We start from the raw sequence: 144179 nt of genomic DNA, 5'->3' as shown, positions 1-144179 counted from the left end.
GCAATGTAGAAATTTACATTTTTTTCCCCTCCAAAATGAAAACTTGTGTTCACAGAAAAACCTGTACAAGAAGGTTTATAGCAGCTTTCTTTATATTACCATAACCTGGAAAAAAAAATCCAAATACCCTTCAATGGGTGTAAACAAATTGTCATGCATTTATACCACAGACTAACACTCAGATGTAATAAGGAAATGAACTACTGATAATGTACAATGACCTGGATAGAGACTCTAGAAACGTATGCTGAGTGATAAAGTGCAATCCCAAAGGCTGCATATTATATTACTCAGTTTGTGTAGTGTTCTTAAAATGATAAAATTATAGAAATAGAGAACAGATTAGTAATTGCCAGGGAAGAAGAGATGGATGAGGTCGAGAGAGAAAGCTGGATGTGTCCCGATGAGGGCAAGACAAAGGGCTCTTACGGTAAGGGAGTGTCCTGTGTCTTGATTATCAATGTCTACATTCTGGTCATGATACTGTGCTGATGTTGTAAGTTGTTTCCATTGAAGAAAACTAGGGGGAAGAACTGTGTGATGTCTCCGTATAATTTATTTCAACTTAATGTGAATATACAATTATCCCAATATAAAAACCTTAACTTTTAAAAGTGAGCATTTCTAAGCACACAGAAAAACAACACAAGTAGAAAAGATCTAAGAAACAATGTAGGGACAATCTATAAATATAAATACAGGACAATACTGGAGAAGACCTAAACAAATACTACATTTAAAAACGAGGACACTTGTACTAGACTGTTTATCGCAGCTCAATTTACAATCACCAAAATGTGGAAACAGCCTAAATGCCCACCAACCCAGGAATGGATTAACAAGCTGTGGTATATGTATACCATGGAATACTATTCAGCCATTAAAAAAAATGGAGACTTTACCTCCTTCGTATTAACCTGGATGGAAGTGGAAGACATTATTCTTAGTAAAGCATCACAAGAATGGAGAAGCATGAATCCTATGTACTCAATTTTGATATGAGGACAATTAATGACAATTATGGTTATGGGGGGGGGAAACAGAAAGAGGGAAGGAGGGAGGGGGGTAGGGCCTTGCTGTGTGTCACACTTTATGGGGGCAAGACATGATTGCAAGAGGGACTTTACCTAACAATTGCAATCAGTGTAACCTGGCTTATTGTACCCTCAATGAATCCCCAACAATAAAAATAAAATAAAATAAAAACGAGGAGATTCAATACTGTAAAGATAATCGTTTTTATCACATTGATTTTTGGAATCAAAGCAATAGCAATCAAAACTCCAGCACCAGTATTTTGAGAAAATTAAAAATATGATTCCAAAATGTATGTGGAAAGGCAAAGAAAAATAAAAGAATAGCCAAAGTAATCTTGAAAAAGAATTCCTTTATCTAAGGCCATTATTATGTGTTCAAGGCATATTATGAAATTACAGTAGTTAAGACATATCAGAGTTGCACCGGGAAGATGAAGAGGTCAGTAGAATAGAATAAAGATTTTAGAAGCAGACTTACTCAAATATGTGTGCTTGACTTATATGGCAAAGATTCTCACCCTAGTTTATTAAAGAAAATATGGCCTCTAAAATATATTCTGTTGGATCCTGTGCTTTATTAAAAGGGGAAAAAATAATCTTGACGCCTATCTCACATAATATTAAGAAGTAACAAAGTACACATTGAGCACTCCAGCTCAATATTCAAAATATGAAATGCTCCAAAAGCTAAAACTTTTTTGAGTACTGACATGATGCCACAAGTGAAAATTTTACACCTGACTCCCTGTGACAGGTTGCCGTTGGAACACAGTCAAGACCAGGCGTCCTCAAACTTTTTAAACAGGCGGCCAATTCACTGTCCCTCAGACTGTCAGAGGGCCAGACTATAGTTTAAAAAAAAAAAAAAAAAGCTATGAACAAATTCCTATGCACACTGCACGTATCTTATTTTGAAGTAAAAAACAAAATGAGAACAAATACAATTCACACCGCTTAATGTGGCCCACAGGCCGCAGTTTGAGGACGCCTGGTCAAGACTTTGTTTCATGCACAAAATTATTTAAAATATTGTATAAAATTACCGTTAGGCCATGTGCATAAGGAATATATGAAAGATATGTGAATTTGGTGTTTAGACTTGGGTTCCACATCCAAGATATCACATTATGAATATGTAAACATTCCAAAATGTGAAAAAATTGTAAATACTTTTGATCCTAAGCATTTTGAATAAGAGATATAGAACCTGTAACAATAAAACACAGGTATATTATAGACCTGAACATAAAAAGTCAAGCAAAAAATTGGGCAGTGCCTGTGGCTCAAGGAGTAAGGCGCCAGCCCCATATACCAGAGGTGGCAGGTTTAAACCCAGCCCCGGCTAAAAAACTGCAAAAAAAAAATCAAGGAAAAATGCATCTATCACAGGACAGAAAGATCAAAAGAAAATATTGATAAACTAGCATCAAAAGTAACATCTGCTCATTAAAGAAAGATAATGTATACATTAAAGAAAATGAAAAGGCAACCAGCACATTGGGGGAACATATTTTCAATTAATGTATCTGAAGATACATATGGTAGGAATTGTTTACAACTTCCTATAAATAACTAAGAAAATACCATCCATTCATATTTTTAAAAGGAGTAGAGAGATGACCAGCCACTTCAGAACATGTCCAGTATACATGCAAAAAGATGACTCTCAATCATCAAAAAACTGCCACTCTTAAACCACCACTTTAAATATAATGGCTCACGCTAGGCTAGCTAAGCACTCGGATAATACTGAAGTGTTAACAGGCACGGGGAACCATTCTCAAACACTGCTGGTGAACATTTTTGTCAATGTCTACGAAAACTCTGTTTCCTTCATATAACATAGTATTGCTGCAAGGGCAGAAAGGACCACAATGCCACATTGACTAATTATCATGTGCCAGCATCTTGGCCAAGAATCCTAAAACCTATAAAACTGGGAGCATTAGAGCTCTGATACTTGGGCATGAATTCTCAAGAAATTTGTCCTAAACAAGAAGTCTAAGGAAACAAGTATGGTTAAAAGCAAAACAGCCTGCTTTACCCAGATCTGCAAGATATTTCGCCTAAATTGTCCTCTGTCCACCCTTAAGGGTATCATATCAATTGTAGGCTATGTAAAGACACTGTCTCACAATTTTATGCAGCAAGGTCAGATATCTAAGCACCAACACTTCATCCTGGGTCCAAGATATAAAGAATCATGTACTACTAGTTCATTTATCAGTGTATTGACCAGGGTTATTATTGATTTTATTTTTGCACACACTGCTGGGTTTAATTATTAAGATCATCATTGAATTAGTGATGATAATGTAAAAGGAAGAATATTTCTTTTAAAATATATTTCATGTATACATACATATTATATATTAAAGCATTTTTCAATCAAAATAAAATTAGAAGCAGCTGATTAATAAATGAATGAACTTCCGTGTGCCTCTAACTTTAAAGTGAAACACAGCAATGAAATGTTTTGTTGGTATGTAATAACTATACCAACAATGAAGAGTTGGGGATAATCACTGGAAATAGGATAAAAAGTAGCAATAAAGTATTAACAGGTAAGTTTTTCCATGTTGTATGATACAGTGGAAGTGTTGACTATATAACAGGCAATATGAAAATGGAAGTGCATTTTCCCTAGCAGAATTTATGAAGCAGGCTCTGTTAATTCACTTTCTCACTGAAGTATTTTCTAAATCAATAAAATGTTTTTAAAAATGAAAGTATATTAACACTAAGCGCCATTAGAAAATCTAGAATACACATGTAATCTACTTCATAAAAGATTCTGTTCGTTCTGAAACTCACTTCAATGCTTAGAAAAATGAAATTTCTTCAGAAGGCACATTTACTACCACATGCAATCTGTAGTATTGAAGCGGTAATGTTTTAGGTAAAATCCATTAATGCCTCATTACATAGAAGCTTCTTTTAGAAAAGCTAATCCCTCTCAGAATGCACCAATAGAACACAGAAAACTTCATTTTCAGTATCAACCACTACACAAAGTTGCCAAACTTAACGTAAGTTTTCATTATCAGCTTAATCAATTTTTGAAAAAAAAGAAGCTAATTGCCAACTTTGTGGCCAAATCTTAATGGCAACAAAATATAGAATGATTTTAAGAACTGAAAAGTGATCTATTAACTCTCAAAAAGACATTAGCTTTTCACTCTTACTGTTAATTATTCTGGCAGAAAAGAATTCACATAAAATACACTTGGGGAAAGCCATAAATCAAATATTGAATGAAATGACAAAGAATTTATATCGCTTTTCAAATGAAAAGACAGATAATGACCTATTATGAAGGACATTAAATAGCTTCTTCTATAACCCTACAAAAATTGATTTGAACATGGAACCATCTTCCATTATCTCCTCCTTACAATATTTTTTGGATGCTGAACTTCTATTCAGAAGAAAAAGTGAGAATTTTCCAAAGCATTAATTTTAAAAATGAATTTATTTCTTTTATTCATTCAATGTCTATTTAAAGAAAAGTTATTAATTACCTTCTGTTAATCTGGATACATTTGATTGCGAAGAACAGAATACCATCACCAATTAATTCATTATAAAAAGATAATTTATCTTGCCTGAATTCTAAAATCCAAATAAATAATACCACCAGGGTTACTTTCTCTTTCATTTGCTTAGCTTTGCTTGCCTTCACTTATCTTTGCCTAGTCATCTCATTTCTTTCTTCTGCAAATAGATAACATCTACTTGCTGGTAAAGGTGGCCTTCCAATAGTTCCAGACTTCATACATAACAACCCCCCCAAAAGAGAAATACTACATGCTAACTGACATGGTCAGAAAATTCTAAATAATGGGACAATTCAGACTATATGCCTGCACTCCAGGTCGAAGATCAATGAATGATAATCCCATCAGCACCATAGGTAATGGAGAAGTTATCTAAAGGAAACACAGTGATATTTTTTATCAAAAAGAGATGGGAAACCATGATAAGTAGACAGATCAAATGAATAAAAAAAATCCAACACAGTCAACTACAATTTTTATGTCTAAATATTTACAACTTCTATACACGCAAATCACATAGCCTCCTATTAGGTATCTAGAAAGTACATAGTTAATGCACTTCTTACAGAGTAGGTGTTTATAACTTCATTTTGTTGATACAAAATGATAAATAAACAATCATAATTATCAAGGAAAATACCTAAAAGAACAAATTAATGAAATAATACTTAAAAATTATTCTCATTTATAATTTTCAAGTTATTTTTCTTGATTATCATATTTTAATAATATTGTTATCAAATAAAAGTTATTCATACAAGATATATCAAAATGATTGATATATCAAAATGGTGGAATTCTGGAAAAAATAACATGTACCAAGAAATGTTAAAAATGAGAGATAGTTGTAACCTATCTCAGGTTATGAATCATTGTCCAAAATGTTGGAATTTGGGAGCTCATGTTAATTCTGAACTTTTTTCTTCCTTAAATCCCACACGATTTTGTCCTTGACACAACCAACATGTTCAAAGTTGTACTCTCTCAGTAGTCTAGCCCTCTTTGTTATCTTTCAAAGTAGCTGGTACCATCCCTTGTACATGGTAATACATGCTCTAAAATGATAGGATTCTAGGTATCAGTGATTCTCCAAGTATGAACCAGGAGCTGTTGGGTTTTTTGGGACACTTGCATGAGGTCCACAATGTCAAAACTGTTTTCACAGTAATATAAAATTTTAAAAGTTGATTGACCTGACTTTAGAGTCTGCATTATAGCTAACTTTTAGAAGAAACCATTTGTTACATTTTAGTGTAGTTATCAGAGAAAAATTCCATAACTATCTGAAAAGACCATTAAAATGCCTCTCCCTTTCCAACTACATGTCTATGGGAGACAGATATGTATGCGCTTTAATCTTAACATTATCTAGCAAGACAGTGACTGGAGATGCACTTACAAAGCCAAGTTCACAGAGACATGAAAGAGATTTGCAAAAATATCAAACAAGGCCACTCTTTTTAATATACTTTTTGTTTTAAAAATATGGTTATTAGTTACACAAATGTTATATATGCTATAGTGTTTAATTTTTTAATTTTGCATAATCTTTATACCATATTTATAATTTTTGTTTTAATTTGAATACAGAAAATATCAATAGACAAAAACAAAAGGTCGTTGGTGTCCCTCAGTAATTTTTAAAAGCATTCAATGGTTCCTGATCAAAAAGTTTGAGAACCATTGCTGTATGCAAATGTAGATGATGTATTTAGCCAAATACGATTCTGTACAACCAACTGAACTTATTTTACTAAAAGGCAAAATTCTTGTCAACATGAGCTGAGCAATGTCCATGAGACAGATGCTAAAGATTAGGACTGCTATTAGAACACTGCCTAGTTCAGAGTATGAAGATCATATTCTCTCCCCCAGAATGAAGGGGAAAAAGTTTAAACTTCCTGAAAGCATTTTCTTTTGCACAGTTGAAAACAGAGCTTGAAAAACACTCAAAATTTCTGTTCCTACAGAGCTTATATGTGTATTGTTGGTCAGATAAATGCAGGTAAATAAAATGAACAAGATAATTTCAGGTTGTGATAAATGTTACTGCAAAAAAAAATGAAACCAAGAAAAAGCTTACAAAAAACTTGCAAAGAGTACTTTAGAACTTAAATAAGATAAGGGAAGTTCTCTTAGACGGAAATTTTGAACTGAGACTTGAATGACAAAAAGAAAGCAGATAGTGATGGGTACTGGAAAAAAAAAATTAAGACCTTGTTTTTGGATATGTTAAGTTTGAGTTGAATGTAAGACATCCAAGTGAAAATTTTGAGTGAGCAGCTTTATAGAAAAGTTCGTAGTTCTAGGGTAACTTAGAAAGTTGTACTCTGCTGTGAATCCACAATCTAACAGTGTTTAATTGATTATAAACACTATTGACTGAATAGGTAAGTTAATGGAGCATCTATTTCCCTGACTCTTAATTTTTCTATTTGTGTAATCTTATGTTTAATAAATTCATTATTAACTATCTTTCATTCTTGTTTCATATGAAGAAAAATGATAACCTAACCAGAAAGTCTGAGCATCTAACTTGTAGAAATCTCCTTAAACAAATTCTTAAATTAAAGTATTTCATAAAAATTGAGACGTTATTACTACTTACCTACTACACAAAAATCTTTGGAATAGCTAAGAAAATGTACATTTCTCGTACTGAACCTGCATATCCTTCCATAATAGGGTGGTTATGATATGGGCATAAGTATTCATTTTTGTGTTCATTCATTCATGTATTCACTTATTCTTTCATTTTTGGCAGACCTTGTTCCGTCTTTACTCTGACTCAGGCGATTTGCACAGGTAAGGGCAATGTCTGTTTCTGACTTATAGGCCAGTGCTGGACTCCAGACATATTTCAAAAATGGTAACCAACACTTTGGAGCTAAGAGAATAGCAATCACTGAGAGTCTTAGGGCAACAGAGAATGTAATGTTCTAGGAATTTCCTGGAAAAATCAGGAAATGTTTTATAATATTTTAAATAAAATTTAAAATAGAAGGTGAAAAAGTTTAATCCAAGCGAGAACAACATCATATCCTCTAATGGAGATATTATAAAAAAAATTGTAATATTTTTAAAAATAAACTGAAAAAATTGGTGGAAGAAAAGAAGGTAGGAAAATAGAGACAGAGAAAAGGATAAGAAAGTTAAAAAATTCAAGTGAACCCTTTGAACTGAGGCAGCGACAGTTGGGATAAAGATAGGCTTCCAATTATCAGACTTCGAACTTCGAGAACAGATAGTATCAGTCACCTGGCAGTGTTCAGTATAAAATGAGAGAGAGACATTCCAACTGGGAATGTCTAGTTGAATGGGCAAATCTGAAGGGAGGGTGAGATTTCATCTTTAAAGCATCATTGTATCAGTTTGAGATATAACCATGAATATCTCAAAAGTAAAGAGTGACAAAAAAATACACACAATGTTTAGGTAGAAGAAAAAGAGCACATGTAAAACAAACAAACCCAAACTGAGACAACAGGAAGACACTGTCACGAAAACCAAAGGAGGAGGGTGTGCTAAGGAGAGATGAATTAATAATGCCTGGATGACAAAGTTATAAGTTAAAAAGTATAACATTTGATATAAAGTTTGCTACAGTGATCCAAGATAAAGGAAAAGAAATAGTAATTGTCTTGCCATCATTCCTCACCAATGTTCAGAATTTTGCTACAATAGTGTTGATTTTTGAAAAATATAATTCAAGAGAAAGCTCTTTGGGGAAGATTTGAAAGAGAGTTGAAATACTTTAAGATTTGGCACAATAGAAGATTAAAGAAAGTAGTGCTCTTCAGTCTAAAGAAAGAATAACTTAATGTAGTTCTTCGAGTAGTCCTCACTTACATGGAGGACTCTCGAATGGAGAGTCTCCTCTGGAACAAACGCTTGGAAGTCAAGAAGTTGACACCAGACTATTTCACTAGGAAATGCTGTATTTTAATTTAGAAGAACAGAACAAGTTTGTGATGTAGAAAAGGGATTATGTATTTGGTCTTGCTTGTGTAGGGAAACAGTAAAGAGAAGTCAGAGAGAAACATATTATGTCCCGAAAGGAACATCAGTGTTTAATTGAGGAAAATAATGTCTCACTGAAACATTTTTGTAAGTTTTATATTCAGAAAAATATACTGACATGATTGTGTTTGCAGACTACTTAAATATAGCATTTTATGAAGATTAAACAGTTTTTGCTTCCAGATAATACATGTGTAGAACTGTTATTTTATTATTTCCTCTAGGTTTCAATAGTGGATGCAGTTTTTTCAATTTCTAGAATGGGTATGGCAAGCAGAGGAAGCTCTCGCTTTTCAACCTCAATGGCTTCTGAACCTGGAACGGAATATAATCATGAGAATTATTCTTTAATATTTTTTAGCTACTGTATCTCTGTATTCTGGGTTGTACCTGAAGGTTGAAGGTATAATTTAGTAACAAGAGAAAATATGAACCTGTAATTTTTGTAATCCAAGAAAATAAGGTAAATTTAAATTATCTTTATAATTCTGATTTATCATGTATTATTATTGATCCCTTTAGTGTAAAACTAGAAAAAAAAATGTTTGCTTAGGTATACATAAAAACAATCTTGACTTTGAATGGTAGAATAGTATATTTTAGGAAGACATGATTGACCTTTCAAAGCTAATGGTTTATGATTTATTCTTTTACCTCCTTCCATAAAAATGGACTTTAGGAGAATGACAGATACTTAAAAGAAATTGAGGGTCTTTTTTTCCTGGCTACATTTACGATGGTCTTTCTATGCTTCTAAGAAGGAAAAAGATCTCTTTAAGGACGGTGATCTTTGGTATACATTTAGCTATTATTGATTGTATTGTACTATAGTTGAAGTAACTAAACCTTCAGCTGATGGCAAATGGAAGTAAAATGTCTGATTATTTCACTTTGAATTTCAAAAGGCACACAGTCAAGTTTAAACTTAGCCAGCTAAAAATAAAATAATGGAAAAAGGTGTTGTCAGCTAACTCAACAAAAATAGAAATGTTTTCATTACTTCAAAAATAATGAAAATATATTTTAGTAAAGAAGAAATCAACACTCCATTTCCCAATATTATTTTGGAAACAGATCTTAAAATGATAATGTAAAAGAAGACCAGATGGAAAACACAGGAAGAAAAAATTAAACTTTGTGATATAACCTGAAAACAAACTCCATGTTTTATAATTAATTACATAAACATTTACCCAAGATCTTTTTATTAGGGCTTATTGGAAAGAAATTAAAGTATCCATGTGCAAATGAACATATGTGTGTTTATATGTATACACATAATGCACATATACACATATAGTATAAAATGTATTTATATATGTATTATACATCTATTGTTATATATTAATTAATGTGTGTATATATGTTTGTGGGTGTGTATAGGTATATATATGCTTTAAATATGTCTTGGTTTCCATAGAGTGAACTTGAAAATAGAAACCATTTAGTAGATTTGTAGATCTTGTAAAAAAAAAATTACAAAGTCTTTTGATCTTATAACACATAGTAAATTATGGTATATTATGAACAGCTTTACATTTTGACTAAGAGAGAAATTACTGCAAGTATGCTCCTCATGGAAACATGTGCTTTGTATTTTAAAAAGAACTGCAGAGAACAACTGCAAAGAAAACCCCATACACAAACTGAGGGAGGGTGTAGCACTAGTTGCAATTAGGCATATTGCTTTTGGAATTAATAGGGCTAATATTGTACAATATGACAAAAATTGAACATCATCTAAATTAGGAATATGCATCATATATTTGATTTCATATTTTGGTTAAACAGTCCATTTACCCTAATTTTAGTGTCCAATTTTAAAAATCAGTGTAAGTTTTTAAATCAAATACTATTGAAAGAAGTTATGTGTAAAAATTTCACAGTTGTGCAATGTCAAATATAATCAGAATGCCACAGTTAAAAATAAGCAGAAAATTAATTAAATTATTTTGATAATTGAGACCGATATACAAATATATTTTTTTCTTTATTACTTGTAAAACAAAAAGCATATATGAAAGGGGGAATCATGGAATTGAGAAAATTGACAATTAAAAGTAGGCTTTTAGGCTCAGCAACTGTAGCATAGTGATTATCGCGCCAGGCACATGCCCCAAGACTGGCAGGTGAGAGCCCAGCCCAGGCCTGCTAAAAACAACAATGACAACGCCACCCACTGGGCATTGTGGTGGGTGCCTGCAGTCCCAGCTACTTGGGAGGCTAAGGCAAAAGAACCCCTTGAACCCAAGAGTTTGAGGTTGCTGTGAGCTGTGACATTACAGCACTCTAGAGGGAAACGTAGTGAGATTCTGTCTCAAAAAAAAAAAGTAGGCTTTTATGATTTTAAATAATATGATTAATCCTAGAGAAATCTATGTTGAAGAAGATGGCTATCAGTCATGAGATGCTTTTAACCTATTAACGTAAGTTCCTGTGAATAAAATTTAAGGTATTTGTGAAAAAAGAAAGCCCAGGGCATTTTGACATATATTTATATAGTGTTAATTATAATCCATTCATTAAAAAATAAGAGGCTTTGTATTAACCTAGAACTATGCAGCGTGCTTAGGATAAAGAAGTACATAAAATGTAGTTCATTAATTTGAAGAACTGAACTCCATGCAGGAGGTAGGCATTGTAATAAAGCCTTTGTGTTCATGAATCCATCATCTATCAGATATGTTTCCCAATTCTCTCAGGCTGTAATAGCCTATCTTTATTCCTCAGATCCATGACTTCCCAACCTTGGTTGTCTGTACTTGACATTTCTTCGGCCTGGGATGTTTGACATGGCTGGCTACTTCAACCATAGTTTGGGCATAGACTGCTAGTTACCTATATTAACTATATTACTGATTATAATATGCAGCATGCCTTTTTTTCTTTTTGTTTAAAATTTTGTTTGGAAGAAAAGATTAAATTTATTCAAAGCCAAATACAACAATAGTAGTCTACAATTTCTTAAACTCCTTTGCTATTAGAGCACACATACTTCCCATTTGTGAGGATATGAATTAAACAAAATCCACTGGACACTTCTTTGGGAAAGCTTTTGCTTTTCTAAAAACAGACAAAATGTTACTATCCCTTAGTTCTTTCTGCTTTGAACAGAGTTGGAAAAAAATATGGCAGCATATTATGCAAAAAAGTGAAGGAAGCCCCTATCAGGATGAAGAAATTTTGGTGAAAGAGACCAGGCATATTAAGGAGGCTTATGGGTAGAATTTATGTTTTAGAGATAAATTCTAAGAAAAATGAAAAAAATTTCAGAAGATGAAACACTTTTTGTGGGACAATGAAATTCATTTTATTCACTGTGATTATAAAGTGACTACAGAACAATAAGGTACTATATATAGTGATTACCAGTAGGAAGTAGTTATTTCTAAAGTATTACTCAGATAAATTGTCACATCTGAAGATATAAACATACGAGTATTTCTTGAAATCACAGGGTAATAGCTGGGCATTGTGGTGGGCGCCTGTAGTCCCAGCTACTCGGGAGGCTGAGGCAAGAGAATCGCTTAAGCCCAGGATTTGGAGGTTGCTGTGAGCTGTGTGAGGCCACGGCCCTCTACCGAGGGCCATAAAGTGAGACTCTGTCTCTACAAAAAAAAAAAAGAAATCACAGGGTAAATAATTATATGCTATCCTATAGACAGAGTATAATGAGTGGGATAAAAAGATGTTCAGGAAGTTTGGGAAGCTCAATGCTAAATGGGCAAGATTGGAGAGAGAGAGAAGACATATGGAGAAATACATTCAAAGATCAAAGAAAATCAGGAAAAAAGTCCTGAAATATAATTAACAGGGTAGTTACTTATCTGATGATAACATGTTTAAGTGCTAACTGTATATCAAGTTAAAAGACAAACTCAAAATTCAGATAGATTTAGAAATTGAGCTCTCTACTCTCTTAGAATAATTGAAAAATTTATATTTCATAAAAAATTTTCTACTGTAAGTATGTGCATAGAGAACTTTCTGCTTTTTGCAAATGAATAGCAGAAAAAAGAGGAAGGGTCTGTATTAGTGCGTGATAATGCATATACTGCACTCTGATAAATGTGGTAACAGAACCAAATATAATTTAATGTAGGAAAACAAGAGATTTACTGCTTCTGGTAGACAAATGTGAAGTACGTTATGCCTACACACAACTTATTGAATATGACTATCTAGTACAATATAACAGAATATAACTTCTTAGTGCATATAACTCCATCAAGAACAGCCTACCCATTTTCAAGTTACTATTTCCAGTTATTTTAAAAATCTAAAATGACAAACAACTACTAGTGAATATCATTGACATGGAAGCAGTAGGTCACACCACTCTCTCAATATGAGAAAAACATCCTTTTATTTATTGAGGGATATTTCTTTTATTTGAGACAAAGTCTCACTTTATTGCCCTCAGTAGAGTTCCATGGCATCACAGCAACCTCCACCTCCTGGGTTTAGGCGATTCTCTTGCCTTAGCCTCCCTAGTAGCTGGGACAATAGGCCCCAGCCACAACGCCCTGCTATTTTTTTGTTGTAGTTTGGCCAGAGCTGGATTTGAACCCACCAACCTCCGTATATGGAGCCAGCACCCAACTCACTGAGCCACAGGCGCTGCTCCTATTAAGGAATATTTCTAACTTAGAGTTACACAGCCATAGCTGAGTTTGTACCTCAACATTACATGGTAGAGTATGTCATGCACACCTCGTGTGTGGTGTCTTGCTGAGTGCCATTCATTATTGTTGCTGCATGTTTTTGTGTGCCATAGGACATGAAACATTAACAAATGCCACTCAGCATGACACCACACATTGACACAAACACAGTTGCAAGACAAAGATATATCAAAGTTATTAAACCTTACAAATTGTTTGTATGGTGCTGCCAATGTACCCATGCAGCAACATGGTAAATTTGTGAATGTAATAGTCAGACTGTGGATGATGCCAGCTCTGATAGCCATTCCAGAAGAAGAGTTCCAGAATTGCTTTGAAGAGTGGACAAGGCCACAGTACACAGTAGCACAGTACACAGCTTCCCCAGGGAAGTACATTGAAGTTGACTGTAGTGATATTCAGCAATGAGGTATGTGGTACTTTTTCTAGAGGGTTGTGAACTTAATTGTTTGACCTCAAATTTAATGGAAGTTCTCATAAGAAATACATATAATATTAACATAAACCCTCTGCTCTGTTTTTTCTACAAAAAATATTTGATACTTTTTTTTTTTTTTTTTTATAGAGACAGAGTCTCACTCTATGGCCCTCGGTAGAGTGCCGTGGCCTCACACAGCTCACAGCAGCCTCCAACTCCTGGGCTTAAGTGATTCTCTTGCCTCAGCCTCCCGAGTAGCTGGGACTACAGGCACCCGCCACAACGCCCGGCTAGTATTTGATACATTTTTAACAAAGCATACTTAATAAAAATATTAGTTTGAAAGGAAACAAATTTATTAATCTGGAGGTGAAAGTTCTATTTCTCACTCAAAGCCTTGTATGTAATGGATTTGACTTCATGAAGTGATGTCACTTAAGTTGTCCTTGTAATATGTTACATATTTGATTGCCAAGAATGAGTAGTTGCTGTAAGGTCTGAAAATGTAAGAAAATTGGTGGATATGAAATGACAAAGATAATATTAGAAACATTTTTAAAAAGATTTCAGTAGACTTTCTTGTCTAACACAAAATTTGTTCTATAATTCATGAGATGGATAAAAATACTTTTATAGCAAATAATAATGATACTAAAGTTATATTGTTTAAAGTGTGTTAGTCAAATCACTTTGATGGCTTCTGTGCAATATACAAACACATAAGAGAAATCTATCACACCACCCGCAAATCAAAGAGTTTACCAGGGATTATTTTTTTAACATTTATAAATACTATTAATGCTTATCTTCTTTTGATAGAAAAAGAAAGTTAGCATTCTTTTGCTATTTATTAGGTTACTCATAATTTGCTCCATTTGAGACCTTTTTCAAACTTGAAAGATAATTTTTCTACTGTGGAGCTCAGAAAAAAAACCAAACCAGAGAACACGCTTAAGAAACATATATTCTGTAGTTTTTATGAAATAGTAAGTAATAAGCACACTATCCCTTGCTGTAGAGAGAAGAGTGTCTTCTTCGGTGGCCAGGTACAAGAGGTATATTGTAAATACAAAAAGATGTATTATTTCTTTAATGCATAATTGAATAAAGGAGAGAGCTTTTTGCATCTTCTTTGATCATTTTTCTAGTGCCAAAAAGATGATGGCTTACTGACCATGGTAGTTGCCTGACAGTGACATTGACAGAGTGATGGTTCAGTGCTTACTGCTCGTAAATAAGACAGTAATTCTCTTAGAAACTTAGTTTTGCAGCTTAACTTCCAAAAGGTTTCCTAAAATCTTAAGCTAAAATCTCTCTTTTTGAAATCCTAACTAGGATTTTGTGAGCCATTTAATAACATGTAATTAATTCTTTCCTTCTTAAAATCCCCCGAAGCTATTTTTTTCATTTCACTGTTCTTTGACCAATAGTGTTGGTTTCAAGAATTAAATGTAATGTCAACTGTTTTACACAGTGATTGTGAGATAGCCAAGGTTCAGCAAAAGTTCAGGAGTAACATGATTATATAGAAGTCCTCATATATATGAGCCACATATGAGACATCAGCTATAGCTAAGCAACTGTGGATAGAATATACTTTTGAGAAAAGTTAAAAACAAAGTAAATTCCTAGAAATTTTGAGATACTTTCTGGCTATCTCTTATAAGTCCTCCTGTAATTTACTTTGATCTCAGAACATTTACCTTATTTGTCTCTTTACATCTGAAGTTGCTGACACCATTATGCCTAACTGATAACTCAGAATATTAAAACTCATTCATGATCACTTGCTGTAAAATAGAGTATGGAACATAAAATATACCGGATGATTGAATGAAGGAATGAAACTTCTCTTTGGATGTACTGCAAGCTTATTTACCTAAGTTTTGAATTCAAGTCAGAAAGAATTTTACTGTATTTCATTTGATATAAGGAGAAAGTGAATTTTCCAGGCCAGTTGAAGACACTGCACTCCTAATAAGTTCAGATAATAGTAATACTCACAATTATGGAAAACTTGCACATAAAGACAATGTTACAATATGAGTTTCTGAACACCAGGACTTTCTTACCCATTGAATGTCATGGTCTTAGCTCAGGGCCTGTGGTGGTAGCTCACTTAAAAAAATCATTATTGCTGCCATCATCAATGTCAAAGCAATAGCAAAACATGTACTAGTTATTGTCAATTTATAATTTGTTCATATAAGAATGCTTGAGGAAAGGTATTTCAAAGCGAAATTTACTCAGAACTAAGGCTCAAACAAATTACCCACAGATACAAACTTAAAAATTTGCAAAGCCAAAAGTTGAACCATAGATTTGTCTAAAACAAATCTTAAGGTGTGAGTTACAAAATTCACCTTTAGTGTGAAGTATTGTTTTTTTTTTTTTGGTTAATACTATTAGTTTTGTTTTTTTTTCCTTTTTTTTTTTTTTTTTCTTTTTTATTGTTGGGGATTCATTGAGGGTACAATAAGCCAGGTTACACTGATTGCAATTGTTAGGTAAAGTCCCTCTTGCAATCATGTCTTGCCCCCATAAAGTGTGACACACACCAAGGCCCCACCCACCTCCCTCCTTCCCTCTTTCTGTTTCCCCCCCATAACCATAATTGTCATTAATTGTCCTCATATCAAAATTGAGTACATAGGATTCATGCTTCTCCATTCTTGTGATGCTTTACTAAGAATAATGTCTTCCACTTCCATCCAGGTTAATGCGAAGGATGTAAAGTCTCCATTTTTTTTAATGGCTGAATAGTATTCCATGGTATACATATACCACAGCTTGTTAATCCATTCCTGGGTTGGTGGGCATTTAGGCTGTTTCCACATTTTGGTGATTGTAAATTGAGCTGCAATAAACAGTCTAGTACAAGTGTCCTTATGATAAAAGGATTTTTTTCCTTCTGGGTAGATGCCCAGTAATGGGATTGCAGGATCAAATGGGAGGTCTAGGTTGAGTGCTTTGAGGTTTCTCCATACTTCCTTCCAGAAAGGTTGTACTAGTTTGCAATTCCACCAGCAGTGTAAAAGTGTTCCCTTCTCTCCACATCCACGCTAGCATCTGCAGTTTTGAGATTTTGTGATGTGGGCCATTCACACTGGGGTTAGATGATACCTCAGGGATGTTTTGATTTGCATTTCTCTAATATATAGAGATGATGAACATTTTTTCATGTGTTTGTTAGCCATTCGTCCGTCATCTTTAGAGAAAGTTCTATTCATGTATCTTGCCCTTTGATATATGGGATTGTTGGCTTTTTTCCTGTGGATTAATTTGAGTTCTCTATAGATCCTAGTTATCAAGCTTTTGTCTGATTGAAAATATGCAAATATCCTTTCCCATTGTGTAGGTTGTCTCTTTGCTTTGGTTATTGTCTCCTTAGCTGTACAGAAGCTTTTCAGTTTCATGAAGTCCCATTTGTTTATTTTTGTTGTTGTTGCAATTGCCATGGCAGTCTTCTTCATGAAGCCTTTCCCCAGGCCAATATCTTCCAGTGTTTTTCCTATGCTTTCTTGGAGGATTTTTATTGTTTCATGCCTTAAATTTAAGTCCTTTATCCATCTTGAATCAATTTTTGTGAGTGGGGAAAGGTGTGGGTCCAGTTTCAGTCTTTTACATGTAGACATCCAGTTCTCCCAACACCATTTATTGAATAGGGAGTCTTTCCCCCGAGGTATGTTCTTGTTTGGTTTATCAAAGATTAGGTGCTTGTAAAATGTTAGTTTCATTTCTTGGTTTTCAATTCGATTCCAAGTGTCTATGTCTCTGTTTTTGTACCAGTACCATGCTGCCTTGAGCACTATGGCTTTGTAGTACAGACTAAAATCTGGTATGCTGATGCTCCCAGCTTTATTTTTGTTACAGAGAACTGCCTTAGCTATACAGGTTTTTTTCCGGTTCCATACAAAACGCAGAATTATTTTTTCCAAATCTTGAAAGTACGATGTTGGTATTTTGATAGGAATGGCATTGAATAGGTAGATTGCTTTGGGAAGTATAGACATTTTAACAATGTTGATTCTTCCCATCCATGAGCATGGTATGTTCTTCCATTTGTTAATATCCTCTGCTATTTCCTTTCTGAGGATTTCATAGTCTGAAGTATTGTTTTTACTATGGCATTCCAGAGATGATGCCACTATTTGCCTTTCCCAATTATCATTTTCATCTGCTGAGCACAATGGGAATTTCCCTGACCCTTCTGTTCTTACAACTACAGCTGTTGTACCTGTTCAAGTTTATTCTCTTCCATAAAAAAAAAAAAAAAAAAAAAAGTCCTATAAGAATTTACTGCTTGAAACTAAATTTTCCCTCTGTGGCTAAGTTAAATAGTTGTACTTAGAACAAAGTATCATATTATTCTGAATTGGAAAACTGCCAAAGAAAAAAGAAAAAGATATATTTACATGGAGTGAACAGATTGCACAGAAAAAAATGATAAATATTTTAAGATTTTTACAACATAAAAATATAACAGAAAATAATAAAAATAGTGAACATTGTTTGAAAACTTTTATATATCTGTACCGTTTTCTCTACAGGATATGTTAGATATTCATAGAATTCACTTCCTTTAATTAAAGACAATTACATCACATTATGAAGACACAATTACAAAGAGTTAGAAAGCTGTCCAGATATCTCTTTTGTTCCAGAGTCAATTCGTCTCCACTTTTACAGCATGCCAGGAAAAAAAATTGCATTATTTTTCAGATTAATGTATAACATCAACCTGAATTGAGTGGCTTCATTTACAAATCCTTTCAACTTATATTTATTTAAAGTCTACCAAGCACTGGGCCTGGTGCTGAGCTCCTGAGTTGAAAAAAAAAAAGGAATTCTGTATAGTTCTGTATAGTTCCAGATACTGAGAAGATTGTTGTCAAACTAAACCCTGGGAATATAAAAATATTTTCCTAATAATTTAGATGAATATGGGAAAGAATCTGACCATCCCTTCTATTTCATTGTTCTAAAATATCCAGGTTTGGGCCAGGCACAGTGGCTCATACCTGTAATGCCAGCACTGTGGAAGGCTAAGGCAGGCGGATTGCTTGAGCTCAGGAGTTCCAAAACAGCTGAGCAAGGGAAAGACCCTGTCTCTACTAAAAATAGAAAAAACAAGCTAGGCATTGTGGCAGGTTCCTGTAGTCCCAGATACTTGGGAGGCTGAGGCAAAAGGAAGGCTTAAGCCCAAGAGTTTGAGGTTGCTGTGAGGTATGACGCTATAGCACTCTACCCAGGGAGACAAAGCGAGACTCTTATCTTAAAAAAAAATAATAATAATTTAAAAGTAATAAATAAATGAATAAAATATCCAATATTGTTTGGATAACAATGCACAGATTGACTGAATATATTGATCACTAAGTGTTCTTATAGCAATTTAAAATTTCTTTATAGTTGTTATATGAAATTGTCTATTTTATAAATATATCAATTTTGATATGTAAGTATTATCATATCAACCACCTAAAATGAAGTAACCTCTATCACAATCCTTAGGGTAAGAGCATACATATTTATTATTGATAAATTATAATACAGATAATCTACTGATACATAATTGAGTTTCATTTGTCTTCTATAATTTCTATTTAAGCCTAATCTCCATCAATAAATCCTCCCAGTAAACTCTAACTTTTAATCCAAAATCTCTGGCCTCATAATCACATCTTAAACAACACTTCTATATTACCTTCCTCATTACTAAACATTTTGTATATGTCTTTCAGATGTCACCAGATAATAAGCACCACAAAGCCATGAGTCCTTTTTCATTCACAGCAATGTTCTAAAAGTGGGAGAGGATCAAGTAGTAAAAGCACAGACATCTATTTGGAGAAGTCAAAGATATCTCTGGAAAATTCACATGTAAGGTCTGACAATTTACAAACTCTGTGTTCACAAACTAATCCTAGAAAATGTGTCTCATACCTCGTTGGTGAATATCACTATGGTCACCTTTTAAATAATCCCCTTGGAAAGCTGTGCCCTCATACCAGCACCTAGTTCACCCTTCAAAGCAATTTTGGAGCTCTTTTCCTGAAATGGCCATCACAACTGTTGTTGTCTTACCCTTGATGTCCTGAATGCCTATAAAACGTCTTATTTTCAATATTTCTTGGATCTTTGGGTAAACAAAATGTCATTAACATTGGGGTCATATCAAGTGAGTAAGAAGGAGTGTTTCAATACAGTTATTTGTTTACTAGCTAAAAACTCCCTCCCAGGCCGTGCCCTGTGCGCTGGTACATTGTCCCGAAGCAAGAGCCACACCTTTCTCATGCCAAGATTTTCAGTTAAGATTGTCCGTTTCTCTATTGATGTTTACTTGGTCTGCTATGCTTCTCACAGTCATTCAGTGATTTCGATGCACAATTTCATGAATTTTTACAATGTTTTTTGTCAGTTCTGCTTATTATTGGCTGTCCTGATTTATCCTCATCAGTGATGCTTTCCTTCCTCTCAGAAAAGCGTTGAATCCATTTGTACACTGCCGTTTTCTTCATGCATTATCCCCATAAACTTGGACTGATGTGCCCCTGATTTCATTTCCACTCTTGCCAAGTTTTAACAAACGTTAAGAAATGTAATGTTTGTTCCTTGCTCTAATTCGAGTCCCAGCATTCTTGTGATGGCACATATAAACATGCAAAACGAATCATCAACAGCACTCAGCAAGACACCAGCTCTTTCTTGTCCACAGGAATGTGGCAGGGTTGTGAAATCTCACCAAGCTGTTTGTACAGGGCTGCTGACGTAAGCACCAATTGTCAGACTCATATGAGCCAAAGAGGAGTGAAGGTTCAATAGGAATTCTCTGGACTGAGAATGTTTCACACAAGATGAATACCAGGTGAAAGGGGCAAACAAATTGAGAAAAGATTGTTCAGTTGGAGAAAAATACAATCCAGGGTTCCTAGACTGAAACATGTGAGGCAAATTTTAGAGAAAAGAAAGCTGATTCATAAGTAAGAATATGAGCTGAAGTAGTTTATGATATACCCCAGTAAGACCTGGTGTTCAAGTATTTCTTGGCAGTAAAAACTCCTGAGTTCAAGTTATCCTCTTGCCTCTATTTCCTGAGCATCAAGGACTACAGGCATACTCCACCATGCCTGGCTAGTTTTTCTATTTTTTAGTAGAGACTGGGTCTTGTTCTTGCTCAGGCTGGTCTGGAGGTCCTAAACTCAAGCAATCCACCTGCCTTGGGTTTGCAGTGTGCTAGAATTACAGGTGTGAGTCCCTGTGCCTGGCCTTAAAATATTGTTTTTGATATACTAGATATAAAAGTAGAATGCCAATAGTTGGCATGATGAGACAACTACGCAATTATCTTCTTGTCACAACCATACACTCTTCCCAACACAAGTGACTTGATTATCTCAGTTTAAAGATATTGTATTGTGTTCAGATAGTACCTTCATTTGTTGCAAATAATGTCTCCAGGAAGTGAAGGATTTGGCTTCATTTCACATTGGAAGAGAAGCCTCCTCAAGAAACTAAAGATAGAACTACCATATGACCCAGCAATTTCATTGTTAGTTATATATCCAGGAAAAAGGATTTCAGTATATTGAAAGGGTACCTGCATTCACCTGTTTATTACAGCACTATTCACAGTGGCCAAGATTTGGCAACAACCTAAGTGTGCATCAGCAGGTGTATAGAAAAGGAAATTGTGGTGCATACTATGGAATATTATATAAGCATAAAAAAGAATTAAATACTGCCATTTGCAATGACATGGACGAAACTGGAGAGTATTCTGCTAAGTGAAATAAGCCAAGCACAGAATGAAAAATCTCTCATGTTCTCACTCCTTATGTGGGAGCTAAATATTAAAAACAACTGATCTCATGCAGACAGAGAGTAGAATGATGGTTAGGAGAGACTGGGAAAGGGTAGCAGGAAGGGCAGATAGAGTGGAGATGGTTAGTGAATGCAAAAATATAATTAGGTTGTTAGATAGAATGAAAAATTGTTTGTAGCATAGCAAAGTGTAATCAACCATAACTAAAAGAGTGGAATTGGAATGTTCCTAACACAAAGAAATGAAAAATGCTTGAGGTGAGGGATACCCCGATTATCCTAATTTGATTGATTCACATTATATGTATATATCAAACATCACATGTACTCTATAAAGATATGCAACTATTATGTACCCGTAATTATTAAAACATTTTAAAACCTTACAAAAATGTAGGCAGAGCAATTAGAAGACAAAGACACTTTGAATTATGAATGTGCTAGCTTTAAGAGGGTTCCTGTGTTACTTCTGGGGCAGTGACAAATCTACAGCAGAGGGGATAAGTTCCAAGGAGTTTAATGTGAGACTTTAGTTTTTTAGATATATTTCATTAGAGGAGTTGGTTTAAAAAACATGAGGGTTAGAGAGAAGGAGGGTGAGGGGTGGGGCCTTGGTGTGTGCCACACCTTCTGGGGGCAAGACACGCTTGCAAGGGGAACTTCACCTAACAAATGCAATCAGTGTAACCTGGCTTATTGTACCCTCAATGAATCCCCAACAATAAAAAAATAATAATAATAAAGAATATCTGAGTTCTTGAGTGATGGTATTTTGAGACAAAGAGAGTTATTACATATGACAATAAATTTAGATATTTTGGAAGGATACATTTTGAAAATTGGGATAGGATATATATATATATATTCAATCTATCCTAATTTTATATATATACACACATGAAGGCAAAAAAAAAATTGGAGAGAAAGAAGAAAAGAAGGAATAATTGATAAAAACAAGGTAGCCAGGAATAAATAGGAGTAAAAGCGTTGATGAGTGGATCAGTCTTATAATTTAAAAATCAGTCTTACGTTTTAGATCTTGGAATACTTTTAATTACCTGAGTCAATGTCATCCCTTTTTTTTTTTTAATCCAGTGTGAGTTGATGTTATGTTACTTATATTTTCCTCTTTAGATATAAAGATGGGTGCAGATGATAGTGAGTTATAGGAGGCTCTTAGAAGATGTTATATTACCCTTTCTGATGCCTAAATTATTTATATAAACTAGAAAGCAAGATTATCCACTAAAAGGTGTGGGTGGAGCATGAAGGATTTCAGATTTCTGGAAAGTGCTTATAATTTAACATTGTAAAGGAAGTAAAAGAGAATAGAATAAAATAAGATTACAGATTAATGTTTAGTATATGATTACTGACTTGATGAAATTTAACTAACTATGGAAGACAATGTCAGATTATCAAGTTTACTTAAAATTGTTTCTTCCAAAATGAACATTTATTTAAGCATTTTCTTCTGTAGCTTTTTATATCCCTTGTCTCTTGAATTTGGAACAAATACACGGAAGAACTACATAAACTTGAAACATTTTTTACATGATCTTCTATTACTAATAATTGTACACATCAAATATTAACCATGTAAGTCATGTTAGAAGACTTTCTGTAAGAAAAGGGGCAGATTCATCATTTCCTCCAGTACTTGCATTAATTCTCTTCTCTTTATCAAGGTGTTATTTCAATCCCCTTTTTTATTAAGAGTAAGTAATAAATGCAATTTATCGGTGTCTTAAAAAGTTTCTTATTGGCCTTGATTACAATCAAATCAATTACAAATAATCTATTATTAAACAAAGTACCATTATTCACAAAATTTTTAAAGAATGACAGATATAATTTTAGATCATTAGGTGAAATATCCATTAAATAATATGTAAATATACACAAATATACAAATAAAACTATATGTGTATAAAATGTTTGTGTATGTGTGTGCATGTATGTGTGTATACTGTCTGTCATGCTGGGTATTTGTGGAGACTGACCCCAGGATTCTCAGGGATACTAAAATCTGAGCATGCTTAACTCCTTTATATAAAATGGGGCAGTAATGCATGTAACTTACACTCATCCTCTCTTTAAATCATATCAAGATTATATTGAGTACCTAACACAATATAAATGCTATATAATTAGTTGCTCTATTGTGTTGATTTTTAGATGTATATTTTTTCTTATATTTTTATTTTTATTTTAATATTTTCAATCCACAGTTGGCTGAATCCATAAATGCAGAGCTCTGGTATACAAAGAGCTGCCTATATGGTATTTGAACATGTATTTCCTGAACCCAACTTTGTGAAAGCAAGTTTAAAAAAAATTTTACTTTCTGATCTTATAAATGAGGAGAATTAAAATATGTTAAAATATGAAATAACAATAAATTCTACACCTGTATTCATTGTAAAAAAAAACCCCCAAAACTGTTTTCTAGAACAATATATAATCAGTAAAAAAGCATTTTTATCCGTATACATATGAAAAACATAAATAAAACACTTAACTTTATTCTTATCTGTGCCATTGAAAACGTATGGTTGAAGGGGTTTATTTTTTGACAGTCCCCAACTTACAAAAAATTCCTTCACTTAAAGTTAATTTATAAGGTCTATTTTTACATACATAAGGTTTCCTGGCTGCCATGTAAAGACCATTATTCTACACAGAAATTGTATATGTTGATAGTAGAAAATAACTTATGAATGTCAGTATTGTTAAAAATAGTCATAACACTTAGCTAAAGCTCCTCTTACATGAATAGTCGAGGCATAGTTGGGGAAATTTCAAATACGGTACCTATTTGTAGTAAAATGTATTTAGCTGACATGAAATATATATAGCCTTTCATCTGATGTGAAGAGGAGGAAAAGGAAAAGGTGAAAATAAGAAATATTTTCCTGAGAAAAAGAAACATGTATTTAAAAACAGGTTTTTAAGATGTTATAACATTCTTATAATTATGATCATTTTGGATTCTTTGAAAGTGAAATAGTGATAAATGATTTGTATTATCTTCACATAGAGCTAACAATTCATCTCCTCTTAAGTTTTATTCACTTAAAAAGGCTTCAAATAGGAAATGCACAAATACTGACATCATTAAGTTCGTGATAAATGACCTGATTAACTTTGACTTTGGAAGATAAATCATTGCTGAGGATTGTGGTGGGGATTGAGACATATGGTTTTTAGGACTTTACTAAAGTTAAAATTTAAAGAGGGATGTGCACAGTCTTCATCAGGCTCATGAGTTTGGCAATTGCCCTCACTATCAATAACATAGTGAGCGATTTCAGGGAGGATTTGGATCCCTACACATGAATTCCAAAGCTATGTCACCATTTTTAGTATTTCTCATGTGTCAGAAATGTAACTCTTATATTATAGTGCCCAAAGCTTTGCCTTGCTTTAGGTGAAAATTCAAGTGATTGTCTGTTACATTGGAGCAAATTAGTACTCTGCAAACTTTGGGAAAAGGAAGTATAATTTGTGATAATTCTTCCCATTCTACAATACATCTAAACATATACAACATATTACAACTGAAAATAATAAGCATCAAATCTTACCCCGTTATATTATAAAACGTATATAAAGTTCTATGTCTTTAGAATGTATAGATAATACAATGAGAAAAGTTAAAGTACTAGCTACAAATTACAAAATAGAAAATACAGACATAGTTTAGTTAGGTGATTTTGCAAAAGTCACAGAGATTTAAAAATATTAGACTATGGACATTAACCTATATCCTGGGTTTGATGTGTGCTTGAAATTTACTTCCTCCGAATTTTGATTGCAGTTCTATTGCTATAATAGTTTACCACATGAATTTAAATCATACTCCCCACGGCCTAATTTTCCACTTCTACAAAATATGTGTAGTGGTAAATCAACATTTTCCAAAGTATGTGCCTCATAATTCACTTTGAGCTGCTAATTTTATAGAAAAGATTTCATGGTCAGTGGTTAGGAGTTCTATGCTAAAAAAACATTAAATGAGATTCTTTTTTAACTGAAGGGCTCCTGAGAGACTGTTATTGTCCTAAGAAATTGTAAATCATTTAGAAATTTATATAACACACAACATCCATTTGAAAATGAAAATTCTTATACTTCCCCTTTTCACCCCTAATGTAGTGGAAGTTGAGATTTAGGGAACAGACATGAGGAAACTTTAGACAAGATCTCTAAATTTCATTTTATTCCAATATAGTATACTGTATTCTATTCATTTTCATTATTATTTCTATCAATTTCTACCTTGTTATACGCACACACACACAGACACTCAATCTAGTGTAAGACATATTGTCATAGTTTGGAGATGTAGAAAAATCATACAACCTACAATTAAAAATTAAAGTTTTCTTAATAAATTCTATTATTTGCACCATCATCTCTGTTTAAGTAGCACAGCTATTTGATTTAAATGGAGGAGGAATTTATGTCTCTAAAAGTTTCTCTTTAATTTTTGGCATAAAAGATATCAATTTTTGATGTTTCTAATGAAGTATTATTTGATAAACTGCTTAATTTTATTGTTGTCTTTTTCTCCATACAATTTCAGAGAATGAACAGCAGGTGTCTGTAGGTCAGAAGTCACTTCTCAGCTCTGACAGTTACTAGCCTTATAATTAAGAAATAAGAATGTTTACATACTTCTCATAGTTATTTCATCTGTAAGTGGGTTAAAAATACTATTGTTGTCATGTGAGTGTTGTGATGATGAGGACACTAATTGTCACATATGGAACACTCAAAAATATGAGTTTTCACTATAATTTCACTTTATTATTTTTATTAATTTTTAATTAAAACCCTAACACTGTACATTTATGGAGTATAATGTGATGACTAACTTTAGAACTATCTTAGTTTTGACTATAAAATGAGTCCTATATGCTTATTCTTTCGTGACTCAGTTTAAAGTTGTACAAAAACTCATGGCAGAGATTTTTGTTACCTTCGTTGAGAAAAGATGACTTATATGGCCTGCCAGTATACCCTGGAAGCTACGATTTCCCATCGCTAGTAACTGGAACCATTTCAAGAGGTCACTAAGAGTGTTGCAGGGTTTTGTTGTTGTTTATTTTACTTGTTTATTTCTACCCAGAACTCCAGAGGAATTTATGGATGAGTGCCCCCAGATCACAAAAGATTTCATTTATAAAATAGAGATTGTTTTGTTTAATATTATTCCAATTAAAATTCAATTCATGACCTTAATTTACATACAAGGGCTGAGTTTCTGAACTAACTGTCAAAACCTTACCTTGGTTACATGATTTTTAAATAGTAAATAATTTTAAGTAGAGGAGAATCCCATTTGGAATAAAAATTGAGTAACCACGTCATACATTATACATTGGCTATATATCGTCTAAAGTATCAGTGAAGTAGTACTAACCTCATATATTAAGTTATATGTTTGAAATCTTTGAATTTTTTTGAAATTATGTCAATTATTTTTTAAAAACATTTTAGCAGACTGGAATTTCTAAGAAAAATGCAATGTCAGAGTCAATTAACAATTAAAATATTTTTCTAAGTTACTGCTTGAGTTATCATCATTTCCTTCCATATATACTTTGAAGATTAATAAAAAGTAAGCTTTGCAAAGTGCCAAATATGGTAGAAATTTCCTAACAAGACTATCCTACACTGATCTACACAATTTTGTTTGAAAAAACATTAGTTTCATAGTGTATAGCTTATTAAAAAATGTTGATCTTCCTCTTGTACTGACATCAATTGTACTTAATAACTGTACATTCTAGAAACACCAGAATTTAGGGAATTTTTGTCTTAAATTTTAAGACATACACCTGTATTTCTCTTTACTAACAAACTCAGATGAAGTGGGCATTCCTTGCTTTTGTTTGGACTATAATTTCAGGAGAGGGTATGTCTTTTAAGCAGAATAGATTCTCTATACATAGTGAATGCAATGGAACAATTCCAAGATATATTTTACTTAAAGCAAAGCAGTCAGGATAATTGTGGTATATTAAAACAACAGCACATACTCTTTCAACATAAAGTTAGGTTCTTTAGAATCTGTATTTCAATAAACATTGTATTGATTTCACGTACATACAAAAACCTATTATGTTCCCTTTATCTTTCTGCTGGTGATAAGAAAGAATATGGGTGCTTTAAATATTCTTGATGTGTTTGTCATTGGCACAATAAATTCCTCTCGCAGAAGAGGCCCTCATCTGTCACTGGGATCCATATGGAAGTGAAGATTGCCATGTAGGTTTTCTGTAGACTTCCTAAAATGTAAGCTCCTCATCTAGGCTGCATGTCTAGCCTGACAGATTTCGTGGATGGTCCCATCATCACATGTGTTTTACCATTTGGGACCAGGTATCGTCTTTGGGGAAGAGAGTTAAAGCTTTTGTCAGAGAATATTTCTCTTGTTTCACTTAACATCTTCTCACCTTTTGGTATTGAAGGAATAAAAAATACAAACTGATAAGGCTCTCTGTAGGCAGTGTTTCATGCTACCCAGGGCAATCTCTGCAGTTATAAAGATCCTTCAATAATCTGTCAAAAACTGACATCCCTCTGTAAAGAGCTGTTCATTTCTATGCTTCATTTTGGATTGATGTACGTGCACTTTTATATCCTTCAGTTCAACATAACGTTTGGCCTTTCATGTTCTCAGTTTAAGCTACAGGGAATTCTAGCTATTTCAAAGCATAATTATACCAATCTGCATATAAAAGGCTATATGTCCTACAGAGGGCTGGATGGAAAAGCAAACTCTTTCAAAGAAGAAAATTAGAAGTAATTCCCACAACAAAAATTCACTAAAGTTAATACATTTTTCATCTGATGAGCGCAGGGTTTTTCTTTTGGAGGGGGCAAGGGAAGCCAATAGATGAATCCGGAAAATGATGGAGAATTATTTTTTATGAAATAAAGAGAAGAGCAAAAGAGAAGTGAAATTTGAAGAGGAAAGTAAAGCATAAAGAAGCAAAGCATGTATATTACACATACCATTTTTAAAAGTGTCCACATCATACTAAAAAAAAATCAATATACTTCATATTACTGTAACAGACAATAGAATTCTCACCTACATATTTTATCAATATTAGTTATTTATCGCTATGTAGCAATATACCTCAAGTCACAGCAGCTTAAAACTACAAACATTTATTATCTCACAATCAGTGTGGTTCAGAAATTTTAGTGCAGCTTAGCTGGGGCCTCTGGCGAGGTCTCTCATGAGGTTGTAGTCCAGCAGTTGGCAGGGGCAGCAGTCTCATCTGAAGGTTCGTCTTGAAAGTCCACTTCCAAGCTCACTCATGTGGTTGTTGACAGGCCTCCACCTGTGCTGCATGGGTCTCCCCACGTAGCTGCCTCCACAATTTCTCTGCAACAATTCAAAAAAAGAATGACAGCATGCAGAAGAAGGTCCCCAAATGGAAGCAATAGCCTTTTGAAATCTCCTCCCTTTTATCACATTGATTTCTTAGAGGTGCTTTAGGAAGCTTATGTCTTCTACCTGCAATCAGGGTAAAGGTATTACTCAGTTTGTGAGTACCTGAGGGTGAAGGTCACTATGGGCCATCATAGAGCCCACCAATCCAACATATTCATATTGATGTTAAATTGCTTTTGGTGTCTCTTTATATTACAAAAGACTTTTCCAAGTGCCATTTAAACTAAAAGTAAGGCTAGTACACAAGTTCTGCAGTTTTATTTTTCCCAATATATTGCTCTCCAAATATAATCTTGCTAGTATTAGAAAGTTTTATGTCTTGAAATTGATAAGTATGGTTAGTTAAATTTTTAAAGTGATAATTTTTATCTTTTATTTTTTAACATGTAAGATTTGAGATAAAAAAAAAAAAAAACTGTCCACAAATATAATTGTGTAAATTCTGGAGCTAACAAAGTATTTAGCACAGAAGTTATGTAACATATGGTTATCCTAGTCCCAAGCAGTATAATGTGTCTGTATGAGCCAGCTCTTAATTACCAGCTCATTAACACTCAGGTGTCAATTGCTAGTGGCAAAGGCAATACCCAAACGGCCTAGTTTCTGTCATGCACAGTGTAATTAAATTGACCTCACAAGTACTGAAGCTTGCTAGTTGCCTGATACCATTTGGACACTAATTTCAGGCAGTATTCAAAATAGACTTATATGGTGAATAAACCAACATAATCAGAGAAAAGCTATATTGGGTTTTAAATTGCATCCTCATATATAATTATAACTTTAAAAACAATTGAATAAATAATCACCTTTCTAATCTATAATAAATATAACCATATATTACACATTTGATTTTAACATTGCCTAAAATTGCTTTAGATTTCAGCATAAGAAGAAAGTTACAAAAGTGAAAAAAATATTATAATAATAACCTATGGAGAAGTAAATCATATATCCTATTTTGTGATTTTATTTATTGATATGTAATAAAATAAATGATTATTTATATTTTAAATTTCAATTATCCCTAAATGTGGTCCAATTTCAAACATTATCAGTACTTTTCTAAACATTTCTAATAACAAAAATAAAAAATATACTAGCAAGAAGCCTACATTCAAGCTCTCAATAATGTAAGATGAGATTTCCTTATGACATTCCTCGTTGTAAGACACAATTCATTATGTTCAAGATTCATTTTCAAACCCCCAGTTAAAGACAGAGGAAAGGTCAGTTAATAGTCTTACCTTTCTACATCTTAAAACTTCTCTAAACTGAAAATAAAAATCTAAATGAAAAATTTATGCCGTCAAAGAAAAGACAAATAAGCAAGAAAATGATGACAACATTTCTGAAGTTCGGATGTAGATAAATAAGTTGTAATTGGCATATCAGTTTTGAAAAATACTTAACCCTTAGCTGGCAGTTAGGCTATGATGAAGACACTGTACATATCTCAAGGAAAATTCCAAAGGTTCAGGAATTGGTAGCACAAATTAGTGCTGAAGTAGAGGTGAACATAAAAACTAAAAAGAAGGAACCAACATGTTACTAAAAAGCAGTTAGAGCTCCCAGATGTCCTCAGCAACTGTGCACATGTAGGTGATCGATTATTCTCTCTGGTTAGAAGAGAGATTTATTCTTCTAAATCTAAGGAGGTTAAAACAGAGTGCCTAGGTTGGAAGACAAGCATAGTTTAGTTTGCAGTCATCAAATCAATAAGAGTTTGGATCTTAACTCTTCCAGATTTTGTTCTTCAATTAGTCTTCAGAATTCAGGTACCCAGGTCTATACTTCCAGGTAGGAAGCCGAAAAATATTTCTCTTGGGTATCTATTTCAAGAGGAAAGATGTACCTAGACATATTAACCTTGGAAGTTCCTTAATTAAATGTCAACCAGCTGACCCTACAGAAAAACATACTCAAGAAGCCCTCCACTCAAGCACAGGCATTTTAGAAGGCCTGTATTCTTAATAATGAGAAGAAAGGCAGTAACACAAAATATTTTAAAATATCAACCATAATTTCAGGAAAAGGATACTATTTATGAAAAATAAAATGTAAACCATTATCAATATATTCAGATGAACAAGGGAAAGTATTGCATATACTGTGTTCAAAATACCTTAAAAAAGGAATATTCACAAAGCAAAAGGAACTCTTTGAATTAAAGTAATAGTAATGAAAAAATATAAAGCTCAATAGATTAGAAGATAAACATAACAAAATCTTCCATAAAATAGATTTAAAAAAATATAGAATATATGGAGAAAATTGGCAGATCGGTAGAAGTGGTTCATGTTGGGGAAAAAGTGTAGGAAGGAAAAGAAAAGCAGACTTTCTAGCAAGATTATATTTAAAGAGCAATATATTGAAAAAAATAAAAGTGCAGAACTTGTGTACTAGCGTTACTTTTAGTTTAAAATTGCACTTGGAAAAGTCTTTGGTAATATAAAGAGGCACCAAAAGCAATTTAACATCAATATGAATATGTAGGATTGGTGGGCTCTATGATGGCTCAGAGTGACCTTCGCTGTCTGGTATTTACTTTCTTTTCTGGCACAAAGAAAAGTGGACGATTGCTGAGACAAAGAAAACAGATGAATCCTGAGCTTACACATGAACCTGGTAGGGAAGGTAGAATAGTCTGGGCTACTACAAAAGCAGAACTATCCAAGACTATGGTTGCACAGTTTTAAAATTTAGAGACTGCTTAACTCCTAAGATCCCCACAGAAGGATTGAGCGATGCCCTATTAATATCTTGGAGACTTTCCAAACAAGAAGATAGTTAAGAATGCTATAGAGTTGGCTTGATCAAGACCCTACATGACAGAAAGGTATAAACATTAGAAGTAGGAGGGACAAAACTAGGAATTGGAGAATAAATACAAGAGAAAAGTTTGTGCGGAGTGCTTCCTCATTTGGCAGGAAGAGACACATAACGTTCCTCTCAAGCGTGTTCTATCTGCTTATAAACTTCAGTGTGTCTCCTACTGCCTGGCTTCTTTTCTTGCTGGCTCTGCTGCTGCTGCTTAATTTCTTTTTTGTGCCAGCTGAGTCACAGTGCTTCTGGATTCTAGGGGCTGCTTGCTAGTGACACCCAGAGAAAACTCAAACTGGAATTGGGGTCTTTATAGCCCCCTGACATTTCAACCTTCACCTAGTAAGAGATCTAGAAAGATAAGAAACATAAGGAAAGAAATTATGAAAGTAATAATTCAAGAAAATTTTCCCAAAATGAAAGGCTTAGATTAAAATATTGAAAGAGCTAAGTACTTGCAAATGGGTGAAAATAGATCCATACCAAATCATGCAATATTATGAAATTTTAGGGCTTAATAACAGAGAGACCTTCTTGTAAGTTTACAAAGAAGTTAGCAGGAACTGTGTTTGTGAAAAGTTTACTTATCAAAAAGTTCTGCTTTGGAGGATGATATGGAAACCCTTCCAAAGAATCTCTGAGCTTACCATCAGGCAGATTGGGCTCGTGTCAAGCCTGACCAAGAACTAAATTCTCTAAGTGTACATAGAGATTTTTGGTCCTCTCACGCTACATATTCCTGGCTTCTAAGAAACAAAGCCCAAAATTAAGTCCTCAACATTTGGCATTACAGGGAAGGCCTTGAATAACTTAACTTCAAGTTCCCCTTATGCTGCTGCAAAAGGTAAAGTCTCCTAACTACATAAGTGTCTTTATCAAGGGACCAGGGGCAGGTCTTGCTTATCCAGAGTAATGGGTTTTAGTTTCCTGCTAATACTCAGAATTACTCAAACAAGCCAATGATATCATTTGTTGGAATCATGGGGCAACTTTTGCTCCTGGCACTACAAAAGCCTCCTACCACAGTCTCCACTTGTTAGCTCTGTGTGTGAGCACAGCCTCCTTGCGGCCCTGTTCAAACTGTAGTGTTCTCCTTCCTCAGGCCGTGTGAAGGTGTAACTAACAGGTTGTCATCGAGCATCAGCCGTTCAGTGTCCAGTTGTCTACCCTGATCAACCCAGTAGGAGGCCTTCCCTCACCAATAAGGTGAGTGTGGGCAAGTAAAATAACTATTTATAGGATGATCCAAACATGACTGCAGACACCTGGCTTAGCTTTAATTGACTGCTTTTGGATAACTCAGTGATTTCACGGTATGGGGAGAGCTGCCTGGGACCAAATCTCTAATTGCTAAGATAAGCTTCTCCTAGCTACACAAGTCACACTATCAAGGGATCAGGCTTAGTTCCTTTTATCCCCAAGTAGTGGGTTTTAGTTTCAGCCCAGACCATCCCCACGGAGTTATTCAAACAAGCCAATTGCATCCTCTTGTGGAAGCTTGCTTGCTCTCTCTGTCCTGGACGAAAACCCCAGTGTGGCTTTGTGTAGGGCAACTAAAAAAAATCACTGTAATTCTCAACTGCCTGTCCAGTATCAGGTGTGTGTTTTCTAAATTCCTATAATCCAAGGATGAGATTCCCTCCCTATCAGTGGGACAAATAGTGATAGATTAAAACAATTTTTTACCTACCTCCCTATTATTCTTTCGGTAGTTGAAGTAGATTGAGATAACTTATGTGAATTTATTAGGTGGGATGATGAGGATTTTGTAAAATCAGGTTACTTAGATTTATTCTTTGTGAAGCAGCATTTTGTTAAATACGTTTTCTCTAGAAGCTGAAGTCACATTTATTTAACCTTAGGTTTGCTTACTCATTACCAACATAATATGTTCTTAAGAAGAATAAAAATGCAGACGTTATAACATTTCATATTAATATAAATCCATAGAAAACAGAACTGTCTTTAGTTTCTCTAGCCAAATTTAACCATGTCTTGTAAGTGAGAATCATCCTTGAGGGTGAACATGTGGTCTAAGAAGAGCATTGAGGCCGGGCACGGTGGCTCATGCCTGTAATCCCAGCACTCAGGGAGGCCAAGGCAGGTGGATTGCCCTGAGATCACAGGCTCAAAACCAGCCTGAGCAAGAGCTAGACCCCATCTCTCAAAATAGCCGGGCATTGTAGTGGGTGCCTGTAGTCCCAGCTACTCAGGAGGCTGAGGCAAGAGAATCACTTGAGCCCAGGAGTTGCAGGTTGCTGTGAGCTGTGATGCCATGGACTCCACCAAGGGTGACAAAGTGAGATTGTCTCAAAAAAAAAAAAAAAAAAAGAGAAGGAAGAGAATTGAAATTTTCAAATATAAAATGAGGCTCCAAATGCTACAGCTTATTTGTATATTTTTAAATATAGTCACTCCTAGGATTTAAGGTAAAAATAAGACAAAGAAATTGGAAACATAGCTTGGACTAAATTGATAATTCAGAGTCAAGAGAAAGGATTACAATAAATGTTAGGTCTATGGTTAGGCTCTTCCACAAGTTGACATATATTTGTCTTCTCTTCATAGGTGGAATTATCACTTTCAAAGTCCTGCTCTGCACTAAAATTGTATTGTTCTGTGCAACCTACTTTAAAAAGAAAGCATAAGATTGCTCACTAGTAGAGGTTAGATTATAGTTGATGAATATAGGTTCACCAGTATAAAGGTGTTACGACTTTTTAAACTGTATCTCCTGAAAATTTACTTAAACCTAGCAGAAGTCACAGATGAAGAAGTGTTGGCTTATACCTGTAATGTCTTTTATTTATTTTCATTAACATTTCTTCATCTGCATTATATATTGTCATGTGCAAGTCATGAATAAAGCCAGAAATTTCGACCAAATTTGTGTACTTTTTAAATTAGTCAAGCTTGCTTTTATTATGTACTCTAGCCAAAGATACACAGAAAAAATATTTTAAATGATTTATAATTTACTGATTTTAATGTATTATAGAACTACTGCCAGAAAATGAAAAAATATTAATTTAGAAATAATTTAAATACTAATAATAATCATCAATTATTATATAGAGAGTAAAGCAGTATGCAGGGCAGATTCTACCATTCATATTAGGATAAAAATCTAAGATTCTCTGGAATTGTTTAAATATAATGAAGTTTAAGCCTCATTTGGATAGCAAGTAGTTAAACATAAATGATGAAGAGAAAATTAGAAAGCCTTTTTACAGATAAGACTACCTTCCTGCACTACTATTTTCTTTTCTTCTATATAGTCTCGTTTAACGGCAGCCTGATCCACCGTGACAAACTATAAAACCTCCATCATCACCTCTCCCTCTCCCTCGTCACCCAGCTGGCCATCTACTCAGTGAGGAAGTACAATCTATTCCTCCTTTGAAATGTCTCAATTCTGTCCTTTCTGCTCCATTTTTTACCAGTCCAGTCTATAAGTCAATTGTGTTTCTTTGTTGTCTTTCTAGAGATTCAGACTAGTCTTTCTTTACCCCAATTTCTTTTTTAACTGTTCTCAATTACTGTGCTAAATTGAAATCAAATAATGCTTAGTTATTTGTGGCCTTTATTCCCATCTTTTATTATTATTATACCTAATACTGGTATAGTCTCTTCTACAGAGTGTTAAAATTGTTTCTTACAAGGACACATTACATCTTCATCTAAATTCTGAGCAAATAAATATAAATTTAAAAAATGACCTTATACACATTTTTCATTCCACTTAACGGATTTGTAGTTGGAAACTTACTTCCCATTTCAGCAACAGTCTTATCACCAATAGTCATCATGTTAGAACCTCATCATGGAAGTTTATGAAAACTCATGCCACACATGTTCCTGCACTCTGCAGGTGGCATTGCCAACCCTCCCCCTGCTTTGATTTCTAAAATTACAAGTACATTATCCTAGGATCCATAAGACACTTTTGAACTGAATAATATTTGCAAACATTGCCATGTGGGACTATATATCTTTGCCAAAGAAAGAGTGGAATAAAGTGAGGATCTACAGAGGCGTCCAGCAAGGTGGTTTGATAGTGTGCTATTTTTAAATAAAGTTTAACATAGCCCTTTCCTTATTCATTCTTTCCTATGGCACCCTGTATTACTTTATTTCACTATTTGTTACGTTTTAACTAGAATTGCCTACCTTTCATTTTCATTACTTTTTTCCTTGTTTTAACTTTTATGTATGTTAAAATATTTTCTCTCTTTCACACACCTCTCTTTCTTTCTGTCTCTAAACTTAATTTTGTATATATTACTATAACCATTTTATTGTTTCTTTGCAGTCTTTGTGGCCCTGTCATAAATAAGGGTGTTTTTAACAAAATGTCAAAGAAACGAGTCTTTGGATGTATGATGTTGAAAAACCCAAGCCAGCTTTTTGGTGATCACATATCATTGCTTTTAAAGCTGGCGTTTTGACCTTCTAAAGACTAATTAATAAAGGGATGCAGGATATGGGGGCTTTACCTACAATAGGATTCTTTTCTTAGTAAATTCCTTCTATGATCCCTATTAAATGCCTACTACCATTCTCAATTATACAGACACACAGACACACACACATACACACCCAATTTTGAGAGAAACATGTTACTGGATGAATTTTAAATTGACCATTCATTCTGTTATTCATTAGGAAGCACAAGTAAGAATAAGAGAACTCTCATCCTTTTGGAATAAAATTCAGAGTTTTAGGCTTCTACAATTCACTATGCCAATGTTTCTTTTTCTTCCTTCTTTCATGACTAAGAGAAGAGTTATTCACAATAATAAGAAGAAAGGGGATACGGACTGTGTTTCAGATTTGGTGATTGCAATGTTAATTAAATATTCTTTACTCCCAAACAGATTGGTTGAGGAGTTGTATAATTATTACCAACTGTTTTCAAAGAAAACTAAATAAGGTAAAAAAAAAAAAAAAAGGTATATTTAACTACACAATATTCTCACTAGAAGTTTTTACACGGATTAACAAATGTCCTTTAAAATAAAATTCTCCCCTAGAAACATTAATTAAATTACAGATTAATATGAACTAATTAATCTAAACTGGGAAATTTAAAACCTAGTTTTCACGAGAAGGAAATAAAACTTTTAATTGATTCAAAAGAAAAGGGGGGATTTTAGAAATATTTTGAACAGCCAAGGGACAGCTCTAGGGAACAAGGTCTGCCAACCTAAGAAGCGACAACTTCAAGAAGTCTACCATTAAGAGCAATTTAAAAACTCCAATTCTGTTGAGGAAATACCGAATATTGCCCTAATTAATTTTTTTATGAAAGTTAAAGGCAAAAAAGACACTTTCAAGCATGCACTATTTCCAATAAGCACTGATTTGTAAGGAAATACATATTTAGAAAGGTCATTAAAATCACATGTGGCCTAGTGCAAACACAAATGTACATTTTTCAATAACAGAAATAGACAGCTATTCGAAAGTTGAGGAAGATAGACTGAAATTTAGCCAGATATGAGTTTTATTTCCTGGACCCCATACCACTGAAAAATGGAGATTCTAAAGTGAACTAACTACAATGAAGAGTGCATACCAAAAGCATCTTGAGGATTTGAAATCAGCACTGCATAGATACAAGTCTACAGCAGTCTGGATTTTTGAGACAAGTATTTTTTCCATTTTTAGGCTATATTTTAGACTTGTGATAACCAAAGAATAATGGTGAAATAATATCAATAACATACGCCACTGTCAGTATTGTGCTATGTCATCAGCTTCCCTAACTCTCACTAAATTCCTCCAACTAACTACATCTAACCACATTTCACAAAGAGTAAAGATGAAGATTCAGATATGAAGTAACTTTTTGGAAATATCTTTCCTGACTTTCCACAGCTTTAAATAAGTTTAAATTTGAAAGAGGGATCATATGGTGCAGTGCTTTCCGACAGTTTGGGAAGTGATTCACAGTAAGAAAGATATTTCACATTGTGACCTATTTTACACATATATCTGAAAAAAGTTTCACATATAGCTATCTGCTTTTACATAAATAATGTGTTTCGATACTTTCTAAGCTACATTTCTTTCTATTCTATTTCCTTATTTTTGCTTGTTGCCATCTTTATATATTAAATTGATGAATTTCTACCACAAATGTTGGTCATTTAATTATTAAAACATTTAATATTTTCATTTCATTTCTCTAGAAATTGGAATTTTCTTGAAGCAGGTAGTACCATATGTGTAGATTTCATCTCATGTCTGTAATTTAATAAACTTTAATTTTACCTCTAAAAATTCATAACTTCTGTTAAATAAAGAGTCCATGATACGATTCCCAGAAGAGGTGAAAGTAAAGGACAAGAGGTAGAGATCTGACGAGAAACCCAGGCAACTTGTAATTACGGCTGATAACATTTCAGTGAGGACTGTGATTCCCGTATTACTTTATTCAGGTTTTTCCACCATAGACTTTGTTCAAAACAAGAGAAATACCTAGTCCTGCCTCTTGTTGCCTTATAAAATGAAGATTGGTCCAGATATGTGTACATTAAACTCAAGAAACTCAGTTCACAGACAACACCTGAGATTAAGAAGCACAGCATTTCTTCTCTACCTTGTAGCTATTTTAGAAACTAAATTTCCATAGGATTATCCAGGTTATTTTAACATTACAAAAATATCTATACCTTACTTCTACTTTCTTCTTGGAAAATGATACCCATGTGGATTTTATTTTTCTTCTGTTTTTGTCAACTCTAAATATGAAACTATGTGTTTCTAAAATTCTGAATAAAATGTTGTATTTTTATAGCTTGAAGGCACTCCTATCTCAGGTACAACCCCTACATTAATCTTTATGAACCCTTAGCATAACCATGAATCAAAACATGTTAAAAACAAAACATAGCATCAGGTGGAAAAATATATACTAAATGATTCATTGTTGGTATCATGAGAATTGTACGGAACTAAATTCTTACTTTTAAAATTATGAATATAGAGAAATCCTTTAAAACCTAACATATGTTGCTTCAAATGAGACTCAGTTTTGAGCAGATGTCCCGTTAGACCTGTTATATTAAGACTAAAATTACTAAATCAGCATTAGTTGTTTTTAAACTTAGAACCTATATTTGCCACTGATTTTTATCCAAAGCTCCCACAGGCGTGAGTGGAAGATCCATGCATGGAAAAATGGCATAATATGTATCCTAGTTTATTTATTTCATATGTATACAGCAGTATAAAATAATTTATTACATTTACACTCATTTTTCTTATGTATTATTATAGCATTCACAGTAACAAACACTATAGTTAAGATTGAAATTCATCTTTTGTTATAATACCCTGTTTTCACTCACAGATAACTGTCTCAAAAATGTGTGTTGAGCTGAAATTCCCCTTTGATTTTCAGCTCAAGGATAAATATGGATGTATTGGAAGTTTGAGTTCTATCATTCAGAAATTTTTGAGCCTCGTGAAAATTTAATATTGTTGTGCAATGAATGCAGCATGTTTATGCAACTCAAAAATATCTGGAGAGTAAAACTTCAAACTAAGCATGTGACAAGTCTTCAAGAAATAAAAAACATTTTTCTAAATTTACAAAAACTTAAAAAATAACAGTGATTAGAAATACATGCATGCACACTAAAGGTATTAGAATTTTAGTCATATTATTGCCTGCAATACTCTGGCGTCACCCATCTACCAGCATTCTTACAGAATGCTATAATCTAAAACCTATGCCAAGTTTTGAAGACAAAAAAAAAAAAATACTCTACTGAACAGTTTCACAAATTGCTGTATAAGGATTATTGTTTGACTTAGCAGAGGGATATTACTTGAAGTACTAACAATATATAAAATAATTTTACTACTCCATGGTGTAAAAAATATGGAATTTTGTCATTTTTTGTTCTTTCCTTTTTAGAAAGGAACATAAAAAGGATGTTAAGTGCAAAGCCTTTACCACTACAAAATTAGACTTGAAAAAGATAAAGAACCCAAGAAATTGTAATATGAAAAATAGAAGACTTTCAGGAAAATCATCAAGTATACCAATGTTTTCAGTATTTTTGAGTTCCTTGGGTTTTAATAGCACATGTAGAAATATGGGGGGAGGAACCCACATGCAATGACAAATAACAGTACAATGATCAGTGAACAGCATACTTTCCTTTACACTGCTTAACTTCAGCCTCATTCTGACTAATAGTATTAAAGATTGCCTGAACTCTGGCAAATAACTTTTGGAAGGTAAAATGGTACAATTAATACACAATTATTAAAATTTATGTTGAGAATTGTGAGGATTTTTTTCCTCCTCTTATTGAGAAGCTGAAGAGCTTCTACATTACAGAACATCTGACAGTAAATTACAACACAATTAAGAAATGAAACAAAAAGAGTTATTGAAATACTGAAATCTTTCACTATCATCCCTAATTTGCAATGTTTGATAAAGGCATTGCATTTAATATCTTCATAAAAGAAAATATACATATTTCCCAAGAAAGGATGATACATTTATATTATTGACATCATATCTGTAAAGTAATTCTGTTGTGATATTTAAGGTGTGATTTAAATGATTTCACCAAATGATGTTCACAAGTAAAAATTAGAATTTTACATGTGGATGAAATATTTTTAAGAATTGTCATTTGACATACCTTTGAAACATTAAGACTCTGTTTCCACAGGAAAATATTTTGACTTTTACTGCTCTAAAACTAACCATGTTAACAAGGAGTAAATGACATGATTATTCTTTTCTGAAATAACTTATGGATGAAACGTGTAGTAAGCTGGATATTATTTTTCTTTATTGTGTATAAAAAGTATGGAAGATTAGATACTAAAATCACCAGGTTAAATAGAAACCAATTCTAAGGTACCTTGACCTGCTAGTCTAATAAGTGTTTTTTGGAAACCTGCATTATTGGTTGGTTACACTTTCACTTTTTAATCCCCCTCCTTGGTAGATAATATTTTAACCAATTTACTAAATCAGATCCTTATTCTGTTGTAACTTCTAACTTATTTGAATGGACTAGAATAAATTTGTTGGTTAATGATGTAATAATTTAGTGTTTTACGTTTAAATAATTTTATTTGTCCCACAAATTAATTGACATTTTGTTGTTTTTGTTTTGGTAGACTGATGATATAAGGACTAAAATTCAAGTAAGTATGACTAGTCACTGAGTTATAAAAAACACCTAATACACAAATGTATGGTATAAAAAGTTGGATTAAAGGAGATTGTATATAATATACAATGGTATAAAAGGTAAAATAATTAAAGAAAATTTCTTTAAAGCAAATAAATATAACTATTACATATGAAGTGAGTATCATGTTATTTTCAAGGCCTGCAGAAAGGAAGAGGGATGTGATTTTCCTCCATGACTATAAAATGATACATGAAAGGTTTTAATTAAAGCAGAGTGATTCAACAAGAAAATCATTTTCTTGTTTAAAAAGCAATTATAACAGAGTTTTTTCCAATTAAATTATATATAAACATTTTCTTACTAAAATAGTCTATCATTTGAAATGTTAATGTACTAATGCCGAAAGTTTGAGAAAAAATGTTACTGCTGCACTTGGTGAATGTATGTGCTTTTTGTATTACGTATGATTGACTAGCTTCACATATTTTTAAAGGGTTCCCAAAAGATCGGAACATTACACATATTTTGACACATTTACTGATTGGAATGTGACATACTAATATCTATTTTGATAACAGTCTAATGAGTGATACCGAGATATCACTCTAAACATACACATCAAGGACATGAATATATGTCTATATTTTAATGCTAGATAGAAGGAAAAAGTTTCCACTTAAATTACATAAAATTAGAGGAAGAATATTTGTTTAAGTTCTAGTCTATTCTTTAATAATATAGTGCAGCTCAAACAATTATTGAACATTAAATCAGTTAAAAACTAAAAGAAGCATTTCAAGATAGGTCTGTAATTTGGACCTTTTGGTGTAATACTGAAGGCTTTTTAGATGGGAGGTGTGATAATTCTGTTTTTTGCTTGGAATATTATCTCACTTTCTCTCATTTTCCCCTCTCTTAATTGGGTTTCAACAAGCAATAAACACGAGTAGAGAAAAATATGTAATAGGAAGAAAAATGCATGTTACTAAATTTAATAATCAACCTTGTTGACATAAAAGTAAAAGGCAAGCTTAACTTTTCAAAGCTGATTTATGAAGAATTTTCTCATTAATAAAACACTGACTACATTTAAGCTATAAAATTTTCACACATAGGATAATACTGAAACAATAATGTACCATGTTTCTATCTCCAAATTTATTTGATCTGTTTTAAATTTAGAGATCCTGTATATTTTATAGTTATTCATTACCAGTTCAAATGGTTTATATATCTCTATATAGTTATATAGAGCTATAAATAGATTTTATAATCATGTGTTACAGTCACAAAACTATGTAGAACTACGTAAAATAAAATTCTGTGTGAGTTATATGATTGAGGACTTCTTAAAATAGTAATTTTCAATTACATATTTTACACCACAAAATGTACAGACACCCAGGTTTTTTTCTAACAACAAATACAGGTGAATTTATAGATTCTTTATAAAAGCTTTAAGAGTGATTCTAAATTCAAAGCCATAGAAATAGAATCAGAGTCATGTTGATTGTGGTATTTTGATAGTACATATTAAGTGCTCCATCTGATAACATCGACAGCTACATCTTTGGCATGGAAAATTCAGTATGAGTTCTTGACATAATTTTGTAGCTTAGAGCGTCATTTTTTTTTTTTTAAACAAGGGAAAACAGGGTTGGATAAGATATGAAAACTGGGAGAAAACAATTAATGATTTCTTCTCTTAGTAAGTTTATCTTTGGGACCCTGAATTACCTCTTACTTTATTGTATGATGTGGACTGTATGAATCCATTTAAAAACCAACCGAGTTGTACTACATTTTAGGAAAATTATATAATATAATATATATATTTTATATTTATTTAGAAGCTTTGAAATAGTACAGTAAACACTTTGCAACACGGTGTATAAACTACAGAATGTCTTTGATATTTTGTGGGTCTTCGGAATACAACAGTTTTATAACCCACAGGTGAAAAGAACATAATCACAATTTCTCTTGTAAAGTTGGAATAGTTTGGGGAACACTCGATCACACAAAAATAATATAAAACAGTCAAGTTTAAAACAGTGGTATTGCATTTATAATGCACAAATTTCCTTTATCTTTATGACTGGCTTCTTGTGGTGAATATAAACATCTAAAGGGCTCAGTGACATTTGGAGAGAGAAAGATATATAGTGCTGTAAACAGGCACACACTGATCGGAGAGGCAAAATCAGTTGCCCCTAAAGTTTCTACAGTTCTGCACGTTTCAACTCATTTCTCAGGCCTGCTGAGAGCAATTAGGTCCTAAAATTGGCCACGATGACTCCGTCGGAAATCTAACACTCAGTTACATACAACTAACTGAATGGCCAAGATAATGAAGTTGAAAAGTTGATGCTTTTGTTGGTCGACTTTGTGCAAATCATGCTGCTTCAGGTAAGTCCTGTAGAATTGACTAGCATATCCTTTTCCGTGCTGTGAAAAAGAAAGAAAAATACTCTAAGAAAAAGAGGTTTATTTTTGGAGTTTAGAATTGCACTTTATTGTAAAAGAAATAAATACAGGTGAAAACTAGTTGCACCCTCACACCAGACTTGTGTAGTGTCAAAGTATTTTAGCTTTAGTAACCACAGTCATTCTGTTGTTTGGTTTTTGGAAAACGACAATTTGTACCTTCTTATTAATCAGTTTTGAAGGAGAAATGTTTATTTTATATACCAATCACCAAACACATGGAGAGAACTCTTTGAAATTATCTAGAAAAAAATCCCTATTTCACTATTTATGCTTGATCAGATTACAGAAAAAAAATGCACAGCCCTTACATCTTATTTATGGCCTGTAATATTTTTAAAGTGAATTTATCCCCTAAGAGGAATCAATTTTCTTTTAAAGAGGTTAATAAAGGCAAAGGGGCAGGGATTCTAATGAATTTTGTCCAGTCTTACAACATTGACTTATTAAGCAGAATGACCAGATAATATTGTTCTGATTTCATAATCTTAAGTATTTTATTTATTTATAGTAATAAAGGACATTTCTTTCAATTTATACATAATCATTGTAATATTTAACTGAGCACAAGGAGGACAGAAATTATATCATCTAGATCAATATCTGGCACATAAGTAGTTCAATTTTGATAAAAATCAGATGAATGTATATTTCATGAAAAATTAAGAATTCTGATATAGCATTACTAAATTGTTTTAATATGGTGAATAGTTTTTTTTTACGACAGAGGTAAGAACATGTTGATCAGTTCAGTCCTCCTCCTCTAGTACTTCAACTCATTTCAAGTAGGTTATCTAGTTATCTATTTTTTCCCAATTTGTTTCTCTTATTTATTTTTCCTCAAAAAACTCGATTTCCGACCAATGAAACATTTCTTCACTGGTTCAGCATTTAGCAGGCACATCAATTAAAACTGTAATAGTCAGGTACCACATTGCCAGAAACTAAAGTGAAAATGAATATTTACACATACTGTATAATAACTAGAATCAAAAGTAATGAAAATATATTTATTTTGTATCATTATATGATATCAAGAATCATAAATGACATCTGTGCTTCATTTACAATTGCAATGTTGGGCCACATGGTAGCTATCACAACTTACCTGGTCATAATGCTATGAGAATGTTCTATGAGCAAATAGAAATTTGCCCTTGCAATAGAATTAAATCTTGTTTTTCTATGTCCTTAAATTCACATTTCCCTGTTTCATGATAAATTTTAGTATAAATAATTCAAATACATTGTATTCATACCAGTCTGAATTGAAAATTGTTCAGTTAATTAGACAGTGCAACTATTTGAATATGTAAAATAAATTAAGAGCAAATAATTACAGTAACCAAATAAATTACTCAAATTGGTCATGCTGGTGAATGAAATGGAGAACTATTATTAATTGCATAATATCTTGCACTTTCCTGGACAACCCAGGAACTATGGTTACCTACAAACAATATTAATTTTTAAAAAATAAATTATATATATGACACTTATTAGATGAAGCCTTTTATTTTAGTAGAATGAATCAGAAAATGCTAATTTATAGGAAATATTCTTTTCTTAGATCAAGGACAAAAGAAATTCAGGTGTGACCTATACTCCATCTATAAACTAACTTATTATGTGGAAAAAACCCAAATATATTGAAAAGCTTTATCTTAGTTTAAATTTAGAAATTAGTCAATTTAGCATTTTAAATCGATAAAATATCTTTTCTAATTAGGTTAAAAATTACTTATGCTAAAGACTGTTAACCTGGATGTTGGACGTATGGTTGACTTAATTAGGATACAAAAGCAAATTATATTATTTAAATGATTCACAATTACAACACAGAAGTATAGCACATATTGTACTATTTAAAATGTAAGCCTAAACTTAAAATACATATTGTAACTGTGGCTTAGAGTTACATGTGTGTTGTTTTTATTTAATTGTTTGAATAACCTTTTAAAAAATTTTCCTCTTTCTACCTATCTTAATTCAGACATGCAAACCTGAACAGGACAAACGTAAGAGCTGAGGTTGAAGTTCGGAACAAATTAGATTGGGAGTGAAGATTTCCTCCAATTCAGAAGCTAATATCACTTATGTAAAGTATGTTCACACACACAGCATTTGCGGGAGGGATTGGTTTCACGACTACCCCACAGATGCCAAAATCTATGGATGTTCAAGTCCCTTATATAAAATGGCCTATAGTAGTCACATATATAACCTATGCACATCCTTCCGTGTATTTGAAATCATCTCTAATTACTTACGATATCGAATACAAAGTTTACATATCACATTATTCCCATGAATCAGTGAAGTAGTTGGCTTGTGGCAAATGCATGTTTGTTGATGGAGCTTAGTGCCATTTATTTTTCTTAATATTTCATTGAACCCAAGGATATGCAGGGCCACCTAAACTGCCTAACTGGAAATACTATAATCACTAAAGTTATAGTCACATTCCATTTACTTCAAAACTCTCAAGTGGTGAGTTTAAACATTGCACAATCTTTATTCATATAGTGTGTTATGTGATTTAATATTGCAAAAATAGCAAGCAAATATTTTCTGCCACCCCCCGCCTAAAATCAATGCAATTACATATTAGAGCCGTTGCCAAAATTATTCCAGTGTTAAGTAGTATGGCCATTCATTTGCTGATGCATTTCTGTCTAGAGAAAATAGGTTAAATACATAGATTCTATGCATCTAGTGTATTTGACACATGCTTTGGAATTTTCCAAGCACATTTGGAGAATTCTGGCTTTTTCTTTTAATTTCTAACATACTTTTTTTTTTCTAGCTACTTATTAGCTTATGTAGAGAAATTGGCCACTTGACCAGGATGAAGGTTCTCTTTTCAGTCAAATCAAAAGGAACAGAAAAGAAATTGTGTTCTTTAATTCTATTCATTTACTGCATTCATTCTTTATAGTGAGTTATGCAAATGTTATATATAAGATATTTATCTATAATGTCTGAACTACGGGCTGGGTGCGGTAGCTCACACCTGTAATCCCAGCACTCTGGGAGGCTGAGGTGGGTGGATTGTCAGAGCTCACATGTTTGAGACCAGCTGGAGCAAATGTGAGACTCCATCTCTGAAAATTAACCAGGCACTGTGGCAGGCGACTATGTTCCAGCTACCTGGGAGGCTGAGACAAAAGAATCACTGGAGCCCAGGAGTTTGAGTTGCTGTGAGCTCTGACATTATGGCACTCTACCGAGGGCGACAAAGTTGAGACTGTGTCTCAAAATAAATAAATAAGTAAATAAATAAATATAAATTAAAACAAATAAATAATATAATGCCTGAACTCCAGATTAAAAGAAGAACTCTTAATGGAAAAGATTCTCAAATAACTACCTTCTTATATTTTAACATGTATGCAATTTTTAGTGACAGTTTCATGGTGTTTATTTTTCTTTGTATCATGTAATCTTGTTGCCTTTTTATAATTTACGAAGTCTGATTTCAAACTATGGGAAAAATTAAACACTCAAACAAATTAAAAATTTAAGATATTAAACTGATTAATGACTTAAGAAAAATAACTGAAACATATATGTTGCAAAAACAAATGTAAAATGATCAGCACTGACATACTATTTATACCACATAATGTGTGGTGAAAAATAATTTTGTATATACATTAAAATGACAATTTAATAACCTGAATATTCACGCTGCCATACTTGCATAGCACGAAACAAAATACCCTTTGTACTTTAAGACAGTATAAATCTCAGAAGCCAAAGCAGTAAATTAAGCTTGTGAAATAATCTACTAATATATTTCTGCAACTAAAAGAGATAGTCTTTAAAAAATCTTAGATGATTGAGACTCTCAACAACAGTGAAAATTTTCCAGAAGCTGAAATCAGTGACCTACTCTGGAGTTCATTCAAGTGTTTAATAAGCTTCACTGTCAGGACACTTCTTTATATATAAAGTGAATCTGTCATGCAAGAATTTGAACCCCATACCCCCTGTGGAAGTCAAAGACACTTGATCTCTATTCTCTGTGTAAAAGCCCATCATAAACCTAAAGATAGTTTAAAAGTAAGCCTCCATTAGAAATTTTTCCAGCTGAATAATGTGTTTTTTCAACTTCTCTCTGTCTTATTCTGGAATCACTTTTGAAGATTCTCTTTAACATCTTTTTAAAGAATTTTATTTCTCTTTGTTTAACCCTATATCCAGTAATCAACGTAAGAGTGTTAACTATTAAAAGAGGGTACTAGGAATTTCAGATCAGTCTAAGCAATGGCCAGATCCTAGCAAGACCCGATCTCTACAAAAAAAAAAAAAAAACTTAAAAATGTGTTGGGCATGGTGGTACACACCTGTAGTCCTATTCGGGAAAGAGGTTGAAGCCAGAAGATCGCTTAAACCCAGGAATTCAAAGTTACAGTGAGAGAAATGAACCACGCCACTGCTCTCGGCCTGAGTGACAGAGTGAGACCCTGTCTCTCTCTAAAAAAAAAAAGGAACTGTTTGATTTGTCCTGTACCTTTGATTTGAACCTTTAATTTGTGTTTATTTTTCAAAATGTATTTGTATTATTTAGATGGTAAATCATGTTTTCCTCCTCAACAACAACAACAACAACAAAATTACAAATAGATTTCAAATTAACATATTTAGAAATATATATAATAATAAAACCTGATTACATGCTGTGATTAATTATGGATTATAAAAATACTGAAAGTCTTCTGTCAGGATAAAGTATAGTCTTTGTGTAATAATAATGTTTTAGTGCAGTATTAACCTGAATTCTTGAATTCGTAAGGTTCGTTTTATTTTTTTCCTGTCATTAGGCTGTATGCCTTTTTATTCTAGTTTGACAAAGTTAAAGATTATAGAAAAATGTGAAAAATGTGAATTTGTTAGGAGAAGGTGTTATAGTCATATCTAATATTTGTAACCTTAACTAGTCTTTTAGAAAGGGCCCTGTGTGAAATAAATGAATCAGGTATAGACTTGGAATATATGGAATATGTAATAAATCCTACTCTTTATTTTTAGTCTATATGTGTAAACAGTGCTTATATTTGCTGATAATTAACATTTATTAAAATGATATTTGAATCCATGACGATTTTAAAAAATAAGAAAACTAGGCAAGGTAGTTCTATGAAATAGGAACGTACATTAATGAATGGATGAGTTAAATGACTCATTTCTAAGAGAGGAGAGAAGCAAACTGCCCGTACTGTTCTCTTCATAGACACTGTTGCTCTCGCAACCCTGGCACCATTGAAACTCAGCCATCACTCCTAAGATTCTAACATTACTCTTGTGATGGACAGACTATATTCTCACTTCAGGCTATGGGTTGGGCTCATTTTCTTGCCTAATAAGGTGTGTGCAATGAAGGAATTTATTTGATTATCTGTAAGGTACCCTCCAGATCAAGTAGAGTTGTTATACTTTGCAAAGCCTTATCTTTTTACTTCCAGTGAAAATTTCACAATCAAATATCACTTGGTGTTCATTTTTTTTAATTTTTTTATTTTTATTTTTTGCAGTTTTTGTCCAGGGCTAAGTTTGAACCCACCACCTCTGGCATATGGGACTGGTGCCCTACTCCTTTGAGCCACAGGCGCTGCCCTCGGTGTTTATTTTTAATCTAAATTTCATTGCTATGAAAAGGAATTAGCCTCAAAGATAAAGGATTCTACTTGTGCACAATAGTAGTCCACAGATAAAACAGTCTGCCATTACTCTTACATGGCATTGTGTGAGAAAATGAGTCGCCTGAAAAATCACAGATTGTTTTTAGAGAGAGGATTAGTTAGGTGCTTAGAAACTTCTCCATATGTGTGTGTGTGTTTGTTTGCATGTGTGTGTGTTTTTATAAATCAAAACTACCTTCTCACAAGGCTATAGTCCATTTACAACTATTTCACCAGAAAGTATCTATCCACTCTGGGAGTTATCAAAACCATGCTATCTACCTCTAATACTATTAACAGGGTAGATGCAGTTATAGTAACACAATTTTGTTCAGTTTAAAAATAGTTATCTCTTCTTAATTAATGATACTAGTGAAGAATGCTTTGAAATATGACAAAAAATAGTGAGTGTATTTGCTCTTTTAGACAATACACTTTGAATGTTACTTGAGTTGATTTGAGCAAGATGTTTTACATTTATAACTTTTCTAACTAAAAAACAAGAATTTTCAGTATTCTAAAAATCTGTTTTTTAAACTTTAAAAACATTAAACATTTAAATTGAAATATCTGTTTTAAAAAAACTAAGACAATGTATTTGCATAACATTTTGTAGAATGACGTGATCTTGTTAAAATTAATCTAAAAATTTAAAAAATTGCATCTTGAAAGCTTAATAATTATTTTCCTTGGGGGAAAAGTGACAGGATGCAACCCTTCTCAAGGCACTTTGGTTGCTTTACCAAGGCTTCTTTGATAAACAAAACCCTTTTGCCTATTCAGTGTCTTAAAGTTTGGAGATAATTATTTTTTATTGCTCTGACCTTACATTGGCTTATATTTAGGAAATGTAAATCTAACATACATATTCCCCCATATTTTTAATATCGTTGAAAATTTTTCTAGAATTCTTCATCATAATCCACTACTATGAAATTCTTATTTGTTCCAGAAATAATTGAAAATAGCATCCTTCATATTAGTAACAAAGACGTGTCCTTGAGATTTCTTTTAAAGACATTTCACTAAATTATGTGTTACTTTAATAAAGGATATTTTCATTTAAGTTAGACAAATGTCAGTATTTTCTGTATCTTAAATTCCAATAGAGTCTACTTATATTCCTTTAAAAAATAAATGGTTCTCTTTCTTTGTGAGAAGTATGGAGCTGATAATATCTGCTGACATTCAGACACTTATTTTTCAAGTGGTTTCCTTCAAAACAACAACATAAGAAGATTAAATTAGTAATTAGCTTTAACTTTCAAAGAGAAGGCATGAAAAACGCCTGAGAGATTGGTCATTCTGTGAATGTAGGAATGTGGCATGTATGTACACCTATTTGCACAAAGTATCGTTGTAACACAGTATTTACCCCTACTACTTGTGATGCACACAGCATTATCTTTTATATGAAAACTAAGGATAAATTTCAGTAACATAAGATTGGAAAAAAAAAACAGAAAATATATAAGATCTCAAGAATGGAAAAACAAAGGCCACATATAATTTCTAAAAAATTGGAACTAACTGATGGGCACATAAGTGCACAGGGAGAAGCAAACTCATTGGAAATAACGCAAGGGGGAGGTGGTGTGGGGGGAAACCCACCTAATGGGTACAATGAACACTGGGTGATGGGCACATTTATAGTCCTTACTCAAACTATGTATCAAAAACATCTGGAGGACCCCCCAGACAATTGAAGCAGCATCAAAAATACACTACTGGGACTTGATCAAACTAAAAAGCTTCTGAACAGCCAAGAACACAGTAAGTAAAGCAAGCAGACAGCCATCAGAATGGGAGAAGATATTTGCAGGTTACGTTTCCGACAAAGGTTTAATAACCAGAATCCACAGTGAACTTAAACGTATAAGTAAGAAAAAAACAAGTGATCCCATCTTAGGCTGGGCAAGGGACTTGAAGAGAAACTTCTCTGAAGAAGACAGGCGCACGGCCTACAGACATATGAAAAAATGCTCATCATCTTTAATCATCAGAGAAATGCAAGTCAAAACTACTTTAAGATATCATCTAACTCCAGTAAAATTAGCCCATATCACAAAATCCCAAGACCAGAGATGTTGGCATGGATGTGGTAAAAGGGAACACTTCTACACTGCTGGTGGGAATACAAACTAATATGTTTCTTTTGGAAAGATGTTTGGAGAACACTTAGAGATCTAAAAATAGACCTGTCACTGGATCTTACAATTCCTCTACTAGGTATATACACAGAAGACCAAAAATCACATTATAACAAAGATATTTGTATCAGAATGTTTATTGCAGCCCAATTCATAATTGCTAAGTCATGGAAGAAGCCCAAGTGCCCATTGATGCATGAATGGATTAATAAATTGTGGTATATGTACACCATGGACTATTATGAATCCTTAAAGAAAGATGGAGACTTCACCTCTTTCATGTTTACATGGATGGAGCTAGAACATATTCTTCTTAGCAAAGTATCTCAAGAATGGAAGAAAAAGTATCCAATGTATTCAGCCCTACTATGAAACTAATTTATGGCTTTCACATGAAAGCTATAACCCAGTTATAACCTAAGAATAGGGGGAAGGGGGAAAAAGAGTGGAGGAAGGGGGGATGTGGATAGAGGGTGGTGATTGGTGGGATTACACCTGCGGTGCGTCTTACAAGGGTATATGTGAAACTTAGTAAATGTAGAATGTAAATGTCTTAACACAGTAACTAAGAAAATGCTAGGAAGGCTATGTTAACCAGTGTGATGAAAATGTGTCAAACGGTCTATAAAACCAGTGAATGGTGCCCCATGATTGCATTAATGTACACAGGTATGATTTAATAATAAATAAATTAAAAACAAAACAAAACAAAACATCTGTACCCTCTTAATATTTTCAAATAAAGATAAAGAAATGAATAATTTTAAAAAGATATTAAAACTATATAGCCTCGTATCTAATTTATTAACTATGAATAGGCTATTTAAACAGGGGTAAGATTTCAGAATAATTTAACCATAACCTTAGAGAATTAAGCAGTGAAAATCTTCTGGATTGGTAAATAAAATATTTACAATGTCTATTCAAGCATATATACAATAAAGAGATACAACACAAACAACTTAGAAATAGTGTTTAAATATCTGGCTATTTATTTAATATACTTGGTGATCTGATTTCCACTAACATAATTCAGTTACTTCTTTAACATATTTTTATGCAACAGGCAAGGCAGTAACAAGGCAAATAGAAGATTAAAAGTAGGTAGGGTAGACTCAGAGAAGTGAAAATGCTGTCACATTTAAGACTGACCACAGAGGGAGTCTGTGGTTAAGTGTAAGACACCTTTACACTAAAACAGGTTAGGAACCCTTGGACTACAGGTTTTGATAACCTTCAAGCTGGGTTGCCAGATAAAATACAGGGGTCCCAGTAACACTCTAATGTCAGGTAAACAATGAACAATTTGTTAGTACATGTATGACCCCATGTAATATTTGGGTGTTATGTGTTTCTATTTGTTAGACTTGGCATACTGTCCTTAAGGCATCAGCTTCATGACAGCAAAGATGATACTACTTACCACTAAAGAAGACAGATGTTGCACTGTCTTTTACTTATTTTGTAAGACTAATTTATTACATAATGTAATAAATACATAATTTTCTACATATTTCCACCAAAGCTATTTAAAATTAAGGTATCAGAGTTAAAAAATTCTTTTACTAAAGAATAAAAATCCAGTTATCTGGATAAAACTTTATATTTAATGGCTAACTGCCTAATTATCATACATGAACAAAATCTTAATTGTGGTTTATTTTTTTCTTTATATTATGATTAAATTTTATCCCTGGATTTTGAATGGAATCTTTGTTTTTGTGAGATAAATATAACATATTATATAAAATATTTTTTCTTTGCATGATAAACATAATTTTTAATCACCTTTTCTAAAATCCTAGCTTAAGTACATTTTTTAGTTTTGGTTATATCCTAAAAACTCATTAAGCTACCTTCTTTTCCCCCTTGCAATTTAATCTGTTATCAGATAATTAGAGATTTGAAAACTGATGGAAAATGAATTAAATTAGCTTTAAAAATTCACATAAATGCTAAATTGTTAAAATAAGATTATATCATGCTTATTAAAGGATGAAATTCATTTTAATTATGTTCTAATTAGCTGCTAAGATTTAGATCCTTAAATAGTTATAACTTTAAACTTTATGTTCAATTAGGGTTCATATCAATTAGTACAAATAATTAACTACATAGCAAAGTAAAAAATTATTTTTATGCTTAAAAACTATTCAAGGTATGACAATAAATTTAGATAGAAGTTCAAATTTGAAACAATTGAACTTTGTTGAATAAAGGATTCTGGTTAAACAGACAGTAATGATAATGTATATTTATATCTATGTCAGTATTAAAGTATCACAAATGTACAAATAAATATGCCTGTATATCTCATAGAATTTTTGCAAAAAGATCAAAATTTTTCACCCTAAAAAAAATCATCTGAGGTACCTATTACTTGCTACAATGTCACAAAACAAACACTTTAATAAACTAAATGTGAATTAGGCAATAATGACAATGAAGAAGAATACCATGTACTTAAAAATTGTTACACGGAAAACTCAGAAACTTAAAGGAAAGTCAGATAAATTTCTTGCTGCCATATTGATCCAGTATTAGCATCAACCTCCTGTCTATAGGCACAGATTCGCAACAGCTCCCCTTTATATTTATGTTTAAAATTACCTTCTATTTACTTAATATTACATATGTATTTGTAAATGGTATTTGACTAACAATTGTAAAGAAATAGATTAATGAAATTAATAAAATGCGAGGTACAAGGAGTTGCAAAAGAGAAAGTTATGTATCAGAAAAAAGAATAAAAGAACTATCATAGTTAAGGCCAGAATAAAAACATGAAAATCAAGGAAATTTTAATAAAGATAAAATCCGGAATAGATTATTTAGGACTAGAAATAGTCAGTCGTTTTCTAGTTTTCATTTGTATTTTTTTTCAAATTCAGAGGCTACTATAATTTTATTATTTATCAAACTAGATGCCTAGACAACTATTTAAAGCAGAAGTAAATGTAGCTTACCTATTTTAAATTATGTTATTTATTGATTCATTGGTATAGTCTATACGCAGCATTTATGGGTGTCAACTTTGCTCCAGACAGTTCTGGAACACAGGACTGTAAAGTGAATGCACATAGATTCTGTTCTAAAAGATTTTATAGAACGATGGACTAACAATTGTTTCACAAAATATTTTTAAGACAGCAATTATGTACAAGAATCTATAGTAAGTTACAGGAAGAGTGTGTATACCTCTGTCTGGGAAGCCTTCTCATTAAAGGTAAAATGAGTTGAATCTCGATTGATTAGTAAGAGATGTCCATGCAATGCAGAACAGAGTGGTTTTGTAGATGAGAGAGCATTCCAGAAGGAGGACAGAATGCATAACTGCAGACAGGCTTGAGAAAAATGTGGTACTGAGAGGCTGGAAATCATTAAATGGCATGAAGCAGAAAATGTAGGCAAGGCTAAAATACAAACTACTTTAAAAACCAGGGTAAGTATGAACATAACTGTGGCTGCAAGAAAGAGGATCTAAAAAAATTTTAGAAGAACGTTAAAGTCGCATGTCTTAGACAAATATTCTAATTAGTTAACATCAGAAGTCAGATGGAAAGGTGGATGGTGAATTACTTTTGGTGAATTAAGGTAAAAGATGGGATTTGGAGAACACAAAAGCAAATATATGTGCACCTTTTCTCAGTGCTCAGAAGAAAATCCAGGGTTCATACTTTACATATGTGGAAGTAGTCTGTGTTAGATCACACTAAGTCTTCAATTGTTAACAAAAAGTCTGAATTCAAAAAGATCACCTCCGTGTTCTCTTGTTGACTGGATTCAGGGTGGAAGTAGTGGAGCTGGTCAAAGAAAGGATTCCAGACCACTGTCTCAAGCCTCAGATAGTGTCCCTGGCGTGGAAAGCCAGGAACCTATAGATGAGCACTGGAGTATTTTTCCCATAATATTTAGTGAAGAAAAAAACCAGGCAGCTAATGATCACAGACTAATATTAAATTCACTTTATAACTGTAAGACTGAATTTTTTTTTTTTTTAATAAAAAACTGCTTCCCAAGTAATCTTACCCTAGGAAAATCTGGTCTGCAACTCACAAAATTAATGAATATACACAGAGAATTTTAATGATAGTGTTGCCGGAGTATCTCTCTGCCAGGTCCTTGGTCTCAGAGATTCAAATAATTAATCCGTGGACCACTGTAGTAAGGGACAGGACAGGTTTTATTGACAGATGAGAAAGATAAGGTCTCTGGTGCAGCCGAGAGAATCGGATGGGTAGCCCATTTGGGCCTTCAGGCTAGGAGAGTGGTTCTCAGTGATCCCTTTGTAACAATGAAAATACGTCTAGCATTAGGAAGGTTGAGAACCACTGGTCTTGGGAATTATATGCAGGTTTTCTCATCCTGCAGGACGAGGATTTGAAGGGAGATGGAATGTATGTCTAGAATATGTCACAATCAACCAGGGGCCCTTGGGCAGGACTTAATTTTAAAACTGCCTCTATGTAGAAATGCGATCTTCTTTGGGATGTGTTCTTAGCTCTAGAAGTGACAGCTCAGATGGATCATTGGTCAGACGGGTTTTTATGAGCCTGTTTTGGTCCAGAGAAAGTGATCTGTGTTTAAGCTGGTCTGTGAGCCTGCCTGGGTCTAGATAAAGGGCTGTGAACTTATCCAGCCCTAAGGGTGGGAACCCTGTGTCATCAATAGCATTTGAAATAATACAATTCCAAGGGATTAAAAGTCACATACATTTAATCAAATCTTTCTTATGCATCCTACTGAAATGTACTCTCAAATTTTCCTAATGGGTGTAAGTTTTGTAATAAAAATTGCCTCCCTGACAGCACATGAATTTTATCATATCATCATCATCATTATTGATGTAATCTTTTTTCAGTCACACAGTGAGAATTATACTTGGTAACTACTTTCTTTACCTTTTATTCCTACATTTATCTTTCTAATCCTATTTTTTCCTCAAAGTTTCTCTAATGCTAATCTCTTAATTTTCATCTCCACCAGAAACATTCTCATTCAGGCCTTACTGCCAGAATGCTTGACAACTGCAAAATATTCTAACAGTAATAGAAAAACACAACCTTAGTGCTCCAGTGGCACAATTGGTTAGCGCCCGTGGTACAAACACAGAAAAACACAACCTTAAACAACAAATCCTTGCTATGTTCCTGCCGAATAGTGTTGAATTTCTTAAGCCTGGGATTCAAGTAGTGAATTGATTACAACAGCTCACTCTAGAATTAGTCTCAAAAAGCATGGCTCTCCTTCACTAGCTATAAAATCATGGAGCAAATTACTGGGTATTTCTTTTTCTTAGTTTCATAATGTATAAGTTGGGGGCAATAAGCGTACCTATTTCATTTGGTAACATTTAAAAAGATTCATATCTTTTTAATTGAGAATTCCATAGAATAGGTCCAGGTACATAATAATAATTCAATAATTGTTAGCAACTTATTATTATTGGTATTATTATACAAAACATGCCTTCATGTATCCAAAATTTAACTTTCAAACCTTAACTTTCATTATGCCTCTAGATTTATTTGATAGGTTTAGCAATTTATAATATTCAGTTCATCATATTTATTACTTGTGCTCTAATTCTGCACTTGAGTTCATGCAACTTCCTCCTCCTAGGATGTCCTTTAACTTTATCCGGTATAGGAAGTAGCATATTGTATTTGATGATTAAAATCATATAGACAGTGCATGAATAATAGCCCCAAACTGAGTTCTATAAATCCTTCCTTGATTACACAGTAAGAGAGCTTTCCCAAGGTAACTAAGGACATTTTATAATAGTAAAGTAGATATCACATTCTTTTTTCAATGAGATGAGAAATTTAAAACAACATAGAATTATTGCAAACTAGTACATTTCAAGAGGGGAAAGACTTAATTGCAGGTGACTATAGCAACTTCATTACATGCATATCAAATTAAATAAAAGCTTCACAATTTCATTTCTTCCCATGCCAGAAACGACATTATTAAATGTAGAAGTATTCTATTGTAAACAATGCAAAATGTTTATTTTCATATGAAAAATGAACACAAGAAGAAATGAAGAATATTATGATTTGAGATGAAATTGGACCCTGGAATTTAGTTGTTAGGTCTCTTGTTATTCAGGCAAAACAGCATATAGATACAATTGATGTAGAAGGAGGAAGACAGAAAACACACGGAATCATAAAATCAAGAGGACCACACAGACAGCCTAAGGGATAAGCCAAAAGCAGAAACTGAAGTGTGGGCAGTTGCTTAGCTGTTTCTCAAATGGGTTCAGGACACCATTTGTTAGTTCTACCTTGCTTTGAAAGACAAAGGTACAAAATAAATAAATAAAAAGCTAACTGAGAGAATCAGGTTTATCACTTAAGATTTTACGGAAGAACGAAGGAAACAAAAAAAAATCTCTGGACTTCTATGTATTCAAATACTGTTCTCTGATAGAAATACATATATTCTGTGCATCCTTCAAAAAGACATGTTTTCCATGCTAACAGACTGTTTTCAATTACTTCAATGATTTTAGGGCATCAAGTGTCTCTTACACAAGAATATCAGAACTCTTTGAGGTAATACTACATAATATTGTGTATAAATCCAGAATTTACATAAATGGGCAAATTACAATTGTCTAAATACAGATGAGTCAAATTGTATATGGACATTAATTTGCTATCACTTTTTAAATTGTTTGGACCAAGAAAATAGACATCCTTTGTTCCCCCACTATCATCAAATTTAATATGCTACACTTCCTACATTGGAATAAAAATCTGTAACTTAAAAAATGAGTACTAATTGCCAGATTATTTTCACTATTTGTTGTACATAATCAAGTATCTCCATTCATTATAAATACACAAGTTAAATAAAATAATGGGAATATGAAATTCTAAAGGTTAAAATCATGTGCTGTGACTAATAGCATCATTAAAAAAAGTGTAATCTTTGCTGTGCATTACACGTTTGGTTCTATATTATCTGTTACATTGGTTTCATGAATGAAAAAAAAATAGGAATCCTGTACTTTTAAAACAGATACTGTGTGCTGGAATATGCATACTACAGATGTAAAATAGTTACTTATTGTCAAAAGAACATTTGGAGTCTGATTTTTCTCTAAGAGTAAAAGAAGGCATAATTAATTCTATTTAAGCCCAGAATTATAATTTTGACTGTAGTCAGACTGATGTCATTGTTTCCATTTTAATTGAATATATGGTTGCCTTGACCACTTAATGAGTGCTTCCTTTGACCCGGGCACTCACAGCTTTACACATGTTAAATAATTCAATCTCCACAATGAGGCTTTGAGCATCTATTTCACAGATGAGGATAAACAAGTTACAGGAAGGTTAATGAAATTACAGCGGTTGCACAGCTAGTAACTGGCTGGATTGGTGTTTGAAACCTGGCTGAGTGATCCCAGAATGGATATTCTTAAATTTCCTGTTTCAATTATTTGATAGGAGAACCTGTACAAAGGTTGCTCTTGTAAATTCATAGTTATGAGTCCAAAGGAAGTAAATGAAAACTTTTGAGAACAAAATAAAAAATGCCATCTTCTCAAATTAGAAGTTCCAAGTTACAATAAAGTCAAAATGGGTAATTATAGTGATGTTTTGGAAAACCTATTTGGAAGCAGTAAGTCTAGAGTGTTTTCTTTTTTTTTTTTATTTTTTTTTCCCTTGGCCAAGGCTGGGTTTGAACCCGCCACCTCTGGTATATGGGGCCGGCACCCTACTCCTTTGAGCCACAGGCGCCGCCCAGTCTAGAGTGTTTTTCAAGTGTCTATTTCCTAAGGATACCACAACCAAATCAGGTGAGTAGGTTTTATTGAGGGTACATTTTAAAGAAAGTTGAAAACTTTTCACTTGTACCGTGATATGTGCCCACAGTTGGTTTGTTCATTTCTGAAACATTATTTCCAAGGACGGGTAGTAGTTTGCATGAGGTTTCCAGGAGGAAAAATAGGACACAGCAATTAAAAATGCTTTTTCATGTCTCTAGGATGACACAGAGCAGGTGACACTGATATGATCTGGCCTGAGTATTTTATTTATTTAATTAATTTTTTTTTTTTTGGGGGGGGAGACAGTCTCATTTTGTTGCCCTGGGTAGAGTGCTATGGAGTCACAGCTCACAGTAACCTCAAACTCTTGGGGTTAGCCTCAAGCCTTCTCTTGCCTCAGCCTCCAGAGTAGCTGGGACTACAGGAACCCACCACAACTCCCAGCTATTTTGTGGTTACAGTTGTCACTGTTGCTTGGCAGGCCTGGGCTGGGCTTGAACCCACCAGCTTTGGGGTATGTGGCCAGGGCCCTACTCACTGAGCTACGGACGCCAAGCCTGGTCTGGGTATTTTAATCTGTGCAGACCACTTAGATTGAATGAGGATGCACTATGAATCATCGCCAGTAATTAAGTTGATCTAATTTCCATTACATTTTCAACCAAAATTCTGATAATACTTTTATTTTTCCACTGGAGATTTCTAAGGAGTATCTGAGTTTATCAATATTTTGATATTTAAAATTATATTAATCTTTTTAACACATAAGTTTCTGATGAGTTCCTGTGCTGTAAGAATTTTCCAATACACCAGATCTTTAAGAACACTCTAGTTCTAGACAAAACAAAACTGAAGACCACTGTAACTGAAATTCGTTTCTTGAATGGGGGTCACACTGTTCTTGTCAGTAGCTTGGGATGACTGCCTAACACAGCTGGTTCAAGTGTTTTGAACAGTTTTAAACTGTTATGATGCTCCTTAACAACAAATAATGGTACTAAAAATAATAGGACTTGTTGGTAGTCTTCAGATATTAGAGAAGATTACAAGTTAAATGTAAAGAATTTCAAAGCATTAGGATAAAGGACATAGACTGAAAATTAACTTAAATACAGTAAGATATGCCCATTGTAGCTACTTTAAATGTTTTATTTTAAAGAGAAGATGTATTAAGACAGTTTTTATAAGGCATTCTAAAAACGATTTCTATGAAAATTGCTACAAAGGGAGAAATTTATCAAGGATTATATTACTAGTGATAATGGTGAGAGATGAAAATTATTCAGTGTCAAAGTATTTCTTAAAAAAATAATTCTATGAGGCAAGAGAATTGCTATAGCCCAAGAGTTGAAGGTTGCTGTGAGCTGTGATGCTACAGTACTCTACTGAGGGCAACAAAGTGAAACTCTGTCTCAAAAAACAAAAACAAAAACAAACAAACAAAAAGAGTTATTTTATGGAATGTTGTTTGTCCTTTAGTATTTTTATTAATAAGAGAAAAGCAAATACACAATCAATCAAATAAAGGTTATTTATATTCTAGAAACATACCAGAAGAGAAACAACACAAGAAATGAGATTTTGCATTTATCCTTAAGTATCATCTTTATTCGCTGAGATACAAAAGTTAAAAATCCTAGTACCCAAAAAAAAAAAGAATTCTAATACTATTTAAAACAGTTTTATCATGTACTTTTAAAAATTGATTTTGTCAATATAAAAAATAAAGTTTTCTTATGGTTAAAAAAAATAATTCTAACAAAAGCCTAAATTATAAAGTAAATTATCTTTTGCAATAATTTCAATATTAGTCAATATTTTGTTGTTATAATTTGAAAAACAATTATCCCTACACCATTCCATAATAGAAGCAGATCTCCCAAAGCCTTAGCCTAATTCAAGCTCTAAGGAGCTAGAATTCACTCTGATATGTCAAAAGAAGACATTTATACACTGTTCAACATCAAACAATCCTTTTGCATATAGAAAATTATGTATATTTATGTAATTGTATAAAATACTAATATGATTTGAATCCAAAATTATTTACTAGACCTGAGTTTCACAAGGCTTATTCCATGATCCTTGATTGATGAGAACTGTCATCTTGCTACAATTTATAATTTGGTCTTTATTATGTCTTTTCTTTTTTTTTTTAAAGGGGGCAGGAAGGAGAGAAGGAAGAAGAGGAAGAGGAGGAGGTGGAAACTAATTTATTTTTCTGTTTTCATTTTTTTTTTTGTAGAGACAGAGTCTCACTTTATGGCCCTCAGTAGAGTGCCGCGGCCTCACACAGCTCACAGCAACCTCCAACTCCTGGGCTTAAGCGATTCTCTTGCCTCAGCCTCCAGAGTAGCTGGGACTACAGGCGCCCGCCACAATGCCCGGCTATTTTTTGGTTGCAGTTCAGCCGGGGCGGGGTTTGAACCCGCCACCCTCGGTATATGGGGCCGGCGCCCTACCGACTGAGCCACAGGCGCCGCCCTATTTTTCTGTTTTCTTTTCATTTGTTTTACTATGTCTCATTTTGTCTACAAAACAGGCACTTAATGTGTAGCTATAAATTTAGCATTAATACTCAGCTAACACAATTCTCCATTTAATTATTTTCTCATTAATTTTATTTTCCTCCAAAATTTCAACCTAAAATATAATGATAAAATATGCCATATATGGCCTGATAGCATGCAACTTGCCTTTGAATCATATTTCATTTTTATTTAATTGTAAGCCATTTCAGACTAACTGACACTATGGATTGTCCTTAAATTTCAACTGAGAATAATATGGTACCTAAGGTGGACAATTCTCATCATAAGAGAAATAAGTCAACTCAGTAAAGACTCAATATTTGAAAAAGTAAGATATTTTAAATATCTTATGATATAATATGATATGAACACTCACCTGTGTTCATTCTACGAACTATTATTTTATATAATAGGAAGCTCTGTACATTCAAGTTATGGATGCATATTTTAATAAACAAAATTTATTGCATATGTATACGACGTATTTGACAATTTTCATACTTAGTTCATACACTTTATACATCTCTCCAGATATTTCCAAAATTGTACTTTCTTAATTTTATTACTAGGCATTTTATTCTCCATTACAACTCAACGTTTGAGGTGAGAAAAATAGCCTTCGTATCAAGTTTTCCCCCTTCAAAATTCCAAAGGGGAAAAAAAAATTCCAAAGAAAGAAAGGAGTCATCCAGAAAGAAACAGAAAAGGAGAGAAATACATAAAACTGAGACTTTCTCAATTGCCTCCTCTTTGTCCTCAAGTAAGTTTCTTGAGATACTAAAGTAGAACTGTTTTGTCTAATAGATTATCAAGAAATGTTTTAGTCACTGATTACACAAGTGTGCTCATTTTGTAAAACTTTCTTGCATTGCATAGATATATGATTTTTATATTTTTTGTATGCATACTATACCTTGATAAAAGTTTTAAAGAAAAAAAAAATTAAAAATTCTTGCTATCTGTAAACCTTATTTCAATCATAAATCAAAGCAACTGTAAATATAAATGGCATTTATGAGAATATTACAGAAATTTAGGCAATAACTAGATAACCAATGACAGTAAGAAAATTCAATTTAAGAAGCATATTATTCTTGTGATTATGTTACAAAGAAATTTTGGCATTATTAAACTCATTCTGAAATATTAATGGATCAAATAGGATCTCTGGATTTGTTTTAAAATATCTGAATAAAGGAACAGTTGTGATAATGTTTGGATGAAACAAATTTGAGTTGAATGTTTAAGCTGAGTGGTAGAAAATGGAAAATTCAGTCCACTTATCTACTTTTGCATATGTAAAATTATTTGCTGTTTTAAAAATATTTAAAATTTAACTTAGTAGAACTCTATAGATTCTATATGATATTGCCCCCCCCATTACCATTGTTCTTAGCAAAAAGATTGAAGTAAAGCATCAGGATATAGCAACCAAACATACCAAGATTTCATGACCTCCACTGTAATCTTACGATGCGCAGTTTAAAAAAAAAATAAGCTTCAAAACTGCAATATTAGTGACTAACAATGGAATTAGTTCTGGAATGAGTCTCAGTAACTGCAAATAATGGGCAAGGACTTCATACCATTTTTTCAGATCAGTCTCTTGGTTTTCTATAAATTTTCTAAGCATACAATGTATGGCAACTCTCCAACTATCACATCAACTCTCATATCTATGGAGCTGTTCCTACCACCATTTAGATTAAACCTACACGTGAAACATTTAAGCTTACATACACAATCAGGGGTATGTCATCAAGATCACTTCATCATATCTATTTTGTCAATGTTTCCCATTGTTGACTCGTATTTGTCTACTGTGTGCTGCACTTTAAGACACAGACCCAATGATATGTTTAATTTCATGTAAAATAACTCCTGTACCTTGACTGTTTCTTTATCCAATGCAATTAAAAATTTAATCCAGAGAATACACATTTGACACTGATTTTATTTACATACTACTTCTATCTATGCTTAGGTCTTTTTAAAGTAATTTTTTAAAATTATGACAAAATACTTACAAATATAAAAATGAAATGCAGTAGTAACTATCCAATTTTCAACGCAGGAATAGTTACTGGCATATACTGGGTGGCCATAAAGTTCGTGGCAATTCGAACTTTAGGGACACCCTGTATTATGACCCTTATAACACTAGGCGATAAACTAAAGGCATATTTCTAAGTCTACATAAAATTTACAATAATTAAATATCCAAACGCAGGTAATATTGGAATCTAGAATAAGATTCTGGCTAATGCCAATCTTAAAATGGGAAAGAAGTTCTACTCACTACATCATTTTTACTATCAGTTAAAGACACTGTCTTACTAATAATACATAAACACTAGATCCAGAAACCTAACCCTTCCACAGTGCTATGGTTAATTTATGCTTTGGTTAATTTCGTAAATTAACTATTGTAAAATGTCCTTAAAAGAACAACCAGTACCTTAAAAAATAAAGGAATAGACTAAGATGGATTGTATCATGCATTTGTTTCTCAACAAGCACCATTTTGTCATCTTATAGCTTCAATAAGGGAGCAGCTATTAGTTAAATAAATTTACTCTTGCACATAATCATGGTCTATTCTTTCTCTGGTAATCGATGACTATTTTAAAAACTTAAATTTAATTGATTAAAAATATAATGCTTCCATATAAGATGTATATGTGTGTGAATGTATCCATACAACTGAATCATAAAATTGGAACATTAAAAATATATTTATAAATACGTGTTGAGCTCAATGACTTAAAGTTATTGATAATTTAGAGTAACACTCTATGTACATGTATAGAAGCATTATCAAAATTAAGTTTAAATATAATCTCTTCAATCTGTACAGTTAAAAGAAATATATCTCCAAGAGAACAAATATTGGTAAGTGCCTTGCCATTTAACATCATAATCTGTGTGTGTACATGTAGATATACGCATACATACATATGTATCTTAAAATATATATGAGTTATAGAATCTGAATTAAAACCCTGACTTTCATCTGAAAAATTGCTAGGTTACAATTAGTTTCTTACCTGGTCTTTTGATCTAATTACCTTCTGAAATTCAATGTTTTCAAGTAGTCTCTCCCCCTAAGGTGAAGGTGAAGTAGGCCAAGCTTTGTAGTGACTAGAAAGTCTTATATGACTTCAATATAAAACTTTGAAGATTTTTTTTACACTATAGGAAGCATCAAAATGACTTACATTACACTGAATTTAGTCTTCATTTAGCAATATTATTTAATCTTGAATAATAAATCTCATGGTCTGAAACAGTTTCCAAACTATATTATCTAAGTGAGGCTTTCTAATTTTTATTGAAAGGATTTCAGAAGATGTGCATTCATCCAAAAAATTCTGGCATATTAATTATTGAATAATGTTTAATGATGTTTATAGGAAATGAATGTGTGAATTCCAGACTTATTTAACAATATCTTTAAAATTTAATGCACTTAAATTTTGACTCATCAATCTTCAGTATGATGAAGCTGGAAAAAATTCCAAAGTAGATATTCCTTTTCATTGAGTAATTCTATTTATGCATATGAATTGATTATCTTCTTTTGTTAGGATCAACTGATGGACAAATGCTTACATGGGTTTACTTCCAATGTACAAAATAAGAAAGAGGAATGAAATGATCTGTAATATAAATTGAGGCATGTAAATAATATTAATATGATAAATGTTAACTCAATAAACTTCAATATTCGCATGAGATAAACTGCTGTAAATAACAGAGTAAGACTTGTATTAAAGAATTATAAAATAGTGAATAAACATATAGATAATGATTATCAATTAAGTTTTTTCTATATATCGTTAAATTACAATATTTATATATGAATAAATCTGTGAATTAGAGAATTAAGAACATGCAAATACATAAGTACTATGTGGGAATTAAATATTTAAAAAGTGTCTAAACCAGAGGGAAATACACATCTATTAGCATTATAAGAAGCTAAAAGATAAGAGCTAATATGTGACTCTTTCACTAAATAAAATTTGTGAAAGAAAGATGGTCTTGAAGACCAGAAAGAAAGAGAGTAGTTAAGATTCTAAGGCAGTTAAAAAATATAAAGTAATTTAACTCTTCCTTAGTGTATGAAATAAGTTCTTTGAACAAATCAAAGGAAGTGTAAAATTTCAAAATATCAAAAAACTCCATCATATTTTATAAAACACCCTAGTCAGGTACATTTCAATGTCTTGATTTAGTTGATATTTTTCTACTTATCCTCAGAAAAGCCTGTACATACTAGTCAGAGAGGAAAACGACTAATTTAAAACACTTAATAAATTAGAAGAAAAGAAGAGTTTGTTGGAAATGTAAAAAAACTTTCTCTGTGTGCAGACTAGTGTGTAAATGAATGAATGAATTATTAGAGCATTAAAGAAAATCAAGATGCTTTTAAAATGCCCAATCATCCGTATATTAATTCTTTTACATAGTTATTTAGCATTTATAATATGCACTGTTGGGTAAGAAATCTAAATCTGCCTAAAGTGTAACTGCATTGAGGAAAAAAACATAGTAGAGCTGAAGCAGATTTTAGCAACATTAATTAACAATGGTGAGAAAGTATCTGCAAAATATAGTACTTACTAATAGTTATGTAAATTTTCTTTTTAGAACATGAAGGTTCAAGTAAACCACAGTCAAAACATCAAAATAAAGCCAATTCAACTTGATGTCATATTAAAATAGTACCTTAAATATTGCAAAGCATTGTAAGATAATAAGAATATTGGTTAAAGAAATAATGAAAATATTCATCAACGAAGTAACATAAATTCTGTAGATACTAAGTAGCTCCAGACTACCCCGTCACAAACTTCAAGTAACATGAGATAAGCACTGATGTCTGTTATGTAAAAGGCAATCTACCTACAGAATTGGCCAGACGTATGGCTGTAAAATGAGTTGCTGTTTCATTATCTGCCACTCTGAAGGAGTTTTCACACCTTTCATTTTCAATTTTATCATTTGAGATAGACCACTACACAACAACTAAAGAAGAGAAAATATTATGATATCTTATTTATCTAGTTACAAGGACATTCCATTCCACTGTTTGATCAGTTAGTTAACCGGAGTAATTACATGACCTATGAATAGACTACTATTTTGTAAAAATTCAGTAAATAAAATAAAATAATGTAACAAAAATTAATATAAACTAAATAACATAAAATTCAGATATATATAAAATGTGAGCCGGATTTAATTTTCTTCTTCTGATATGTTATCATTCGTTTCTTTCTCACAGAATTGAAATCAGTAAACTATTTTGATAATTTATTCATAGTTCCTGAATAAAGGAACATAATGGAAAAATAGAACTTAATGGTTCTGAGACCTGAACTTTCCCACAAAGAAAAACTGAAAAAGTGAAAAAAATAGGTTGAAAAATCTAGATGTATATAAAAAGAGTGAAAGAACACAATACACTCAAGAATAGATTTTAAATAGCACAACTTAGAAGAAAAATGAACAGAAATTATGTTCTAGTAAAAAAGAAAAAAAATTGTCAAAAGAGTCCATTCATATGAACCTCCATGAAAGAGACGATAAAAAGGCCTAATATAAAAATATGTGTTTACTTTAACATTGGATAGTGATGTAATATTTATGATTAGAGGAATATGCAAATCACAGAGAAAACACTACTGAGGGGTATGTAAATATAAGTGTAATATGTACCAATAAGAAAAGTCTTTTTACTTTTATTTCTATATATGCTTTTACCACACTATTGAGTTCAACAAATTATGAAAACTCACAGAAGGCAGACTGAGATAATGAAGGGATTGGAAGAAATGTTACTAAACAAAACATGTTCTACAATTCCAATCAACTAAAAATTTGAAGTGCTCACAGTCATATTATAGATGCCTAAAAGAATTTTCCCCAAATGAAGTTTACTAAAAATTTGTCTAGGTAAAATGTCAGCAATATTTTAAATGCGATGTTTCAAAAATCTGACATATTTTCTATTGTCATGATATGGGTGAATGAAGCTGAAATTTCAAAAGGAATCACAATTTGGCAAAAATAAAAGTTAATTCAGAAGACAGAGTAAATTTTTTGGTGTAAATGGTCTAGTCTAAATATTTATATTATGAGGGCAGCACCAGCCCTGACACTTCCCAATAAATGGTTTCCCTTGGTCCTGTGATTCTAGAAAATTCTATAGATTTAGAAATTTTAAAAGTGGCTATGTAGATGTAGTTTTTCCACTTTTTTCAATATTATTTGTTTCATTACACTTTAAACAAATGAAAGAGTTTCACAAGTATATTTTAGATGAAATTTGACCATTTTTCTTATGACTGCCTTTAGTCTTTCGGATTGATTATGTTTATTGGCAAGAAATTAATAAGTTTCCAAATAACAAATCCTTATGCCTTTATTACTGTATTGCTTAGGCTGACTGGAACTGATTAACATGCTCATTCACTGGCAAACATCATATGAGACGATGTCTAAAATCATAAGCAAGAATGACTACAAAAATATTAAGCATATTATTTTAATTACTGGAGTTTTCCTAAAATACACTGATAATTTGGTTTCATCAACTACATTATTGAACTTAAATTGATTTTATGTATTTTATTTGCTGAGATTATAGAGATTGTTTTACATGTAATTTATTGTGGAATTTGAAAGAATAAATTACTTTAAATAAGATGGCTAAAATTCCAAATAACCCCATAAAATCTTCATGATAAAACAATACTTTTCATGTTTTCATATTTTATCCAGAAAATATTTTGTTTCACTTTAATATTGTTTCTATTGTTGAAAGGATCTATTAATTTTACTTAAAGTGGTATTTTAGTACTTTTTAATTATTCTGGTAAAAATTAAAAGTAGTGCTTACTTTTAATTCATGAATATTTTAAGGTAAATCTAAATATGATGTTTTGAACATACGACCATATTCTATATGCTTAACTTATTTTTTCAATCATTCAGTGTATCCCTTCACTCCTCTCTATCAAGTATTAGCAATCTAATGTTGTAACAAGAATAATAGAAGTCAAGCTCACGAAGTACTCATGACTAACTTAGTAAATATTAATAGACATGTTCAAAATTACACCAGATTTAAATAAAAAACTTTCTTATTAAATGCATAGGTATACTCTTCATGGATCTTTTCTTAAACATAAAATAAAAGCAAATGCGCCTGTATTTAGGCATTTTTAAAACATAAATGATGTATTTTTAGTGTTTGCATACACCTAGTTTCATGTAAAGTTGGTTTCTGGCAGTGTTTAATTTTAGCTTTAGCAATAAGAGGTACAAAAAAATTGAAAGTTCTTGGTATAATGATTTCATTTGTATTTTTAAGCATATCATCTTTTTCCTGTCTTCACTGTATCAATGAACGTGCCAGTCCCATTAGGCTTTTAAAGCTTTACAAAAAGTAACTAAATATACAGGTACTTTTCTGAACACCAAACTGCACATTATGTTCATTACAGAACTAAATGCGTGTTTAGCAAAAAACAACCCTGCCACCTCAATAATTATTTAAACATTGTAATTAAAAGTAAGTAATTAGTTTCAGTTTTTAGCTTGTTTAATAATGTAAGGGACTTGTTTTTTGTTTAGAAGATGAAAATATTTCTATTGCCAATAATAAATGACACAAGTATTTAAAACTAGCACCATATGATAGCAAATAGGCATAGTTTACATTATTAGACTAACCATAAAATTTACTATGCCTATTATGTTGCAGTCATGATGCAATTTTAAAGATAATTGTATAAAGCCTAAGATAACATTAAACACTAAAAGATAATAAAAAACAAATTGAGACATGATTAAAACTGTATGAAGAACTGTATGATGGAAAATATGAGTTAAAAAAACAAAATAGGTGTTTTTCTGCTAGTTTTCTATCCAGGTCATACTCCACCCAAACCCTAAATTTCAAGCAGTGTGAACTGGCTAAAACAGATGAAGAAAAATGAAATTATTATTAAAAATTCTTTCATTTCATACATATAACTGGATAATATGCAAACAAAAAACTAAATTTTCCTGGCAAAATAACAGAAGCAGTCTTTGTATCTCTAGTAAAACATGTAACATCTAAGACATGTCATAATCCCAGGAAAGAGATTTGCAAATGAAAATACTAGATTGTAAATAAATGCAAAAAGTGCATTAAAATGTATGTAGCATTAATATTTTATTAATGAAATTGTTACAAAGATTCTCAAAATAAAAAACAAAATCTTGTAAGTGGAGAAATGAAATTTATAGATGCCTAAAATCCACTTCTTGTATGTAAGCATAATTTCACCAAGATTAGCACTCTTTAAGAGCAAAAGGAGGAGAGATTATTTTTCTGCTACATTTGAAGTAGCTTTACCTGTTACTACGGTAAAAGCAAGTACCTGTATTTATTTAGAAATAACAATTTTAATCACTCTGAATCATAATGCCTTTTTACTTTTTCTCTAAAATTATCAATAACATATTTTTATATCGTAATGTATTTCTATAATGTACCTCCTCACTTGAAGTCAAACAATAGTGAGATGTATTGTTTAAAATTCTGAAACATTTTATCTTCAATAACAAAATTTTAAATCCAGAACTCAATTTGAGAGAGAAAGACCACATCATAGTCCTCACTTACTAAAATTTTAATTTAGGCTATTTTAATTGACGAGGATATATTGATTTCGGAATTTAAATTGAGGATTTCAGCATCCAAATTGCATCTTAGATAAATCAACACTTTCCTTTCTGTAAGTATTTGTACTCTCCTCATATAACTTTAAAAAAATAAACAAAACAAAATAACAATTTATAGGGTGGTATAATTCTTTGGATCTGAAGTACTAAGATATTATATTTTGCTTAGGCCCAAATATTTTGCAAATATGATCCTTCATAAAACACTATTTGATCATTGTTGTCATCACAATGTATACATCTGATGAAAGACCGACGCCTTTAATCGTATGACCTATTTATTCTCATTATCAATGTCCAGACAAGCAGCCATGGCCTCAATGCACTCAATCCATACTTTCACATTACAAGTCATAAGAGCTAAAATAACTGTTCTTCAGTTTTTCTCTTAAGTTTTTTCCTTCTCATTTTCCCTTCCTATTTCATAAGTTATAAAATAAATGATACATCTACAACTTGACTTATTGTTTGCTCCTAGCTTATTCACAACTTTTTTGCACTAGATGAAAAAAGAAAAAACTATGAGGGATAGATTTGCTATACAATATGTCATCTATTGATTGTTATGATTTTCATCTGTGTCAAATATTATTTATGTAGTTTGATCAAGACACTGAATCATCAGTAGTGTTTATCTATTAACTAAAAGGAAAGAGATTCCTTCAGAGCAGAGAATAAATGAGGTGATTTCATTGCTAAGATCCTCAAAGTAAATACATTACAGAATTTCAAAGCATTTTTATTGTTCTCAATTATTGTATAAAGTGATTCACTTCTGCTCTCAAATATGTTCTCAATTTTGAAATAATTTAATGCAATTATCAATGTTTCAATGTTAGAAGAACCCCTTATTTTTTTTTTTTTTTTTTTATTTTGGCCGGGGCTAGGTTTGAACCCGCCACCTCCGGCATATGGGACCGGCGCCCTACTCCTTGAGCCACAGGCGCCGCCCAAAGAACCCCTTATTTCAAATAAATAAAGACTGTTGCTGTATTTCCTTCAGAGTTTCTCTGATTCGGATCAAATATTTCAATACATACCAACACCTTACTAAGTCATGTTGAATTTCCAAATGCTGCTTACACAGCTTTCTGGGCTTGTTCAAAGGTGTTTAATATCCTATGGTCAATGAATGACTAGGCAATAATGCTGTTATCAGTAAGTAAATGAGATCCCTCAGTGACTCAAGCGTCAAGAGAAAAGTTCCTTCACCTTCATTTAATCCTTCGAAACACACAGAAATCGAGTAAGCAAGAGTGCAACGTTCAACGGAAATATGAAGAACATTTGAAAAATGTTTTTCCAACAAATGCAAAGTCATGTTTTATTATCGTCAACAACATCCTACACAGGCCCCTTCTTTCTGTTAAACATATTCAATTTTCCATATGAGAGTCCTGCCTACATCCACAGTCCTTTTAATCATTCTTTCTAAAAACCTAAACTCTATTTTTACCATAGAGAATGGACTGTTGAACTTTATCTCCTCAGAGGGAACACTTTTACACAGCCCTTCCCCGAATACTTACTCAGATATGGGGGTTTGTAAGGCGCTCGCGTATTAGACAGCAGTCCGTCCAGCTCCTTCCTCTCCAGAGTGCTGTGAAGAGCCTTCTCTTTGCCAAAGGTGGAGAAGGAACGCTCTGCCCCGGGCTGAGCTTCTGGAGTTTCAAACACTTCTGTGTCTGGAACAGAGTCCATGCCGGGAACGTGCAGATTGCTGCGATAATCAGCAGCCTGGCGTCCATCAGAAGGGACAAAAGAAGGCATCCAGCACCGGTCTGAGTGGCCCAAGGCTTTGCACTCCTCGGTGCAGTTGGAGAAGAGATCCATCCCTGCGGGCGAAAGAAGAAACTCCAGACATGGTGTCCACCAACATAACCAGCTACTTAGCAAAGACCGATTACAGGGAGCACAAGGAGGGATGGGTGAAAGGGTCGTCAAGTTTTCTTCTCTTAACCTGACAAGATCCAAAATCTTTTTTGCCTCATTTTGTTCATCACTTTGAAAGCGAAAATTATCTTCAAAAGTCAAGAGTAAGACTCTTCTGGCACAGAGGCCTCTGAGTTAGGTATTTCTAAATCTCAAGGTAAAGGGGAAAATGTTCACCCTAAACACTTAGTAACTAGGAAATGGTCACTAGAAAAAGAATAAACATTGAAAAAAATCTCTCCTGAAGTTTTTAACGGAGAAAAGAAAAGGAGATGTGAAGGCTTCAAAACCCATATTCCCCAACAATAAGTCCTCTGACTTTTTTTCCATAGGGACAAAAATGAAAGAAATATGCCAAGCAATAAAGACGGTATTTAAATTATGAAATCTGGACGTAAAACAGAAAGGGAAATTCAACAGAAATTATGACACAGACACAGGAAAACTCGAATGTAATATGAATGAAACATCATTTCATAAGCAACAAAAAGCACGTTTTCTTAGATTCCTATGAAATGACTTTCTAAAGGTTTTTCAGTGACACTCTGGTAGCCCATATTACTATAAACCACTTATCATTTACTACCTTAGACAAATTCAGAACAAATGACTGTAATTAGCGAAACCAAGGTAACCAAATGCAGTGTAAATCAACTGCAGATACTATTGACAAATACCTTATTACATTTTCTATATTGGAACACACTTATCCTAGTCAACACAGAACTATGTGTTTACGAATCCTACAATGCCCTGATTTCAAATAACTTCAAACTTCATTGTCTTTCTTAGATTGGGCAAGATTAACAAACATAATCTAATGATGATCAAGAAAGGTCATTCTGTTTCTTAAGTAAAGCATGAATTATTAGCACTACAGAATTCTAATTGATGTAATGCTTATCTATATCACATACATAAAAACAAACACATACACAAAAATAGCATTTTAATGTCTTTTCAGACATAATAACATACTTATTAAATGTTTTAAATTAAGATCAATTTGAAAAACAAAAATATGATCATTAGTTCAAGGAGAAGAAACTAACGAATACATTCTGGAAAATCTAGGGATTTTTCTTTTTCCTTTCTAACAAAGAGAATAATATTTACTTAAAAAGCATACATGTTACTTATATAAATGTAAGAGATTTAAGCTTTTGAGCAAGTTTTAGTTTTTAAATTCCTGATGACATTCTGCTACATTAATTTATGTATGTTTGTGTAGAAGTTAATATTTGTATGTATTAAATAAATAAAATAATCTTTAATTATGTATGTTTTTGTAGAAGTTAATATTCTTTAATATTGATTGAAGATAATAATCTTTAATTATGTATGTGTAGAAGTTAATGTTCATATGTATTAAATAAATAAAATAATCTTTCAAAATTATGAACCCTCTAAACTATCCACAAGTATGTTTGAGGTAGTAACAGCAAATTACATAAATTATTTTTAAAGAAAAAACACCATGCTTCTTATCATAAATTAATCTCACTACATAATGACTTTTTTATTATAAATTAAACCATGTATAATGCTAAGTCTGACTTTGATTACAGCATTCCATTGATAACTGTCCTGTGTAAGTCTGGAAGTAAATTACTGATCCGTGAACTGTTGAGGAACAGAAACATGAGCTGAAGCTGGGATTTGGAAATCTGACTGAGAACAGCAGGGAAAACAAGTAAATGTTACGCTAGACAGCAGAGAAACTTAGTCCTTTATGCTATTTCTGCAAGAAGACATGTAGCAAGCAATGAGAAAGGGAAGGAGGATGTCCCTGCTGCAGGTTTACATACTAAATAGGCAGGGGCTGCAGAACCAGACAGGAGACTTATATTTTGACACATTACTACAAAGGCTGCCTATTTAACAGGCTGATGATGGGTGGAGGTTTTTTGATGGTAGAAACTATCTTTAAGAGTAAAATTACTATGAGCAATTATTTTTTTAAAGTAAATTTAACTTGTATTACATTTACAGAGTTGATGGAATTATACTCAAATATTAAATAGAATTCTTTGACCGGGTCCTGATAATGATGGGTACTAATGAAAAATTTGTAATTAATACAATTTTTTTATTCATATGACTGATAAATGTCATCTTAAATATGCCAAATAAGACCAAACACAATGTTTCATATCTTTTCTGCACGTATGCCCAAGCACTCTCCTGATCTCAAATATGACAATTTCACACAGAAAATTTTAATGGTCTAGTATGGAAAATTAACATTAAGATTTTGCTTGGTTATGTTAGAAATTATTCCTTCTGGTGTTGTAATAAAGTTGCATGAATTGAGAATGTGTATTTAAAAATACAGCACATGCACCACAAAAAGGGACGATATAAAAAAGTTTTTTGTTCAAAGAACAATATCACTTGACAGAAGGGAAGAAACTTGTAAATAATGTTAATACATGTATAGATAATCATTTTAAAGTGGAATTCTCTTAGTAATAATATACAGCTTTATATAACCGAAATGAAGGATAAAGGTTCAAATTGTGCATGAGTGTTTCACCAGTTTTATTTAAAAGGTGAGTGTACCTATTTCTCATGAGGAAAAATCAGACATAGAAACAAAGCTAAAAACACAGCATAAACACTACATCAGTGGACTTCAAATACTTAACAGAAAAATGAATTGAAAATGGATTTTTGTTCATCCTTTAGATATTTTGTGAACCACATAAATTCATTTCATTACCAGTTCTCACCTTAGGGACGCATTGTATGACTAACATGATTTTATATTCTATCATTATCACTAGTTCCATTAAGTATATTGCCTCAATTACCAAATAAGCATAGCACATTTAAGTTTTTTTGTAAAACATAATGCACGGGGATGCCAAACATCATAGTTTTGGGGACATACTTAAATATATACCTTCCACATTGCTCCTATAATTTTTTAAGGGCTCAAGTTCAAGCCTCAAGACTTAATAAATTTAACATTTTTTTTTCTCACTCAAATGCCCTTCCTATAAAATTTGTGTGATTTGTATGACAAAAAAATTACAGGCCCTACCTCAGTTTTGAAATTTTGCTAATTTCTATGAAATATTTCTATATACATATTTTTTACTTGCATTATTTTTCTAGTTATTTATTTTTTCTACTACTCAGAAATAATCTGTCCCACAAGGCATGACAGCTGATGTGAGAGACAGCCCGTTTTGCAAACATGTATTTAGACAAATTTTTAAATATAGTTTTCAATGAGTAAATGACTTGTCCCAATAGTCAGAGGTAGTGGATATTTCCACTGAGAACAATCATGATTTCAAGTTATAATGTGCTGTTTTCTGATGAATGTGATAATATAAAATTATGTGCACATTGCTTTCTCATGCAACAATCCTTCATGAAGAAGTTTATTTTCTTTCAAACATGATAAATTAATTAAAAAGAAATCAACGCTTTTAATTTTTTGTGAAAATTTCTAGTCTCCCTTTAACAATGGAAAATGTACTAATTGTAACCATAAAAATTGCTACAGATTTTAAGGAAATGGCTTGGGAGCAGAAATTTAGCAACATAATTAACTAATGAAAAAAATCAATGTATGTCCCTTAAAATTTTCTCCCTACCTACCATCATTTAAAATGTTTGTACCTTCCCTTAAAATTTGACTTACATATTGTTGAAAATTATCAGTCTCTCCACATTTTCAAGTTGTAGCTCAGAGATTTGCTAGAAACCTGAACAAGCTTTTATAAATACTGGTGTAAATTCATTTACAAAGCCAAAAGCTACCTTGTCGATACCTAAATTATTACTGAAGTTGGGAAAGGGACATTTTTATTTTATGATAAACCAAGAATTCTGTTGCTGATAAGGTAGTAGTACAATGGCTTAATACATTTCTTGATATACTTATGTACTAATTTGAAAATACTGCCAATCAAATTGCTTATTTTTAAAATTTATAGCCAAATTTTGAGTACTTATGATGTATTTTTATACATCTCATAAAATTAGTTAATAACTAAACATATTTAGAAGCAAATTCCCCTATAATTGAAAGAAAAAATTACATAAAGAGGAATGTGACAATTTCAGGTAAAGTAACAATTACTTACTAGGGTTCTTTTTTCCAACATATTTTTAAAACAAACAAAAGCCATCACAAATAAATTCAAAATTGATCTCAGTATTATCCCCAGTGTACTTCATGAATGAAGAAAGTAACCTTTTACTACTAAACATAATTCCCTAGACGTATCTCAAATAATATTAAAAATGTTTAAATATATCCTATCGTAAAATAGAAAAATAATTATCTTTTAGTCTAATGTCCTAATAAACAAACTGAATATATGTTTCTTTAAACTCTGCTTTTTCTGCTGTTTAAGCTGTGATTGATCAGCTTTTCCTCTTGTGATGGTGTATGTATGCATTTACCACATCTCCTTGGACTTCTGCCATATCTAACCAATACATCAATAGTGCACTGAAAAAAAACGGAAAGCACCTTGACAAGGCTATAGAAAGAAAGTGCCACAGAGCAGTGGTCAAAGGGAAGAATTTCACACATAGAGCCAGGTGCAGTGGAAAACTGAAAAAGCTTATGTGATTCCCTGTGCAGCTGCCTCCGTGTGTGAGGCCCTTCAGTGAACAAGATTGGTGACTGCAAATGGCTTAGAAAGAAGGAAAGCAAGAAGGGAGGGGGAAAGAAAGAAGAAAAAAAGAAAACCGTTCATAAAAGAAAAAATAGAAGATATATCTAAATAAATAAATACAAAGTAATGTTAACATATAAAAAGAAATGAAAGAAAAAAGGAAGTTTACACAGGTGAATCACTACATTAAAGAGTGCGTATAATACAGCATGGAGTGAGGTCCAAACTGAAAGAGAGAATTCACAATTTCTACCTTTCCAATGTTATTTTTCCTTGATAATCTAACTTTCCCTCCTCCAAAACCTAGTTAAGCTGAGTTTGCTTGCTGTATGAAATTTTTTTCATATATAAAACCTAGAAATAGATGTGCTATGAATATTACTTAATTCTATAAAATTGGAAAACTCATTAATACCTGGATTCCCAAAGAAATAAAACAGATTTATCTGAGATGGGCTTAAATTTTTGACATGTTCTAGCTGCTCGGTGTGAGGTTTATAGTACACATCACTATGGATTGAAAAAAGTCATTAAGTAAATGCATTATAATTCTCTTCATTTAGAGTTTTACACTTTAAAAAAGAAAACGTTTCACCATCATTCTTACAACAAAATTAGACATATTAAATCTCATTGCAATTCCGCATATAAAGGTGCAATTACTTCTTAATATAAGTGCTTTAGTACAATCCTAAAATAGCTATTATTGTGCTCAGTAAGTTGTGGCAACCCTATAAATACTAATGAAATACATAAACGGATTGGTAATTCTTTAATAATTTTCACACGTTTAAAAATATGAAGAAATTTTACCATTTTGGTAAAGAAGAATAAAAATCACCTCACTTTTAAGAAATGTTTCCAGAGCACATTTTAGCATTCTTATCTTCCTTTAAATCTTCTGACCTCCCCAGTCATTTGAAAGAAGCATTACCAAATGGCAACGCTGAGTGACTGTGAAATAAAACAGCTCCTGGGAAGATGCACTGAGAAGAATATAGTCCCATCTATCATCCAAATTTAGCCCTTTTTGCAGATGTTTATTTGTTTCTTTTTCTTCAGTTAGGTTATTGTGGATCATTATGTCTGAGGGACTAAACTAATTGAAATGTTCATTGAGCCTGGAGTGCTACAGAAAAAACAAAGGGGGGCCGGTGGGAAATGGATAGAATGCATCTAAAGGAACATGCAGCAGAGACTGTCTATTTTTTACATTAAATACTTTGTTTTAAATGTTTTAAAAAGCGGTGCCTACATGAGGACAAGTCTGAAAAAAGAATAGGCATGAGCAATTCCAAATGTATAGTGTTTTAAAGATAACAATAAATCATATGCCATATATGGGGCAAAAATGAAAGAGACTTTGTACTCACATATAAACTTCTGGCAAGATCTGGTTTGTTGTCAGGTTCCCAGACACTAAATAGATGCTCTGTTCACTTAGCGTGAAGGCCCGCAAGGGGCAGGGACCTCCGGGGATTCTTGGCAGTTCTCAAGTCTCATTAGGTCTGCATATTAATGACTCGAAGCAATATAAAGAGACCCTTGAGCAGCCTTTTTTCCCTTCCTCCTGCTTGGGTTTCCCAAGGCTAAGGCAGCCACAGACACAGCACACACTAGCCAAGTGAGAGGCTTGTAGCAACCACCACTGCCAGGCCACCATGGGGTGTACACTGCCCTTTGACACAGTGCCTCAGCACTGATCTGATGTCCACCAAGTCTGTTAAGGAAAGGGTGCTCTCCAGGACCAATATTACCTTGAAAATAAGAACTCAATGACTTAATGGTTTTATTACTAACCAAAATAAAGGCCAGATCTCCAGTGAGCTGATTAGAATCCAAAGATAGTCTAAGGACAGAGAAGTTACAGAAAGATGTCCAGACTTTTCATTTCTTCATGTGTCAAGGAAATACAAAACTAAGTAGAAAAAGTAACAAAAATTCAACAAATACCCTTTATATATGACTTCCAAATGAAGTAGAAAGGAAACTAGAAGTTTATAAAATCATTTTCATTTTAGCACACATATTTTATGGAACGTAAGAGTTTCCTTTTAATATTAGCAACAAGTTGTCAGTATCTTATAAAACTTAAAGGAAAAAGTGAAGTAAGATAAAAAATATAAATCACAATGTAGTGCCCGTTATTGACTACCTCTAAGCTCGCGAAAGCTCAGATTTCAACTTTGATGGCTCTATAAACTATTAAAAATATGAGGATACCTAGGGTGCTTCAGAAAATACACATTATTGTGGTTTCTATTGTCTTGAACCTTAAAGACCCAAGATTAGAAACTCTGCTTTCAGCTTATTAATGACTACTAATCACCATTTCTCCTTTGGCATAATACTTGGTGGTGTGCAAAATGCATTGCTCTGGAAGGCAAAATATTTGGATTCTAGACCCCAGTTATTCATTTATCCTCTTGTGACCTTATGTAGGTCAGTCAATTTCATTCATCTTCAGTTACCTTATCCATAGACAAGCTAATCATACCTTAAATGGCTGAAGACTGCGGATTGGACCAAGTGAGAGATCTATGCCTTTTTTGTATGCAATGTAATTACATTAAAGAACATTACACAAGAAAGATGAACTTCATGTTCTAACATATTCCTGAGTTTCCAATTTAACTTTCTAAAGGATCATTACATTATAACGATCCTCTCTGAGCATACATTGTACAATTATCAAAACTGAGTGATATTATCATTAAACTTACAGAGAATTACCTAATACATTATTCTTTCTAGATTTATTTAAAGAAAAGTAAAGCTATAAAAGTTAGTATTTAAGTCACACTTACCAGCTGACTGGGCACGGTTGGTGGCATCATGATCACTGTCTCCCTGTTCACTGTCCCCATGACCACTGTCCTTAGAGCTTACTATGTCAGCTTCCTGGAATGCAGAACTACAAGTACAAAAATGTGAATATTAGAATAAAAAGGTGAAGAAACACAGAAAACATTCTTCTGCCACCACATGGTTGCAGGTGGTGCTGCAGATTCTTAGACGTGTTAGCTGGCATTATTTCTGCATACAGCCAGACTTTATAACCCAAGCCTACCTCACACTTTAAAAATGGAAAATTAATAGTCAGTTTGAGTACTTAACTCATGTAAAGTTTAGGCACTATTCTATGATTAGAAGTAAGTACATAGTCACATCATTTTCATGAAACAGATGTAAATATACATGTGCAACATTTGGGAAGACTATTAGAAGCTATGTGGGGGTATTCAAACATATTTTGTGAGTTGTATACAAATGAAATACACCCTTTATAAGTGTATTGTCTAGAAAAACACAACTATAGTCAAGATTTATGTTATTCCCTAATTGAAAATACTTTACACACTTTGTAATTTAATATTGAATGTATTACCTACTTACTATTTTCACTAGGTTGTAAAATGTCGGGGGAAAAAGTCCATACCTGTTAACTCGGCGAGGTCTGTCAACTAGATAGCTGAGCTCTGCTCGCTGGTGTTTAGTCTAGGAAAAATAAAAATAAAAAAAATCAAGAGCATTTGAATGCTAAGGGTTTAACACTAGTGTACTTTTGAGGTTAGGGACTATATTTAGCTTTAGTAATTGTTTGTATAATTTTTTATGAATTTCCACACTCTCCTAAGACTTCAGCCTAGTGATTGCTGGGTATGGGTGGGGTAGATATGCAGAGACACGTGAATCCATATTTCAGTCACTTATAAAGGTTAAAAAAAAAAAGCCAACTTAATAATGTGGGTTTTTGTTAAAGAAAGAATGTAAGTGACCTCATACAAAGGGCTAATGAACTACTGTCTCTAACAGAGTCAACCTACTTATACTATGCAATCTTTCAGTTGCCTAAAAAAGTGTTTAGGTGGGTAATGGTTGACACAAGAAAAACAGCACGCTCAATAAGCAAAAAGTATGGATATTTTATGGAATTATTTTGTCGTTTATTTTCAAAATGTGCTTAAGATACAAATGAACTGTACAAATAGTCATAAAGTCAAATAATATCTAAGACTCAAATAAAATAACCTGCCATGAAAGGAGTTCATAATTCTGCCGCCCCACCCTCCCAAATCTCTTCCCGCTCCAAAGGCCCTCTGCATTCTCCTCCCGACCTCCACCACCCACACACCTTTTCCAGTTCCAACTTTCTTTTACAGAAACCAACTCTGTTTTTGCCCCCATCCCCACCCTCACCATCCAACTTTGCCACTTCTCCATCTTTTAAAAAGAAATAGGCATTTGACAAGCCACATTCTTTTATGAAGAAAGCCAACAGCAGTGATTTATCCAAAACAGTGGCAATAAAGTGATTATTAGCTAAAAGATATATTTAAGACACAATTGTTTAAGCCCTTCATTAGTTTACTCTTACAGGATTTTATGCCAAAGCAACTTCATTCAAATTCACACTGTGTGGGCCCTTGGCTTCAAAAGCGTCTGCAAATGATGTCCAGTGCAGAACTGAAGGCTTTTTTTGCAACCCGAGTTCAGAGGACAAGGATCTGATAACTTGTTCACTAAAACATGCATTTGAATTTAACAACTGTGTAAACAATCTATAGCTTACTTGTACACGCGGCTGAAAGCATCGATAAACAAAACAAAATAAAATCAACTTTATTAACGCCTGGAACAGACTCAAGGAGGAAAAGACCTTTCCCAGTACTAGAAAGTCCCTCCCCCCTACTTCCCTCTCCCTTCGCGCACTTTTTACTTATCTCCAGGTTTCCACTAAGGGAAAGGAACCATCCAGGGTTAAGATTTTAAAGTGAAGATGATGAGAGAGCAAAGGAGAGAGCTCCAAGGTGGCAAAATACCAAGGGGAAGGGATGCAAATAAATGTGGAAAGGTGGAACACAAGAAGTAGGAACAACGCGAAAGTTAGGTTACACACGGAGCGGTGGGAGAGGGTGATCTCCATCTCCGCCCACACAAAGATACAAATAAGCTAGTATCCTAAAAATAAATACACAGGGCACCAGAGGTACAAGGGCCATGCTAGAGGAGGCTTTCTGATGGAGGAGATGAGAGATGGTGGTCCTTTCGCTTCAGCCTTACCTCGTTGGACAAAATGCTTCCGTTGGAGATGATGTCGGGCTGCTGGTCTGTGTAACCGGTGACGATGGCCCCGCAGGGGTTGTGCTCAGTGTCCGTACTCCGCGAAGGGCTGCAGGGCTTAAGGAACATCAGATCGGTCTTGGCGGACTCCGGGGTCAGGCAGACCTGGTAGCAGTAATTCTGGTTGTGGTGGTGGGAGCCAAAGCCTCCGGACTCCTCTACAGGCACCTGCGCCGGGTTACTGGGCACGTTGGAGCTCTGCACCAGCATGATGTCCGACTTGCTGAGTTTCTTTTTGCGCGCCCGGGCTTGGCGACCACAGCAGGTCGAAGCGCCGCTGCCGCAGCAGCAGCAACAGAGGCAGCAGTCGCTGGCCAGACACGTGTAGATGTTGAGCTTTTTCTCTTTTTGGCAACGGACCGCCAGCACGATCATGGCCAGCAGGAAGATGAAGGACACCGAACCCAGTGCGATGATCAGGATGAGGGTGAGGTCTAGAGAGGTTTCCCCGCCGCCGGAGCGGCTGGGGCGCTGATGCTCCCCTGACCCACCCCCTCCGCCCCCGCCCCCGCCCTGGGGCTCCACGGCTCCGTCCACGAGCTGAACCACCAGGGTGGCGGTGGAGGACAGGGGCGGCTGCCCATGGTCGCGCACCTCTATTACAAGCTCATAAGGCCGCTGGGGGTCGCGCTTGGCCGGAACTCGGCGCGCCGTGCGGAGCTCCCCGGTGCGCCAGTCCATGCGAAAGAGGTTCATTTCATTGCCCCGAACAATGCTATAGGTAAGCCTGGCGTTCTCACCGTCGTCCGCGTCCACCGCGGCTACGCGGGTGAGTAGGTAACCTGGCTCTGCCGAGCGGGGCAGCACCTCGCGCGCAGGTGTCCCGTTGCGCCCCGGTAGGGGCGCCACGATGGCGGGGGCGTTGTCGTTTTGATCCACTATGAGAATGTTGACAGTGGCGTTACCCGCCAGTGCCTGGGGGCTGCCGGCGTCCCGGGCTTCCACCTGAAAGCTGAAGTCCTTAAGCTGCTCATAGTCGAAGGAGCGCAGGGCGTACAAGTAGCCGTTCTCAGAGTTGATGGACACGTAGGTGAAGACGCTCATACCCTGAATCTGACACTCAAGGATAGAGTAGGCAAGCTGGGCGTTGGCGCCCTCGTCGCGGTCAGTGGCGCTCACCGCATAGATGTAGGCGCCCGGTACGTTGTTTTCAGTCACATACACGTCGTAGACCGGCTGGCTGAAGCGTGGCGCGTTGTCGTTCACATCAGACACTTGTACCTGGATCGACTTACTGGTGGAGAGCGCTGGCTCACCCCGGTCCCGGGCCACCACAGTCAGGGTGTAGGAGTCCCCCGCCTCTCGGTCCAGGGGAGCTTCGGTCACAATTGTATAGTAATTCTTAAAGGAAGACTTGAGGCGGAACGGCACGTCCCCCAGCAGCTCGCATTGCACTTGCCCATTCTCCTCGGAGTCGCGGTCAGTCACGCTGAACAGGGCCACTACTGTGCCCGGCGCCGCGCCCTCGCTCACCGCCTCCTTCACAGTGCTGAAGCTGATCTCGGGCGCATTGTCGTTAGCATCCAGCACTCGCACCAGCACCTTGCAGTGCGCAGGCACGGCGTTGGGGCCCAGGTCCTTGGCTTGTACATATACTTGGTATACTGGGCTCTCTTCATAGTCCAGTTCGCCGCTCACCTCCAGCCGGCCAGTGCGCGGGGAGAGTCCAAAGAGCTCCCGTGCCCGGGGAGAAATGTGGCTGCTGAAAGAGTACACCACCTCACCGTTCTGGCCCTCGTCCGGATCCGTGGCGTTCAGCTGGATTACGAGCGTGCCTGGGGGCGAGTTCTCTGGTAGGGACACAGTGTAGACGGGTTGGTCGAAAGCGGGGACGTTGTCGTTGGAGTCCAGCACTCGGATGGTGAGTAGAGCCGTGCCGGTGCGCTGCTGCTGGGGGGGCAGGCCCGCTCCCCCGCCACCACCCCCTCCTTCTCCTCCTCCTCCTCCCCCTCCTCCCCCGTCCACCGCGGTCAGCACGTAGCGGTGCACCGCTTGCTGCTCTCGGTCCAGCGGCTTCTCCAGCACCAGCTCGGCAAACCGGTTGCCATCCCCCTGGGTCTGCACGTCCAGGGAGAAGTAGCTGTTGGGGGTGATCTCGTAGTCGCGCAAGGAGTTGGTGCCCACGTCTGGGTCGAATGCACTCTCCAAGGGAAAGCGGGTGCCTGGTGTGGCGCTCTCAGAGATTTCCACGGTCAGGTCCGGCTCCGGGAAAGAGGGGGGATTGTCATTAATGTCCAGCACCTCGATCTCTACCCGGAACAGTTCCAGGGGGTTCTCCAGGAAGACCTCCAGGTGCAGGACACAAGAGGGGCTCTGTTTGCAGATTTGCTCACGGTCGATCTTCTCATTCACGTACAGCACCCCGGTCTCCAGGTTGAGGTCTAAGTAAGGGGTCCTTGAGTTGGGCACCGTTTGAAATCTGCGAGCTGAAAGTTTTGTAATGTCCAAGCCCAGATCTTCAGCGATATTTCCCACGAAAGTGCCATGTTCCTGCTCCTCCTGGACCGTGTAGTGAAGCTGGGAAAAGACTCCTTCCACCATCCAGAGCAAGGCAAAGAATAATAGCACAATCATCTCCAAAAAGGAAAGGAAGTAGCTTCCCGCAACCAGTCAGCCACCCGATCACCTCCCCCACCACCACGGAAAAAAAAATCTCGAAAAAATACAAATAAAAGTGCGCTACGTGGGGGGGGGGGGCTCCTGGAGCTTTTTGTCTTTAAAAATCTTATTCCTTTTGCTTCATATCAGAGCTTCCCTCAATCCAGCCTCATCTTTAAATCTTAGCGCAGGAAAGGTGACAGGCGTCCCCTTTCCTCATCTGTAATCTGACCAATTAATAAAATAATGATAATACAATAGTCAGCGTCCTTTATTCCGACAGTGTTGGCGCAACGCGGCGCTGGCAAATCCCAAAGAGAAAATTTCGATATTTCAAGACTGTCCTCGGTTTGTCTTCTTGCTGATGGGAGGAGAATGAGGAGGAGGAAAAGGAGGAGGAGGAAGATGAAGAGGAAGAGGAGAAGGAAGAGGAGATGCTCCTGGCACTGCTAAACATGCCTCTTAATATCAACGGCTGGCAAATGCAAAAGGGCTTAAAAACAGCAAGAGAATTTTGTGCTGGAAAAGCACAGAACGGCTCTGTAGCATAAAACTTTCATTCTCTTCATTTTTCCGGACGGATGTTCTTCTTGACATTTTTTTCCTCTTTCTCTCTGTTTGTATATTTGTCTTTCATCGGCTTGTCTCCCTCCGTCCTTATCTCCACCGTTACTTGTCCCTCTGTAATTGTAACGAGCAGTTTCTTTTCTGCTGTTTCCTTCCCAAGCCTCTTTCCCTCTAACCTGTCTCTTTTCCTTCCCGTCTTTCCTTCCTTCTGCTTCAGCCTCAGAGCCTCTGATCTCGGCTGGCAGTTTCTGAGCTCCGAGCGCTCCGCTTCTCTGTTTTTGCGCAGCGCCCTCATTCTGCCAACCAATCGCCGAAGAGCACAACCCACCGACCTACGGATGATTGGCCAAACTGGCCGTCAAAAGACACGTCACTAGGCAGCCGGGCGAGGCGGAACAGAATCCTCGCCCGGGCTGCTGGGGTGAGTGTGAGTGTGAGAGCGAGAACAGCTCGGCAGGTCCCGAGGCGCTGGCTGGGGACTCTGCTGCGGAAAGTTCCCAGTCCCCAGCCGCAGGTAATGGGGAGGGAATAGAGAGGTTCCCCTGTTTGCATCAGCAAATGCGAAAACATAATAGCAACAGCTGCGGTATCCTCTCCTAGGAGCGGGGTTTCCAGTGATGCTAATATTCTTTTTCCTTTAAGGTATTTTCCCGGCTACGGATCATGGAAATAAATCACAGGGAAGGGGAAAAAGTTGCACAGGGACCATTAATTGGCAGAGGTTACCTAATTAAGGGACCCTAGCAGACAGAGATCGGTGGGACATTTAAAATTGTATAGAATATGGCATGTGTGGATCTACGCGTTTAAGGGTCTGAAGGGGCAATGTGGAAAGGAGCGAAGCAGCTGGAGTGGGGGTGCAGAGGTGGATCTTAAAAAAGCGGAGGGATTCATGCTTTGGCATGTGGACTCACAGCGTCTATAGACGGGCAGACGCGTTAGACGATCATCTTCCATTTCTAAATGTTTTACAAAATTCTTAGGAAGTAGATTAACTTGCCTGGGGACTGTGAGTCTTTGAGCAGTGAGTGCATGGATCAATGACTGAGGAGTTTCATTTCAGCTTCTTTCTGGAGCCCGCCATCCTAACGCCTGGCTCTCGGGCGCTCAGTACTGAGCACCACCAGGCGCTGCAAAGTGCCTCTGATATCCCTGCGCCTTGCGCGGCCAAGTGCCTCCCAGCTGCTATTTTCTGATTTATTTTTTCTTTTTTGATAACTGGAGACCGACACCCCTGGCCCACCCCAGCATTGTAGACTGGGGGACTGATTTTTGTCCCGCCTGAGGTCAACTCACTGGATGAGGACAGTGGGGCGGATGCGGACACGGGCGGGGTGGTGGTTGGGCTCCGTGCACACGGGGGCCCAAGTGTGTGCCGCTGCGGGTGTTTGTGAACACGTTTGCACATGCAGGGTGCTCGCATCCATCCTCCCTGTCCTGGTGCTAAGATCTGCGTGAGCCCTGGGAGCCTTCCTGACTTTTAAAGGACGCGCTTGACCTGCTGTGAGTGCCCACTCCCAAGGCGCAGGGGCAACGCGGCGCATCCACATACCCAGTTTCTGTGAAGTTAAAATGCAGCGCGAACTCTTTAATGCTGGAGAGTGGACTGAATGACAATTCTTCAAGGGAAATATATATAATATGTATTATATACATTATGTATAATGGACTATTGGCAAGGAATAGGTTTATTCACTGAAGCGCAGCCCTTGTTCATTCTCCTCCTTATGCCACAAAATTGGAAGGTCTCTTGATGCCTCTGTTATAATGAATATCCCAAGAATAACACTACCACTATCTTCTGGGAAAGGAGAGTCAGTCGTTTCCTAATCCCGAAGCACGTTGCCATTCCCTTCTGGTAGGAAATTAAGGGTGAGTGTCCACGGGCGTGACTGTAGACTGAGGCATGCTCCTGAGAGTCCTGCACGTGCGTGTCTACTGACCTGCACCGCCCCCACACTCTCAGCACTTGGCTCTTTCATGGAGATAGGTCCTGCCTTTGAGCGGTTAGAAGGAAATGATGCCAACAAAAATGGCTAATCCTTTTCCAGCTGCAGTATATTGAAAACTGGCCAAAGCCAAGCGAAAACCGCTGCAGTTAAAATGATTTTTAGCATCACGTCTGCGGCTGAGAATGGAGCGGCAGTGTATAAAAGGACCTGTGGATCAATGAAAAAGAGTATAGTGTATCTGAATATTAAGACGGTATTGCATCCGTACTTTGCACCCCTCTCCCTTTTTTCCTTCAGATCTGCAGAATTGAAATGTTTTGTGCTTTTCAAGCTGACTCATCAGAATCCTGGAGCTTTTAAAATTGACAGTAATTTTCTAGTGTGTTCGTTTGTACGCATGGAAACACTTGTGTGTGCGCGTGTTTGCGTGTGAGAGACATGCAGCTGAATGACAATGCAGATCCAGAAATTGTTGAGGGAAAATGTTGCTCCCCAAATCTAGATGAAGTTTAAGCAGACTCGGGTGTATGTTTAAAACTAAAGGGCTTCAAGAGGTAGAGAAGAGAACGTGGAGAGATGGCCAGATTTGCCTGTAAATAATCACTACATCCACTGTAACACTTGAGCTGCATTTTTTTTTTTTTTTCCCCTTTTGGTGGCAGATGTGTCTGAATGGGAACTCTCTCTGCAAACGTGGGTTACAAGCGTCTCCTAGCGGCGAAAGCAGCATAGGGCAATCCACAGAATTTTGCTGTGGAGCCCTCGCTCAGCAGACCTCGCCTTTGGGGGGCTCTACAGGATTTCTTGGGTCACAAAGGCTGTGCTTTGTCCGAGCCTGCGACGCCGGCCCCAGGTCCTCTAGAGGTCTCCTTTCTCCGACTTCTAGTCTTGGCGGCGCCGCCAGGGATCAGTAGGGTAATGATGGGGTCTCCTTCCCGGCAGAGCAGACCGGAGCCGGGTCCTCTGCTTCCTTCTAGCTAGCTTCAGCCAAGGACAATTGCAAGAGCATTTTGTTTGGAGCCAACATCAGATATGGCATTAATAGTGTTCTCTCCTCCTTACCCGAAAGCCATTAAAACAAGCTTACCCCCACCCACAACAGAACAGCACTTTAAATTTGCCTTTTAAAATGTGTCTGAAATGTAACAGGTTTACCATTTCCCTTGCTGAGGCAATCAAGCAGACCCGTTTTTTTTTTTTTTCCTTCTACCGCTTTTGCACACCAGAATTTAGTAATGTTATGATTGCATATACATCAGCGTCGGTGGCGAAATTCACTACCTTTTTGACGTGTACAGTATCGTGTATGTTCGGTGTTCCTTGACCTCACATTAAAGGAGTGGGAAGGGGGAAGGCTATCTGGCATATATACCCCTCCCTTCTTCACCCCCTCATTACCCCCTCCCCTAGGAGTGTCAACCCACAGGGCAAGAAAAACTGTACCCGAAGACAGAGAAGAAAAACAATTTTCATTCATTTTAGGGGGGTATCAAAATCAATTTTTATAAACGTCCTGGTTTGTATGTGAGAGTGTTAGTGCATTTTCTTTTATCTCATTGGGCTCTAACTGCAGCAGAAGGCAGGGGCACTAGAGAACCCACATGTGCGTTTTACAAACTTTGAAACTCAATAAAGGGGATGCTTTCTACCTTTTGCTGGAAAGAGCAGGAAGGAAACACGTTTGTCAACCAGCGTTTGGATAAATGAGTGTTTGCAATGATTTATTATCACTCGAAAAAAAAATTGTTTTTAAATCTTATTATTATTGCAGTCTACCCAGAGCTTTGAGATAAGTTTTTGTTTGTTTTATAAGAATTGGAAGCAAAAAATCATCACTAAAGAATATTTCAAACACCAGGCTTGACCAAAATTGAGCTAGATGGTCCCTTGCATTTGTCATTCCCAGCAAACCCCGCGCAGAGAGTAAATGCAAAGAACCCAGAGTGCATTGTTTCTTTTATGGATAGCCATGAAATAGTTTTATTTGTGGTCATGTAAACTAACCTAAGAGGTAGGAAGGTAGAACTTTAAAACCAATGCCCCAGATACCCTATTAGTTTTGTTCCTCAAAACAAAGTGTGAATATTAACTAGAATTTCTGGAAAATATTTGTAGTATGTGCCATTTTAAGCATTCAGGTAACTCTTTAGTTACCGTGTTCTAATGCTTGAACCCAGCAGAGAACAAACCAATCCTTGTTCTTGGGACTGAGAACGCTAGCTATTCCATTAAGTACCATTATCTTGAAATTCAAAGTTGAAATATGCTTTTTCATTTTGTTCAACTTAGCCAGTATTTGGTGTGGCTTTGCATTTGAGTTTCTTTGCAGTTATCAAACAGGGCCAGCATTTTGTTAAACTCTAAACAATGAATTAAAAGCACTGAATGAGCTGAAGCAGCCTTCTAATGCAAAATGACAAATTGCACTTAAGGAATATAAGAACAAGAAAATGATTTATGGATTTTCACAATGGCCTGAGCAAATGAAAGAAAGCAACATGAATTATACATTCTAATGCTTACGATATCATTTTCTAATAATACTGTTTCAGTTCAGGTACTATATGCTCTTACTTTCTATAAGAAAAATTGATCACTAAGAGGTCCTGGAATATTTTTAAATTATGCACTGGTTTTTGATACTGGTTCCAAATATGTATGTGTATGTGTGTGTGTATTTTCTCTGGGTATTTGAGGGCGGTAGTTTATGATGAACATGAACATATATTCTTGTCACATCCTACTCACATTGTGCCTTGTGATAGCAAATAGTTCTTTGCAAACTTATGTTTGTTCCATACCATCTTTAAGCATGTAAATAAATAGATCTGATTTAGAATGTCAATCTTTAAATAAATAGATCTGATTTAGAATGTCAATCTTTATTGCCTCATGACCTCTTTTCTGAAAGTCCGAATGCATTACCTCATCTTATCTTTTCTTCCATATTGCTTTGGATACTAAAAAACGCTTATTTTTCCGAAATATTTCTTAAACTCTTCCGATTTGTTTTATCCTGTCTTTTTCAGAATATTGTTTTAATCTTTAGAATATTACAGACACACTTAGGTTAGTAAGTGACTATATGTCTTAGTGTTTTTCCCTAAGTAGACAAAAAGAGAACCTATGGGCTATCTTAAATTACAGGAAATAAAAAAGTCAAATAAAATTTTATGTAATGCTAGTATTTAGAGTCTTAAATATACAAAAATCTATTACCTCTGTATTATGATCAGTGACCAGTGACTAAAGTTTAAATTTAACCATTTGTGGCTTGTATAAGTCGGTATTTGGGAGGAGGTGTGGAGAATTTAAGTGGCCTTGCTATCTTTGCTGTGTTGCATCCTCAACCACAGGAAACTGCTAATCACCCAGAGCCCTCTCTTAAATACCCAGGTTTATAAAAAGAGAAAAAGAAAAAAAACATTGAATCCCAGCTTCTGCTTTTGACAGCATTAATAACCACTTTTACTGAAAGATTACTGAAATCAATGATGTGATTAGGATTGTAAATAAGAACTACAAGACATCACATTTAAAAAGCCAGCTGCTTTGCTAACAGAGAGATGTGTGGGTTTTACTGATATGGCCCAGAGACAGAAAATAAAGCTTCAAACATTAAGGTCGATATTGAACAATTTCAAAATTAATTGAGAGTCTTGATTAAGTTTATGTGAGTAAGAGGGAAGTTGTTTAGAAAAAGCTGTTTTTTGTCCTTCTGCAGTGGTTATAATTCTTATTTGACAATGATACAAAGCCATCATGGTATTAGTGTTTGTCTAGGCAATACAAATTGTTTTCTTAAGGGGATACCCCTTCCAGAACGAGATTAACCAAATTGTGATTAAGGTTACAAGTCATAGAGCTATGTTCTGAGGAGTTTTAAAACATTATTAGAGACAGAAACAATAGAAGGAAGGTAAAACGTAGCTTGAGAATTCAAATAGTAATCAAAATTTCATTAGAATTACAATTGTAAATCAGAAAAAATAGTAAAACAGTTTTGTGCTTTTTTTAAGTATTATCTCTCAACTTCATTGCCTGGTTAGTTACTATTTGTGTAAGAAACTTGATTTCTATATCTTATTTAAATGGGCTTAGCATTGCTGTATTCTCAAATGCTTTCCTTTGATTGCAATTTCTTGTATTTTTAGGTAAAAGTGACTAAAGGTTTTTAAACTGCAAATGTGTGTCAAGAATTCATAGATTAATTGTAATACTTACTCTTCCCCATCACTATCCCAATATTATAGATAAGGATACTAAGGATGCTTAGAGTTTAAGTAACTCACAAGACTAAACCGAATTCAAATCTAGATCACTGACTGCTTTTGTCTAATCTCATTGTATCACACCATGTAGTTTCTTCAGTATATCTGAGATGGATTTAATTAGGAAGTAATAAAAAAAGAATCAATTCAGAAATGTGGTCCATTCAGAATTTGTACTGACAAGAATGCTGATTTTATTGTAGTCAAGACTAGCTAGTACACTGTTGAATTGTGAAAGAATTCATAAATAGGAATTTTGTAAAGGTTTTTGTCAAGAAAACAAAGCTTGAGTATGATTTCTTATAGGTGAATGAGATTATAAGCAGTCCTTTTTTTTTCTTATTCAGAAGTACCTAATGAAGGAACATGGAAATTGATAAGAGGAACATGTCCAAAAGGAAAGCACCTCTGCTTCATCCATTCAAGTATTGCTTTTTTCTCTTAATTCATCAGAGGTTAAAAGCAAAGGAAAAGCAAGAAATATACTCACTTTACAGAATGCAAACCTTAGTATTTATTTTGTGTACCTTTCTGAACTGGTCTTTAATTTAAAAGGGGAAAGGTATGTTGTTAAGTAAATGTTAAGTTTTCACTTTTTCCTAAGTGTTTCTTCAGTGTTACTTACAATAAATAGTTTTAATTTGAAAATTAAACAAATGTTATTTGTGACAGCAGAAAAACAGAAGGGAATGCATAAAAATAATTTTAAATTTGGAAAGAAATAATCAAAGGAAGATAATTGTGGCATCATATTTATTCACTGTAAGTAAATTTTGTATTAATATTTTGGTAGTAAGAACTGACTGAAGAAAATACTCTTTATTTTCGAAGTTTATTCAGTGACTCAAAATATATGTAATGTGAGCTCTTTAAGGTAGGTTATACAACTTTTTTACCCATTTCTGAAGGAACCCAACTGTGGCAAGAGATGATACGGTATATTTATAAAGAACATAAACTTGAGAATTAACCCAAATTGGGCTAAAATCCTTATTTCTCCAAATATTTGAACTTGGCTAAATTAATTTGAAATCTTGTTAAACTGTGTCAAACGTTCTAAACATCTGTGGAACTGTGATGATACATTGACCTTGTTGAGTCATTTTGAGGCTTCAACTGAAATGAGACGTGTAAAACTCTTAGTCCATAGTAGATTAGTGTTAATTATTAGTATAGTTGACGTGTTTTTAAGGTGGTAGTCCTGGAGAATTATTCCCATTAATTTTCCATGAGATTTTATTTCCTTTATAATATAGACACTATTTGTCCACCAGGTATATAAACAATTTTTCATTGTGCATATTTTTCAGAAAATTGTAATATGACTTTGAAGGCTACATTCTGATAATAAATGAAGAAGGCTACAAGAAATTTTAGTTAAGCTTTAAAAACAAAGATCAATTATGAGATTTTAATCATGTTATTTATTTTAGCACTTTTATTTGCTCTCTTCAAGATAAACTTCAGTTTTCTCTAAGTTTAAATGTATATGATAAAACTGATAGATTTTTAATAGTCATTTTGATAAGATTACTTTTTTATTGAAAAATACATTTTCTTATTTCTATCTTCTTTGGAATTTTAGTATTAAAGGACTCTGATAGCGATTTGTTTTTCTTCTAGTTCATTGATGTAACATCTTAATATCTAATACTCTATTCATGCCAATGAACACTAAAATTCTCAGAATTAAAAACAAATTGGCCATAAATCAATCACCTAAAATAGAATGAATTCATTAGCATGTCTAATTGTGAGACTTAAGCCTCAATTGCATTTGACTTTCTCTTCAGCCTTCTCTTCCTTGCCATTTTCTGCCTGGTATTGCTGTGATTAGCATTCTCTTCAGCAACTTACTACACCTTGAGAAGCAAAGACTCACAGAAACTTGCATTGCTGCTGGTATGACGGGAGCCCAGCTGTAGGAATATGAGAGAAGGGAAAGTAAATGTAAATCATGGATATATTCCTCAGGGATTTCATAATTTTATAAAAAATATACATACAAAGCTTTAAATAACTTCATTGAGAGTATGAAAAACCATGTAAAAACATATAATAAATATGAAGGCCGAATGGATGGGAAATAAAAGACATGAAGTAAATAAATTAAGCAATGATTTCTAGAGAAAGGAAACTTTGTTATGATGTTAAAGGTGACAGTGACACAGATTGGTAGAAAGAAATATCTGGAGCAGGTTAGAGCAACTTGCACAGTAAAGAAATGCCAGCAGGGATAGCTTTTCTATAGAGGTCGTAAAAACAGCAAATGAATGTTTTCAATTATGGGCTCATATCCTGACTTTGAACCTAGTTCTTTAAATCTGTAAATCCAGCAGGCCTCAATTTTATTTTGTTTGATTTATTCCTCCCACCCCCTAGTCCCCGCTGAAACTTGGCCAAATTTAAGTTCAGCAGAGATGGTGAGATCCTTATTCAGCATTCACACCTGAGTAATGCTTTTGGTATATCTTGGGCTAACAGCCAATGTTCAGTCTTAGAATCATGATAAAACCTAATGTTATTGCTTATTCATTAGCATATATATTTGAGAACCTTATCCTCTGCTGTTAATTTAATAGTAAAGTGCTTATTGCTGAATTTCTCAAAACATTTTTTTTAACTTATCTATTCCTACTATCTGACCAAGTGCCTAATTTAATAATAAAGAAAGAACATATTTGGATTCTGCTGGACCAGACGAGAGATAGAAGTATTTTTTAAGCTCAGAAACTAAGCAAGTTGCATTGTCATATTTTTGATGGATTTGTTGGCTGCGTGAATAGTCTTTAATAAAGGCATGTTCACAAAATGAGAGAATGTTTGACTTCTTAATTTTCTAACTATTGCTAATTTTAAAAGCTATTTCTAACATATTGTACTAAATTGTATAAGCTATTTTTTTAATAATATGCATTTGGGAAAATTCTTTATGAGTTACTTATTTCAAAGAAACTTTACCTAAGATGAAAAGTTCACTCTGCATCATTATAAGTGTGTTAAAAACTTGTCTCTCACAAATAATTAAATATACTTCTCCAGACTATTACTACTATGAAGTGTTATCTTCCTGTAATTTTCTTTTGTTTTCTAATTTTCTTCTCATTTCATATATATACTGTGTTGAATGTATAAACATATATACAGTTTATGGCCAATATTCCAGCCAGGATTCTGAATTGTTTTTTTTCTTTTATAAGGTCTTGATGACATACTAAGAAGGAATGCTCTGAGATTCTATTATTAAATGTTAAGAGTAAATATGGCTTAGATAGAAAGACATTTGCTGCCTTAGATGGAATCAGGAAGTATTACAATTTTGAAGCATGTTACAGAGATAAGTTAAAAAGATAGGCTGGTTGACTTGAATCTTAAATTTCAAGCCAGAAGGGACACTGTGTAGCTTCTAGTTTCTCCGTTCTTCAGTCTCCTGAAATGGGAATATTTCAGTTCAAATAGGGACTTTTGGTCACTGTTGTGTACTTTCTTTTTTCTTTTCTACGGTTGATTGATAATCCCAATTTCTTTATTCCATAACTGACAAAACCATATTGTTTGTGTTTTAAATATTGTGGAGTTTGAAAACAGTTAACTCTGTAATTCAGCTAGTGAGAATTCAGAATTCTCTAAAGAGAATTCCAAGTAATTCTGAATTACTGAATTCAGAGTAATTCTCTGAAGCTTTTCACAGGCTAATAAAGCCTAGGTCACTAGACAGAAATGAAGAGGGTTTAAGTGGAAATGTAAACTATATACATACACACAAACAAAGGCATTGTAGTTTAAACTATATTTTTGGCATTAGAAAATATATAAACAGTCCTATGGAGCAAAATAGATCATACAAAATCAGATAGTAGTGTACGTGAAGTTTACTTAGTTTATAATTGAGAACTTGCACATTGTTGGGAAAAGGAAAGTTTAGTTCCTTTAATCTTATGAATATACAAAATGAATTTCAGATGGATTAGTACATTAATTAAAAATACAAAACCACTGGATAACTAACTCTGTATAGGACTGAATATTTTTATCACTCCACATGTGTTTTTTTAAAACAAGGTTTAACATTGTGTCTATTCCTCCAGGTAGGAAAAATGCATAACAAAGCAAATATGAAGGACAGCAAAACTGGGAAGCTCTTTCCTTGATGCCAGACACAAAATGGAAAGTAACCCTTTCTTGGGAGCTACACCTAGATTTCTCTTGTCACCCGAAACCACTGATGGAAGTGATGGATGAAGGTTCTGAAAGGAGAAATTGAGATTTGAAAGTTTTGGACAAATCTGTTATCAAAACGTAAGTTCCTTCAGACACTGGTAGAGTTTTTTAAAATCCCAATTTTTGTTTTTGAGACCTGGGGAACTATAAAAGAGGCTCATAACATGGATATGGCTCATGCTTATCAGGAGAGATATTTAATAATATGCTGGTTTTCAGGTTTTAAGCATTTTTTTTTGAATAATGAAATTATAACATGTACAGATATCTTTGAATTATCTTCTGATTGGAAAACTAAGTTGTGTGTTTTTTTAATGAATATTTATTTTGTACTGAAATTTACATTCAAATTTTTCTAACATAGTTTTCCTTCATTTGTTTCAGTACACTGACTTTATCTGATTACCTTTATTTTTCTAGAATTAAAATATATAAGATTATGTTCATCTCAGGCAAAGAATGAATAGATATTCAATCTGGAACACAATTTGTATATTTTAAAAATCTATTGATTTTTATTATTATTCTTTTTAATAGCACTCAGAATTAAACTATGTTGAATGGGAAAATTTATAACTTTAAAACAAATGCTTCTCTTCAAAAAATACTAAGGGCATGTGAGGGAGCAAGAGATCTGATTCTTAGGTTGAAGGCTGTGAGAAGAATGTCTTCATTTATTTCTTTGTTTTTAAATCAGATCTGCAATATACAAAGGAAAGTTTTACATCTGAAAGCAGAAATGTAATAAATCTTAGAGTTTTATTTCAGTGTTAATGATTGTGAATAAAAAGGATAAAGGTAGAAATGAATGCCGTGGTATTTAGAACAATTTATTTAATGTAGTGCTCTTGTCCTAAAGTGCTGATGTTCATACTGTCTTTGCAGAACTGTAGATGTTCAGGAATATTTGTGAGTTCTTCCCTTTATTTAAGAAGAATGTGTTATATTTCAGTGAATTATAGGTGGCAGTATACACAGCTAAATTCCTTGAATTACTGCAGGTAAATGGAAGGTTTTTCAATTAGCTAACAATCGTACATTTAAGCTGATTGTGATTCTAGTTCCCTTTCTTACCAACCTCTTCTTTTTTTGTTATTAATATAAGAACACCAAATAACCTTCCTCAGATAAGAGAGTGATTTTGAGAAGTGTTTTAAATCACAGATTTATTCTAACAGTTAGGAAGCTTTTTTTAAAAAAAAATTTTTACTAAAGATACATTAGAAGAGTATAATATTCATTGACCAGTTGATTTCATACGAAAATGAGAATCCAAAGCTAAAGGGACGCAGAATTACATATCAAGGCTGTGGCAGATAATTTTTTATTCTGTCTCTTTCATTTTCTATTTTAAAAGTTACAAGCAAATGTGCTTTGATTGCTAAGTTGTAAAAATGCAATGCTTTTCTGATTTGTTATCCTGAAGAGTGATATCTATCTTTGAGAAAGTTAAGTACAAAATTGCTGTTCTTTATGTCTGATATACACCCTGAAAGCATTATATTCATAGGAATGATAAGAAAATTATATATGGTGTAAAGAAAGAGGATAAGTCTTAAATTGATGATCGATAGCTACATTACAGCATCTCCTGGAGAAAAAGAACCTTAGACTTGAGAGCAATCTGTTGGCACCTTTGTTTACAGAGACCTGCACAAGGTGCATCCAAATATTTCATGACAGTTACTCGGAGACATACAGAGTGGTAGATGTGAGAACGAAAGAGGGAAGCAGATCAAACTCCCGTGTCTGAACCCTGTTATCATGTTTTACATATTGACTCTTGTGAAATGCCACACCCTCCTTCCTTTTATGCTGAAATCCTTTCATTTAATTGAAATTCCTCATGTACAAAGGAGGGAATTGAGAACTGGATATTGTCGGTGTAAATACTACCCCAGTAAAGTAAGCAGTGCTTACTTTGTTTTTATTTGTTTTTTCTTGAGTGTGATTTTTTTGTTTGTTTTTGTCTTCATTTGCTTTATCTGTTCCCTTCCTCACCATAATTTGTTAATTCATTTTAATACACACAATTACTGGCTGGGTGTGGTGGCTCACACCTATAGTGTAGCACTTTGGGACACTGAGGTGGAAGGATCCCTTGAGCTCAGGCGTTGGAGACCAGCCTAAACAAGAGCTGGATTCCATCTCTAAGAAGAATAGCAAAAGTAGGCAGGCATTGATGGCACCTGCCTGTAATTCCACCTATTTGGGAGACAGAGACAGAAGTTTGTGTTCACTATGAGCTAGACTGATGCCGTGGCACTCTAGCCTTGGCAATAAAGTGAGACTGTCTTAAAAAAAAAAAAAATTAGCTTATATGGCACTTATGATGGTGAAATAGACATTCCTGTTTGTACATGTGCACATTGGGGTGCTGAATTGTTTTGCATGATTTGATTAACACAAGCAGGTATATACATTTTATTGATTCTAAAGTGAAGTAAACAGACTTGAAAGAAATCCATATCAAAACTATTTCTTTAGATTTTTCTGTTCTTTTTAAAGATAATTATGTTAAAAACTTTTATGTTTTGTTAAGTACTCTTCAATTAATTTTATTGTTTTCTAATAGGATATAGTTCTCCAGTATTTGGAGGTCTAAACAGCCTTTGGCATATAGACTTTAAAATTGGTGAAAACCTATAGAGACCCAATGAGATTTTAGTTAAATTTATTGAGTTTATTTTAAAAATTAAGCGAAGCCATGAAAATTCATTAAACAGGATCTCAACCCAGACTGTCTTTGAACTATAGATACACAAGGGGCCTTAGGTTTTATTCCTACTTTTTGAATAATTAACTCTCCTAGACAGCTCTTGAGTCTAATAATTATATGTGGAGAATTAACTCTTTTCATCTGAAACAAATATTATCCCTAAAGCTACTATATTCCCAAAGGATATATCTCCCTAAACAGTATTTTTATATATACTAGTGGAGATTTCAGTCTTTCTCACTACTGTTGTCAAAGTTCTATTAAAAAAAAAAAGCATGGTTGAGATATGGATATTGTAATGTAAGTATAGCTGACTGATTTTGCATAGTTGTCTAGGTCCTCATGAAAAAATCATTTATGAAAGTTATAAAATAGATATCAGACCTTTTACTTTTATGACACATTTAAATGATACAGGGCCCTGGAGAAACTTAATGACTTACAATTCCCCAGATAATTTCAATTTGAAATGAAAACTGGCAAGAAATTTTGTTTGATTCATTTATTCATTCAGATATGTACTGAGCACCAACAATATAGCAAGATGTTTTGACACTTTAGTGAACAGTGCTCTTGTCTTTATTTATGTATGTGTGTGTAGACAGACAACAAAAAATAAGGGTATCAACCTAGTAAATTATTTAGTATATTAGGATGTGAAAAGTGCTATGGAAAATAGAAAAATTTAAGGTGATCTCTTAATTTAAAATTGTGTACTTTTTTTCCCTTTGAAATTTGTGAGGGCTATAGAATACAGATGAGATGTCGAATTAAGTGAATATGATTGTTATGACATGGGAAAATATCCAAATTTGGCTGTTCTTTCTTAAACTTAAAGCTGATTTCTCATTTGTCACTAAATTGAATGTTTCCCACTAGGCAATTTGCCCCAAACACTAAGTGACTGGGAAAACCACTAAAATAACCCTGCCATTCGAAAGAAAAGAAAGCTTTTAAAGTAAAGAGATGACGAAATGTAAAATAGTTTTCCTTTTTCAATAGTTGCCTTATTTTTTATTAGAAACATAAGGAAGTATTTAAGAAAGCATCAAAAGAGGCAAAACATTTGTTCAGCATGGTGAATAAATTCCCTACAGTAGACTTTTGAGGAATTTCTTATTTACCTTAATAAAATCCTTATCATCCATGGGAGTAACTTCACAATAAAATTAAATAAAGTAAAAGCAATGAAAAATGTAGTTATTGTGGGTGGCGCCTGTGGCTCAAAGGGGTGGGGCACCGGCTCCCTATGCCAGAGGTGGCAGGTTCAAACCCAGCCCCAGCTCCATCCATGTAAACATGAAAGAGGTAAAGTATCCATGTTTCTTTAAGGCTGCTTAATATTCCATGGTATACATGTACCACAATTTGCTAGTCCATTCGTGGGTCGATGGGCACTTGGGCTTCTTCCATGACTTAGCGATTATGAATTGGTCCATTAATAAACATTCTGGTACAGATGTCTTTGTTATATTGTGATTTTTGGTCTTCTGGGTATAAACCTAGTAAAGAAATTATAGGATCGAATGGCAGGTCTATTTTTAGGTCTCTAAGTATTCTCCAAACATCCTTCCAGAAGGAATGTACTAGTGTGCATTCCCACCAGCAGTGTAGAAGTGTGCCCTTTTCTCCACATCCACGCCAACATCTCTGGTTTTGGGATTTTGTTATGTGGGCTACTCTTACTGGGGTTAGGTGATATCTCAAAGTAGTTTTGATTTGCATTTCCCTGATGATTAAGGATGATGAGCTTTTTTTCATGTGTTTGTAGATCATGCATCTGTCTTCTTTAGAGAAGTTTCTATTCAAGTCCCTTACCCACCCTGAGATGGGATCACATGTTCTTTTCTTGCTAATATGTTTGAGTTCTCTGTGTATTACGGTTATTAGACCTTTATTGGAGGTATAACCTGCAAATATTTTCTCCCATTCTGAGGGCTGTCTGCTTGCTTTACTTACTATGTTCTTGGCTGTGCAGAAACTTTTTAGTTTGATCATGTTCCAGTAGTGTATTTTTGATAACTGCTTCAATTGCCTGGGGAGTCCTCCTCATAAAATATTCACCCAGGCCGATTCCTTCAAGAGTTCTCCATACACTTTCTTCAAGTATTTTTATAGTTTCATGTCTTAAGTTTAAATCTTTTATTCAGTGAGAGTCTATCTTAGTTAATGGTGAAAGGTGTGGGTCCAGTTTCAATCTTCTACAGGTTGCCAGCCAGTTCACCCAGCATCATTTGTTAAATAGGGAATCTTTTCCCCACTGAATCTTTTTAATTGGCTTGTTAAAGATCAAATAACGGTAAGTATCTGGATTCATCTCTTGGTTCTCTATTCTGTTCCAGACATCTACTTCTCTGTTTTTATGCCAATACCATGCTGTTTTGATCACTATAGATTTATAGTATAGTCTCAGGTCTGGTAGCGTGATTCCTCCTGCTGTGTTGTTATTGGTGAGTAATGTTTTGGCTATTTGAGTTTTTTTCTGATTCCATATAAAATGAAGTATTATTTTTTCAAGATCTTTAAAATATGACAATGGAGCTTTAATAGGAATTGCATTAAAATTATATATTGCATTTGGGTAGTATAGACATTTTAACAATGTTGATTCTTCCCAGCCATGAGCATGGTATGTTTTTCCATTTGTTAACATCTTCAGCTATTTTCTTAAAGTTTCATAGTTCTCTTTGTAGAGTTCTTTCACTTCCTTTGTTAGGTATACTCCCAAACATTTCATCTTCTTTGGCACTACTGTGAAAGGAATAGAGTCCTTGACTGGTTTTTTAGCTTGGTTATTGTTGGTATATATAAAGGCTACTGATTTATGGGTGTTGATTTTGTAGCCTGAGACATTGTTGTATTCCTTGATCACTTTTAAAAGTTTTGTAGTAGAATCCCTAGTGTTTTCCAGATATATGATCATATGGTCTGTGAAGAGTGAAAGTTTGATCTCTTCTGACACTACATTGATACCCTTGATTGTCTTTCTTCCCTAATTGCAATGGCTAAAACTTCCATTACAATTTTAAAGAGCAATGGAGACAATGGGCAACCTTGCTTGGTTCCTGATCTAAGTGGAAATGATTTCAATTTAACTCCATTCAGTACGATATATATATATTCTTCTTAGCAAAGTATCTCTGGAATGGAAGAAAAAGTATCCAATGTACTCAGCCCTACTATGAAGCTAAATTATAGCTTTCACATGAAGGCTATAACCCAACTATAGCACAAGACTATGAGGAAAGGGCCAAGGTAGGGGAAGGGAGGGGGGAGGGTAAGGTAGAGGGAGGGTAATGGGTGGGGCCACACCTACAGTGCATCTTAGACTGGGTACAGTTGAAACTTAGTAAAGGCAGAATACAAATGTCTACATGCAATAACTAAGAAAATTCCATGAAGGCTACATTGAACAGTTTGATGAGAATATGTCAGATTGTATATGAAACCAGCAAATTGTACCCCTTGATTGCACTAATGTACACAGCGATGATTTAACAATAAAAAAATTAAAATTAAAATAAAAAAAAAACAGCCCCAGCCCAAAACTGCAAAAAAAAAAAAAGTAGTTACAGTTATTTAAAAAATTAAATTTCATTTAGAAAGTGATGACAGTGTCAAATGTGACTCTGAGAACATCTCCACATTGATTGTACTTTGCAAAAATCTGATTTGTGGTCAAGTGGTAATGAAAATGCCTAAAGATGTTTGTCAATAAGATTGGCACTTCTGGAATAGTGCCAATAGTGCTATATGTACAGATGTGCTTCCTATATATACTTTATTAGGTTTCTCTCAACTCATTCATTTATTATAATTATATAAGCAGTAAGCATAGAACAAATCATGTTCTCTGTGAGTACAAAATCTGTAATTACAAAATGCTTACTTCTTGTTGTAGTGTTCTAGAAAACCTGTCTTCCTGAAACTTCATAGTTTTATTTTACCATCATGCCCATACCCTAGTCTTTTATATTTACTTACTGTTTTCATGTACTTATTTATTCATTTATTTAAAAAAATATATAAGATAAACACATATGTTAGACATTGTGCTAGGTGCTTTCAGGTACCTTCCTGCGTGAAAACATTCTCACAGTAAAGGCGATAAAGTGACAGAGTTAATCTGAAAAAAAAATCTCCATAGCACCATTTAGTTCTTTGTAGCTTACAACTGTATGTTTATTAGAAAAGCAGAGATGATGATAGTCAGGATAAACATAGAAGTATCACTAAGTGTGACATCAGAGATAACAGAAATCTGGATACATTCAGGTGACTGCCACATAAGTGATGTTCATAATGATGGCGGCCAATAAGGAAAAGTAAATAAGGAAAACAGTAAATATTACTGGATATGCCTTTTAATAAGGCAAAACATTTTTAATTCATTTCAGAATGATTTCAGCACAGTGGTCCACTTACAAAAGTTACTAACAAATGAGAGTAATGATGATAATACTTCCAATAGTTTTTGAGATTGTTGACTATAATTTAAAGTTTAAGTTGACTATTTTAAAGTTTGTTTAAAGGAAATTATTTTTGCCGGGTGTGGTGGCTCATACCTGTAATCCTAGCACTCTGGGAGGTCAAAGTGGGTGGGTTGCCTGAGCTCACAGGTTGGAGAACAGCCTGAGCAAGAGCGAGACTCATCTCTAAAATATAGACAGGCACTGTAGCGGGCACCTGTAGTCCCCACTACTTGGGAAGCTGAGGCAAGAGAATCGCTTAAGCCCAAGAGTCTGAGGTTGCTGTGAGCTCTGACACCATACCACTCTACCGAGGGTGACAAAGTGAGACTCTATCTCAAAATAAAAAAAGGAAAATTATTTTGTATAATTTATTTTATTTTTAGACTTGGATGGGTAAATTACACCATTACAGATTGTATTCAATCTATTTTTTTTTTTTCTTTTTTGTAGAGACAGAGTCTCACTGTACCGCCCTCGGGTAGAGTGCCGTGGCGTCACACGGCTCACAGCAACCTCTAACTCTTGGGCTTAGCTATTCTCTTGCCTCAGCCTCCCGAGTAGCTGGGACTACAGGCGCCCGCCACAACGCCCGGCTATTTTTTTGTTGCAGTTTGGCCGGGGCTGGGTTTGAACCCGCCACCCTTGGCATATGGGGCCGGCACCCTACTCACTGAGCCACAGGCGCCGCCCTGATTCAATCTATTTTTAATTGCTCCTTGTACATTTAATTTTCTGATTTGCCATGCCTGATTTGTTGCAAATCTGGTTTTTAATAAACAATTTCCTATTATTTATAGCTTTAAAATACAGTGAATGGATATATTCACATTTATATTATATTTAATAAATCATATTTAAGTCATTCCAGCCTTTAATAAATCATATTTAAGTCATTCCAGCCTCTCTATACAAGCTCTACTTTAGCATAAAATGTGTGGAATTATCTTATGTATACTTATTTTAAATATTCTATTTCTAATCTAATTTCATCACATAGAATTGGAACTGTGTGTCTTAATTTCTCTAGAAATATCGTTAAATTTCATATAATACCTTTCTGAGAGAAATGAGAGTAATTAAGAAGCATGAAGTTACCTATTTAATTAGCCTATTTGTATCCTCAGAAGAATCTTTAGTTGTGAAAATTGTGAGGGAGCTTGCCCTTAGTTAATTGAATCAGAAGATGTTTTTACTCATTTACATTTCTTTCTACTATTTGGTTTAGTTTTATTCACTCAAAAACGACTCACTTCCAAATTCCAAATTATACACTTTTTTTATATGTAATATTTTATTGATAACTGTGAATCTGTAGTCAAATCTAGGATCAATATCAGCCCAACTTTGTTACCAGAAAGGCACTGAATATATTTTTACACTAAAGAAATGTTCAAATATAAAAATATATCACATTAATTTTTTAGAGTAAGGGATTTAAGATGTTGACATCCATTGAACAGTTCAAAATGCAGTTTGAGAATTGCTTAATCTTTCTTTCCTGTGGCTATTGCTAAACCACAGGTACGGAAAATTTGATTTATATATGCTTTCTTCCTTCCCCAGAGAATTGTATTTATTAAGATGAACTTTACCTATTTCAGCTTAATATTTCTTTGAAAGGCATGTCCTAATTTAGAAGCCAGTCAATAAAAGGCATCATACTTTTAATTACTTTTAAAAAGAGCCTAATCTTTCCCCTTTGAATACTCCAAATTAGATTAAACTTTCGGGGGTGGGGGGGGAGGGAACAAAGCAGAGGGGAGTTGCCAATGGAGAAATGAGTCGAAGTCAAATGTAAGTTGCCAATCTTTTGATAAAACGAAGAAAACTCGGAAAAACAGCAGCTGCTATTTCAGATCAATAACTCCAGTACCTCCTAGTGAAAACATTTTGAGACTGCTGAGTAGAAATACTTTAAAGGTCTATTGTAAAAGAAACAAGAATTTTATTCATTAATTAGACTCGTCAGAGACTGCTTTGAATTTGCAAAACTGAATAACCTTTTATTCCATGGTTATAGTTAAATCCTTTAGCTCATTCGATTTCCTATGTCCCATTTGATTTCACTTTAAGGTTTCACCTTTACAAATGCATTATACCAAACCAATCCCATAATGTTTTCAATTCCCTCTAGCGTTAGTTAAAAAAAGCAAGGAGTACCTCATTTTAAAATTAATACATGACATTGGGAATATAAATTGCACGATTAACATCTCCTAATAATGTACAAGTTACAGAATAGAGAACATTTTTGTTTATGTGTTTCATCAACCTTAAATAGACAATGAAGAATTTTCTTCTTCTTCTTCTTCTTCTTCTTCTTTTTTTGACAGAGTCTCACTATGTTGCCCTTGGTAGAGTGCCTTGGTATTACAGCTCACAACAACCTCAAACTCTTGGGCTTAAGCGATTCTCTGGCCTCAGCCTCCCAAGTAGCTGGGAATACAGGCGCCCACCATAACACCTGGCTATTTTTTTTGTTGTTGTTATTGTTGCCATTGTTGTTTTAGCAGGCCCTAGCGGGATTCAAAACTGCCAGACCCCGGTGTATGTGGCCAGCGCACTAACCACTGAGCTACCAGTGCTGAGCCCTTTTTTCCTCCTTAATAATGACTTTGTTGAATTGTAAAATATTGGACTTGCATAGAGATTATTTAAATACATTACAATTGAGGTTGATTTAAAGGCAGAATTTATGCCACTGTTTGATATTTTGCTGTCTAGCATGCACCATTCATTAATTCGTACTTCATTAATTTAGAATTTCTGAAAATTTGAAACTAGTATTGAACTTTTTTGATGATGAGAAAGAGGATATTCTTAACAAATAAATAGTGTAAAAATTAAATGGGAAAAGTATACATACTCCAAAATCAGCAGTTTTCAGTTTTAAAAATAGCTAAGAATTTTAAAAACATAATTTTTTCAGTCAATGTATTTGACAGTTACAACCTGTTTACTAACTATAACATTTATACTTCTAAGATACATTTGGTTATTTCAGACCTTAACATACTTCAAATATTACAGTTTCTTAAAAATATTTTTAAATTTAACTTTTTCAATGTAAAAAATGAGAATTTTAATCAAATTGTGCAGTATAGAAAAACAGAGATCTATTCCTTCCATCCTCCCTATCTAAGGTTCCCAATCTTCAGAGGCAGGAACTTTGCACTGTGTAAGCTGTTCCTTCTGATATGCATATCTAAATAGTATATTGATATTTCTGTTGCTTGATTTTTCCATTTTGGAGTGTATCTAATAATCTCCCAGAGTGGAAACTTTTTTTAACTACCTATTCATACATATGAAAACATGCTACTTTTATTGCCATTATCCCAAAAATTTTATCATAGTTTTTGGTTAAAATATTATTTAATGTTTACATGATTATGAGTGTGTAAATTTACTTTTATTTGAGTTAAATGGTATACTTTGAAGATAGCTGCTTTCCTTTTTATCTGTTTTTATCTGGAGTTAATAACTTGTTTAATCATTTGTTTGATTTGTATGTTATCTGTGACTCCAACACAGTGGAAACACTGTAAAATCCTCTCTGTTCAAACACTTCAGGTAATCTTCTGGGTTCTTCCCCCTCCCACGTTTTCCCTGCCAGCTTCTTATCCCATTCTGCAACAGCTGATTTCTAGGTCAACTGCACAGCTGCCAAACATGAACTTCTTTTCACCATCTTCCTAGACATCCCCTTGCTTTTCTTTTGTGTTCAGTCTTTCATTTCTCCTTCTTTTTTTTCCTCCTTCTCCTTATTTTATTCCTTAATTTAAAATAAACACATTCTCTAGAAATTTATGAGAAAGCGATCATGGGTATTACATTTTTGAGAACCCACAATTCTGAAAACATCTTATTTGACTAAAAATAGAGTTCTCACTTAGAAATTCATATTCTTCCAAATATTGAAGTTTTCCCATTTTTTAAGGCTTCCAGTGTGTCTCTTAAAAAATTCTATTACATTATAATTCCAAATTCAGATCTGTATAATGTGAAATGTTGTGTTTTCTTATCTATCTGGAAAATTTTTAGGATCATCTTTTGAGTTTTGGTACTCTAAAATTTCAAGATCATATGATCGAAGTTCTCCCCCCGCCCTCAGAGAACAGAAAACAAAAACAGCATTTCACTAAACTGAGTACTCAGCAGGCCTTTTTTTCATTCTTAAAAATAAATATCTTTCAATTTGGGAAATATTTTAATGTCGTTTCTTTGATAATTTTCTTTTTCAAATTTACTTTGTTCTAGTTTTTCCTTAAAGTTCATTTTAATTAAATAAGTCCCAATTTTATTACCTTTTCTTGTCTATTTTCTATGTCTTTGTGGTTTCTAAAATTTATTCTCAATTTGATTTTCCAACCTTCTTATTGGATATTTTTATGTTCATTATCATACGCAGTACTTGCATTTAATTCCTAAGAGTTCTTTCTTTTACTGTGGATTTACTTTTTAAATAATCTCATTAAGTTTTTATGGATGCATTATCTTCTTTTATCTCTCCAGAAAAATTAATATCTTCTTTTTGAATTATTACCCTCTTATATTTCTCCTCTTTTTTCCAAGATCCTATTTTCTGTTTATTGATTTGTTCACCATTTTTCATTTAGAGGATTGTTTTATATGTGGTGCTCATTGGCCATCCATTTATTTTTAAATGCTGAACTAAAATGTTAATTTACTACTCAAAATAAAAGAGTGAATTTGGTGCTTAGTGTGCATAGGTCAGCTTGCAAATGGTTGTTATACCTCAGAGTGAGGAGAGTCTCTCATTTGAGGGCTTTAATTTATCCTGTTCTGATCTTCATAGGGCAGAATCTTCTGATTCCCTGCAGGTGAGCATAAAAAATGAGTTGGGAAATTCAACTTTTGACCTTACAGATGTTCGTATTTGAATCCTCTCATTTTTATTTAGCTATCTTATTTCCCTCCACCTGTGTCAGCTGTGTCCGGTGACCCAGATTTAAAAGGCTCTGTTGCTTAATATCTCCATAAGGTCAATGTGTTGAGGGAGAAAGAGGTACTTTTAGGATTGAAAGGAAGGTTAAAAAAGACCAAAGAAATCATCTATTCCATCTTTCAACAAATCTCTCAATTTTTGGTGTCATTCCATGCGATTTGGTGTTCTTTACAATTTCTCAGTACCTGAAATTTCTGTGTAACTTAGTGATCTGCAAGAAGGGACTTGCTTGCTTTCTCTCGTTTTCCCCTGGAGGGCACTTTGGCATCAGCTTTCTTTACTATACTGTGTCAGCTGTATCCATTTATTTTCCTTTTACCAAAATATTTCCTGACATATCTTACCTGCTGTAGTTTCTTCTCGTGTGTGTGTTTGTGTGTGCCTGTGATTGTGTACGTGTATTTCACTCATTCACATGTTACTAGAATGCTGTTTAGAGAGGCAGCAGGGGAAAACCATGTTCAACTGGAACTCAGATAATCCAACTTCAATTTTTTAAACCTATACCGTAATTCAAAAATTGTATTTTTTTATTTTAGGGACATCACATTAGGGACACTTTGTTTGTATTAGCAGAGATAGCAGGATATTCTTGTGAGGAAATGATTGCTGGCTAGCTGTGTAATACAAATTTGATCTTCCTTCTATTGGGGTAAAGTTGATTGAAAATGAATAAATTTATATACAGATTGAATTTCCTAGTCAATAAAGAGCTATGACTAAACATACCGGAGCATTTAATAGATTTTCTGTAATACTCCATTCCAACTATTAAAAAATGCTAATGAACGGGACAGCCTCTCAGGGGTATCGCCATCTATCTTTAGCCAGTTGCTACCATAATCGCAACTATTATTATCCATGAATTTTCAATATCACTATTACCTATCAATATATTGATAGTATTGACCATTATCATCAAATGTCCTCCTCAAATGTATAAAATTCAGCCAGAATATTGTTATGCACTATTGCATTGCTATAATCAAGTTTTTGATAAGAAGAACATGCTATTGCAAGGGTGCTAAACTCCAGGAAGAAATGAATTCAAAAGTCATTTGGTCTTAATATTTCTAGATATGTTATACTATAAATGAGAGATTAAGCATCTAGGAAAGTGTAGTTTTGAATTAGTAAGTAGATGCTGGCATTGTTAATTGAGATATGAAATATAAGAAAAAGAGAACTTTGGGAGAGACAAATGGTGAATTTGGTTTCAGACAGATTAATCTTGAGCTTCTTTTGAAATATTAAACAGCAGCCTGTAATAACAAGACAGGAGCTCATCAGAGATATCTGGGCCAAAAATGCAGAACTGATCAGATTAGCTTAACTACCGTGAACAGAAATACTCCCATGTCCAAGTGCTTAAACAAAGTCGAAAAAGTCTGGTAGGAGGTGGATGTGATCTCTACATGTTCATTCAGGCCCCATGCACTCTGGATACCATGATTTGGAACTCTTACCTTGAAATCCAAAGTTTCTGGTGTAAATGATTCATGACAATAGTATTTCCGGTAGCAATTCAGAAGAAGGGAAGAAGAAAGGAAGAAGGCATTATCTTTCCTTTTTAAAGAGACTTAGTCAATCTCCAGCACTGTTCTGTTTACATGTCTCTGGCCAGAATTTAGACATATTTCACCATGCAACAGAGAAGCCCTGGAATGCAGTCTTTTGTTCTGGGTGGTAACTTGACAGGGTAAAACCTGCATTATGTATTTAAATAAAAATAAGAGTATGGAGTATGCACTTGCCAGTTATAAGTCACAGGCACACAGACTGCATTTTCAAATGTAAATGTGTGTTAAAACCTTATTTTTAAGCCAGATGTGGTGGTTCATGCCTGTAATCCTAGAACTTTGGGAGGCTGAGGTCAAAGGATCCCTTGAGATCAGGAGTTTGAGACCAGCCTGAGTTAAGAGTGAGACCATACTCTACTATTAAAAAAAAAAAATAGAAAAATTAGCCAGGTATTGAGGCCTGTGATATAGTCCCAGCTACTTGGGAGGCTGAGGCAAGAGGATCACTTAGACCAGGAGATGGAGTTTTCTGTGAGCTATGCTGGTGCCATGGCATTGTAGCCTGGGCATCAGAGATTCTGTCTCAAAAAAATAAATGACTACATAATAAATCCCTTATTTTTAAATTATATTTTTGTAGGTTGATCAATGAATGAAAAACTAAAGAAAAGTAGAGACAAATCCTTTAAAAGGATTTTTCATTTTTAGATGAAAAACTAAAGAAAAGTAGAGACAAATCCTTTAAAAGGATTTTTCATTTTTAGATGAAAAACTAAAGAAAAGTAGAGACAAATCCTTTAAAATCTTGGATGAGAAATGAGAGGACAGTAGCTTAGAAGTTTGGGGTTATTGGAGAGTAAAGTGAAATTAGAAAGAAGCGAGTCAGAAAGAGAAGACGTGATGAGGCTGATGACCAATTAATATTTATTAAATGATGCTGTGTAATGATTCTCTACTGAATGATTTTATGTGCACTAATCCTTAGCTCTGGGTATTATTATCATCTTCATTTTATAAGAAGAGAAACTTAGGCCTGAAAGGTTAAATAACTTCAGACACAGAACTGCTGAATTTGAGGGCTGGAAATTTCACCTATGCCCCTTTCTCAACTCAAGTCATCAACTCATAATCTCTCTCTACCTCCTACCTCTTCTTGGTTATGAAGGATCTTGACTCTTAACTCTCCATCCAATTTACTACATTTTTTTTTTAAGCTGGAAAGTTAAGAAACTCAGTGAAAGTGAATAGATGGTTTTAGTTTTAATGAACAATATACAAGTAAGCTTTCAATGGAAAAAAAAATTAATAGTGACAAATTTCAAAACAATTTTTACCAGGCAACTGGAGCAAATGCCATCGGTACATGTTCTAATTATATTTCCAAAGCAGAAGCTGAGCATCACATTTTTTTTTATACAAACAGAGGTTTTAAATTTAAAAACATAACCAACCTCTCTTTATATAATACCCAAACAAGAAAACAGATTAAATAAAATGCACAATTAATACACCCAGCAAACATCTGTGCATGCAAATTAAGTACTGTGTTACTGCAACTTCAACTTTAAATGATATAGAAGTGTTTTCAGAGGTTTGGGGGAGGCTCTAGTTTCAACTCTGTGGTGTTTGGAGACTCCAGATGGAGGAAGTTAAAGAAAGGGGAAAATCAATTTCATTCGCTTATTTTCTATCTATCTAATATATTCATAACGACAAAAAAGGAAAAAGGAGCATGGAATGGTAAAAAAAAAAATACATAGCAGCAGAGTATGGGACCTTTGCTGTTCTACCAGAGCCAAAAATATAAAAGAACTATTGATGGGTTCTGGGAAAAGGGGAGGACTGTTGTCCATTGGAGATATTCAGCTGTTTAACCTTTAGACCTAATTCAGAAGGTGATACTCTTAGTACTGCTGTGGCATCTTTAGTAGGTGTAGGGAGAGGGAAACTGAAGCATCTGATATCCCTCAGAACCAGGAGGTTACAGGAACCCCACAGAAGGGCTGAACCATCAGATGAGTAAGTAGGACCATGTTGTACTGTGTGCCCTTAGTTTGCCCCCACAGGAGGCTTCCCTATATAGACTACCTCACAGAAATCAGCATGGGGTCCTGGAAAGGCGGTGCAAGTCATGACCTACTGGGACTTTGTAAGGAGGTAGTGGAATGTACTGAACCACCATCCCTTGCCTGTGGGCCCCCCTGATGTCCCCTCTGGCTACTGAGCAGATCTTGGTTCGTGGGCTGCTGGACCCCACTCAAACCTTCATAAGCTGCTTACTCCTGCATAGGCATTATAGGCTGTAAACCAGGTTGCTGGGATGACTGAGGTAGAAGTTGACCACATGGGAGTTGTGGGCCCCAGGAAAGAGAGAAAGAGAGGTCTATTTGACTAGTTGAAATTAGACAATGATAGTAAGAAATATGGATCTGTTGTTGGGGCCTGTAGATGTCGGATGGAGAGCTTTCTGAGTAGGCTAGAGGTGGAATAGCTAGAGCTGAGAGGGGCTGTACCTTGATGGAGTTTATCTGCTGATAATGTTGAGAGGCAAATGGGGACTGCAAAGGAGCTGGGGATGGGTCAGAAGCTTCCTGTGAATCTTGACTGTTAAGACTTAATTTTCTAAAGGAGTTGCTGAAGTTCCTGTGAAATCTTGTGAATATTCAAGGTGGCTGTTGCTGACATGGGTCAGGGTGCAGGAGTTGCTGCTGCTGCTGAGCAGCACAGGGAGAAGACGCTGGACAGATGAGGAGGAGGGGGGCTGGCTGCACATTTCTGGAGCACCGCGCACCATGCCTGGCCTGGAGGGCCTTCCTGCACTGTCACCTTTACTGTTCCCTATTGACAGTTGAGGATAAAGATTCCATGGAAGCTTCTGACTTTGATGACAGGAGATCACATCCTTCAAGGATATGGCTCCAGGGATTCAAGTTCACTGTCCAGGTTTTGTTGGATGTTTGAGATGTGGCCCAGCTCCTTGTGTTTCCTCTCATGTCGTTTAGATATCTGTTCTGGCCAGGTGGTTATCATCTCAGTCTATACTGGATTTTCTCTATTGAGAATGAATCTCTGTAGAAATTCTGTATTATTCTCATTCTTTATATGTCCCAGAATCCTCTGTTCAGGAATTATTGTGTTACTGGTTTTGTGGATGATAATAAGTTTTCCAGTTTGATCAACATTGAAATCCATATCCAGATAAGCAGTTACCCACTATAAATAGCCTTTCATGGTATGATATCATCTCAGGGAATTTCTTAAAAGGGTTATTGTTACAAATAAATTTCAGAAGCTCCTGTTCCAATTTTAGCTGCATCATTCTGTCCCTTGGGTCCTTTATCTGTGTGTTTACCAAAGAATTATGAAATTCAGAAGAAATTCCAATGGCGTCCATATATTCTTGGCTGAGGTCTCTGGACAGTATAATTTGTGGGACCTTTTCTTTGTTTTTATCTTTATCTTCATTTGAGAGACCTCCTTCGAGGAGTTTTCCTCTTCCGTGCCAGAGAGACAACTGATATGCAATTGAATTATATACTGGGCTTCTAGTGGACCATGATGAAATGGTGTGGAGGACTCCTCACACCAGGCTGTGTACAAACTTCAACTTGGAATTGGACATGGTTCTTTTTCTGGCATGACCATAGTTTGATGTTTACTTGTGTCTGCTGAGGCAAACTGGTATCTTTATCTCTTTCTCAATTTCTTCCTTGCCTGGGCTCTCTGTAAAAAAAAACCTTGTCTTTGTTTAGAAATTCTTCTATTAATATTTTTTATCCTGTGACCTTTCATTATTTTCTGGAATTTCTTATAGAGTTGCTGTTAGATACCTTCAATAGTATACAGTAACCCCTATAGACAGACGCCTGATAAGTGTGAGCTATACTGAAGAGGGTGCCCAAGTGTTAGGCTTTTTCCCAGGTCTTCTGGCAGCTGTGCTTTCACTTTCAGAGTGAATATGGGAGTATGGGAGGAGGAGGCCAGGGCAGGAGAGAAGGAGGGGTGAGGTGATGCTGGGTAGAGGGTCTTGGAAAGAAGGGGGGAATGGGAGAAAAGGGGGAGACCAAATCCAAAAAGAGGGAAAAGGCTACCAGCACATTTACTGATTCTTTGATTAGTAAATTAAATATTTCTAGTTTTCATTAAACTATGAACATTGCCTAACAAAAACAGTATCAGAGTTTAGGTATTACATTTCATTGCTTATAATTTTGTTTGGTCTCTCATCATTTAAAATTTTAAAAATTATAATTATGATAACTAGGATAATGTTTTATTAGAATTAATTTTGTTAGTATGAAGAAGATAACATGGACTTCTATGTAGTTAATTACTACATTTTCATATGATTTTATTCTATAGATCTATGCTATTACACTGGAGTTTCAACTAAGCATACAGAATAGGAAAGGGTCTGGTGTCTTCTTGTGTACTGGCTCGTATTTTTTTTTTCCCCCCAAAAGCTCTTCATTTAAGGATTTTTCATGACCCTGGGTCTGGCTTAAGAATTTGATTCTTTATAAATATATTGAGATTATTTTTCTCTTTCTTATATTATTTCTCATTAATCAGTGGTGCAAGACTGATGTATCGTAGCAATTCTCTATTTAAGTATAATGATAAATAACTAGCAAGACCAGAATGTTAACGATCTGTGTGACTAGAGAATTTTCCTTGCTTCGCGTAGGTAAGCCCCTGCTGGGATCGGTTACTTGGTGTTCTGAAATGAGACTGAAGCAAGTTAATTTAATTCAATATTTTATAAGGTCAGCTAGAATTATCTAATGCATTCATCTCCTGATATCATGGTCATACCTGAAGAATAGTTCATTGTTTTTGTATTTTTGTTGGGAAAGAATATAAATGTATATATATGTATTTATTTGGACCCTTAACATATACAATCATATTGAGTTTCTTTTTTAATGCTTTTATTTTCCTTTTCCTGTAACATTTTGAGGTTGGTAGCATTATTTCTGTTTTACAAATGAGAAAACTGAGGTAAAAAGGTATTATGAATTGTTCAAGGTTTGTAAATAGTTGACACAGAATTGTAACCAGGCCAACTCCACAGCACAAAATCTAAAGGATTTGCTGTACAGTATTGTCTGTTAAATGCATGTATAGTCTCCTAGGGCTGCTTTTGCAAATTAATCATGAACTTGGTGCCTAAAAAAACCCACAAACTTTTTTTTTCACAGTTGTGAAGGCCAACAGTCTAAAATCAAGGTTTGAGTTCTCTCTAAACTTTTCAGGCAAGATTTGCTTACTCTTCCAGCTTTGGGTAGCTCAAGGATTCCCTTGGCATATTCCAAACTCAATCTCCATCTTCACGAGGTCTTATTCCCTGTTTCTCTGTCTTTTTCTATCTCTTATAAGGAAACATGACATTCGATGTAGGACCTACCCTAGTCCAGGATGCTCTCATCCAGAGAGTCTTATCTTAATTTCCTTCGCAGAAACCCTATTTCAAAGAGAATTGCATTCTGAAGTTCCAGGTAGACATTATCTTTTGGGGTGGCCACTGTACAACTCACTTCAATAGGCATGACTGAATTTTTTCAAACATTTTAAATTGTAAAATATAACAAAAGCACAAGAAACATGTAATAAATAATATATAGCATAATTAAAATTATAAAATGAACACCTGTGTAGCCACTATCCATATCAAAACACAGAAAACATTCCCAGTAATCCACACTGCACTGTTTTCCTTTAGAGTTCCCTTCAATTCTCTTCACTGTCCTGATGTTATTGAAGTTACTTCCTTGCTTTTTCAAGAAGAATTTTACTTTATTATAGAAAAATAATATAGTTGTATGTGTTTTTGAGTTTTGTATATGAAACATTATTACATGTTTAATATTGCATTTTCTCAAATAGCCAAAACATTACTGAGTAATAAAAACAAAGCAGGAGGAATCACGCTACCAGACCTGAGACTGTACTATAAATCCATAGTGATCAAAACAGCATGGTACTGGCACAAAAGCAGAGAAGTAGATGTCTGGAACAGAATAGAGAACCAAGAGATGGATCCAGCTACTTACCATTATTTGATCTTTGACAAGCCAATTAAAAACATTCGGTGGGGAAAAGATTCTCTATTTAACAAATGGTGCTCGGTAAACTGGCTGGCAACCTGTAGAAGATTGAAACTGGACCCACACCTTTCACCATTAACTAAGATAGACTCTCACTGAATAAAAGATTTAAACTTAAGACATGAAACTATAAAAATACTTGAAAAAAGTGCAGGGAAAACTCTTGAAGGAATCGGCCTGGGTGAATATTTTATGAGGAGGACTCCCCAGGCAATTGAAGCAGTATCAAAAATACACTACTGGGACCTGATCAAACTAAAAAGCTTCTGCACAGCCAAGAACATAGTGAGTAAAGCAAGCAGACAGCCCTGAGAATGGGAGAAAATATTTGCGGGTTATACCTCCAATAAAGGTCTAATAACCAGAATCCACAGAGAACTCAAACGTATTAACAAGAAAAGAACACGTGACCCCATCTCAGGGTGGACAAGGGACTTGAAGAGAAACTTCTCTAAAGAAGACCGATGCAAGATCTACAAACACATGAAAAAAAGCTCATCATCCTTAATTATCAGAGAAATGCAAATCAAAACTACTCTAAGATATCACCTAACCCCAGTAAGAGTAGCCCACATAACAAAATCCCAAAACCAGAAATGTTGGCATGTATGTGGAGGAAAGGGCACACTTCTACACTGCTGGTGGGAATGCCCACTAATACGTTCCTTCTGGAAGGATGTTTGGAGAATACTTAGAGACCTAAAAATAGACCTGCCATTCGATCCTATAATTCCTTTACTAGGTTTATACCCAGAAGACCAAAAGTCACAATATAACAAAGACATCTGTAGCAGAATGTTTATTGCAGCCCAATTCATAATTGCTAAGTCATGGAAGAAGCCCAAGTGCCCATCGACCCACGAATGGACTACCAAATTGTGGTACATGTATACCATGGAATATTATGCAGCCTTAAAGAAAGATGGAGACTTTACCTCTTTCATGTTTACATGGATGGAGCTGGAACATATTCTTCTTAGCAAAGTATCTCAGGAATGGAAGAAAAAGTATCCAATGTACTCAGCCCTACTATGAAGCTAAATTATAGCTTTCACATGAAGACTATAACCCAACTATAGCACAAGTCAATGGGGCAAGGGCCAAGGAAGGGGAAGGGAGGGGGAAGGTTTTGGTGGAGGAAGGGTAATGGGTGGGGCCACATCTATGGTGCATCTTAGAATGGGTACAGGCGATTGCACTAATGTACACAGCTATGATTTAACAATAATAAAAAAAAAATCAAATATATCATTAAGGACAGCTATTGTTTATTTTCTTCACAATTTAACAATATATTTGCTTTGATGTATTACATTCTATTTTTGGCTATCACAAATGCTTTCTATAAATATTTTTGTTATTTGTCCCACTGTAACCCTGCATAGTCTTATGTGAGTTACATGCTCACCAGTTTCATGATGAAACTAGTTTTTCAAAGCAGTTGTAGCAATATACCTCTCATCACCGGTTTATACAGTTTCCCATCACTCTTACATGTTTTTAATAGCACATAACATTGGCTCAACTTTTAATTATCTGATCATTTCATAGATGTGTGATAATATTCCATGGTGGTTTTAATTTAAATGTCCCTAATTACAACAGAATTGGATATTTTAAGACTTATACTTTCATAACCTTTATTGTCAGCTCAACTGCTTTTCCTATTTTCAATTCAATGGTCTACAAATTGATATAATTCATTGTTGATCACAAGTACTATAAATATTTTCTCTTATTTGGTAGTTGTGTTTGCTTTCTTTTTAGTGTGTGTTTTGACGAATAGAAGTTATTTTAAAATTTAGTCAATCTTATTCTTTTTTGTGCTTTAAAAAAATCTTTAAAAAAATCCTTTCAACCTTTCAGTAGCAATGCTTCCACTTCTAATTTTTCTTTTTTTGAAAACCAAATCTTTTTCTGATTGATGCATTTCTGTTTTAGAGAAAATAATATATTCAGGTTATAATCAAGTCTTATTTAGTGGGAACAATTTTGTAACTTTAAGGAGTGTTGTGTGATTATCGTACCTGATTTTACAAATTAATTTGGAGGCTAGTCCTAATTTGCTCATTTTCAACTTTTCAGATTTTTTTATGGTAGATCTTAGCTAACCAATAAGTATGGCTAACACAAAGTATGCTTTGAAATTAGTTTGCTTTTGAGAGTGCTTGGATAAACATCCTCCCCACTCATTTCAGTGTTGGTCACACTTTATATTAGGAATGTGACTACATGAAAAATGTACTTTTTAACATATGTTTTACATATGGCATTTTAATAAATTATCTGATGACATCTATAATGCATAACAACTATTCTAATTTTACTAGGCCTATGACACTCGGAGACATTAAATAACATATTTAAGGGCTAGCTAGGAAGCTAAAGGCTAAAATATAAATTCTGACTTTTTTTCATTTTCCTTTGATGTCCCTTCTTAAATACAATTTCAAAGTTTAGAATGAAACATTTACTTATTTTTAATTATTTTACCAATTTTAAAATGAAATGAAAGAGCCCTCCTATAATTTAAGCTATGTCCAAATTTCTTCTTATGAACACTTTTTCTTTTCCAGATTCAAGTAGAATTATTTGCTTTTATAATCTTTTTGAAAGTTTTACCATTGTTTTATATGTTAGTTATAGGTAATATATTTTGTTCTATTTGGCAAATTTTGGGTTAAGGCAAAGGGAGTCTTTGTAGGACAACATGCTCTCATAGCTTTGTTTCTTCCTTGTTTGATGTTTAGCATATATACATATGTATCAGATGGGTGAAATAAGGGCTAGGTAAGGAAAACAAAAAAGATCCAATTAGGGCAGTTTATAATCACTTGTCTGCAGTAACATTGGACTGTGATTACCTTTTTAAAAGTTCAGTCAATAAATAGGAAGCTATTTATTTCCAGTGAAGCTAATAATCGTTTTAGATAAATACATTTTGTTGCTTTAAAAACTTAAAATTCTGATTTATCTGTTTATAATAGCCAAATTACAGTCTTCTGTGTCAGATGTTATTTTTTAAACACTGATTCAGTGATTCCAAATTCTTCTATTAACTCTGAACTAAGTTATCTGTGAGGTTACAAGATGGGCTGAGAAAGTGCAAAACAAAATGGGCATATTGATTTTGGACACTATTTACAAGTAGGTAAAAATATAAGGAATTTTTTAATTCTTTTTTAAATATCTGGATTAATACAGCACTCTTAGATACATATGCTCATAGTGGAGAGATTTTTCTAGCCCTATGTGCATTTTAGCATAAGGCCATGGACACTTTATCATTTAGTTAAGTTGTAGAACTTACGATAGCCATATAATCATGAATTTTAGTGAAAATTTGGGTATTCAAAATAATGTTAACTTCCCAGACCAGTATTTACCATTAAGAAATAAACTATCTTTTATACACGTTCCTTTCTATGGCTCCTCTTTATTATTATTCTTCATTTTGAAAATTTTTAGTGCTTTTAGATTTGAAATCCCAGTATACATATGCTTCCTTACAATGATTATTTTTGTTTATAATAAGCATATCTTTTTCATAATAAGAATAGAGAGGGTAGCTTTTATGTGTCAGTCTCTCAAATGATCAGTGCTTTGAGGATGTACAGTTATTGTCCCAATCAATGTCCTGCTAGTTGATATGGACTGAAATTGGAGTAAATCTACATCATTCTACTGGATACTGAAGTGTTCTCTTAAAATCATGCTCTTCAATTTACGTGGAGTCTCGTTGGCTTCATCTCCTGCTGTTGTAATCATTAGCAGGAGTTCATAGAGAGGGGAATTTCTCAAAATATAGACAGTTTTATTCAGAACATGAGCCCTGCTGGCATTTCTTTTCATTTGTACTTAGTTTGGGATATACAGCTGACCCTTTGACTTTCATATGCTTATTTCAGAGCCTGAACACAGAGTATGTTTCCTCCTACTTTAAGATACAGATGGCAAAAACTCCTCAGTGTGCCAAGAAATTTTATTTGCTTTTAAATTCTAACTGTCCCATTATATGCCTTAGTTATATTAAGATTTTAATAGTGCAAATGAGGGTCAAGGCTTCTTTGTTGATGAAATATTAAATCACCCCTTGGCTTTCTTATATCTGACAGTTATTTTCTACTTCATTTTTAAAAGCGGAAGTTCACGAGCTTTTCACTCTGTGAAGTACTTGGATTTTATTCATGTTCAGACCCATTGAAACCTGCCAACCATATAAAAACATTTGCCAATATGGGAGAACTCTTCCTTATGTTGTGATAGAAAGGGTTTCATTGTTTAAAAGTAAACTTAAAATAAAAATATATTCCCCTCCCACTTTAAGAAAGCACAGCATATGCCTGCTTGTTGCAGGTGGTTTTCTATGAGAATGAGGACAACGGTAGACATACTAGATAAAGTATGTATATTTATACAAAAAAAATGTATTAACATAAACATACACACACACATGCGCATATACATTTCCAGCTGATGTTGTGCCTTAGAAACAGCCCCAAGTCAATGTCAATTTTGAATGGATTACAGATGTTGCTAGGACTTGTTTTTTTGACAAACTTAAAGTAGGAGGAAACATACTCTGTGTTCAGGCTCTGAAATAAGCATATGAAAGTCCAAGTTTGACCAACTTGGAAGAAAGATTTTTCTTCTTTTTCTTTAAATGTATGTTTCTACTTTTGGGGATTGTAATTGAGACTTAGGTACCTGATTTTAACAATTATTCGAAAAGAGCTGAGTTAATTTTTTTCTTCATTTGATTGTTTTAATTGACACATAATAATTGTACATATTTACAGGGTCTGTAGTAAGGTTGCTGAATTTTTACGCGGTGAATTTCTATTGACATTCTTAATGGTTTTGCTTAAGAACCTACTTTCTTTTCTTAGAGATATCATTATTTATCTAATCTTCTCCAGCAGCAAACATAAGGTCAAACTACTTCCATTCATAATGTCACTGCCCTAATTCAGCTCCTCACTTCCTAATGCCTAGAGTTTTAGGGTTCTATATGCCCATTTTGCTTTCCAATTTTTCTCTACTCCAATTCATTCTAAACATTGCTTTCAGTATCACTTTTCAAAAATATAGTTCTTATCACATTATTTTTTCTGCTATAAAACCTCTCATGTCTTTCCATTGCTTTTGATGTAAGTTTTAAATTCCTTAGAAACTGCAAAAGCAGAGAGAGGGAAGGAGGGAGAGGGGTGAGGCCTTGGTGTGTGCCACACCTTCTGGGGGCAAGACATGATTGCAAGAGGGACTTCACCTAACAAATGCAATCAGTGTAACCTGACTTATTGTACCCACAATGAATCCCCAACAATAAAAAAAAAAAAGAAAGAAACTGCACAGTTCAATAAAGCATCCACTAGCCATATAAAACTATATATGGCTACTTAAATTTAAATGTAAACTTAATCAAAAGTAAATAAAATAAATTGAGTTTGTAAATCACAGCAACCTATTTTCAAACACTCAAAAACCACATGTGGCTAGTGATTACTGAATTAGACAACACTGATGTAAAATAATTTCATCATCGATGAGGGTTTTATTGGATAACTTGACTTAGAATATTATGACAGCCCTTCCATAACCATGTTTTCTAGTCTCATTTTCCTCTATCCAGGGTCAATGTACGTCTGCAATCCAGTTACGTGGATCTACTTAATGTTGAAAGGGTCAATTATTTAATCAACGAACTTAACTGAGCACCTCTGTATGCTAGGTATCATTCCATGGGAAGCATCACTATGGGTTAAAAGCAGAGTAAAGCAAAACGAAACTGCTGCCATGGAGTTTACGTTAGTGGGGGATTATAAACACCCACAGTTCTTAAAATGTAAAATACCATGTAGCAAAGAGTGTGAAAAGAAATATGATAATGTACAGAGCATGATGGGTAGGTGGTTAGATGTTGTATACAGGAAAGGTATTTTTGAGGGAATATTTCAGCAGTGCCCTGGATGAAATGAGAACATGAACCATGCAGCTCTTTGTGGTAAGTGTAAGCTAATCTATCTACTACCTTTGAGGTTCCCCCCACCTTAGGTTTGTGGGAATATCATTAATAAAAGTCATAGCACTATTAAGCAGTAGCCTTTTATCTTGCTCTAAAGATTTTTTATCTTAAGCCAGAATGTAATCAGAATCATAGACTATTAAAACTAATTGCTATAAACAACACCTCATTTATTTCATGATTTTAAAGAGGAAGTACCTAAGCTCTAGATAAGTTAATTGCCTTGTTTTCAGTGACAACATGAAATAATGACAATTGGAACGCTGGTTTCCTGGTCCTATTCTTTTCTGAATAGTACTAAGTTTTCTAAGTAATGAGATCCAGACAAGGAAGACGTCTTGAAACTTTTAAGATTAAAAAAAACAATTTAATGTTCTTTTGGCTTTCTTCAGAAATATGTTGATTTTGATGTTTCAAATGAATCATTTGTTTTTCCCTTTGTACTGTACTGTCAGTCTGGTCATTCAGAACACTTTTCAACAGTTTACACATACGGGTATCTTTTAAATTTTTCTTTTCCAACACTATAAAAGATTCTGTAGCGTTGCAGACATGATACACACATACCTATGTGTGCATGTGCATGGTGGGTGTGTAAGTTCATCTGTCTTAACTCAGCCTCAGTTATATGTGCTACATTTGTATCCACATAAACATATTCACAAAAAACAAAAATTGATTTATCTTTACTCCTGAATAGCATGAAGTCACACATTTTAATTGAATGGGTTTAGTTCTCCCAAAGAAATCCTGAGGAATTGCCCTAAGAACTCATAGAAGGCAGCTTAATAATATGTTTTCTAGAACATTTTTAAGAATTTTAAAGTTTTCTAAAATAGGAAAGGGATGTGGCTCCTCTTCTTTGTAGAGGGTAAGTTCATGGCACAGTTTTTAAAGTTAATAACTTAGCAATATAGTTTTATTACAGTTTCTTTAATGTCAATGTGTAGCAAACTCATAAAGTACATCTTCATTTAATAATTTCAAAAGCAGAATTTGAAGACCTGAATTATAGCAATTTTATATACCATATATAAAATTATATATTATGCTGTATATGTTTTAGAAAAGAAATTATTTTCTTGCTATATCTATAAAGCTTTATCAAGATCCTTTCCATATAATAGACAATTATTTATCTTGAATATGTTCCATGATTAAATGTTTCAAATCAATATAATATTTCTTTTGAAAGTATACAAATGATGTGTCAAAATATTTAAAATATATTCTGTGGTTCCAAAATCTGTTTTTTCTGCTTTTCTTTTGTATGTGAACCATACCTAACTAGTTAAGTCTTTATGCCTTAATTATAATATGTCCTTAAGCAAATTGAATATCTGTAGACTATTTATTACAGTTGAATATACAGCATAATAAATAATTCTTTCAGTTTTTAGGGAAGAGATGTATGCAAGTGAAAGGTAATACACTTTGAGTGCAAAACAGTCTTTGCTAAAAAAAAAAAAAAAAAAAAAAAAAAATACCATTCCTTTCACAAAAAATATTCAGCACCAATTTTGCCCCCGGGTGAAATGCATTTGGAGTATACTGAATTCTGCAGCATGTATCCTTTCTGCCATTCTCGGGCTAATAGCACTCTTCATAGCAAGCCTGAGTGCACTATTAAGCTCCAAGAGAAAAATGAGGCTGAAGAACACATTAAAATACAAGCAATTGAAAATGAAAATGTTCATTTTTGCAAGCAAAAGATTACTAACAGAATGCCAAAATTATAGGTCAGTTTTGGAATGAGTTTTCATACCCTGAAGTTTATAAACAAGCCCTATATTACATGTGGAAAGAAAAATTAATTGTGTATCAAAGTTATGCTTTTAAAGGAGTATTTTTCTTTTCTTATAATAAATTAAAAGAAAAATGCATAAACTTTTAAATAATTTGAGACTAATATATGATTTTTTTGAATTTTAAAAACAGCTTCTATGTGAATGAAGAGGAAAAGAAATTCAAAAAAATTCTAAAGAAAAATAATGTAGTGAGACTATGTGGAAATTTGGGAAAATGAAGGGTCACTAATAGAATATCGATTAATGTTGAACAGCAGAAGAGAAATGGTGTAAAACTGCCACTCTCTCCTTTTGTTGTTCGGAGCAAGGCCTTTATCCTGGTGATGGTGGGATTCCTTTTGGTGACTGAGTTTCCTTGAAACAACTCTAAAATCAAATTAAGTCAATTTCTGTGCTATTATAAAATCATCTCTTCTCAGAGTAGGAGTTTAGTGTACATATTTTCCTTAAATATTAAATAAATTATGTGGGCAAAGTAGCTGTCGATGCACCATATAAAATTTAGTTATTTCTTTTCTTAAGAATCATAAGAAATGGAAGATACTGCTCTTTTTTACTTTTGTGGTTAACTTTATTATAAACTTTGTTAGGAAAAACTGTGGGGGAGGTAAAGAAAGAGACAAAGAGGGAGAGAGACACCCCAGAGACTTTTTTTTTTTTTTTGGCTGACTAATAATAATAATAGTAGTAATAATAGCTCTTAGTAATTTTTCTTTCTGGATATGTTTTTCGCTTAAAATCTGACTGAAACCAAAGAGAAAATACCACATTCTGTTTTTCTTCTGCTTTTTTGTTTCATCTAAAGAAAGGCATGATGTGCTTTCACAAGGTTGTTCATTTTTATAGCAAATTTTCTGTAATTCGTAATCAACAACATCTAGTACATACATCACTAAATATAAAGTTCCCAGTGACAAAACAGCCACACTTCTGCCCTTATAGATGGTGCCAAACAAATGTGAGGATAAGGAAAGGAATGATTTGGAACGTAAAGATTCCAAACATAAGCTGTGGGCTTTGGTTCTAGGTAATGAGAGTCAGAGGCTCAAGTGCAGTTAGATGTGTTGTTACTATGAAGATTTATGGAAAAGACAGGACAAATGGAGGCTTCTCCCAAGATACCAATCCTATTGTAATCACAGAAGTATATGTGCTACCTATGATAGTGGATTATCAGGGACAATCCACAGATTTTATTGCTCTAAGGAGCCACCAGCTTAGTTAACATGGAGAATGCAGAAGTAAAGATCACAGTAAAGTTTTGAGTATCCTAGTGAGTGCACAAGACTGTGCTTAAAGGATGCTCTAATTAAAATGTTTAACAAACAGAAGAACTTTCTTGAGTTCCTGGTAGCCATGATCTTAGCAAATATTGTCAATAAAATACATTATTTTTAAATATTAAATATTAGGTCATATAGCACCTCAAATATCCCCAAGGTTACCAACAGACATGATTCTTGGTGATTCTTTTCTGTACAGCATTATATGGCATTTCTATGAAAAGTTGTAAAATTTTTTTTCATTTTGGCATTAGCAAAGCTGTGAAATTTACATCATTGGTAGGCACCTTTAAAAGATTTTGAGATGATAAAAGACTATTTGTAAAGTAACTAGTCATTTTAGTTCATTTAAAATACTAATTATCATTTTGATTTGTTTGAGAATATCAAATGTAGGAAGAATCATGATAATTTTTATGTGAGTGGAAAATATGTAGCATGCATTCATGTATGTCTTCGTATTTGTTTAAAAAATAATAGACTTTTTATTGCAGCACATGGTAAAAAATATACCATGAACTATCAATAAATTAATTATCATAGTTACTCCCCTCATAGATAGTCTTGCGTAGGTAGGTTAAGGAGCTGCTATCATGGAGGCAGTGGATCCAGGCTTTTCTTTCTGAACATGGGACGTTTGCCTGCTTTTACCTGGTCTCTAAGTTTTGGAAATTCACACTTAAAACAAGAAGAATTTTCTTGCTTTTAGAATTTTGAAACCTATGTGTATATTCCTCACTAATATAGATTAGTTTTGCCTGTTTTGAACTTTACATAACCAGAGTTTATGATACGTTACCTTTGCTGAATACCATGTTTATAAAATCCACCCATGTTGTAGCATGTGGCTTTAGCTTTTTTCATTTTGTGCTTCACAGTATTCCATTATAGGCATGTATCCTTGACTTTGGGCACTTTGATTGTTCAAGAGCAGGTATAGTAGTGCTTCCATGATCATCCCTACTTATAGTATGTATTTTGCAAACATTTCTCTACTGTCAGTATGCAGAAGTAGAATGATTGGGTCAAACGTATGCATTCATGAGTTGTTACAGCAATGTCCACTTTCATCAGCAGCCTTGATACTTGTGGGTGTGCCACACAGTCATCACCACCTGATGTTTTCAGGCTTTTTGATTGTTGTAAAACTGGTGGCTGCTTAGTGGCATTGTGAGTTGAATTTGGAAGCCTTTGCTTACTAATAATCTTAAACATCATTTATGTGTTTATAGGCCACTTGGATTTTCTCTTTTGTGAAGTGTCTGTTCAAGTCTTTTGACATTTTTTTTTAATGTTGCCTATGGTTTTTTTAATTGGTATTTATCCTCTTCTGTGCAGAAATCCATTGTTACTTTTACATGTTGTAAATATCTTTTTCTATTCTGTAATAAACTTTCAGTTTCATGTTCTCTGGTGACCACTTTAAAGAAAAAAATCACTTTTGAAGTGCTTATTTTTGTTTTGCTTATAATTTTTAAAAACATTTTAAAGATGCTCTCTCATTCTTTTCTTCCCCTTCTCCTTCTGTGCCAAAACTAATGGCAGTGAGGAAATAATCATGAAAATCTACCCTTAATAAACCTGCATGTTTGTTGCCACTTGACTACTTTGCTCTTTTAAAAAAAAAAAAACTATTCTACCTTTCAACTCTCTTTTAAATCTACATCACCTCCTTCCAAAACTATCCTATCAAAATATTTGTGCCCTTTACCTATACTAACTCTACATTCAAAGTTAATAACCATGTTCATTATTATTTTTCATTTTATAACATTAGTTATTTTAGGATTAATTATGAAATTTTAGCCTATGTACTTGGCCTATGGTAGATTTTATTCTTCACACTTCTTGGTCTCAAATTTTACTTCACATTATTAAAAGTTGTTGAGACCAACCTCAACAAAAATTGTTGATACCAACTCTTATACAATGGTGTTTACCATATAGAAATTAAAATAAAGATTTTCACAATATTGCATGTCAGTGTAAGTAAAGTATTATGAAAAATAATGATAGTTTTAAAGCAAAAAATTGAGAAAAATGGCATTCTTTTATATCTTTGTGAATCTCTTTAAAGTCTGCCTTAATACATTGATTTTTATATCTGCACACACATGTGAGGGCAGGATATGAGTTGCTTTGATGTAAGTGGATTATACTACTAAGATGATGACCAGTGTATAGTAGGACCACTATAAATATTTATTGAAGCAATCTGAAATATATGTATATATACACACACACATATAAAAATGGTCTTTTAACCACCAACATATTGTTTATATCTTGATTCATTTTCTAATAATGAAGGGGTATCACAGCATTCCCCAGGCTAGAGTGTAGTATGCAGTGGCTATTCACAGGCCTTCAAGTCCCATGTCTAAACAGGCTTCCTGCCTCAGCCTCCTAGGTGACTGGAATTACACATATGCATGACCATGCCCAGCTTTGTATCTTAATTTTCTCGTTAAAAAAGAAAAATCACATTATAACAAAGATATTTGTACCAGAATGTTCATTGCAGCCCAATTCATAATTGCTAAGTCCTGGAAAAAGCCCAAGTGCCCATTGACCCACGAATGGATTAATAAATTGTGGTACGTGTATACCATGGAATATTATGCAACCTTAAAGAAAGATGGAGACTTTACCTCTTTTATGTTTACATGGATGGAGCTGAAACATATTCTTCTTAGTAAAGTATCTCAAGAATGGAAGAAAAAGTATCCAGTGTACTCAGCCCTACTATGAAACCACATTATAGCTTTCATATGAAAGCTATAACTCAGGGGCAGCACCTTTGGCTCAGTGAGTAGGGCGCCAGCCCCATATACCGAGGGTGGTGGGTTCGAACACGGCCCCACCCAAGCTGCAACAAAAAATAGCTGGGCGTTGTGGTGGGTGCCTGTAGTCCCAGCTACTCGGGAGGCTGAGGCAAAAAAATTGCCTAAACCCTAGAGCTGGAGGTCACTGTGAGCTATGATGTGACAGCACTCTACTGAGGGCGACAAAGTGAGATTCTGTCTCCAAAAAAAAAAAAAAAAAAAAAAAAAACGAAAGCTATAACTCAATTATACCCCAAGAATATGGGAAAAGGGGAGAAGGAGGGTAAGGGTGGGGGGAGGATGGGTGGAGGGAGGGTAATTGATGGGACCACACCTACAGTGCATCTTACAAGGGTACATGTGAAATTTACTAGGTGTAGAATATAAATGTCTAACACACTAAGAAAATGCCGTGAAGGCAATGTTAACCAGTTTGATGAAAATATTTCAAATTGTATATAAAACCAGCGCATTGTACCCCACGATTGCATTAATGTACACACCTATGATTTAATTAAAAAAAATGTATGAACATTAGTATGATAACCGAATCACAAATTCATATATTACTTAAATTTTAATTAAATATTCTGGAAAAATTATCTTACATGCTTGGCAGTATCTCATAAACCTTTTATGTCATATGTTTCCTCTACTTGTTGTAAAAAATTAAAAAAAAATTTTTTAAAGCTTTAAAAAAAATTTTTTTAAAGCTTTACAAAAAGAATGTAAGCCATATCTTCAAATTCTTTGTCAATTGAGGAATTGAGGTTCTGAAAGACCACAGATAAGCTATTGATACTCTTTTAAGGATTTTAATATACTAAACATACTAATATGCTAAGAATATTTGCTGAATATTAATGCACTGTATGGTCTTTTTCAGGTACTGAGAGGAAATATATGATGAATTGACAATATGTCTGCTGACCCAGAATTATTTATAAACTAGTATTTCTTTCTAGTGCTGGAAAATTATAACAATCTAGCTTACTGAAGTATGTACATCAATCTGTTTACCTATCAGACTTTCTTATAAACATTAAATGAAATTATATATTAAAATAGCTAGTACAAGACTGGTGCAGTGGCTCACGCCTGTAATCCTAACACTCACGGAGGCCGAGATGGGGGGATCCCTTGAGCTCAGGAGTTTGAGTAAGAGTAAGACCCTGTCTCTACTAAAAATAGAAAATTTAGCTGGGCACGTGGTGAGCACCTATAGCCCCAGCTACTCAGGAGGTTGAGTAGGGGATTGCTTAAACCCAGGAGTTCTGAGTTTACTGTGAGCAAGGCTGATGCCATAGCACTACTATCCTGGGTAACAGAGTGAGATTCTCTCTCAAAACATAAATAATGAAAATTAAAAAGTAAGTGCAATAGTGTCATGGCTTAGTTAGTGCTCAATAAATGGCAGCTATTTACTTTATTTTTCTATTTCCCTCTACCTATAGATCTTGGGGTCTATCGCACAGCTGGGTCTGTGTGGTTATAAGGAATGTCAGTTCCCACTGCTGTCAACAAATATACCTTTGGTCTATTATTTCATGAAATTATTACTTATTTATTTTCTAGTCCTAGATTTCAAAAATTAAAGGTTAAATTTAGAAAAGAAATTAATGTTTCTAATTGTAAATATCATCTTTATAGTTTGATTTTTATCACATGCATTTTTTTATTTGGCATCTTGACTAACAACAATTCCTTTCATCTGATTATAAAACAAGCTTCTGGAGTGTTTGTATGCACAATTACATTAAATATGCACTAGAAGTCTGTTTCCTTTGAACTTAGTATAAATATACTTTTTATTCTTACATGGTTCCAGGAATAAGGGGGCTTTTCCTCTATTTTCTTTACTAAATGATGGCTCTTTCAGTTCCAAGAATTGTTCAGTGATAACTATTATTGAAATTCTGAGATTTATTTCATTTTTACACTCACTGTTAACTTGCCTAACTTAGTTCATCTAAGCTGCGTACAGGTCAACTTTGACAAGTAATTTAGAAAGTTGTCATATTTGACATGAATGCTTCTGTAATCATGGATTTTCCACTCTTTTAATATTGTCAACTGAACTATTTTCTGACATTCTAAAATAAATGTGCACTGTATTTACTATTATTCAAAAGACAGATCACTCAGCTACTCCAGATGAAAAATATTTTACTGGCTAGTGACAATTTTTCAACACGTAAATGTTATAGTCAGAAAATTGAACGGGATGATCATTAAAATCCTGATCAATTTAATACAACTGGAGCTTCCTTTGGATATATTTAAATTTAGCTGCTGTGTTCCTTTTTCTTAGGTTAAATGATGACAGTAATAATTTTCTAAAAACTCAGGTCTAGAGGTTTTATGCTCTTTGTTTCCATTTAAAGTCAGCCAGTAGTGTCTCTAGAGGTTGCAATGTATATGTACCATGTCCCTTCAGGGAGTGGGAGTTTCTTGAACGTGTCATTAAATTAATCAGAAACCTTCTTTCGAAATGAAAGATTTTTATCAAAGTAGTTTTGGGAAGTTAAACCTTTTGCAATAAAGTGTTAGCAGCAATCTATTAATCTGTATAAAGTAGTCATTAGAAGCAAGTTTTTTTGTAGTCGGATGGCCTGGGTTTACAATCCAGTCTATACCACTTGCGACTTTGATCAAGTTACTTTACCACCATATGCTTCAGTTTCCTCAAGCGTAAAATTATTTGTTGGGTATAATGTATAAATTGCCAGTATGTGATATAGTGTATATACATTATACTGTATGTCTAACAGAAAATCAATCTTACCCACAAAATCAATTGAAATAAAAAATAACAAGGAAAATAAATAAAACAGGAAAACAGGGGTACAAAATAATACTGCCTCATCAAGCTTCTAAGAGGGACATGGATATTTGGTCTTTTTGTCACAAGTATTTTTTATTAATAGAAAATAAACACTTATTTCAGTTTCAAAGTTGTTATACTTAAAGATGCTAAATAAAAAAATGAACGTAAAGGATGCTAAACCAGCAGACCCTTATTCTGCTGAAGTAGTGAAATTTATTAAACTTGAACTAAATCAAAACCATTTACAGAATATCATAAAATCACAGGACACTAAAGACCAATAGCATCTGTGCATAAAATTGACCATTGTTAGTTCTATTAAGTGAGTATTTAAAATTCATTTTTAAAAAAATTATGAATTAGATCTGGCACACAAACACTGTGTAAGAGTTAATAATAATATAAAAACATAACTTTTTAATTACTAACGTGCACCATTTACTGACCTTAGAGAAACAAGAAAGGCAAACACAACTCCTGTTCTTGGGCAGCCGGTGGGGGGTGGGGGGGTGGGGGGTTGATACGCGTGAATAAACTGAGATGAGGTGGGTGCCCTTAGATGCCTGCCCTTCAGCATACTTTGATTATTACTTTTTCCCTGTGTTTTTGTGCTAATTCCATATTTCTCTTTCACCTGGCCACTGCTTTCTGAGATTTCATTTATCCCATTATTAATAATGACAATTCAATTGTATATGCCTCACTGGAAAGCTGACAGTCTCTTCATGTAGGATGTTACTCTCTTTCATCAATACATATAATAATTCCCCAGAAAACGAAAGCTCTCAGTTCTTTTATTGTTATGCTCTTTGTTGATTAATTTATCATCCCCATCCTTTTAGTATGCAAGCTTTCCAGAACAGTATGGTAAGTCTTAGTACATAGAGGCACTGAAAAAAGAATGAATGGATAAATGAATGAATTTATCCATTGATGAATTGATGAATATACCTCCATGCTTTGGTGTAGAATGTTATGGTTGAATAGATTTACAGAAACTTGAATTGCTGTGGAGAAAAGGAAACTCTTTTACACTATTGGTGGGACTGCAAACTAATTCAACCTTTTTGCAAGGAAGTATGGAGAATCCTCAAAGAACTCAAACTAAATCTCCCATTTGATACTGCAATCCCATGACTAGGCATCTACCCAGAAGGAAAAAAAATCATTTTATTAAAGAACATTTGCTAGATGGTTTATCACAGCTCAATTTACATTTGCCAGCTGTAGAAGTAACCTAAATGCCCACCAACCCAGGAATAGCTTAAAAAGCTGTGGTACATGTATACCATGGAATACTATACAGCCAGTAAAAAACTATAGAGACTATACATCTTTTGTATTAAACTTGATGGAGGTGGAGCACATTATTCTTAGTAAAGCATCATAAGAATGGAAAAGCAAGAATCCAATGTACTCAATTCTAATATGAAGCCAGTACATGATCTAATACATGCCCTCATATAAGAGAGAAAGAGAAAACCTCAAATCAATTCAAAGGTGAGGGGTGGGGGAACAAGGGAAAAGGGAGAGGGGAGAAAGGAGGACAGAGGGGCACAGCGCACTGTCAATGGACACAATGTTAGGGTGTATGGCACATCTCTTGGGAACAGGACACAATTATAAGAGGGACTCTACCTAACAAACGCAAGTATTGTAACCTAATTCTACCCTCAAATTAACCTGAAATAATCATAAAGTAAAATAAAGGAAATTAAAAAGAGAAATTTGAATTGCTTTGTGTGAAGTTACGAACATTGTAATTTTATGGTGCACCACATAATTATCCTTCAAAAAGGACTTTACTAAATGGACATTTTCATCAATTATGTATGAGGATGTACATTTCCATAAATTCTTCCCAGTGCATGACCTTAGTTGTGTTGTCAGTCAATACGTAAAAAGTATTCCTATTGGTTTCATTTGCATTTATTGATGACTGGGAAATTTGAGCATTTTTAAAAATTTAGATATACTAGACCTTCATATTCCTTTTTATGTAAAGAGGCTATTTACATATTTTGCTCATTTTCCTTTTTTAAAAGGAAAGATTAGTGTTTATAGGAAGATTAGTGTTTATAGGAAGCCATTTTGTTTAGGGGTGTTATTGATTACATATTTATTTGTGCCCTGAAACTATTGTAAATGACCATGTAATTATAGTACTTTATCTGTAGTTTAATCTGTATTTTTGATAGAGCCTATCACAAATATTGTTACCTGTGAATGACAAGTCTCAGCTTTTCCTTCCAATTCTTAAGCCCTCTCTTTATTGTTCTTGCTTACTGCCACAGCCTTAGGAGGTTAATTTGTCTTATTTTCTAAGAGTTTTCTTTTTAATCATGGGTGGTTGTTTAATTTTATCACCATTTCTAATGAGAGGACCATATGATTTATATACTGATGTAATACTTTATATTGATTAATTTTTTAAAAATAAACCCTGGAATATACAAACTTTTAACATTTTGGTCTTTCATATAAAATCTAGAACACCTTGTTCAGTTACAGAGGGGCATGGCTATTTTGTTGTTATTATTTCATTTGCCTCGATTAATTTCAGTTTGTCCATATATCTTGGACTTCTTGCACTTTAATGTAACTATGAGTTTCGAATTGTTCTTCTGTCATTTTTTGTCAGTTTTTATAACCCTGTTTACCTGAAAATAAGACATCCTCTGAAAATAAGACCTACTTACGGGAAAGATAAGACGTCCCCTGAAATAAGACCTAGTGCATCTTTGGGAGCACACCTTAAAATCGGGGAAACAGGGTATCAAATATGTGGTAATAAAATAAGTAATGTTTTATTTTTCTTTAGATTTTTGTTTTTCCCAAGTTATTATAACTGTCAATTCATGGCAAATTATATATGTACATTTGTATGCATTTATGAAAGTATATGTGTTTCAACAATTGTGGAACTATTCCCAAACCATAGGAATACTAAATTGTTTTATCACTCTTTGTAAAATAGAATTCCATGTTCCCCTGGTGTAAAATGTCCTTTTTTTTCTATACATCAGGGACGTACATGTTTGTGTTCTCTTGTATCACTGGTCCACTTCATCAGTGATACTTAATAATTATAGCTTAATAAAATTTCTTTGTAACTAAAAGACCATGACTCCATTCCTACCATTTCCTTTTTTTTTTTTTTTTTAAGACTATCTTGGCTATTTTTTTTTGTTGTTGTTTTTTTTACATTTTGGTCTTTTATATAAAGTCTAGAACACCTTGTTCAGTTATAGAAGGGAAGAAACCTATTGGGATTTAAACTGGAATTCCTTTAATCTATCTTGTAGGAAGAGGAAGAATCAATGTCTTCATGACGGTGTTTTCTTTTCCATGAGCATAATATAAGACTTTAGAAACTTTTAAATGTCTTTCAGTATTATCTTAACATATTTTGCAATCTAGTTGTTTCCTCTTTTGTTAATTTTATTTTTAGGTATTTTACACTTATGTTGCTATTTATAATGCCATTTAAAATAAATTACCTAGATGCTTGTTGCTTGTAATATATGCAGTTTTTTATTTAGTCATGTTCTTGAAAGCTTATCACTTCTAGCAACTTATTTGAATATTCTCTAGGTTCAAAGCAGATAATTATATGACTTTTGAATAATTAGAATTTGTTTCTTCCTTCCCAGTGACTTGCTTCCCTCTTTTTATTATTATTATTATTATTTTTGTGGTACACTTCTATAAGATTCTGAATAGAAGTGATGGTAACAGACATACGTGTACTTTGTATTACTTCATAGTTAATGATGTAACCCTTCCTCATTAAGAATAGCTGATTTACTTTCGGTGATTATCTGAACATCACTGTTGTCAGGCTGTGTAGGTGCCTTTCTATTTCTGGTATGCTCAGTTTTTACTAGTTTGTTAATGATGTTGAACTTCAGCAAAGACTTTTTCTGTATTTATTGAAATGATTGTATGGCTTTTTTTCTTTTAATAATTAATGTAGTGCTTAACATTTATACGTTATCTAATTCTGTAGACTCATGTGCCCGAGATAAACTCAACTTGGTCATATTACAGATATTTAAACCACACTAGATTTGGTTTGCTAATGTTAAGCTTAGGATTATTACAGGTATGTTCATGAATGGGGTGGGTCTGGTTTTGGTAACAGTTTCAAAGGTAGCATTCACTCTTTTCTGTTTTCTAAATTGCTGTATAATATTGAAATAGCTTATCCTTGAAAGTTGATTTGAATTGGCCTATAAAAAACCTGAACCTGGTGTTTTGTTGGAATATTTTTTGACTGCTGTGCTATTTTCTTTGATAGCCATGGTGTAAATGAGGCTTTATTTTTCTTCTTAATCAGTTTAATGTTTTAAAAAAAAATTATTATTGAATTTTATTTAACATTTCAAAATTGTTCACATAAATTTTGTTCATTCTATAATTTGATTATCTTTAAATCTATACAAATTATATCTTCATCCTTCCTCCTAATATAGTTTGCTTGTATTTTCTTTCTTTTTGTTTTTTGAACATTCCAGCAAAAATTTATCCTTTTGCGTGGTTATTATTATTTAAATAAACTGCCTTGTATTTTTTTTTTTCTTTTATGAGGGAACTATTAGAAAAAGATAACCTCAGGAAAATGCTGGTCAATTTGCAGAAGAAACAAAAGAGAATAGAAAAAAAAAATAGGAACTATGTAGCATTAGAAACACATCTTATAGATTAAAATTTAAAAAGAACTGTGAGATAAAATTGAAAAACACGTGAAAGCTCAAGGTCTTCATGAAGGTCACAATTAACATAATGAGCCTTATAATAATGACAAGATTCAGTGCATGACATGTCTACTTAAGCCTATTTTCTAAGTAGTCCTAGGAGAAGCCATGGTTATTTGGAATAATTTTCTATCTAAAGAGACAAAGAAGAAAACAAATTAGTCTTTAGGGCTATATTTAAGAAAGAAATTTGTGATTTGTTTATTAGCATATTCAGTTGACTAGAAGGAAATTTATCTACAGATTATTACATTTTTGAGGGAATTATTTTCTCAAAGAAATCCTGAGCCAAGAAAAATAAAATGACTCAAAACAATCCAGAGACCTGCAAACTTTCACTAGAAGGGAAGACTCTTGGCAAGGTGAATATTTTCCAAGGTTAAAGAACAAGTAAGTGTTTCCTGGAGGACAGAACCTGAGGTCAGGAAGAACAACAAACAAGTAAATTACTTTTGGACAGGAATGTGATCTAATTAAGGAACTTTCTCCACATTGGAGAAAAACGTGTGTCTGAGGAAGGGGTCCTTTAAAGACCTGCTCGGCAAGAGTGTGTAACTATTATTGTCAGGAGTGCTCAGTGTTCTTTCTTTCTTTTTTTTCCCTAAATGAAACTTTTCTATTCTAGTTTTCTTGCCCCTGCTTCAGCACCACTGTGGATACCATACACAGAACTGGTAGTTTATGTTTTACATCACACATTGCAGGACCACACGGACACATGCAGTCACGATGGAGAGGACTGCTCAGTACTCAGAGATCCTGAATGTTTATACATAATTGAAGAACTTACACTTGTCTCCCTTGGGGAAAAGGTGAGTATATAATATCTGAGGAAACACATAAATATTGATCATTATGAAGATAATTTATGCTGAAATTGAGTGCCACTCACCATCATACTTATTCCCCCAATTTTCTTGATCACAGAAATAGATATTTTATAACTTCTCTTGCTTTTTTTGTGTGTGTGACATTTCTTGAGTTCTAGCCAATGAAATGTGAGCACAATTAATGAACACTATTTCTAGACTTGGCTCATTAAAAACTCCTAAGTATGCTCCTCTAATCTCTTATTTGTTTCCTGTCCAGTGGAATGAAGAGGACTACCAGGGTAACATTGGATGCCATGGTGAAGATGGCAGCTGTCTCCTGACCAATTGGAGGAGGATTGTTCTACTGACCTTTTTACTGTTGTGAGTAATAAATAAGCTATTAATATGTTTGCACTCTTACATATTTTGTTTTGAATCGATTTATTTTATCTTGCCTACGATGGTAAGATTATTTGAGAGGGAGAAGTAAACGTGTGTATTAATAAATCCATCCTGCCTGAAGTATCATTTACTTCTAGACTCATGTTGCCATTTCTAATTAACTTTACAATAAAATTTGTATGACTATGTTATCTTAATTCAAGGTTTAAATCATCCAAATTATTATTTTTATGGTGACAATAGTAAAAGTTTTAACTCAAATGATTAAATTAAGGAAAACAAGTGGTATACTCAAGGAATATTTTTGGTTTCTTTCATGACAGGTTGAAGTACATTGTTACATTATCAGGAATCTGTCCTTCCATTATTTCTTTTGGCTTGTATTTTCTCTCTGTTGGCTTAATTTCTAGGCAGGTTCTATACTGTAAAGATTGTGACTGGTTGACTCAGGCTCAAAATATATTTGAACTTACGAATTCTGGTAAGTAGACTTCTTTTTCAATCTCTCTCACAGATACATCTTGAGAGGATGGTAATTGGTCTACCATGATTCATATGCCCATATCCAAGGGAATCAATTTAGAAAATTTTGATGCCACCTCCCTAACTTTGTGATAGAAACATACTAGAACCACACAGATTCAGCTCCTTTTATGAAATAGAGGTTTATCTATCATACAGAGGGGGGAAAGTTGTAAAACAAACAAACAAAACAAAAAAGATTTTCACTAATGTGGATCTATCTGAATTTCAACTGTAGCTACAAATGCTCAAAAGAAGTTAGTAGTTTTGCAATTGTCCCAGAGTGTCATAAATTTAAAAAAATATGCATGGAATCATCAGGTGATGTCCTAATCACACCCTCACCATGAAATGAGAATATTTTAGTAACAGAAGAAGGATTTTTGTTTTTCTTTTCATTTGTAGACCTTTTCAGGCACTAACATGGGATTAAACTTGACCTGATACAGTGTTGCATCTCATAGTGCTGTCATCCAGGAATTACATCATAAATAAAATTGACTTTGAATATTGTATGGTATAGAGAATAGATTTATTTACTTTTCTCTTGCACATAATTGTTCTAGTGTCATCTGTTGGGTAGATATTTCTATGTTTATTTATAAAGGCACTTCTACCAGATATAAATACAGTGGAACCTTCCTAATTGGCCACTTCCCAACATTGACCACCTCTTAAATTGACCTGATTTTCATAGACTAGACATGTACCACATGTAATCAATGAAAGGCTGACCTTTATGTAATGACCACCTCTGTAAGCTGTGTGTTGACTACACATGGACTCTTTAATGCAACATTAATTTACCCTCGATTGCTTGACCAGTTGAGTCCACTCTACATCAAGGAGTAGAAGGTGTGGGCTTTCCCCTTTGATTGTATTTTTTCAGTAGTATAAGTTCTTTTTTTCAGGTTATATTGTTATTGTTGGCTAGGCCTAACATCCTATTGTTTATCACATGTACTGAATGATTTTTTCAACATCAAGAACTGGTCTGAATTGTAGGTACAAGCTACAGTTACTGAAAAATTTTACAGTTAATTGAGACACAATGGCCCAGGGGGAAAAATCTCAAAGAGCTGACATTGAACTAAAAGGCTTATCTTCTACATTTTCTGGAAAGCAGCAACCAAAGAAAGATGATGGAACATTTTTCTGTTAACAACGCTATAGTTAGTAATATTCAAAAATGTAAACATGAGTACTTGGAGAGATATGGTAAGGAAAGCAGAGACCTACATTGGAAAAGGAGGAAAATTCTCGATGAAGTCAGTGAAGCCACATTAGGCAGCTTGTAACAAATGGATGCCTGAATCCATGAACCATTGTTCCAAGAAATTGATACAAAAGTCACACGGGAGTTCCAAGTGGCAGGTTTCCAAGGATCAAGAAGTTGGCTTTAGAAATTTAAACTGTGACATGAGATCTCCCAGAAAGTCTTGTGTGGTGAATTCAATTAAGTTCCAGTAGAAGCTTTGGAAGAGCTCATCAGAAAGTTCCTGGACTTTGCCAGAGGCTTCAAAGATAATAACATTTTCAACTCTGATGAGTGCAGACGCTTTTTCAAGGTAGTGCCTGGTAGGAGCCTCATCATGAAGGTTGACAAACGTAAGAGCAGAAAACTTTCCAAAGAATGTTTCATTGTTCTACTTTGCACTAGCTCAATGGGAGAAAAACCAAACCCTTGGTGATTATTAAATTATTCAAGAACCTGAAGTGCAAATTTTCCCCATTACTTGGAGATCAGACTAAAGCGTGTAGATGACTGGTGCCTTATCTGAGCGTAAGGGATGTTAACTGAGAAGTGAAGTAGAAGAAACGACCTGTTCTCCTGACAGTAGATGGCTGTCCTGGCCACTCACAGGTGAATCAGTCATTTCACAAACACGACACTGAAATTTCTGCTTCCAAATACAACCTCAAAAATGCAAATGTGCATGAGGCCACAATAAAAACATTTAAAATGCACTACTGAGCCCAGCTTATGTAGTGGTTTATAACTAAGACACAAATTTGTGCCCTGCCTGGTGAAGCAACTTCATCCCCTACATGGTTAATGTTCTGGATGTTGTCCTCTGGATCAGTTCTATTTGGAAAAAAATTAGCCAAAAATGATACAGAAGTGTTTCAAAAGAGTTGGATTTGTTAGCACGACCTTTTTGCCCCTCCCCCCGCCCCGTCAGACAGTCCATCTTTCATGGCAGAATTCAAGGAGTTGATTTTGAACATTTTGTTGCAAAGGATGGTGACGAGGCAATCTGTAATGAACGGACCAGAGGCAGTTTCCAAGTAATGTTGACCGGAGTACAGACCAGCGTAGAGGTGGATGAAGCAGCTCTAGAGGTGGATGAAGAAGAGGAAGAAGCACATGAGGATGACACAGAAATTGAAGACACTCCAAGAGAAGAGGACACCCAGCATCTGATGATGCAATTGAAGTCATTTGCTGGGCGATGCCTGTGGCTCAAAGGGGTAGGGCGGTAGTCCCATATGCCGGAGGTGGCTGGTTCAAACCCAGCCCCGACCAGAAACTGCAAAAAAAAAAAAAAAAAGAAGTCATTTGCTGTGGAAAAATGTCCAGGCACATGGAGTGACGTAGCCAACATTGAGAGTGATTTCTTCACTTAACATTTATAATAAGAATGAGAAACAGACCAAGACTGACTCTTTTTCAGAGTGAATGTTAAGCCATGAGAAAACAAGAAATACATTGATTTCATATGATACTACAGGTATGATTTTCTACATTTTGATTATGTATGATTTTGTATGATATTCTCTAATAAAAGCTGAACAAGAAAGCCAAGTACATGTACGTGTCCATAGAGTAGGCCTAGTTCCTTATGTTGACCACCTCAGCACGTTGCTCCCTTTTTTATAGTCCCTTGGGTAGTCAGTTTACAGAGGTTCTACTGTATGTTTATATGAGGATAGGAATCATGACTCTTTAACCTGTTTGTTATTGTTAGTACACCATTATTACTAATATAGTGTCTTGATATTTGACAGGATAGAGTTTTCCTTCTTACACTACAGCTTGAAATTGGTCTTGGCTGTCCATTTTACTTTATTCTTCTGTATAGATTGGGGGTCCAGGAGTCAGCTTTGAAAAATATCACTTTTGGGCGGCACCTGTGGCTCAAAGGAGTAGGGCGCTGTCCCCATATACCAGAGGTTGCAGGTTCAAACCCAGCCACGGCCAAAAACTGCAAAAAAAGAAAAAAGAAAAATATAACTTTTGAAGTCTGAATTTGAATTATCTGAGATTTGTAGGTTATTTTCTAGAAAATGTATATTCTTATGATATGGATTTCCATATTTTTATGAACATGGGTATGGTATTTCTACGTTAGGGTATTATCACACATTTTTTAGCGATAATCATAACTAGTTTTATGGTGGTTAACATGGGACACATGTTGTCAGTGTTATAGTCATACATCAACTCATTATATATCCTTGTAGGTAGGAAATGTTATCTTCATTCTATAAACCAATAAACTGAGGTACAGAGAGCTTGAAAGAGTGTAAGTAATGTATGCTAAGTCATATAAGAGGTAGTGATGGTGGTTGAACCCAGAGCTTGCAATCTTCACCAATATTTGATATTGCTTCCCTAAGAATTTTACTCAACTTCTTAGCGATTCTGCCATTGATTTAGTATCTAGAATTTTCTAGACAATACTATATGTATATAAAAGGAATACTATATGTATATAAAATTATTATAACACTCCAGTCCTTAAACTATTCATGTTTACCTGGTTTTTATGTTGCCTTAGCTAAGCTTATAGGAAAATGTTAATTACTGTGGGTGATGGTGGCTTTCCTTGTTTTCTACCTACTTTTAAATAGAATGATTCTAAATATCAGTATTTGGTGAGATCCTTGCTGTAAGTTTTAATAGTTAGACATTATGTAGTTATTTCTCTAAAGATATATGTAAATATTAAGTGAATACATAACTGTTTAAAATGCCTATTTGCCTTCCATTTTCTAATATGGAAACTTTTGTGCTTTTCTAGGATGAATGGTACACTCTCAGGAAGGATTGCAGGATCAAGAAAGTGTGGCTTCTGGGGTTAGACATTCTGGTTTTAAGGCTGTCTATCCTAATTGTTAACTCTGGGCTTTGAGAGAATTACTTAACCACCATAACAGTACCAGTTCTAGGCCCTGGCAAGAGGAAACCATTCCCTGGTCTTTAGAAAATCCTATGCATCAAAATCGCACAAAAAAGCATAAATATATTAGATAACACCTATGTGTCTCTAATTGTCATGCTAGTAAATGTTTTAATAACAGGCTTTCAAAAATACATTTATGTGTGTTAGTATTTATATACACACAAATATGTATACATATATACTGTATATGTGTATTATAAATTTTATTTATATAAAAATCTTGTGACATACAACTTAAAAATAACAAAATAATTAATGCTATTTATTGTAAATTCTGTATGCCCAGTTACTTTTCACAGAATGATTTCAATGATTTTCACTTAACTTTGATGTAAGTAGCAAACTTAAGAGTGTACCGACTAAAGAGTGTAGTCCAGACACGAATGTTGGCTGATGTTTTTATTTACACTAATAAAAAGGCAGGTGAAATAATACAGACATGTATTGGAACTTCACTTGTTCATCACTTATGTGAGCAAATTCTTTACTGAATCAGACTGTAAATTCAGAATGACAGAATAATATTTTCTAATTTTTTGTTCTAGTCTCAAGGTAACAGCTAGAGAGAGGATACACTTTAAGTTTAATGTGCATTACTAACATTTTTTCCATCACTTTTAAAATTCTAAACAATTAACAAAATAATAAATCATGCCCTTTGTTTTTAGTAGTGTAAGTATGCTCAACATGGTTAATTTCAAATGTCCAGTGTAGGAGAAGATGAGCTGTAACACACGGTTTTATGCCCCATTGTACAGGTAAGATAAATGTAAATAACCTTAAGTGTATTGAACAGTAAAATGTAATAAAATAACAGGAAATATATGAGTTTTAAATATTAGTTTACTTTTAATATAATTTCTTTAAATTTAAGTTTACACAATTTAATTACCAAAAATATATATCTATTTAAAGATTCACTTGCAAATGTTCTGAAAATTTAATAGTTCTTCTGAGCCTATGTGAACGTACTTTAGCCCATCCCTCCCTGTTGCCATATTGCAATCTGTAGCTAAACATACACTTTCCTAAACATTTCAGGATCTAGGAAAACATTCTCCATGTCTCTTTTTTTTTTTTTTTTGTAGAGACAGAGTCTCACTGTACCGCCCTCGGTAGAGTGCCGTGACGTCACACAGCTCACAGCAACCTCCAGCTCTTGGGCTTACGCGATTCTCTTGCCTCAGCCTCCCGAGTAGCTGGGACTACAGGCGCCCGCCACAACGCCCGGCTATTTTTTGGTTGCAGTTTGGCCGGGGCTGGGTTTGAACCCGCCACCCTTGTCATATGGGGCCGGCGCCCTACTCATTGAGCCACAGGCGCCGCCCCATTCTCCATGTCTCTTGACCTAATTTTAAAGTGAAACGTGACTACATTAATTGTGACATTTATAGACAGGGCTGCTCCCAATGTTGGAGATGAGATTTGCTCCCCAACACCAGGAGGATTTCAATAGGAGAAGTTCAAAGGATGAAAGGAAGACATTAATTAACCTCTCAATCTTTCTTTCAGAGACCAATAGGTTTTGCATTATGATGTGTTAGATTAAATAGTGCAGAACGTCCTTCTCCCATTCCATATTGTGGTGTTCACAGAAGTTGCACAAGGCAAGAGAGAAACATTTTGTAACTCTAAGCAATTTGGATTACCTTGAAGTTGTATATATGTGCTCTACACAGAACATGAATGAATCATGAAAACTTTTACTTTGTTGACAATTAAATGGCCAGTGATATTTAAACTGCAAATTGCATGATTTTATAAAGTATGCATTAATATTTAGTTAAAATTCACAGATAAAGTTTATAAATTATTAAAATAAACATGAATTAAAGATTTGGATAATACTAATTTTAGTTTGTATTTTGTCTTTAAATTATTTTTTTTAATATTTATTTAACTATGGTATACATATATGTGAGAGAGAGAGAAAGTATGGTCATGTAAAATGTAGGGCTTGATGAATTTTCACAAAGTAAACACACCCGTGGAAGCACCACAGCAATCTGGGAGTGTTCTGCGTCATTCTGACTCTTTTGCAATCACTATCAACTTCAAAGCACAATCTTTATCTTGACTTCTAGCTGCTCCTTTCTTTCCTTAAATACTTTACATACATGACATTATATAATAGCCCATATTTTTAAGTGCCTTGATTCTTTCCTTCCACATTATGTTTGTGAGAGATATCCATGTTGTAACACAAAGATGTAATTGTTTTCCACGCTGTATGGAAATCCATGGCAATAATATATCACTTTATATTGTACTATTATTGGATATTAGTTTATTTTCCTGATTTATATTAAATGTTACCAATATGAACAAATATAGCTATCTTTTGGCAAATATATTTCTGCATTTCTGTAGATACATACATAGGATGGTAATAGAGGGTAATACCCATCCCAGGGTGCGTGTGGGGTTGAACTGTGGAACTACAGCCTATTTTGTAAATACTACAATATTAAAACCCATCAGCAGCATATGAGAGGTAAAATTTCTTGCTACACTTAAAATTTAAATTTTAACCTTTAAAATTGTTTTTGCATTTCATTTTAATATTCTAATCTATATATAGTGTTATTGCAATCTATTTCACTTTGCATTTCTGTAATGATGACATTGAGCATTTTTTCGCATCTGTATTTGCCACTTGGCTATTTCTTTTTTGAAGTACCTGCTCAAATATTTTTCTCTTTTTCCATTTTGTTTTCTTTTTTAATATTAGTTTACATGAGAGTGTGTCTTTATTTCACTTATAGTTTTGTTGGAACTATAAATATATGATATACATTAAATATTTGAGATAAATATTAAAGATGTGTGTATTTGAAATGCAAATATTATTACTAATTTATTGAGGCCAAGTCTCACCTTGTTGCCCAGGCTGGAGTGCAGTGGTGTAGTCATAGCTGAGTGTAACCCTGAACTCATGGGCTCAAGCGATCCTGCCATATTAACCTCTGCAAATAGCACCATGCCCTGCTAATTTTTAAATTTTTTTTGTCGGGGAGGTCTCAACCTCCTGGCCTCAAGGGATCCTCCAACTTGGCCTCCCAAAGTAGTGAGATGAGAGGCGTGGGCACCAGTACTGTTTTTTTCATTCTTCATAGTGTATTTTGATCAAATAATTTTTAATATAATCCACAGTACCATTTTTCCCCTTTCATTCTGTTCTCTTTTACCCTTCTTAAGATTATGTTTGATACCCCAGTTCATAAGGATAGTTTCTCATCTTTTCT

At 34.1% G+C, this 144179-nt stretch overlaps 1 protein-coding gene and 1 long non-coding RNA gene across 5 annotated transcripts; one reads left to right on the top strand and one right to left on the bottom strand.

Annotated features, from left to right (window-relative positions):
* Positions 1-23036: 23036 nt before the first annotated feature.
* Positions 23037-85501, bottom strand: PCDH10 (protocadherin 10). Of its 3 annotated transcripts, XR_008377803.1 has the most exons (6): positions 82031-85501; positions 80406-80464; positions 79774-79880; positions 71924-72229; positions 24617-28946; positions 23037-24217 (listed from the first exon to the last, which is right to left on the bottom strand). XR_008377803.1 is itself a non-coding variant. In XM_053581249.1 (5 exons), exons 1-5 carry the CDS (start codon positions 84662-84664, stop codon positions 28873-28875), a joined length of 3180 nt encoding a protein of 1059 aa, XP_053437224.1. In that variant the 5' UTR covers positions 84665-85501; the 3' UTR covers positions 23037-28872. The 3 variants fall into 3 exon arrangements, 2 of the variants coding, with proteins under 2 accessions (XP_053437224.1, XP_053437238.1); XM_053581249.1 differs by having other exon boundaries at positions 23037-28946; XM_053581263.1 differs by lacking the exons at positions 23037-24217; positions 24617-28946 and adding an exon at positions 42835-43459.
* A 170-nt stretch (positions 85502-85671) lies between these two features.
* Positions 85672-141956, top strand: LOC128588434 (uncharacterized). 2 transcript variants are annotated; one of them, XR_008380776.1, is made up of 6 exons: positions 85672-85769; positions 95567-95777; positions 135716-135823; positions 136101-136204; positions 136636-136706; positions 140773-141956. It is a non-coding gene; the product is annotated as an uncharacterized LOC128588434 (long non-coding RNA). The 2 variants fall into 2 exon arrangements; XR_008380777.1 differs by lacking the exon at positions 136636-136706.
* Positions 141957-144179: the final 2223 nt, after the last annotated feature.

This window comes from Nycticebus coucang, chromosome 1, assembly GCF_027406575.1.
Source record: "Nycticebus coucang isolate mNycCou1 chromosome 1, mNycCou1.pri, whole genome shotgun sequence".
Taxonomy (NCBI): Eukaryota; Metazoa; Chordata; class Mammalia; order Primates; family Lorisidae; genus Nycticebus; species Nycticebus coucang.
This window is presented reverse-complemented; position numbering and strand designations above follow the sequence as displayed.

Bases quoted from the DNA above. Each gene is read 5' to 3' on its own strand.
- PCDH10 (XM_053581249.1), bottom strand. From the start codon at position 84,664: ATGATTGTGCTATTATTCTTTGCCTTGCTCTGGATGGTGGAAGGAGTC. The intron at 80,465-82,030 runs GTAAGGCTGAAG...TATTTTTCCTAG, and splicing joins GAAGCATTTTGTCCAACGAG to ACTAAACACCAGCGAGCAGA. The intron at 28,947-71,923 runs GTAAGTATTCGG...GAATTGTTGCAG, and splicing joins TTACAAACCCCCATATCTGA to AGAAATTGTGGAGGCAGCTA.